General features: G+C 38.5%; 4 protein-coding genes and 1 pseudogene across 6 annotated transcripts; 1 reads left to right on the plus strand and 4 right to left on the minus strand.

The window, feature by feature from the left end:
- Positions 1-718: 718 nt before the first annotated feature.
- Positions 719-68,133, minus strand: LOC121951095 (rho GTPase-activating protein 12-like). 3 transcript variants are annotated; one of them, XM_042497315.1, is made up of 18 exons: positions 67,927-68,133; positions 58,657-59,428; positions 16,098-16,367; positions 14,636-14,842; positions 13,553-13,633; positions 12,430-12,558; positions 11,229-11,303; positions 9,807-9,868; positions 8,785-8,866; positions 7,263-7,364; positions 6,335-6,433; positions 5,381-5,480; positions 4,924-5,043; positions 4,094-4,192; positions 3,800-3,877; positions 3,525-3,659; positions 2,915-3,020; positions 719-2,143 (listed from the first exon to the last, which is right to left on the minus strand). In XM_042497315.1, the coding sequence occupies exons 2-18, from the start codon at positions 59,353-59,355 to the stop codon at positions 1,969-1,971; spliced, it is 2,619 nt and encodes an 872-aa protein (XP_042353249.1). In that variant the 5' UTR covers positions 59,356-59,428; positions 67,927-68,133; the 3' UTR covers positions 719-1,968. The 3 variants fall into 3 exon arrangements, with proteins under 3 accessions (XP_042353249.1, XP_042353250.1, XP_042353251.1); XM_042497316.1 differs by lacking the exon at positions 14,636-14,842 and having other exon boundaries at positions 67,927-68,131; XM_042497317.1 differs by lacking the exons at positions 13,553-13,633; positions 14,636-14,842 and having other exon boundaries at positions 67,927-68,130.
- Positions 68,134-73,691: 5,558 nt separating this feature from the next.
- LOC121951005 (kinesin-1 heavy chain) lies at positions 73,692-92,723 on the minus strand. The gene is made up of 26 exons (XM_042497165.1): positions 92,377-92,723; positions 86,739-86,826; positions 86,524-86,597; positions 86,309-86,413; positions 85,452-85,500; positions 84,495-84,550; positions 84,315-84,402; positions 84,085-84,209; positions 83,780-83,884; positions 82,415-82,560; positions 81,770-81,918; positions 81,283-81,470; positions 79,875-79,943; positions 79,115-79,321; positions 78,750-78,893; positions 77,860-78,048; positions 77,590-77,707; positions 77,072-77,127; positions 76,662-76,771; positions 76,412-76,513; positions 76,193-76,253; positions 75,738-75,809; positions 75,412-75,516; positions 74,983-75,199; positions 74,276-74,414; positions 73,692-73,752 (listed from the first exon to the last, which is right to left on the minus strand). The coding sequence occupies exons 1-26, from the start codon at positions 92,500-92,502 to the stop codon at positions 73,749-73,751; spliced, it is 2,892 nt and encodes a 963-aa protein (XP_042353099.1). The 5' UTR covers positions 92,503-92,723; the 3' UTR covers positions 73,692-73,748.
- Positions 92,724-98,566: 5,843 nt separating this feature from the next.
- LOC121951231 (sodium- and chloride-dependent GABA transporter 3-like) lies at positions 98,567-103,669 on the minus strand. The gene is made up of 14 exons (XM_042497485.1): positions 103,507-103,669; positions 103,285-103,419; positions 102,924-103,061; positions 102,731-102,830; positions 102,053-102,185; positions 101,556-101,690; positions 101,039-101,142; positions 100,754-100,878; positions 100,524-100,636; positions 100,306-100,443; positions 100,107-100,209; positions 99,848-99,948; positions 98,967-99,137; positions 98,567-98,674 (listed from the first exon to the last, which is right to left on the minus strand). Exons 1-14 carry the CDS (start codon positions 103,661-103,663, stop codon positions 98,567-98,569), a joined length of 1,761 nt encoding a protein of 586 aa, XP_042353419.1. The 5' UTR covers positions 103,664-103,669.
- Positions 103,670-105,710: 2,041 nt separating this feature from the next.
- Positions 105,711-113,548, plus strand: LOC121951290 (annotated as a pseudogene).
- Positions 113,549-114,580: 1,032 nt separating this feature from the next.
- pold3 (polymerase (DNA-directed), delta 3, accessory subunit) lies at positions 114,581-120,927 on the minus strand. The gene is made up of 12 exons (XM_042498002.1): positions 120,817-120,927; positions 120,133-120,188; positions 119,333-119,432; positions 119,211-119,250; positions 118,854-118,986; positions 118,257-118,512; positions 118,098-118,170; positions 116,768-116,912; positions 116,400-116,503; positions 116,043-116,128; positions 115,801-115,882; positions 114,581-115,147 (listed from the first exon to the last, which is right to left on the minus strand). Exons 1-12 carry the CDS (start codon positions 120,871-120,873, stop codon positions 114,939-114,941), a joined length of 1,341 nt encoding a protein of 446 aa, XP_042353936.1. The 5' UTR covers positions 120,874-120,927; the 3' UTR covers positions 114,581-114,938.
- Between the last annotated feature and the right edge of the window lie 23,252 nt (positions 120,928-144,179).

The raw sequence follows: 144,179 nt of genomic DNA on the forward strand, positions 1-144,179 counted from the left end.
GCCATATAACATCAAGAATAACCCACTGACTCACTCCACCCCGCTCAGAGGTGTCCTCCTGCTAAACTTATTATGTACATTTGTAGCCATAACACACACACACGCACACACATACGTGTGTGTGTGTGTGTGCGTGTTATAAAGTGTTAAAATATTATTATATTTGAAAATAAAACTAAATTATCAAGGGCCATCACAACTATGAGTTGAAATTATGATAAACAATAGAAATTTAGACTGTCTAAATTAGGCATTACATTTCAAATATGAGACATGAAGTCTAATTTATCAAATATTATAAGTCAGAATGATAATGAGACTTTTGACTTAAAAGTAAAAATTAAAATGTATGTTAACTGAGGATTAAAAAAAAAAAACAACTAATGTATGGACTTTGGACTTTCTGAATCAATGGCAACCTAAATCAAAGAATTTTATATTAGAAAATTAAAGCTCTGTCTAATATTTACTTTAAATTTTGGCTTTGTGTCTCAAAAGCTCAACTTATATTGAATTTTATTTCATATCATTTATTTTAAAGTTGGCTTAAATGGGTTTAATACTGGAAAAAGATGTAGAATCTGTGTGATCAAACCTCTGTTTCTGGCAGTGTCACCTATATGGTCTGCAAACTGAACTATATGAAACTACAGTAGTGTAAGTATAAATTCGTACACAAAAGTATAAAAACAACATAAAGAAGATTTCTGGAAATATCTCTTATTAGAGGTCTTTATTCCGGTTCGATAAAGCCAACAGTTTCTCTCCAAAGTTACATTCAACAATCTTCCATTTACCAGACACACAAGTAAACCTCCACATCCCCTGCTCATCACTTTATTCCTCACATCTGTTGGTTACACACTGATCACAAAATCGTGATTTCGCCCTCATTTCATATTTTTAACATTCCAGGTATTTATATTTACTATTTGTACAATATATTGCCATTAAATCCATTCATCCATCCACCTCACCCTCATTCACATGCACACACATAAACACTGTACAGATTTATCAGTGGAGACATGTTCAAAGGCCGTTTGCCTTAATAACCATGAGTTGAGGAAAGACACAGCTGAGTACCATTTGTTTGCTTTTTTTCAAGTTCTGACCGCTGCAAGACGATTTGTTCTTAAAGCCAAAATGAGAAGGTGTCGTGCAGATATATTACAGAGTGATAACCTCTCATGTGTTCAGAGGACCCCGCTCCAGTATTTCAGGAAAAGGAAGATTCAGAGAGAGGTAGAAGGGGAACAAAATATGTAAAATAAAAGGAAAAAGAAAGGGAGATAATGCTCAAACAACATTTAGTTCCTAAATAAAAGACCTCCATATCATCCCTTCTTCTCCTTGTTTCTTCTCTAAGTGTCTAAAGCCAAGCACAGCAGTTTGATTTCTTCCGTTAGTTACCCAGTGTGGTTCATACAGGAGTGATGAGTCTTTACAGATCATAGGATATACAGTACAGTACATTCTCCAACCTCCAATACTGACGTCTCCTCTGTGATTAGAGGCTACTGAGGCCCATTCCTCTGCTTTGGTCTCAGTCAGTCTGTGCAGTAGTAAGAGGCTTGTTTGGCCCATGAATTCGTTTTAGGATTCCAGTGTCGGGACAAGAGGACGTCACCTTTGCAGTAAAGTGGCACAAATGCAGCTGCAGGAGAAAACGAGACACTGAAAGTGCAAAGAGTCTAAACTTTTTTTTTTGGTCACTACTTAGTTACATCTACGTTTTTGTTCATGACATTTTCGGCTTTGGTCCGGAAGTTGTACGAATGGAGAAGCCAGTGACCGCAGGTTGGTTTGAGATGAAGAGAAGCTGCCCCAGGTCCGGGCTGGACCAAGCAAAGCCAAGCCAGGACGGGCCAAGCCGGGCTGTTTTTGGCAGGGCCACGCTGGGTTAGGAAGAGCTCTGAGTTGGGAGAAAAAGAGACAAAAAAGAGGCTCATCCTCCAGCGTCTCTTTCTACCTGCCAAAAATGTTCTCGTACTCCAGCAGTATTAGCTCCACTATCTGGTTCTGGTAGACCATGTGGACTGCAATGTTCCAGGTCTCTGTTTCAGGCCGCAGCAGTGTAGGGCCGAACACGATGGCCACGCTCTGAGTGGTCATACGGTTTTCCTCGCCATAGTCGATCACCCTGGAGGGACAAGTAGGACACAGGGTCAAATATTAATATTTTAAAAAAAGTTGAAATAAAACCTGATAACAGAAATACTCTATTCTCTACTCTATGTCAGTCTGCTCCATAATGCTTCAATTTGTATAATCAGGTCTATAATTTATTATAATGCGCTGCAGAATCTTAATTAAGACACACGCACACATGCACTTCATTATCTGTAATATCATCTAAACAGATAACTGGCTGGTACTGTATGGTGGGAAAAAGTACTCAGCACTTTCGGTAAAGCAAAAAAATCAATACCACAGAGTAAAAATACTCTGTGTCAATTAAAAGTCCTTCATTTAAAATTCTACATGAGTAAAAACATAAAAGTATTTCCATCAACTGCAAGTACCAAAAGTAAAAGCACTCATTATGCTGAATGGCTCATTTCAGAGTAATGTTTATCATATTATTGGATCAGAATTATTGATGCATTAAAGTGTGCATCACTTTAATGTTGCAGCTGGTGAAGGTGGAGCTTATTTGAATTTTGTTATGTAATTCTGTATAATTTGTGAAATTGAAAATTAAATATTTTGAGTAAATCTACATGTGTAAGTCATCTTGGACTCTGGTAAATAAAATCGACATTTTTTTTAGTTTCCTGACATATTGTTGACAAAAAAGACAGATTGATAAACAAAAAAATACATTGTTGTACATCTCTTAAGAATGGTACCTATTTATTGTTATTTTTGTATTAAATTGGAGAAAAGAAATCAATTAATCTCTTTGTCTTACTTCCTGAGGTGTTTGAAGAGAGCCTGCATGGTGTCGTGGTTAGGTTTGGGCAGCTGTCTGACCAGATCTTTGATGGACTGAACTTTCTGCTTGTAGTCTGCAATCTCTGCAAAAGAAAAAAAATGCAAATTTTATGAAAGTTCTAATTGAACAATCTGGATTCATGACAGAGTTACACGCATTTTCCTGTTGCTTCACTGATGCAAAGTTGCGAAGAGTGTACCTTATTGATAGTGGGTTATGGCTAAGTTACAGATACCTAATCACTACATAAGTGGGTTGACTTTTAAGTGGGGTTTGGGGTCATAAGTGGTCCATGTACGTTTCAATGAGGTTTCCAAACAAAGTAATACAATTCTAATTGCAAACTGGACCATCAAAAACAATAAAAGCTCAAAACAAATATTTCACTGTTGAACATATCACTGTATTCAATTTAACTTCTTCATGTAAGCCAAAAATGCTTAAGAAGCTGAGATTCATGAGGCCATTCCTGAAGTAAACAGTGTGACAGCCTGCTTAATAATACAGACAATTATTTCCCTTCAGAGTGTGAGTTACTGCATGACTAAACAGGGATGTGTGTGGTACAGCTGTATGGAGCACGTACTGATGGCGCTGACAAAGTCATGGAAGAGAGCGTAGGTGAAGAGAGGCTCCGGCAGCTCTCTGAAGTACATCTTTAAAGCTCCAGCTGTCACATGGATGTCCTCCCACTTTGCATCTGCCAGGTTCACCCTCTCATCTGGACACACACAAACACTTCAGTCAAAGTGCTGTCCACAGACACTTATAAAAAGTTATGTGACCAACACAATAAAAAAAAAAAAAAAAGAAAAATGTTTTTTGTCTATGTCTATGTTGTTCCAGACAGTGGTAACTTACCGTGATTGACAGCAAAGCGTAATTTTTGTATGATAGCCAGGTTCCCACTAACTCTGTACAGCCCGTCTACACACAGACCTGCAGAGGATCATGGGAGGAAAACAATCAGTTATGTATATTGTTTCTTTTATTTGTTTTGTGGTCCAGAAGAAAAATTGACTGCTCACACCTGTCCTAAGTAACTCTACCTGTGTTTTTACAAGGCAGTAAACTCCACCCTCCTTTTACTGCAGGTACATTAATTATCATTTCCTGCTAACTCAGGTCTCAAAAGTGACATCTATCTGAACCCACCATTGTTCTCCACGTGGTCGATGCACATCTTGACAAAGATCGGCACCGTGCTGTTCTCCCTGTGACACAAACTGGACAAGCTACAGCCGAACACCTGATCTGAAGACACGGAAAGACAAAAACCACAGTCATAACACAGTCCAAAGTCCTTGATTTGTATCAGCATGTGTTTTATTGACATCTCCTTATGTCTTATTGCTCTCTATTGCAGAGAAACGAAAGGAGAGTTTATTTCTGTGGGCTCTGTAATGTCGTGTAAGCTGAGAACATCATGGGACAAATATATAAAATGATCGTCATTATAAAACTCTTTGGGGTTAATTATTATAGAACTATATAACATGATTTTTTGGTGATTCTGTCAGCAAACTGACTTGTTAGATGACATTAAATACAAAAATAGGGTATAATTAAGGTGAGAGTAAATTGATCTATGTTAAGAAGCGCTTAATCTGATTTATTTATACAGATTTGATATAGTTTGTAATTAAAGTTAAAAAAAACAAACATGTAAAACATAAGCAGATAGAATATGTGCAGTTCTAAATTAGAATATGAAAAGAAATAAAATCACATTAAGTAGTCTTTTTTTATCTTCAGTTGAGCTTTCTGTGATTACAAAAACAGCAGCTAATGCCACAAATCTACAGTGTCAACCTCAAATACTTTTTTATATATTCCATTAACGTAATCTATTAGTAAAATCAACTTGACATTTATTGTTTACCCCCAAAGAATGAGTCTGACTCTTTCTGTGCTGCAGGTAATACCTATTTAAATTCTACACTATTTCAGGAAGAGAAGCGGGAGAAAATGTTACTCTCTGGTACCTTTAATGTATCCCTTGTCTCTGACGGCCTGCAGGGTGGGACGGCGTGTCAGAAACTTCTTCAGCTTGTGTCTGGTCTTCTTGTTGTCAGAATGGTCCATGCTGGTGGAGGTCTTCATGGCTGCAAAGGAGAAATGGGACATGACAGTATTGTCCACTGCTCGTCTCAACACACTGATTGCCATGACAGCCACAGGATTGTTTGAAGGAAATGAAACTGATAAGCAGTTGTTTTATAGGGCAAGGAGGACACCTGACATATGACACTTTATAATTTCATTCTAGGTCTTGTAAAATGTGCAATATGCACCTTGTTCATTCACCCTGCTATTATATTACCCTTTTTTCCCAATTTATTATCAGTTTTACCAAAATGTTTGTCTTACCTTACTTTTAAAATACAACAACCATGGTATGTGTTCATACATCTGTTCAACACTATTAAACAGCGCACAGACCTCTGCCTTTCTTTGAGTCTCTGTGTTCTTTCTCCTTGTCGTGTTTCTCCACAGGAGACTCTGGCATGTCCTCTTCAATGGCCTCATCAGACTCCCAGGCCTAAGACACACACAGACACACACACACACACACACACACACATGAACACACTGAAATATGATACAGGTTGTAAAAACCTCTAACCTTTGGACACTCAGAGCAGCAAAACAACAAACTTGATCTGTTGATTACAAATGAGTTGACCTTAAAAAAAGGGCATCTTAACATCCAGGATTATATTACTATCCTCATAGAGTTTCAGATTGTATGTCTGTTTCAATTCAGTCTTAATTCTTAGAGTGAGTCCAGTGGTTTTCCATGAATGTTTATTTTAGCTCTTACGTGTTTTAATAGTTTTTTTAGCATGTAGGAAAAACAAACAAACATAACCATTGAGTCATTACCCTGCAAACACCAAATATTTGTCCTATATTTCTCACACTCCTGTTTATTTTCTCAGTTTGGCCCCAGAGGTTAAAATGAGCAGTTGGTGTTTAGTTGCAGATACGGCAGAATTAACAGACCTGAATGAAAATATGCATTATCAAAACAAGTAAAACATGTCGACAGTCTTAGGTTAACTGTGGCAAAGGCTGCTATTTTTTTGATGTGGCACAGTCTAAGATGCCCACCCTTTTCACTTATGCATTGTTTCAAGCTGCATGACAAATCCTCTCATTGTGGACATGAAAGTTCCCAAATTGATCTTTACGCTTGGTTCAAGCAGAGGCCGGTGTTTCCAGATTGGACAGTATCTCACCCAGGCAGGCTATATTTTTTTTAATTGGGCGAGTGGAAAAAACTGTCTTGTGTGGGTCGTGATAAATTGGGCTGCTTTTTGTCCAATCAGGCCACACTGGCAGAGGCAGAATGAAGGGTGACGATGAAGGTGGGTGAAAGCGTAAGGTCCTCACATGAGTGCTAATGGTGTCCTGCAGCGCTCGATACCAGTCACTGACAACACCATCGTTTTCTGACTGGATCAGTAATTCCGTTCCCTGTCGTGTCTTCACCTGCAACCAGGAGAAAAGCACAAAGTGATCAATAATCAAGCAAGGAGAAATGTTTTTGCAGAATATTATGATACTGCAGTAAGTTTGACCTTCAGTTATAAAACGCCATCACTTCATCATTATACCCCATTAGACATTTGTGAGAAATTTTGTCATAATAACATATGAATTCTTAAATTATGACCAAAAACAAGTTTTGTGAGGTTCCTTTGTCCAAGTGAACGTTTCAGCCAAATTTGAAGATATTTTCTCAAGGCCTTCTTGAGATATTGCATTCATTAGAATGAGACAGATGAGGTCCCAGTGACCTTGACCTCTGACCTTTGACAGCAAAAACTTAATCAGTTCATCGTTGAGTCCAAGTGGATGTTTGTGCCAAATTTTAAGAAAACCTCCTCAAGGTGTTCTTGAGATATCACGTTCATGAGAAGGAGACAGAGGGGATATCACTCTAACCTTTACCTCTGACTAGACTAAATTTAATTAATCAATTGTCATATCCAAGTGGATGTTTGTGCAAAATTTGAAGAGGTGTTCTTCATATCGCGTTCACAAGGATGAGATGGACAACCCATCGACAGAGCTTTTGGCCTCTGCTTTCGCCAGGGCGGAGGTTAACGCAGTTTATTAACTGGGTTAACTAGTTTAGTTTTCAGAACTAAACTGCTCTGACCTTAAAACAGAGTTCACAGGTGAACCAAAAAGGTAATATATCATAAAACTACACCTTGGATTTGTGTTTGTATTTGAGGCTTTTCAGCACTTTCTTTGACAAAAAAACATAAATACAGATTCAAAACAGGGAAGATAACAAGGAACTCTTCCTCACCTCTATAACGTGCTTTTTGCTAGACTTGTCCTTGGAAGCCCATTCCACTGAGCCGCCCCTCAGATCAACAGTGAACTCTGGTTTGGACTGACCACCTCCAAACTGGACAGAGAGAGAAAACAAATCAAAGGAGGGCATATTAACACAACAGAGCCTGTTCATGAACACTGTTCGTCTTCAGCCTGGGCCGCTCAAACATGCAAACATTTGTGTTGATGAGAACAAATGCTGCATTGATAATGGAGGGCATGTAAGTTGTAAATTCGCAATTCTGATCAACTGTTGTGCCAAATTTAAACTTCACCTTTCAGTACAACACTTTAACAGTTTAGCTGTTAAACATTCATTGTGATGTGATAGCTGTGCCACTTGCATTTAGTTATACTTGATTCTGGAGGACTATGCTGTTTGAAATCTGTCCTTAACTGTAGTGTCGTTTGCTGTCTTATTTGTCCAACAATCACCACACAAAAAGAATTTTCTAAAGGTCAATAATCACAACTAAATACAAGACATGCATGTATTTCATATGTTTTATTCTAAATCCATGTAGAGAGGAAATTCTCTGGGGTAATTTGGTGAATTTGCATGCTAGATTTAAATTCTCAACATTAAGAAAAATGACCCAATAACACAATCAAACTTCATTACCATGTTTTTTACCCTGGGAGCTTATTAACTGTGGAAAAAACTTTGCAGAAAGAAGTCATTTGCTGAAGTTTCACATCAGCAAATGACTCCTAGTTCTGCCTATCAGCTTATATATGTGCAATTAACTGAACGTAATCCAGCCTGTGTAATCGGAAAGCTATAGACCTCCATGAACTTTTCTACTTCTCCACTTCCAAGAAAACAACTCCGTGATTAAACCTCCTGAACTCCATCCTGCCCTTTGAGGCAAAAACAAACCTAACTGCCTATAATGTTAAATAAATGGGCCTATTTAAAGTCAAGTCAAGCCACAGAGAGAAACGACATAGCACATAATGACACAGTAATATTGTCCCTAATCATTGCCCCGTGCCAGTGACTACTAACACACAGAGGGGTTGGGGTCATGACAGACAGGAGGAAGGTGGCATGCAGGGGAGGAGAAGGAGAAATAAGCACACAAAAGGAAGGAGGAAGCACATACAGAGGAGGCTCTGTCGAGCCCAGAGCAGCCATAGGAGACGGCAGGACGTTTCTTAGTGGTGGGCCTCCAGTTACTCAACAGTGACAGGAGAAATTCAGGGAAGGAGTCACTGTGGTAGTATGGCTGCATGGTAGGGATGGAGGGGGGTGAAAACAAGAAAGACAGATCCACTCCCATCCAGTGACCTGACAAACCACTAAAGACAATACACTTTTAGGCCCTGTATTTTTAAAGAAAAGTGGGCGTAAAAACAAAACTGTGCAGCATTAAAAAGGCACAGCTTTACTTCTCATCGTGTGAATATACAGTGACTATTTCTGTGTTCTTTTGTTTACTCTGGATCTTGCTGTGTTTATGCGGAAGAGATAAAAAGTTTCTGTCACTGACCCAGCTTGTCCCGCCTCCTTGGCCTTTGGCAAATAGCAACGTGGATCCTTGGAGCACAGTCCAGGAAGAGGTCCAGTTCTTCCTGCAACACAGTTCATACACACTGTTACAGTACTGAAAGTGAAACTCAGTAGTGTAATATAACAAAGTAATAATATTTAGTTACAGTACTTAAGTTTTTTTTTGAGTATCTTTAGATAACTTGAGGTTTTAGATTTCTGTCAACTTTTACCTTTACTTAAGGACTTTTTCACAATAAAATTTATACTTTTATTCCACTGCATTTCACCATAGCATTTTAGTTACTTACAACAAAAAAGGGAAGGCACTGACGCGGGATGAGAGGATGGACAAATGAAGGAATGGGAGGGAAGGAAAACTGTTTTTTGTTCTTTAAATCCTTTAAGTTGCAAAAAAGACCTTTATTCCTAAAGTGTAAGTTAGGCTCCATTTTTTAAGTGGTCTATATTAAAAAGAAATAAATGTAATAAATAAAATGTAATAAATAAATCAAACTCCTAATTTTAAATTCTAATTCTATTGTTTATTACCAGCATTTATTTGTACTTTTACTTTAATAGTTAAGTACATTTTATAACATAAAATTATTTTTTAACTTATGTACAGTAAATATCAGATACTTTAAGACTTTTACTCAAGTTATATTCTAATAGGGGATTTTTTTCTATTAGTTATCTGTGCTTTAAATAGTATAGTAGTAGTAGTATAGTAGAGTCTTTTGGACAGACCTTATTTAAGGCTTTTAACTTAAAAAGCCATTAATGTCATGACGAGGGTGCAAAAATGCTAACTCATTTTCGTGTTTTAGGATTCATTCCTGCACCACTCTGTTGGAATGAATGGAGACAGACAAACTGAACTATTCAAAGAAAATGAGCATTAAGTTGCCCTATGGAGAAGCAATACTTGAGGTCAAAATCTCCATAGCTTACCTTTAAAACTAACTCCACATAATACAGTATAATGTTAACAATTGTTTAGGTTTGGTCCGCACCACTCACCGTACTTTCTTGCCATGCTCGGTGATCTTTGTCACATTCAGAATGCCGCACTTTTCAGATGGCTGGAGAGAAAAAAACATTAAAAAAGCGGGGTTACACGCACATCAATCACTATGATTACGAACCACAGATGGATGACAAGAGAGAAAGCTGCTGTCAAGACTGAATACTGGTGAACAATAAGACTGTGTCACTCTATTGTAAAACACCACCAGCACCACAAAGTACCCCGCCACCAGAACAATCACCACCTTCAGCTTGAAGGAAAAACATTATTCCCACTCAAAAAAAAAAGTAACAAAACTCCAGAAAGTGACATCAGATTGAAATAAATTAGAAAATAAGTAAAAAGTAAACATGGATTCTTAGCAAAACTACTTGTCCAGCATTTAGCCGGGGATCTTTTGATTCATATTTTGACACAAAGGACAATAGAGAACCCCAGTGATGAGTCCTAAAATCCAGAAATAAATGAGCATTTCTGCACCTCCGGTTCCCTCGTCTCAAAGACCATGGGTTTTTTGAATGTTTTTTTTTTTTTTGAAGCCTGAAATAAGGTCTGTGGTTAACACATGCTAAAGAGACTTCCATGTTTTTGTCTACGATATAAAATCGATCAGTAAATACCACACTGTGATATTTGAAGCTTTTATGTGTCTTAAAAAATACAGTTGCTAACAAGCTGCTAAATGAGACTCAAGAATGTCATTGCATCAAACTGCGCTGAACAGCTTTACGGCCTTGCAGCTGTAGCGACGCAACCGTAGTGTAGTTTGTTATAGCCTAGCATTAGTTTTTTACATCAGGCAATTATATTTAGACTTCAAAAATCCTGAGAGTGGTGTTCATTTGTGGAGATTATCTTGCTGAACAAAATGTGCAAGTATCATTAATTTTTATTTACCACAGAGCTTATTTTTTGCCCTGATCACAAATCCAATGGAAAAATCCCAAATGCTTTTCGACGAAGGAACCAGGGCAACATTAGTTTCCCAGTTGGCCTACAGAAAAATGTCATCCCTGGGGCACTCTATTTTTGGAGCAATAAGCACACCTAGGAACAAACAACAACATCTTAACCAAGTCCTGACCAAGTTATTCCTCAGAAACATTACCAATCAGCACAGCTTTTTAACAGAGATTCTACACAGGCTCGAGTTCAAATTAACTATCTTACTGAAACTTTAATCCTGCTGTATGAAGATAAGAATCTTTACTGTGACAAATATAGTAATATGTGTGATCATCTAAAAGTAAATGTTCACTGTAAAAAAATATTTCTCTCAATTAACTTCTACACCTGTGTAGAAACTCTGCATAAGCTACAACACTGTGTCACTGCCTACAACAGAAACATATTCAAACCCCGCAGGACAGAGCCTAGTGGGTGGTGAAGAGACGAGGTGAGGGGTGAGTACTAACAGAGGTAGGGGGCTTGGGAGACGAAGGGCAGGAGTCAGAGTCAGGAGAGGGGGGCTTGGGGCCCTGAGGAGCATCCTAGTGAGGAGACAGGGATGAAAAAACACACTGTCACATAAGCTAACAACAGAAGGTTAATGAGAAGATGATGAGAGGTTAAGAGGACATAGACAGCTGAAGGAGTGTGATGGCAATTAGCAGCAAGATTATGATTCTGCAAATTGTGTTGAGTACCTGTGTGATGTCCAGGAGGCAAGAGGGGATTATTAATTAGATGTGGAGGCAGGTATTTATCACAGTGCCCGTGTTGCTACTACAAACTACTTTATCTTTCAGCATTTTTTGAAACAAATCATTTCTGTATCATTGTGGCCAAATGCTCAAATAGTTCATGATTGTATGTTTATTGTCTTGGTGGAATGATTCAAATGAACTCAATCAACTCAGGGAATCAGGCGAAAACAATTTGACGTGAAGATGGGGATGCAGTTGTTACTCCTGTTGTGTGATTATTGTCATGCACCATGATTGTCTGCTTGGATTTAAGGGACAAGCCACCGATGGTCGGTCCGACGGGCTACTGACTTGATGTTTGTATGGGTGAAGGCGGGCAGAGCCTGCACGGAAACGTCTGGTTTTTAACAGCCGCTGCAAAGCAATCAGTCTACTACTGAGATTCTGGATTCATGATGTTATATTTTATAAGTGGTCACATGTGATACCAGCTCCATCTAGGACTGAGTGGGATGGAGAAAATCAAATATCACAATATTTTTGACCAAATACCTTAATACCGATATTGCAACAATATTGTGATTATTGGTTCTTTCAGAAAATATTTACACAATGAGATGTTTTAAAAGTAGTCATCAGAAATGTGGATTTAAAGACTTTGTGGATAAAGGGAAACAGTAGAACAGTTAGTACTTTTGTAAATTCAATAATCACATCACTTTCCTATGATGCAGCCTTTACAACCAGGACAAGACAACACTTATGACATTACTATATTCACGACAGTATCTAGTCCTGTTCACAATATTGATATAATATTGATGCATTGTCCAGCATTCGGTCTATTTGGAACAAACAAAATTTACTTTTCTATAAAAACTTTCACTGGAGACTTTTTTTAGCTGTTAAATTGAGTATTTAAAAGAAAGTTTGTCTTAAGTGTGTGGTTTGCAGATTTGGTGTATCAAACCTTGTCATTGGGATCTGGGACGTAAGCGCTGTGTCTCCATTTGGTGAGGACGATGGGCTCCACATGTTTCCTGTCCAGACTGCGACTCTTTGGAGCGTCTCCAGATGGCTGAGGAGGGGAGTGATTGTACTGGAGGGGAACAAGGATGCGTACTACGTCAGTGTATTTTTAATTTGATCTTATGCAAACTTCAAACAAATTCACCTGAATTTAACAAATGTTAATCATTGGTTACAACTGAATATTCATTTTAATCAACAATTTTGGGGCAGCGACAAAGATATAAGCATCCCCATAAACAGAAAACTGTAGATTGAACCAACCTACTGAAAAAAGTGCCAAATATTATGAAGTGACAGATCAGTTTACTAGCGCTGCAGCTGTACACCTTGGCATGAAAAGAGGAAGGAGAACCTCACCTGTGCATCTCCTTTCCTTCTTGACTCCTTGTCAGACTTTTTACACATATGATACTTCCACTTTAAAAAAACTTATTTTAGAGTTCTATTAAAATAAATTGTTGCACTAAAAAACCCTCTGCATAAAAATACTAACAATTGTGTGCTACCGTATAACCTGATATTTTCTGAGACAGTTATCAGACCATGAACATCTCACACTACAGAATCTCCTACAGTGCAGTGACTGAGCTCTTAATCTTCAAAATGTTTCTTAAATTCTTGATTGTATTAAAAAAATAAACTGTGAACAACTTTAATGCGCAAATAATTATTTTAGTAATTTATAAAGCTTCTACAATGTGTTAGTTTTTTCTTACTTTTATATGATATTCAATTATCTCTTCGTGATTGAGGGCTGATTTTCAGACAAAAAAAACAGCTAAAAGAATGGTTGAAATGTGCTGGCTCTATTTAGATTTATTTATTATGAAAACAATCACTAGTTGCATCGCCCCTCTGCACTCACTAGAGTTACCTTCTCATCCCTTTGTAGGACAGCCAGGTTGATAATTGAGCGGGAGTTTGTTTGTCAGTTTTGCTGTTTTTTACTGTTTCATCACATTATCTTTATAATCAGAAGTTCAGCATTTAATGTTACTTATACTGGCCATTTTGAACTTTTAATCAATTGATGAACTGAAAGGATTGCCAATGAGTCTTACCTTGGGTAGCTCCCATTCTGACCTTGAACCATCTGCACTATAGTAATACGGTCTGCCCTGCTCATCAACGTGCTTTAACCACTGCAGGTAACGGACAGGAGAATCACAAGACTTATTAGTGTAAGTCCTGACATCATTATTACACAGTATTTGTGCAAGGACGACAATGATGACTGACCAACGACACAAGCAAGGGGAAAGTTCACTTCACAATCAAAAATACATATTTTTCCTCGTACCTGTGGTGTTTTTTATCAATCTAGGTTGTTTTGGTGTGAGATGCCAAATGTTGGGGATATGGTAAATGGTAAATGGCACCCAGCTTGTGGTGCTCAAAGCGGCAAATAAATACACTTGAAAAACTCAACAGCAAAACGGCGTCCTTCTCGACTGAGCTGTAACATTGGTTTGCTCAGTGGTGCTAGGCAGGCTAGCAGTATTTGCATGCTGTCTTCTGTGCTGTGATACAGTTGGTGTGTGTAGTTTGGTATAAAGCAATAAGTTCCTACATGAAACTGCTCACAACTAGATCTTTGGATTATAGTGAGTAACTGGGTCGTGATTTCTGGACAGAGACATTGCTGTTGACTTTTTCAAATGAATATTTGGCTCTTTGAGCACGACAAGCTGAGTGCCATCTAGTTCCATTATATTTAAGAGAAAGTAGATATTTCTATGGCATATATCCCCAACACTCAGCAGCTCACACCAAAACAATTTAGATTGATACAGAGCACTACTGGTAAGAGAAAAAATATGCATTTTTGATTTTGGCATGAACTGTCCCTTTAAATCTTAATGTACTTCTTGATATTAAATGTGGCTAATACATCATTATACTGTGCTCCTGTATTCACTTTTCTCATAATACATCTATTTTTTTGGATATGCACGTGTGATCACAGGTATTTTAATTCTGTCTCTAGCAGTGATAATCATTCTCATACTGCATCAGTGTGGAGAAAGCATTTGAGTCGTGCACTATAGGAGGAAATAAACCATAAATCAACCCCAAATATGCTCCCACATGCATTCCCAGAAATCAGTAAAGAGACAGAAAATTAGCCCTTGTGCAGTTGGTACCTTCTCATTAGTATAGTCGCTGACGTACAGCGTGTGGCCATGCTCGTCCATCTCTTCCGACCAACCACGTGGCGGCGAGCCATACTGACTGTCAGACTGGCTAGAGTAGGTACTGAAGCAGGTGTCCTCCGACGACAGAGGCTGCAGTCGACCAATGGAGAGCGAGAGGAAGGGGAGGAAAGACGGCGAGAGCGAGAGAGGAGTGGTCTACCATCAGTGCAATGTAAGAGGAGAGAAGAGAGGGCATCTTTCACCAGAGAGTTACAGAGGAGAAAAGACAGTCATGCATCCAGAACCAGTAACTCATTAGAAACTACCCAACACCAATTTAAAGAGTACAGAGAATCAGGAGACCCACCGGAGAGCTAAATATCACTTATGTTCATGTTTAATTTTGGACAGTGTGGATCTGACAGTAGCTGCTGCAGTGTGACACAGACTAATTAAAGTGACAATAACTGTTTTGTGCCTGTAGGTGGCAGTGTGGTACAGACATTTAATGAAACAGACGCTGACTCAGAATCAGAGGTGACTCCCAAATGATTCAGGCTAATCTGCTATGACACAGAGCGCATGTGATTGTGTGAGCGTTGATAATAACAAACATGTAATCATTCACTGTTCATCAAATAAATCAAAACGTAAATCATTTTTCACAGAGCAAAAAGGCTGCATGTTTTATTTGGGGTTGGTTTTATATGGGATTTTTTAAATCATAGTTTTTTTTAATGAGCTAGGGTGTTTAATCAAGCTTCGTGTCTGAAAGAAAAAAAACTTTCTGAAAACTCTCTGAGATGCTTTTTGTCCCCTTCAACAACCTGTCAGCGCTGAAAGAACAATTTGCAGACGCCCTGCTCTGTCTTTATGCACTGCATTGTTGAACACAAGCCACTCACAATATGTGATGAAGAACTGGAATGTTTCATATGTTATCTATTTGATATTTTTCTCTGACTCATGATGCTTTGACTGAGTGTACACGAGCAAGTGTGTGAGCTTTTGTATTTATATACTTGTGAGAACCTGTTGGAGTTTAGAGTCTTTGCAAATTTTCAATTAGTTGTAATACTTTCAGTTCATTTGGATAAAATTAGGATTCTGAATGAATTAAAGCGAAGACTTGAGTTTAGAGTAGAGGGTAAAAGCCAATTTATACTCTGTCAAAACACCTGTTCAGAAAGCAATGTTTGTTTAAAACCACGTCTCAGTCACACCTGCTTTCTGTAGTGACTCACCAGGTGTTCACATGTGTGAAATGACAAGGTTCCCAGCGTTTTGCGAACTCCTATTGCCATATCTCTCAAATTCTTGCATCTTTATATCTTAGCTGCACTGACTGCAACAGTCTTGGAGAGGAGGTGTGAAATGTGGCTGCTTACGTGTTTGTTAATTTAGGACTCTTATTCATGTCACTGAAAGATGTGTCTGTGTATGTTTTTGTCCTTCTGTAAATGATCCATACCTCGGAGCTCTCCCCTGTGCTGTGGCTGTCTCCCCTGGAGCTCCCAGTGCTGGTGTCTCTGGCTCGTGGCGGCTTCCAGGTCCTCTCCTGGGTGGAGCGGTTGTAGTAGAAGTGCCTGCCGTTCTGGTCCTTGTAGGTCTCCCAGTCGCCCAGCACATGGAGTGGGGAGCCGGAGGGATAAGGGGGCAAGTTGGTCTGTGTGATCTTCAGTTCCTGGAGGTTGGTGTAGACAGGTGACTCGGAGCGGCCGTGGCCTGACGAAGATACTGTCTGATGGGGATCAAAGGGACAGAGAGAGGTGAAACTGTGAGTCATCTGTGAGTGCATTTAAGTCTGTTATATAATCAGGAAAGTGTTTCTTGACAGAGAGTGATGTCACAAATTTGCAGCTTTCAGAGTGTAAATCAAAAGCTGCACATGCAAGCTGGCGGACAATTAAATCTTAAAAACACCCCCTGAGCACACATCAAATACCTCACACCCGCACTGTTAATGTCAGGTTCCTGTTGAGCTCCACGTGGAGTCAGTCACTTAAATTTTGCAGCGTTGGTGCTGGACATTGAGTGGCATTGGAGAATAAAGGAAATGTGAAATAACTGAGGTTGAATCTGACGTCGCCATTGTTGACCACAGAAGAGCACAGCATTGAATGAAGGGGAAAAGGAGGAGAGGGGAAGGAAGTGCTGTTGTTATATAACAGAGTGGCATGCAATGACAAATGTCAGGTAGAAATAAGGAAGTAAAACTGATGGTCATGATACATTGGTAGGACTGTTTGTGCAGGCTCATCCTTACAGCTGGATACAAAGAGAACTGTGGAAATCTTAAAACCAAACAATTTAACAAGTATTCCCTTAAATATAGGTTCACTAAATTGTACATAAAAATTGCCCAGTAATATTTATTCTATTTCTTTTGGGTGCTAAAATAGCAGCAATGTAGACACCTCATAAATCTGCTGGTCATTAATGTTGAACATTAACTTTGAAAATGGGATTCAAACAAAAACAGAATTCATACATGAAGAGCAAGAGTTCAGATACAAAACTTGACACTAACAATAAGCACTGACATCTGCAAGAACTTTTCATTGACAATTTATTTGACAAATAATTTCATATATTAATAATTAATTGTTTATCAAGAGCCAATCACAATTTTCTGAAGCCTGAGGTTACATCCTCAAATGACTTTGTATGACTAACAGTCCAAAACTAAGACTTAGTTTATTATAAGATAAGCAAAGAAAAAGCAATATATCATATTTGAGAAGCTTGAGAAGCATCAAGTGCGCTAGCAATTTTGCTTAAATAAGAGATAAAGTTGCCAGTTTACTTTCTGTCAATTGACTGCTCAGTTAAATAAAGAATAACATCATCTTTAATAATTAAGATAACCATTTTGATTTTTAAAAAATGCCTTGAGTTTGGACAGCAAAAATTAAAAGTACTTTTTCTGCATTACTCTAAAAATTTAATTACTTTTTAATTTGGAGCAAAAATCTTAGGGTGCTCTTTCAATCCTGGACTGTTTCCATTTGATTTTAAATCAGAAGAAGTCTGTAAATTGATTTGCTGCAAACATTTTCTCATTAAACAGAATAGGAAGGCAGTCCAACACCAAACCAAAACTAGTAAGTCAGGAGAGTATACTGAAATTAACTTTGTCAGGTGACCACATAATTGAGTGAATTAAGATGATGATTATTTGTATGAATTACAGCATACTGATTTAAAAGTTAGCTCTCGCATCAAGTTGGACTACAACATTTTTCCCCGCTGTGGTGCGACCAGCGTGCTGCCTCTAATGACAGAGTATCCTTCTTCAAAAACCCTGACGCGTGACTGATCCAGTCAATGGGCTGCTTGTCATGATTATTTCATGCTGGCATTACAAAGACGCTGCCTGGCTGCAGTGCAACAGGGCACAGAGAGAGCCATAAATAATGCCAGTGCCCCGAGGCCTCCTAACACCGGCTCTGTGATGTTTTTATTGCACGGAGATCAATAGGGATGAAATATGCAGGAGCTGAGCAAACAGCTGGAGGTACCCAGAAGAATCGAATATTCACTAGACTAGATGAAGACTGAGAGGTGGACAGCTCAGTACAGTATCACAGCACAGCAAAATAAAAGTGAAGAGTGCATGTATTATATGTAATATATGTATTACAGAATTTACCAGTTTCTTCAATCTGAAAAGACTTGAGAAGAAAGCATTTGCCAGAAAGTCAGGCACAAAAAAGGGAACTTTCTTTGCAAGTTCTTCCATTGGGGCATTAAGCAAAGCACTCGACTTCCTAAGCAAAAGCCTTCTTTTACCTGAAAAAATATTGTGTAAAAACTGTAGACTGTGAAGCAAGGTGCAGCTTAAAAGTTAAGTTCTGCTTTAATGAAAATATATAAAATATTACCTCTGGCGGTGAGCAACTCATAAACACATCATCCTCTTCATGCAGTGAGATTGCCCTAAAAAAGCTTCTCCTCAAACGGATCATTGCCATCGTACCTGACCTTAATATTTGCCTTGTATGCAGCGTTCTCTGGTGACTCTGCTCTGTGGTCTTCCTGTATGAAGTGGAGTGAACATGTGATGTAGTGCATGGATCCGTCAAAGGGGAAGTCCTTGTAGTCAATCGACCGTTATAAAAAGCCAGTTAGGTAGTATACCTCTTCAGTGGGGGCCATTTAACCACTTTTTCCTCCAAAGGTTGTTCTGACATTAAAGTTCACGCTTATACCAATTTCCCTGTCATGGCACTATGTGGAGTTGTTTTTAAGCACCTGAGGACTCAAAAAGATCAGTCATCAATATTTTGTTTTGGCTGCTCAGATCACAGTAATGTTAACTTTCTGCTCCCTTTCACACTTCCAATCAATAGAGAAAAAGTTGACACATGATTTAAGAAGGGTCTAATGTATAGATAAAGCTGGGTGCAACTCAACTCAAGGATAATACTGAGCTTTTGCGGTAGAATAAATGTCTCATATCCTCAAATGGCAACTTAAAGGGAATTTGTAAGTAATCTTCATGCCAGACTGAGGAAATGCTTATATAATTGGTTTAAAAATGGTTTTACAGGCCACAAGGTTGTGAAACCATCTCCGTTCATGTAAAGCCAGAGCACAGTAACCACTAAAACTGCACTTATGTCCTCCAATGACAGCAGCAATGAGGGCTATGTCAAATAACAGCACTCATTATGTAACTAAAGGCTGCACCGCCAGGTTGGCTCATTAAAAATGCACAGGGTGTCTTCTTGACTTCATTATAGCGGCAGTATATTCCGGAGCAGCTGGTGCTGGACATCTGGCGTGAACAGACTGACCACCTAATCAATACTGAGCTCTAAACCCACCAAACCACAGCGGGACATTAAGAGGTTGACCTCTAACATTGAGGGAGCTGCTTTCTTTGAAAGTACACTGCGCTTTAGTCGAGGTTGCCCGACGTACAAGTGTTATCATGTACTTCAGAGTTGAGAAGTGGCAGGAGTTACCTTGGGCATCCAGCAGGGATACCAAATTAAAACCTTTGATGTTTTTCTGTGAAGGTTATGTCAGGTGGCAGGCCAGTTGGATAGACATAAAACTCCTGATTTGATCTTGAATTGGAAAATATGGGGTAACCCTGTCTATGAATGTAAAAATGTACAGAGAGAAACCAAATACAACTTTCAAGGAGTATCAAAGCAAAAAAACAAAACAAAAAACTATCCAATTATTGATCTTTAATTATTGAATTGTGTAGGGTGGACTGTTAATGTTGAGTGAAAACAAAAAATGATGCCGTGAAAACACCTGGAACATTTGGTACCTTAAAACAGCTCACTGTTTAATGTTTAATTCAGTAAACACAGAGTGCTATTTGGGTCCCACTTGCAATTACAAAGCATTTTAAATTTGCTCTGATTATTCTTCATACTAATGTTTGCTGAAGCTCATGGCTCTTGATATCCATCTGCATTATTAAACTGACCGAAAGAAGACAGAACTTCTCAGCAACAATGTTGTAATAATTAAAACTGATGGTTATCTCATAAACGCAGAGGAGGGAGTGAGTAACTGTTTTGATAGTCACAAGTAAGTCTCAACTCTTTGCACTTAAGTCCCAAATAAAAAAAAATAACAATGCCCAAATCCTAAATTTTGAGTTTTGAGTCCTGAACAAGTTATAATGCATTCCCCACCAAATGTACTCCCATTAATAATTTATGTAAAATAAATTTATAAAAATCACAAATGCTTTTCAAATTTTGGATTTATTTGTTAAAACAAGTAAATTGGAAGATTTCCTGTCTCAGTCTGTAATTTTAGACCACCATGTTTTGTATATCCGCAGTATCCACAGTTTGTTTTTTGTCGACCACTGCATAGTTTCTGTTTTACGCAAATTAAATGATCTTCCTATCATTTTTTCCTACCGAAGCTCAGTAACGTAACGTTAATTCTTTGTGTCAGATTGGATAAAACTAAGTTGATCTGGAGATTTAAGTGTCAACTTGCTGGGAATGAAAAATGTTAATGTTGATTGTTTGAGGAAATGAAGGGAAATGGAATGATTCATGGCACACTTTAAAAAAACAACAAAAAAACACTTTTCAATCCTTGGGATTGAGGGGAAGGTATCAAGTGATGTCACCAGTCAATAGTTTTTAAGTCTAAGTCATAGTCGAGTCTCAAGTCTTCTAATTTGTGACTCAAGTCCAAATCATGTGACTTGAGTTCACACCTTTGCTAAAACTGATAGTAAAGTACATAGTGTTTCTGGGTTGACAAACTGACAGAAATTTAAGCAGCAATGTTTTTAAAAAGAAACAAATAAATATCAAAGTCTTTTTTTAGGCAAAGAGGTTAAACTTTTTTTTTCTATCTTCTCAAATTCTAGTATTTGCTTTTTTTCTTTTTGTTATATCTCTATAGGTTAAGTGTCTTTGGGTTTTGGATTACGGTCCAAGAAATCAGGCTACTTAAAGACATCCCTTTGGGCTCTGGGGAACTTATTTCATTTGATGGAGTTTCAAAAAGTTACAAAACCTGGCTGTGGGGAGAAAAATGATTATTAGTTGAAGACCTTAAACTAAATTAACTTATATTAACCAGTGAGCATCAATCCCACCAGAATTCAGCTCCTGTGCAGTCTGCAGTGAGAAGCACAGAGTCTGAGTGCACGCTACATTACAGCAGCCAAACAAGAGTTCTGATTGCAACTCAGCACACACTCGTAATTTCCTATTTCAGGCCAGAGCCGGAGTTAATGGGTAGAGAATAGGAGGGAGCAGAGAGTGACGCTACCAGTTCCAGATAGGCGACCTGCATAGTCTTATCTGAGCCGCCTGCAGCTCTGCAGTGGAATAATAATCACTGGTCTAGTGTTCTCCGGCCGGAGATAAACCACATCAGAGCCAGAAAGAAGAAGGAAAGATGGAGAGAGAAATGGGAGAAAACTGAGGCTTCAGGCACTGAATGCATCACGGCTAATATTAGACGGAAATGGCTGCAGATGCTTTGGCATCACAGAGTTTATATTTGGACAAGCCTGGTGTGAGATTCAGAACGCGGTGCTCATTTTATGCAAAGTTGTTGTCCTGATTCACCTGAAGTTTGAGTGAAACTGCTGGCTTGTTCCTTTTATAGCAAAGCTGGGTCTTTTCACTGTTTGTTTCAGTTGTGGTTTCAACTTCTGGTCTTAAAATCACTTATTTTGTCTGACCAGCAGTTAGAGTATCAAAAAGATATCCAAAGTGATCTGAGACAGAGCAAAGCAGTAAATATCTTTACTTTGAAGCTGCAAATGCTTTGTAGTGTTACCATGAAAAAATAACAAACAGATCGGCCAATAAACTAATTGATTTATCAGCTAATTATTCAAGCACCAACCTGGAAAGAATTTATAATCATATATTAACATCATATCAGTATTATGTATTATCATGTTACACTGGGTTTCCCACGTGATTAAAACATCTGCCGCCATATAGTGATTATATATTTAATTGGTGCTAAATAATTCATTAGTGGTTCTATTGGAATGTTCTGTTGGTTTGGTTATTTATTGCACCACACCATGGCACAATCAGTTTTATGAAGACCAGCTCACAAACACACACAGGAGCACCAGAACTTTAAAAACACTATATAACAACATGCATTCTAAAAAAACTCAAGTTGTTTTTATTCCCCTGACAATCTGTTAAAATTGTCTAGTCTTTTTCAGCTGATAGCAATCTACTGAAATCACTCTAAATGCAAACAGACTGTACGACTTCAGCTTATTAAAAAAAGCCTTTCTGTTTTCCGAGCACGTGAAACCCCAGAGAGACGGTCACAGCTGACCAGACGTGTGCTTAAATGTCCTTTAGATGGCAGCCTGACAGCAAAGTTTGTGAAGTTTTAACAGGGATTGGCCAGCGATGGAGGAGGAGGTGGGGTTCCACATGTTCACCTCCTCTCTCCTCCCCTTTTTCTGTTTGACACAGATGAACCTGCTCTGCTGCATACCAGCAGGAAGCAGGAACACAAAACATACACACTTGTAAACATACACACACTTTGATGCCAGCATAGAAGTGTGCGGGTTTGACAATAACATACGCAGATATGTACCACAACAAAAAGCCAAATTACTAAATTCATTCATATTTGGACAAAAGGTTTAATATAGTCAAACCTCTGAGACCCATACTGCATGCATTCAAAGTTATTTTTAATTAATTTAACTTCCTTCTGTCAGAGCTAAAATGTGTTACCAGTTCAGGATAAAAGCAGTTACTGGTATTATAGTGCTTGGGGAGCAAATGACCAGTGAAACCTGTCAGGAGAGTGTGACAGAGCCTGATCGAAACAGGAAGAAGGGAGGTTGTATCAGAGAGGAGTTGTGTACATGGAAAGTCGCCAGGTTTTCTTTCCTGGTAAGATTACAACACAGATACTATCACACATGTGAAACAGCCCCTGAGGTTTTCCAACGTATTAGCTGTAAGACTGCTCTTTTGATTTGTTAAGTTTCCAGGCATTTTTAATTTCTAACTTTTAACCATTTTTCCAATACTTATCTGTGTGGTGGCGGGGAAAGAACTGAGAACATGAGCAAGAGAGAGAAGAAGTTGTAGATGTAAATAATAAATAAGGAGCACAAGAACATCGAGTGGCTTAAGCTAAGATGATATTCTCAAGAGAACCTTAAAAACCTCAAGTTAGAAACATTAATGTCCATTTTAGGCCAGTGTCTCCTTCAGTCCGATCTGAGGTAATCTCATGAAATCGGACTGAGATGAATAATAGGGAAGAAACCGCGGACAGACTACAAGCCAACACAAAAAGGCACTGAAGCACTGGCACCACCCAAGGCAATTGCGCAACTCCAGAGCAATTACATTCAACAGGAAAAAAGAGTAGACAATGCAATGCAGGCAAAACACAGTGAATAGCCTGAGGTGAGTTTGAGCCCTGAGTGACTTCGTGATGTCAAGAGGCAACGACCACAGCATACTTCACAGGGAGTTACATCCATATTCATGTTAGGAAACTAGTTAACACAAATTACAGTTACGTGTGTTTTTGCAAACATCTGTTTGCTCACACATTCTTTCAAATGCAAAATAACAGAATGTTTTTGAATTAAACTATTTTATAAAATCTACCTGAGAAAAAAACAAAACGAGGACCAAGAAGAAAATACTTTACATCAGGTTGACACAATACATATTTACCAGGATAAGGAAATTTTAGATCAGGAAATAAAAATAATGTGACTATATTTTATGTTTATGACTATTTAGGGTGATGGCTGAATAGGCTGTATATTGACACTGATCTCCCTGATGAGACTTTGATTTAAAATAAAGTCTCAATCAGATTCATTTCAACTCAACACTGACCCACATCAGATAACTGCAATACGGAACAGATAAAAAAAAAAAGGTTTTCAGAATTGATCTCGGACACTAATTTCTTCAACAAGTGAGCAGCTATCATCAACATGACTTTTTTTTTAGTTTATAATAATAATTTTTTGCATGTTGTTCTGATTGAATTTCCACAAAATATAATAATTCCACAACATGTGGCTATAGGTGTAAAAATTAAACTACAGTTGAATAAATATTGAATCAATTAAGTAAAAATTGAATGATGATTAATTACACACAAAAAAAAATTACCCAGCCCTAGATGCAATTAATCCCCCCAAATATTCAATTTAGATTGACAATAATTCAACAAGTGCTAACATTTCAAAAGCTCTCGTTTTGCATTTTGTATATTACAAACACTAGCTATCATAATAACCCATTATCTAATCTGATCATTATCTACTGTCAGTTTATTTTCAGTCCCTCCACAGAATCATTTGATGCATTGTTTCAATATTAAGTTGATTGGTGTGTTTAAAGCTGAAATAGACCAAAGTCCATATTATAAGATCTACAGATTTACCTTTGGCTAACAACAAAGGCATGCAGTTAATTTACCCTATCAGGCCTACTGGGTGTTTTTGCTGCTTTTTGATATTTTGTGGTATGTGCAATAAGATCTGTTTGGAGAGCATTTTGTAAAAGAAAAAAAACAGTTTCTTTGTTCTTCAAGGGGCTAAACAGTTAGAGATCAGAGAGATGTGCGGTGCCCTCTTTTACATAATCCTGCAGAGTGTAGCATCACTGAAGTCTGTCAGAAAAGTCGGTCCACGGAGAAATCCTGGTTTTGTTCTGAATTTATCTCTGATCTGCTCGTGTCTCTACATGAGCTGCAAATGGGTCAAATGTAAGAAACAGCAGGAGGGTAAGAGGGCAAAGAAGAGAGTAATCCAGGAAGGAATGCAGAGAAGCTGCTCAAAGATGTTCACTCCGTTGTGTATCTTTGGGACTTCATTGCTGAACATTTATAGTACTCTGTGATACATCTTGGTCTGATTAAAATTAATATTAATGAAAAGAAAAATACATAGCCAGTCTTAACAGCTGCTGTTCCCACTGTCTCTCATTTTTAATTGTCTCTTAGCAGAAGTTCTTTAAAGATGAGCATATTAACTGACCTGTGAACATTACTTCATAAATCCACTGCTACAACAATGAAGCATGGTGGAGCTCTGTGTGTCTTAGTGGGTGTTCAGACTGAAAACAGTATTTAAAAAAAAACAGGCTGTGTGGAGGGCATGCTGGTTTAATAAACCTGTCTGAAGGTTTTTCAAATGCAAAAACACAACATTACATTGTTTTTAAATTATTATGTGGAAAGATTATCTCATCTAAATAGTTCCAACTGCAATCACTTTGTCTTTTGTTGTGACAGGGAGGTAACCAGTAGAAATGTGGCACTGATGTCACAAAATAGTATAAATCTATGGGCATTAGCCAATGCAGCCCATTGCCAGATAGTGATGCAGTATTTTGTGGCAAGAATTTAGCCTGGTTCAACAGTTTTTGCTGCAGCCCTCTGTACTGGAACTCATTCAAATGAGTGAGGGGGCTGAGTTTTTTCATGCTGGTGCAGAGCTGGTCTCATTCCGCTTAATAATGGAACGAAAAACGTGGAACAAAATGCAAATTTCTTGTCTGACCCCATGATTTCAAAGCAATATGTCAAATCTCGACAGTGTATGATTGTCTGCTGGGACTGTACACAGTAGACTGGATTGCATGACACAGAGAATGAAAAGTGATTAGTGCTGGCACTGCCCAAATGTAGGAGGAAATGAACTTTTCCAGATGTGTGCATTTCTTTCTTTTTTTTTTTTAAGTGTATGACCATATGCTTGTGTGTCTTGAAAAGCAGCTGTCTGGATGTTGCTGTGTCCTCTCCACAGAGGGGGGTGAGAGTCTGCAGGCTGGGACATGATGCCTGAACCCACCATCACCCTTTCTGAACACAGGATCTAATTCTGCAGAAAGTATCTTGGTTTTCAGACACCTAACTGACATTTTTTTAACCACAGAGATTCAAAACAAGTGAGTGGGAAGGAGTTCAGTGTTGCTCAGTGACACACTTCCCCTCTCTACCCTTTTCCTGCAGAGATACAGTGTTTTTAATAGTCTAAAAATGGCTGTGTAGTTGACTCAGCCTCCAACGTATGATCAGTGCTGTGGTGACGTTGTTTTTCAAGGCCACGAAGCAGAACCAGCTCAAGGGAACGCAGTGTCAAGGTTGCTGACGGCCTCCACCGAATGATTAATCATCTAATTCCATCTACCTAACTGGTCGCGGCTAACAACGCTAATTCTCCTAGCGTGGTGGCTGGCTGGAGTCTGAAGGGATCCACTGAGGACAGCTGGCATGTACACATATAAAAATATATATGTGTGTGTGCATGCAGGTGATTACATAAGAGAGTAGCAGTAGCAGGTGCGGTCACTGCACAGGACACATAACATGATGGGATGTGACTTATAAAGATGCACGCTGAATGTGGCTTTCTACTCCAATCTGGGATTTGTGGGGGATTTAATGTTATTATCTAACACAAAAACCCTGAGCCCTGTTGCAAGGTAGAAAATGCATCTTTGAATTATTTCCCCCCGCTAAGAAAAGATAGTTTTCAAAAGCCCACAATGGAAGAATGAAATCCTTTAGTACAAAACAACAGGATCATCCAAATTAGAGAGATAATATTTTCAGTTTCACAATAGAAAAGCCTCAGACTCAGCTGGGATTAGCCTATCTTCTGCTGTTTTGGTTGTATCTCTCAGAAATAAATGGTCGACCACATCACAACAGGCTTTCAGACAGTATCTAAATCACCACTGACAGAGGTTTACATCCCAACGCCCGTTATCTCAATCCGGCTCTGTTGAACCAACAGAGCTGAGGAGTGTGAAGATATGAACTCCTGCTGCTCAGTTCGTGTCAGGCTCAGTCTCAACATCCTCCTGGAGACCAGCTATCTGAATCTGTTTATCCTGCACCACACCACGCATATTAAATAGAGTGCTGTAGGAAAATCCTGAGCAAAAACACCCAATTAAATGTGTGTCTTCATTTACACCATCTTTGTTTATCTTGGGTTTGTGCACAAATTCTTTTCAGCTGAGCCCTGTTTTAAGTTTGTGACGTTACACACTCTCGTTTTCTACTGTTTGCTGCTGAGAAACTTTGGTAGAGCAGCTGAGAGTTCAAGGCAGTTTTCATTTACTTACTACCCAGATTTATCCCAGCTGGTCTGGGGATTTGATCCAGTGACCCTCTGGTCACAAACCCCATTAATGTACAGCTGCTCTCTACTATCTGAGTTTTAGCCAGCAAGCTGACCTAGAAACCCAAAAATTAAAAAAATAATAAATTAGTAGCTGTGTAAGCAGAGTAAAAAGAGTCTTTCTCTGACAAATGAATGATTGGTGACCCCAAAACAATCGCAAAATAAATATGAGGTTGTGAGATCCTTAACAAGATAGGAAAGAAGAAACAAACATGTGGATCTGTCTCGTGGAACAAATTTGTATCCATTTTTTCTGACTGTTCTCAAATATTTACCATTTTATACAAAATACTGCAGTTTTACTTTGTCAGACCTCTACAAATATTAATATTAAACAATTTGGCAAGGAGGAGATTTTCACAGCATTATTCCAAAAAAAATCATGGTTTTACAGGACCAGGCCTCCTGTGACCCCTGTTTCCATCCAGGGGGTCAACGTGGACACTGTGGAGGACTATAAATATCTAGGAGTCCACATAGACAATAAACTGGACTGGGCTCGGAACACCGAAGCCCTTTATAAGAAAGGACAGAGCCGCCTCTACTTCCTGAGGAGGCTCAGGTCCTTCAACATCTACAGGACGATGCTGAGGATGTTCTATGAGTCTGTGGTGTCTAGTGCGATTCTGTTTGCTGTGGTGTGCGGGGGCTGCAGACTGAGGGCTGCAGATGCAAACAGACTCAACAGACTCATCCGCAAAGCTGGTGATGTGGTGGGGGTGAAACTGGACTCCTTGGAGACAGTGATGGAGAGAAGGATGCTTCTCAAACTACGGAGCATCCTGGACAACAACACCCACCCCCTCCATCAGCTCCTGGTCCAGCACAGGAGCACACGGACTAACAGACTCAGACCACCCACCTCAAAAACTGAGCGTCACAGAAGGTCCTTTCTCCCAGTGGCAATAAAACTGTACAACTCATCTCTGTAAATTCGCTGTCATCCTTCCACACTCACTGCACAGTGTCAGGTTATTTCATAATAACCTGACACTTATTGTACAGTCTTCTTTCTTGCGCACTGCTCTTTGCACTATGTATATAGTTTATTCTGTCATTATGTGCACTATGTGCATTGTCTTGTTTTTCTTACCTGTTTGTTGTTGTTGAGCGGAGCACTGTTACGAACAGAATTTCCCTTGGGATGAATAAAGTATTCTGATTCTGATTCTGATTATATCACAGAATTAATATTATTATCAGTTATATTGACCCTTAAAGGAATGTAAACAAAGAGGGGTTTTTGTGTGGCTTAATGAACATTTATTACTTTAATTGGAACTTTAAACCATTTGTTTTAAATATAAGTATGTGTAAAAACTCTCCCTTTTGAAAATAACTAAAATAAAGGTAAGATTCTCTGTCCACCTGCGTTTTTTCAGTACCCTGGATAAGCAAACGTACATGGTATGATAACAGTCCATTTTCATACCACGATATACTTTGAAACTGTTATACCACTGCAACCCTAGTTTTGGTTAACTCTGACAGAGCTGTTTAAAGCTCATCGACATATACAACCTGCTATGAGAAGAGTTGAAAGAGTTACAAAGCATCACCGGCTGAAAACTTTGCCTATAAGCCCAGACACACCAAGCAAACAATACAGAACTAGTTGCAATGAAAGCCCCCTGCTATGTCACCTTGTCTCAGCCAATTAGTTGCACATGAACACACAAAACCAACGACCAACTAGCACATATGCGCGGCGCCTGCGTGGGATAAAATACCCTTCATACCAGCAGACGGTGGTAATCTGTAATCGTTAAACATTTCAGCTAATGAGCTCAGTGGCTGAAGGTACAGTCTTAACTCATACGACAAGTTTGTTTTGACCACACTCCCTCTTTACTTCAGCTGTTTCTTTACATTCCTCACTACACTGCCAGTCAGAGTGATTTCATTTGCCAGTAGACTCCAACATTGCCAATTCAACATGCTGAATTGGTGGCAAAAAAACTTATGGCAACGAGGGCCAGTAGTGCAGGACACCACATAGCAAATAGGTCCACGGGCACTTTTTTTGACCAATGGCCAACCATTGGCTTGGTGTGTCAGGGCCTTAAAAGGGACTGAAAGGGTGATAATGTGTGTATAATTTTTAGTAGTGGCATGCCATACCTCTAAAAATATTGGACTACTTCTGAAAACATGCATTTTTTAACTTTTAAGTGTTGAATGCATTTCTGCCTAGATGTATTTTCATACTCAAAATGACAAATAAGAAAATGTCACACACAAAGTTAGTAGAAAGGGTGAGAGAGTTTACACACACAGCAATATTTAGTCCTCATTGTCAGCTGCGGTGAGTGTCAACAGAACAGCCCACATAGCATGCCAAACATTTCCCACTGAATGTGGAATGGGAAACTGTGGGTTAGAGTGCAGAGGAGACACTGGAGGAGAGCACCTGCAGCCTGATGCACCTGCCTACTCCTTTTTCTCAGCCTTTCATTCTTTCCAAAAACTCTGCACAGCACCATACTGCACCAGTATAACCACCGTCTGACCTCTCGGGCTAAAGTCAGTCCATACTGGTAAAGTCAGACCTATCTGAGGTGAAAGACACCAGGCTTTTGAAGGCATAAATCATTTACGGTCAGTTGCTGTTTAACCTTCGTGTGCCTAATTTGACAAACCAGACTGATTTGATTTGAAAGTGGTGAGGCAGATGGCTGCTTATGTGGGTGTGTGCATGCATGCATGCGTGTGTGTGTGTGTGTGTGTGTGTGTGTGTGTATGTGTTGTAATCCCTCTGTGGCAGACAGGACACATGCAGTCCATCTCCAATTCAGCAGCACATTAGAGCACACAAGCAGGAGCACACAGCCTTAAGTCTACAAAGAGCAGTATTATTTTCCAATCAGACACTGACTTCTAAAACAAGGGACCATAACATTTCAGTTCCATTCAGCACACTGCGACAAAAGCTCAAAAGATTTTTGACCACAATGAAGTTTCAAACCTACTGTTGGCTTTAATGACACTTCAATTCATTTCTGATTCTCACACTGTTATATTATTCTTATTACTTAAGTTTAAGCCACACCAATGCCGCACCATAGAGTTATATGGAGTGGAATAGATAAGACAAAGGATTCCCAGGGACAATCTACTGCAGCGCTTTTGAAATTAGTTTTAATGTGTGTCAAGTGCAGGACAGCACTCTGTCAAAGTTTTATATAGACAGAGGGTGAGGAAGAGTTATGTTATGAGTTATAATGTCACAGTGAAGATGCCCTTTGGCGTTTTTGATATTAAATGTCATCACTTCATTATTATATCCTCTTCGACCAAATCAGTTCATCATTGAGTCCAAATGGACATTGGCTGCTAAATTTGAAAAAAATCTCTCAAGCTGGTCTTGAGATATCATGTTCACAAGAATGAGACAGAAGAGGTCACGGTGACCTTGACCTTTGAAGTACTATCACTAAAATCTAATCAGTGCCCTAGTAAATGTTTGTGCCAAATTTGAAGAAATTCCCTCAAGGGAGAAGGGGACCTTTCTCGAGAAACTGCTTTCACGACAGACAGACATAGAGACCTACAATAGTATATTAATGTAATAACAATAGTGGAATATTAGAGTTCATGAAAATGTAGCCAATGAGTATTCTAAGTATTGAAAATATTATGTGTTATTTGCCTGTTATTAGCAAACATTGATGCTTTAAAAGTCACACCATTGGATGCTAGAAATGTGAAATCCTCCAGTCGTTCACTGTTTAATAATGGTCATGGTTTCACATTATTGGTTGACAGCCTCCCCAAAAATTAAACTATTTTATGATTATAATGATGCAGTTGTTTATTAGATCTTCCACAGCTTCACAGTTCACCGTCTGTAACTCGATCCTGAAAATGGTCCATATCATCTGCATACATTCTCTGTCCATCCGCACCATCTGAGTCAGCAGACCAAGTGGAGTAAGATGTGGTGACGACTTCTTCATACAGCTGGACAAAATCCTGAATGCTGCTCAGGGCAGAATCGTAGATGTCAGAACTTGGTATGACAGAGGATGACATGGAGGAGGAAGACGTGGTGATGACAGAATCATCGGTGTCATAGCCTGGTGTGACAGAGGATGGCGTGGAGGAGGGAGATGTGGTGTCAGAAGATGACATAAGGGAGGAAGATGTGGTGAGGACAGAATCGTCGCTGTCATAGCTTGGGGTGATGGAAGATGGCGTGGAGGAGGGAGATGTGGTGAGGACAGAATCGTTGGTGTCAGAGCTCGGTCCATTCCAGTGTGGTGTGACGGAATACGTCGAAGACGGTGTTTCCAAAACACTGTCGAGGAAGTTCTGGATATGACTCAACTCTGAACCTTCGCTGTCGGAGTCAAAGCTTGGCAAAGCCTCGTTCTCCATGTACTGTTGGAAATCAATTTTTAAGACATCATGTAGCATCTGGTAACTTGCGACTAGGCATGTCAAGAGTTAACCGTTAATTGGTTAACCGTAGAGAAACTTTTCAATCGATTACACGTCAGTCAATAGGTTAATTTTGCTCCTCATCAGTTCACTGCAGTTTGCACTAGCTTGGTCTGGTAGGAGTTAGCTAGCAGGTGCCGCTGCTCATTCAGCCATTACTGCTAATAATGTTGTAATGTCCTGACCAAACAGTGCTGCTGTGGAAACGCTGTTTATGGTTTCCCCCAAGCTCACCTTGGTGAGTAAGCCATGCAAGTTTAAGCCCTTAAAACCCCTTTAGCATTGTTAACTATGTTATCACTGTTAGCAGTGCCAGCATGGCGAGTGGTGCTAACTTAATTATCAGTGCTTAAAAGGGTGGTTCAAAATAAAGCTGCGTACTCAACAGGGTCACCTGAGGGGAGAGAGGAGGATGGGAACAATGTGTCAGTAGCAACATGTTCGACCACAAGGACGGCCTAACCAGCTGTAATTGTTGAATAAGTGGTGCCACATTATCCCCCTCCTGAGTGGTGTGCAGTGCAGAGTGGCCAGGAAACCATTGGAAACTGGAGATTGAGCAGTGGAGACATTTTCAAATGTTAATGCGACTGGCCAGCATATAAAATAAAAAGTAAGACATTTACATTGGAAAACATTAAAATTTCACAACCTCTAGCTGAATCTTACTGAGGCAACGGAGCACCAGACTAAAAGGAAAGGGCTCTTGTGATTCATGTTGGGGTTTTTTTTTAAAAAATTAAACAGCTAGTTAACTGTTAATGGTTGTCTGCCTATCAAAAGCAAAATTAACCAAAACTGACATACTATACAATAACCAACAACGGATTATTTGAAAGACTACTTAAAAGATAAAGCATTAGCTGCCCTACCTGCTTGTCCATTATTGCATTGTTGTCATAGATGTGTTCAAAGCACTTTAGATTGTTGTGCAACATGACAAGCTCCAGGTAATTCGATTCATCATCGTTGAAATTTTCACTTTCACTCAAGTTCATTCCATCCTCACAGTTGCTCTCATCTGACTGGACCTCTGCCATTATATCCTCCAGAGACATTTTGATGTTTGGTTTGTGATACCACACTGCTGTATCTCTGAGGACATACGTTAATATGTAGTCTGAAACTGTGTAGATTTGATCAAAATCAGCGTTGTCACAATACATTCAGACTGTTTATTTTGCCTGACAACCATTCGGTGTTTTGATTTGAAAAAGATCTTTGAAATTTTGGACTGCTGTGTTGGACTGCATTCACATCATATACTTACACACTCTTTAGCAAGCTAAAACAGTATGTGGGATTTTTTAGGTATGTCCAAAACCTTGCTATGAAACCATTAGCATATGATAGTGGGAAACACAATATAAAGTGGTAAGGATACCATTAGATATTACATGATCATTGAGCTTTGTTTTGGATGCAATAAGGTTCAGGCTTTTTGTAAGCCATGCTAGTGCCATGACTTCAGGGATGTCGGTTGATCACTCCACCACTTTGATCCAGAGGAAAATATCCCAAAAAATATTCAGATGGCTTGTCATGAATGTGGTACAGTGCACTTGACAAGATACATACTACTATTTAAAAGTAAGTTGAGCAACAGTGTGCATATTAGGTACATGCAATTTTGGGTGCTGTATCTGCTTGTGTTATCATCTGAGCTGACACAGAGTTGGTCTTCTTTCCCTTGTCCACCTCTTGTTTTGGCCTATTCTCCTTCCTATTTGGAAAATCTATTGTCTTTATACTAATACACAAAGCACTTTGGGTTTTTCACAACATTTTCTTTTATAGCTGTAACAAAACTGCTTGAATGTGCAGAGTTGTGGAAATTTGTTTACACTGAATGAATATAACATTATTAAACATGACAATATAGTATATCCTTAAATAGATGTAGCGCACAAAAGTATTTGTTCTATATATGAGAATGGCTGATACCCTACCTTTAACTTAACTGATTTTTAGGTTTGTGCTTTGGAGTGATCAATAGATTAATAAAGTCAATTGTTCCACTTGAATATCTTGCATGAGTTAGGGCTGGGGAATATGGAGAAAATCATACATCGCAATATTAACTATATACCTTAATGTTGATAGTACAGCAATATTGTAGGGTTGACTGTGGGTGCTTTTGCAAAATATTTACAAAATGAGATCTTTGATAAATAATCATCAGTACTGTGGAGATGTTTAAGTTTAGCTCTGAGGTCCATGAACATCGCTGTCACCCTGAACATCCCATCAAACCTCGTTCAAACCCACAAATTCAATATCGACCAAAAAAAAAGGAACAAATAGTTGAATATCTGCACTCATATTAAACAGCTAAATCCAATATGACACATAATTTTGATTCAGGTACAGCCATACAACTTGGCATCTATCCCACAATCCCTCTTGGCTCTAAGCTGTCTTCATTTCTCAAATGTTGCTTACGTGTTAATTTGTTTCAAAGCTGGCAACCTGCTTTGTCAAAAATGGGCAATGGGCAGGATCACACAGGCCGAAACAAAAACAGGCATTCGGCATTGGAATGGAAATTTTAGATGAGAGAATACTGGCCGTAGCATGTTTGTCAGAGAATTTACCACATTTTAACTTAATCTCTGATGACATGTCACACTCTCTTTATTATATAACACAGTAAATATTATACATATTGTCCCTTTAAAGAAGAAAACCCTGCACTGAGTATTGAGTTAAACAAATTAGTTTCCTTCCCTGCTCACCCTGTCAGATGACATTACAACAGACACAGCTTCACTGTTGAGCAGCCTGACCCAGCTGGGCAGCACTGAATGGGTTAAGACCAAACCCAGTGGGGAGGAACAGAACTGAGTATTATTCCTTCAAACATAGACACAGGTCCTTTAAGGCCATCAGTTCAAATGTGCTGGATGTCCATTCATGGACATGAATGAGGCTAGACGCCCATTAACCCAGCAAACAGGGACACAACACAACTATGATGCACTGAGCTCTGCACAGTGAAGCTGACAAAGATAAAAGGAGGTAATTATCTAAGAAGACTTTATTCATTCAAAGCCACATGTTTGCCTAGAGTGAGACCACTGGCTGACATAAAGTCGAGACACATCTTAAAAAAATGCTTGATGTTATTTTGTTGTTTTCGGGGCCTGGCACTCCTTAAATAATAATGGCACCTCATCAATGACAACGTGTCAGAGTCACAAGCTGTTACTTACTCAAACTATGGTTTATAAAAGTTAACCAAACACAGGTTATCATGTAGTCATATATAGGAGGAGACTTGAAATTGAAACTGATCGAAACTGAGTTACTATTTATTTAGACTAGTATATACTCAGGGGCGTAGCAACCACCATTCTGGGCCCTTGCATAAGAAGTCTCTGTGGGTGCACTGCCCTTCCTCTCTTCTTACTTCACTTTTAAAAAATTAAGTAAGAAGACAACTTAAGAATAACTAATTAATCTCTGCTGTTTTTTTAATACCATTTATTTTCATGTAAAGGATACATAAGCACATAACTACATGGCATCTCATAATTTTTAAAAGGACCAGCGTAAAGCTTAAACAGCCAATTAACTGACCAACAATAAATTAATTGTGGTGAAGTCTAGCTCAAATGGGAACGTGTGTGCATGTCATTCCCCCTCTCTCTTTTGCGTTTCCTATCTAACTGAAGCTGTCCAGTCGATAAAAAAAAATCTATAAAACAATAAAAGAAAAAAATATGCAACTGTTGTGATAACTGATGGATCATTTAAATTACTTTTCAAGCAAAAGTTATAAAAGTCATCTAGTTCAAGATTTTCATTTATCATTTAGTGTTTACCTTAACTCACATTTAAATAAACTAAGGACCTTTGGGTTTGTGACCATGGTTCCCTATGATTTAACAAATTACAGACAAAACGATTGATCGATGAATGAAGACAGTAATTAGCTGAATAACTGATAAGAAAATAATGAAGCTAGAAAACAAAGGGGAAACGTAAAGCTATAAACAAGAGAGTAATCTTTGCCTATACTGAAAAAGATGAAAATCAATAAATCATCACACTACTAAAGACTATATCAAAGAACAATATCAAGGATCTCTGGAGGTCCACAGACCCTTAGTAATAATTACAAACGTCCCAGCGTCATAGCATTAGTTTAGTGCCTACAGCAGTTTCTTGCCACTTCATGAAAAGCCACATTCTTTTTCCCTGATGCAGTGCTGATTACAGAGGCAATCTGAAGGGACTGTAGGTACATCAAACAAAGACTACATATTGCATGATGACTCAATGCTGCCAATAAAGTTCCCTAATAAAGGACATGACTGCCAAATGTTTCAGTGCTGGGACAAAAGATTTGAGGACTGAAAGTTCCAGAGGGAAGTTAAAGAGATAAGATGAAAAACAAAAAAGAAAACAAGCAGAGAATATTCTTCTGTTACTAGACATGAACAAGAGTTATTTTCACGGTCCTGACGACATGAAACAGCGTCTGAACAAAAAAAAAAAAAGCTTGATATGGTTGCACAAATACTGGAAACACTAAATGTCATGTTTTCAAAGCAAAGACGCAACAGCGAACCTCTTACATGAGTGGGCACTGGAAAAGTGTGAGTCACGCCTGAGACATGACACAAGTGGCCTTTTCACTGACAGCACAGACCATGGCAGTACCCAGACATTAAGGGATTACTGTAAGTGAGATGAATATGTCACTTAAGAGGGAGAATAGTGTTACGATAGCACTAACCCTGATAGCATTCTGGTTTAAATGTTTCCTCTGTCTTCTTCACAGACTTGGTTTGAGTCAGAAATGTGAACAGATTTCCATTGAAACACAGTTAAGAACAAGTATCTGTTTACCTTCAGGCCACAGTATCTTGTAAAATTCACCACCAATCTAAACCACTTTAACAGCCATCCACTCTTTCTGGACAGAATAGCATCTGTAGCACTAGTTAAAAATAGCTACGGTATATAAAATCATCTTCGTTTGGCTGGTGTTAATTTCTCACTCTGGCAGCTAATAGCAATGACCCTGCAATTTTGTATTAACTGGGTGGAAATTGAGCTGAAACACATCAGCTAAGTGCAAACTTTGATTTCCATTTCACATGTTGCTGCATTTTAGTGGAAAAATGATAACAACCTTCCTGCCTTTAGGAGGTTAGTGCAGTGGTGGCCTGATTGGGTTAACTAGGTTACTGGCTTGACATTTTTATATATGATATATTTTTTTAATGATGGCGTATTATAAAATAACTGTGCTTTATTTAGAAAGCCAACAGATTTATACGGGACGAGATACAGCAATTTATCTCTTGTACTTCCACAGCATTTCATTAACATTTAGGAACAGTATTGTTTGTTCATATTATCTTAAAGGAAACACAAAAGGCCACACTAGTTTTACACTTTATTCAGAGTTAAGTTGTCTTCTGGAATCGCTCACATTTCCTATCTTTAAAAAAGTTATGACACCGTGACATAGGCACTTCAGCTTCCTGGAAAACTCTTGGTCATAGCCTCATGCTACATTGGTGGTTGTAACTTAAAAGTTTAAACAATGAAGTCATCAACAATGCAACATTTATATCTGTCCCAACAATTCAATCAGCTTTTTTCTCTATAACAACATTAACAATCCGATGCTTTACACTTTACACTGACCTGACAGTGATGGTGTTAGTTTTCAATGTAGAAAGTCCCAAGAACCCACAGTTGGTCATTTAAGTGGGTCCCCATTAAATCTTTTTGGGTTGTTTTTTTGTTGTTTTTTTTTTTTTTTTTTTTTATAAATTTTAGTATTTATCTCATATTCAAATGGTAAAATTATGGTTTATTCCTGTATGTTAAAACTGTATATGAACAATAAAGATAAAATCCCAAATCTGAAAACTTTATTTACGAAACTACAGACTACAGGCCTATGTGTAGGCTGTATTTCTATATACAGTCTGTGTACAGAACATAAGTACACACATATACAAATGTCACATCTTGAGTTCAGCATTAAGAGCCCAACAATCATCTAACCACTTTTAAGTAAATCAAATGTGACATATAATTATAATAATACACAGGAACTTAAACAAGCTACTGTATAGTTTAATAGTTTGACATTAGTTGATATGTGCTTATTCTCCTTCTTTCTGGGAAGATTTTTTATTGTTTTCCTTTCAATTAATAAGATTACAAGCAAAGCGGAAATTGTCTTGCCAAAGATATATTACAGAGCTGGGGAGGGGACAGGGGGGCCAGCAGGTGTCATATCCGTTTAGAGCACCAGAATAAACACACACAGTATTATAATAAAATAGTGTGATAGTTAACATCCAAAACACAAGTTTTACTCTTAGTGGTCTCTGTGACATGAGAAATGCTTTAAAATTGGTAAAGTCACATGCAGCACTGTTTCTAAGATTATTATGATACTTTTGTTCACAATGTAGCATTATTGGGTCAAATAATCAATGGTGACTTTGCTGCGTCCTTTCAGAAAACACATAACGACATTACTGAAAATATTTGGAAAGCGAATTCTGACCAAGGTGCGATAATAAAAAGTGAGTTTAGTTGATAATTAAACAGTAATTTTCACAGCAAAAATGACCAAAATCTAATTGCTTCAGATTTTGTATTTGCTGTCTCCTCTGTTTTGTATATTTGTAAACTGAATATTATGGGATTTTGGACTGTTGGTCAGGAACTCTCATTCTAAAAAAATATTCTGAGCATTTTTATTATATACCCTGAATGATTTTAAATAGTTTAACCAACAATGAAATTATGATTTGCAGCCCCGATTTAAAATACAGATCTAAAAGGGAACCCAGGATGATATTTAACAGACAAGAAAAAAAACAGGAGGACACTACATGCTTTCAGGTCCAGAACACCAGTGAAACACACTGTTATACAGCAAGTGAAGAAGCCAATAATTGCAATGCAGGGAAGCTGAGCAGCAGCATGTGACAACAAAATGACACAGCAATTAGAAAAGCTCGGAGGGTAATTACACTTGACAATGTGCCCAAATATTCCCACTAAAGTCTTTTCACAAGGTCAGCAACAGTGCAAAGTAATTGGCGGTGAGTAATGAGAAAATAATGTACAACTAGAGTCAATCGGTGCAAGGATAAATCTAAATTTCAATGCATTACCACCCTGAACCTGATTTAAGTGTTCGGACGACAACTAAATATGATGAAAATTCCTATTACAGTGCATGCTTTAGTTTCACTGTTATTTTCTGTGGACTAAATCTGCATCTGTCTTAGTCCATGTAGGTTAGCCTTCTGTGCCTCATTTATCATCATATATCCCAGTTAAACCATGGGACACTGCAGAGAGCTGCCTCTAGAAAAACAGGCCAAAACTACTTTCTCTTCAAGAGGAAATCACAATAGGCAGATCCCTTTGCAACACAAAGTGTTTATATATATATATATATATATCTGCTGTTCAGATGGCAAAATCCTAATTGTCTCTACTAAAATCTCTCCTTTCTCTCCATCAGAAACATTCTTCTTTTGTGCATCTTTTCCAAAATCTTTCCCAGCTCATCTCACGCTCTTTTTGTTCACCGGGGAATCATGTACCAGCTTGTCTCTGCACACCTTAAAGAATGCAGTGAAGAGGAAGAGAGCGAGAGAGAAAAAATAAATGTACTCAAATACTTTGCACCTCCTCCAGCTACAGAGAAGAGGACACGTGTCCCAGTTTCCTTACAGCCGCATGCCTCGACAGCGCACCTCTTTAAGGAGGAGAAGAGTAACGCGCAGGTATGAGGAAGACAGAGGCAGGAAGAGAGATCCCCCTGGCTAAGGATGATCCTTCATTCAGCCTGTAGCATGTCAAGACTGATTTTTAAATGACTTTATGGGCTCATGTTGAGAGAAAGTTGTGTGCAACACTTAGGCAGACACACAAAATACTGCTGTGTCTAAAGAATCCTTTCAATCACATTTCAGACTAGGGTTGTTTCATGGTCTACGGTGATATGAAATCTGACAGTTATCATACAGTGCACATCTGCTTATTCTGAAAAAATGCAATTGGGCCAAGAGTCTCACTTTTATTTTAGTTATTTCAAAAGGGACAGTTTTTAAACTCATTAAAAAATGGTTTCAAGTTTGAATCGTAGCAATGAAACGTTTGTTTCTCCAAAAATAGCCCTTCTGTTTTCATTCTTTTCAGGATCATTCTGGTTGATAACAACAATAATTCTGTATTACCGTGACACCATGAAACCTGAATATTTTCTGAGATGGTTGTCCTACCATGCAAATCTCATACCATTGCCACCATATTTTAGACTGTAAAATTAGGACTTAAGTAATATTAAACTCCAAGGTTTGAGTGAGATAATAAAAGGAGACATACACCCCACTACAAATACTATCACATCATATATAAGCTTCCTCATATTATAGCTGAAGAAACATTAAAAGGTACTCTATTGAGTCTCTGTAGTATGAAGGCTGATGAGGAACAGAGTCTGATAAATAATGAGCCGATAATGGGACATTTTTTTAATATTATTATTTTTATAATAGTAATTATAAGTATAATCATAATCATAATTATTATTATTTGTGTATTTTTATCATTTTTTTATGTATGAATTTTTGTTATTATATATTACTCTGATCATTATAACCGCTACATCGCGCTGATAATGCAAAGCCAGGCTACTCTCATTGACTTAACAAGGGCAGTATGTACACACCCCAGAAGAAGAAGAAGAAGAAGAAGAGAAGAAGAAGAAGAAGAAGAAGAAGAAGAAGAAGAAGAAGAAGAAGAAGAAGAAAGAAGAAGAAGAAGAAGAAGAAGAGAAGAAGAAGAAGAAGAAGAAGAAGAAGAAGAAGAAGAAGAAGAAGAACAACAACAACAACAACAACAACAACAACAACAACAACAACAAAATCCCTGCACGCTGACTAAAGAGCAAAACATCTGATCCCTGCCCACTAGACTCCCCACCAGTTCAGCAAACGTAATTATTAAGAAAATAATGTATTACAAATGAGTATGCAAAAAAATATGGAGCATGGTTATTTAAAATGGTCTCTAAACCTTTTTCTCTATGGGGTAAATATTCAAAAACTGCAGAAAGTCCATTGACTTTTCCTAATATTTAACATTGGGAGATGATAGGAAAGGGGCTTGTGCGTCAGACATTTGTAGGATAAAAATAGGTGAGTAAGTGAATAAAGAAGAAAGCATCTCATCTCATTGTAATGATAAGTTATTGTTGCTAACACTCTAAACAAAAGTGTATTTGACCAACCTAACCATGACAAATGAAAGTAAAAATGTGGGGAGCACAGGGAAAGTGGTACAAAATGAGAAAAGAGGAAAAAAAATTGCATTGCACAGACTTTGTCAGCTGCTGTAGCTTGTCTTCAAAATGACTTCTGGCAGTTTTCCATCAACTGGCATCCACTCAGCGGATGAAGCAACATGGAGAGAGGAGCCCGAGATAGAATCTGCTGGCTGTGATTCCTTCAATGACCATGCAAATCCTGCAAGGTCATTCTGATAGGCACGCAGGGAGGCAGAGAGGTAGGAGGAAAACAAAATTATGCAGTAGGGACAATATTTCAACAGGGAGCTCTGAGAAAACACAGCACTAGACAGCTATATGTTCCCCTGACATGTTTCAACCTGAACCGAAAAAGTGAGAATTTGCCCACTAAAACACTCATGAGCACTCTGGAGAAAGAAGTTCTGAGTCTGAGTCAGTGGTATAGTGACAAATATGGCATTAGTGAAGAAAACTCAAAACTACCACAGTTAATGGATCAATCCATGAGTGCTACACAGCCAGCAGAGGTTCATTTATATCTGTGACCAGAACCACAGATCTTAATATTTATTTGTTTAACTCTTATCACACTATGCAGATCGTTATGGTAAATGCTAAGATATAGTGTGCTCCACAACAAACAAATAGGTGTTGTGAGTGTTTGTAATTGTATTGATGGTGAGTCTACTTAGCTCTGTAATTACACTGCCAGACCGCTAGTTGGCAACGGGATTTTTATGCCATTGTGTTGAGCTTTTTCACATCCTTCTTCAAACAACTGGTGTTGGGGTTGGAGTATGTTGAACAACAGTTACTATTACTAAAAGTACTGCAACATAAAAAAAGACACAGGACATCTGAGTAGGTGGCGTGTGCAAACACTGAACGATGGAGGCAAAAGTGAATTTTCTGTGCTTGTCAGGCCACTGAGAAATTTTGACGAGGAAATGCTTTTAAAGTACTTTTGGATAATCACAGGTATATTTGCATTTGGGTTAGTTGTCTACAGCCATTCATCTGTTACTAGTATGTGCATAAAATACCCCAAAAACTACACCATAGGTGATGCAATGCAGAACTTTAAAATCCCACTTAACACACAAGAAGCCTGGGTCGGCGAACACTGGCCATGGTACCACTGAAGTGATGTTAAATGCTTCATTCCTGTATTGGGAATTGTTCATGTTTTGAAGAGGGACCAAGTGTGTGCATATCCAGGCACAAATGCTCCAGTGCAAAGCAAAAATACTTCACTGCGATATCTTGTAGATTGATACACTGCCTTATAAAGAGAAAAAAGAGAAATAAACTATATATGTTGAGGTACATTGTGTGCAGACCTTCTTTGCGCCCTGCATTTTTTTTTTTTTTTTTTATCATTATTTACTCTGGCCTTTAGAGGTGAAAAAAGCCAGCATGTTCTGGGTCAACATGAACCATGTTCTTTAGTTGCCTTTCTCTGCCTGAACCCATTTTTTTTATCTCCACAAAAGATGATAAGAAACAAATCCAGGAGCGCCAAAGGTTTCCATATTGGTAAGATTTAGTGGCTCAGTCTCAACACTTCACCGAGAGATTTAAACTATTACAGTGTAAAGCAGAGGAGCAAAGAAAAAGATCAGACTCAGCTTGTGCTTAAACAATTACAAATTACCAGAATAGAGTGAGTGAGCAGAAATCTCAGCACAGAGAAGGTTTTTGTGACACTGACAGATAACAACAAGCACTGTGTGATATGACTTTGTGTCTACCCAAGCGTACTAAAATCCAACTGTCCTTGGGAGAAAAAAAAAAAAACAAAAAACACTTGCTTTTCTCTATTCAGAATACCAGCCATTCACTGAGCCTGAACCTGTATTTCTGGTCTTGAATGTAAATGAACAAAAGTGTGGATCACGACTCTGGCTTCTCAGACAGCAAACCTGAACAAGGTACAAAAACCTGCTCAAATCAAACCAGTTCAACGAGACAAAGGGGGACTTGCTGGATTTTCTCTGTGGAATTTCCGTGCATTTTTTTAGATAACTACAACAACACAAAAGTACACAGATAATGTCAAATGTTATATTATCAGATATTATAAATTATCAGAGGGCAGAAGTAGGAGGAAGAGGAAAAGGAGGAGGAAGAGGAACAGGCAGGCAAGACTCCTAGAATAATCTACTAATCTAATCTGAAATGGAATTATCCCAGGGGCACAGTTCAAACAGGGAGCTAAGGAGCTTTTATCCAGCAGGAGAGGAGCTGACATTAAACCTAGTAGAGCTGACAGGGTGCAGCTAATTTCCAAGCATGACTCTGCGGGCCCGTCTTCTTGTACTGTAATCTTTGTTCTTCTTTGTTTTATCAGAACAATGCAACTGCAGTGTTTCAGACAGTGTGTTTGTGAGTTGGTTTCTTCACTTTGTGATGTGCAAGTTTTACAGACAGGCGCTTGGGGAGCGGGCGGACATCCGTGGCTGCACAGCTGCTTAATGACAGTTTGATAAATTAACACAAAAGCTGCAGAGCAAGGTTTGAACTATGCAGTTAAAGCGTCCAACTATTACGCCACACTGAAAGCTACCCATTATGCTGAGGAGTGAACATTTCAAATACCTCTAAAGCTTGCCCTAACATGTCTCAGCTCATGTGTGATTAAACTCCAAATAAGGAGGCCTTGAGCTATGAAGAAACATAGGAAAAGGCTTAAAAGAGACCAATTAGTTTGTTCAGACCCGTAAAGTGAGGTTATGATGAAGTGATTAAAAAAAACAGCTGTGTCATTTTGTTATAATTACATTATTTAGTGCAGTGACTTCAAACCACCTGGCCCCAAAGATGTTATCTGACCAGAAACAATTATCCATCGGGTATATAACACATTCATAGATTCTGGATTTCTGAATGAGGGAGAACAATGAAAAAAAAAATGCAATAGATGAACAGCCATTAGGTGAATGTTTCACTTGACCGTTGAAAAAATGTGGCTACCATTAAGAATCAAATGCACACTGATAAATTCTTTGCATGTGCTGAGTTGCATTTATGTGCACAAAAAAACAAAGAAGTTAAAGTTACAGCTGTACTTTTATTCTACATGGACATGATTAACTATGTTTCAGGCACAATTTTTTCCTCAGTCAAAGCCTGAATAGGAGCTGAGGACTGTGGTCAGAACTCTGATTGACAAATTTTGAGAGATATTGCCTTGTATTTAAAAAGAAAAAAATATAGGACACAAGATAGGCACTCCTTTGTCCTTGATTTGTGACAACAATGTCTCCAAAAACATAAATAAACACAATTTTCTTTTTCTAGTTTTACAACATATACTCAGTGTGTCAATACTTCACATCTGGAAACTTGACAGTGTTTATGCCCTGCTCTCTGGACTCATGATTTATACATAATAACATTTAGGGGAAAAAAAAAAACAGTATAGAAGTGTGCATCTTTAGTGTGTCACACACTGCTGAACAAGAACAAAGCTTAAGCTGGGATCATCCTGTCATTGATCCCCAGTTCATTTTACTACCATTTAGACACTGGTTTCTTTATCCTGTGACCTTTGCCCTGACTGTATAACACTCTAAAAAACCAGCCTGAACAATATTACTGACCTACATCTACATTGAAAGGGTTAAAAGAAAACTCATTTGCTGAAGATGAAGTGACCCACTGACATCAAACCTTGAACTTATGCCATCCAGAAGATGCCCACTGTAAGCTCTGGAGACAAAGTAGGTCTTTGTAATTTAAAGATAAACCTGCTCCACTGCCTCACATGCATACATGTCCTACAGATCTTCATCATTTGTGTTCAGAGCTTTAGCAATGAAGGTTATTGCTATCCTAATGTTTGCAAATGTATGGCAAAATGACAAACACCTTATCTATCTGGTTAGTTTATCTAAATAATCTAAATAAATAATTCTTCAGTAAAATTATGTCAACTTAAAAAAAAGCTACATTCATGAGTCAATGGTGTTGGAAATGACCACCAGCCACAAGCCTAATGCAGGAAAAATATGTAAGTGGCTACTAGATTTGCTTCACTCACCAGCCAAAAAAAAACAATGACAATCTTCTGAGTAGCGCCTAGATATTTGGATCTACCAGCCACAGTGGCAGGTGGACCAAAAAAGTCAATTTCCAACCCTCAAGTTATCTCAAAACTATTCCCCTCCGCACTTATTTTTCCAGTTATTCTGTCAATAACTTGATAATCACTAGCCTACCAAATGTCAAAAAATATGAAACTAGAATTACTGCCTCGCGACTGTACGCCTCCTCAAACCCGTCAAGTTGCACTTACAGTTAATATCTATGTCTATGAAAAAAAGTGAATGCTTCACACAAATCTTCCCACAGCAGATCTAGACAATTAGCACAGTTTCAATGTGAGCACCCAAGATTAGTGTCACCAGTTCAGACCAAATATCTCCCCTTCTGTTCCCAAGTTATGACATAATGGCCAAAAAAGTGTTTTGTAGATTATGGTGAATGTTTTTGTCCAAACAACAGTTAAAAAAAAAAAAAAAAGAATAGAAAGAAAATCAATAATATTAACTTTACACTGATATAAAACAGAAAAAAATGCAAATTCTCATATCTGATCAGCTGAAACTTATATTTTGGCATTTAAAAGGCAAATAGTTTTGCCTTTAAAATGACTGCTAGCCAATTTACAGACTAATTTTGTCAACTGTAGACTGCATATTGTCCATTGTCCATTGTCTGTAACATGAGATGTTACAGGGTACTAAAGAAAATGGAAAATAAGAAAAAGACAAAAGCAAAAAATATCAGATAATGCCAATAAAAAAAGGCATTCAAAAATGAGCAGTTACTGGCTTCAGTCAGACTTTGAGGGAATTTGCAAAATCTTGGAGCAGCAACAACAAACAAACAAAAACCTTAGTTTTCAGCTTTAATGATAAAACAGCTAAAATTCATGCTGTGAGGATTATATAAGCTATGCAGTCTGTATCAGCGATAAGCTAATTCTTCATTGTTTTGTAAACTTTACACAGTTCTTACAACTTTGATACACATTTTTGAAAGAGGGACATTAATCAAGTAAATACCGTACAGTTCAAGAAAACCATCAAACATATTTTAAAAACCTAAAAGTTGTGTGATTCTTCTCTTCTTGTGTCTTGTTTTAAAAAGCATCACATTCACATCTGAACTTATGCTAAACGTGTGAGACATACACTGTATGTGTATGTCACCATAATGCCGAGTTAATAATCTCTCACTCTGAACCTCACTGGGGACAAAGTGCACACAAAGACCGTCCTTTCTATTGGAAAGTGGGAAATTATAGCGCACGTTGTCGCCAGCCAGACAAGCATGAATACACATGGGCAGGGCCACGAGCAAACCTTTATTTATATTGGACCAGAGATTACACGGTGCAAACTGCTCTCTGTCATTTAGTGGCTGCACAAATACACATGGTGGTTTGGAGGGGACTGATAGAGTCTTGCCTCAACACAAACTTCATTTAAAAAGGAGCTTCTTTTTATGTCTGAAGAACTGGTACAGAATATATACAGAATATAACCTGTAAGAGGAAATAGGCATGTGATTTCCACATTTTGTTATACATTTTTCCTCAATGCTCGCGTGTACAATGACAATTTTTAGATTTTTTTGGTGCCACCACCAGCTCTACAGCTTACTCTGTCTGACAATAAGCCCCAAAAAAATTCCCCACCCTTTGGTGGCCAGTTTTTGCCCTCTGAGGATGAAATTTAGCATAAAGCTCGCAGCTACTGCACTTGTTTTCTGGTGTGTAACATGAAGACAATAGAGGGAATGGGATGAAGCAGGTTGCCACATGCAAGGTTCCCACACCTTTTTATTTTTCAAATTTCAAAACTTTTCCATGACTTTTCAAGGACACATAACATTTTTTTTTCATGAAGGGAGAGATGGAGTCATAAAATAAGTATAAGTATGTGATGGTTAATAAAACATCACACATCAACACATATTAGAACTACATTACGTTGACAGCTACAGAAAATAAACGATAACAACAACTCTGAGAATTTTTTTTAACATTCAACAAATTGCATGACTTTTCTGGTCCTGGAAAGTGTGACTGTGATATTCCATGACTTTTTCAGATTTTCCATTACAGTGGCAACCTTGCACATTTTGCTGTTTTTGTCAATTTTAGACAATGTGATCCAAAGCGACAAAAAAATCGAGAACAAAACAGTTTTAAAAGACTTTCATCTTCAAACTGAGCAGGTCATGTCACAATGCTGCAAGTAAACCCACATTTCAAAACACTTACTCAAGACACTCTCCTCACCAACTAAGAGAAAATTTTATGTTTATGTCATCATGATTTTGAAAAATTAAGCACTGCTCTTTAAAATATATTCTGCTGAGTGCACTCAATATACAAAATGTCAGTCTTCTAGATGTGAAAAATGAACATATCTGAAATCTAAATAAATATCACAGATAAATTGTCCTGTCTGCCACCCCGCCTCCTCCCCATCCTTTCTCCCATCATCACTGCTGCCCCGAGCTCGTCTCAACAGCCAGCTGTCCAAACAAATGTTACGTAGCCGGCGCTTATGTAATGAGCATGGCAAGTGCTTAGCGCATCCTCTAAGCTTTCCTGTTGCATGCCATCATCAGTTCAAGCATCTCAAAGAGTACAGCTGAACATCCTCATCTGTCCCTTCTGCTAGAGAGTAGCCATGGCTCAAATAATCAATGTTATTGATCCGCGGTGAACGAATGGGTAATAAAGACAAGTCATTGCCCTGCGCTTGTGAACAATCTGCAAGATCAGCTGCAGTGTGTGTGAGAGACAGAACAACAGAAATACAAAGCTTGGAAGGAACACTGACATAATCTCTGAGTGCGTGTTTATAACTTCAGGGATCAACACTCTCTGCTAGCATGACTGGGATCAAAAGTGCACCACAACAGCATTCACAGCTAAAGACAATTCTCTCAGAGTGCAACAAACACAACAAATGCAATACATGCCAGCTGCCTTGTGTGAATCTGTGTGCTTCCTACAATCCAGAAAGCTGTACTGTGCAGTACTTTAATACAATACAATATGTAGAGGGATATGCTGACTTGGCAAAAAAATGTGCACGTAGCTTTAAGAACACATCGAGTTGTAAGCATTTGACCGTTTCTGTATTTTTGAGTGTCCCTGCTGCCAGCACACACACGCACAGTTAAAGAAGCTGTCTTACCGTCTCATTCTCATCTGGGTACATACTGTCCTGTGGCTGAGTTGCCGCTGCAGAGGAACAAGTCTCGTAGCCGGCGGTGCTGACGAGGACACTGATGATGCAGAGAAACACAGCAGCCTCTGCCTATTCACAAAATCTCTCCCGGACTGACATGTCACTGTGGCACACCAGATAATGTCACTCTGAGGCCCGGTGCACGAACACACTCACACACACACTCACTCTTATTCACTCACACGTCCTTACATAAACACAGAGAGAGAGAGAGAGAGAGAGAGAGGGAGAGAGAGAGAGAGAGTGCGTACTAAGCTCAGTGATGCTCGCTCTCCCTGAGCTGCCACAACACACTGCTTGACCTGTCCCACCATAATGCCACAACACACAACACCCCAGCTGAAATAGCATACACACACTGACACACACTGACACACACACACACAACACAGATATCCAATTGAAGCTCCCAGAGGGATTAAGAAAAGCTCCATAAAGTGAGGAACATTGTGCCCCCCCCCACACACATCTTCTTTGTCTCTAATCAAACAAGTCATACAGGGCAGAGTTACGCTTTACACTGGATGATCCTTTATAATCACTATCAACATGTTTGTTATACTACAGGCGTTTTTTTTTTTTTTGTTTTGTTTTTTAAACCCTTTATGCTCATCACGAGTCTGAATTCATTGACATTATAATGTGGCAAAAAAAACACAACTATCTATAAGTAAAGCCTTCAGTTCTGGATCTTCCTAATCTAATAAAAGTCTATTTCCGGTTTGGTGTGAATGCTGAAAATCTTCACATCTTTCTTTCTTCAATTCTCTCACAGTCTGGCTCATATGTAAATCAGTTTAGATGGTGTCACACGACTGGAAAACAACACCTCTGGGTTCTCCAGGTATTACACAGCTATGCTTCAGTGACAATCTGATAAACTGGACTGACATCAGAACACTGGACACTGGACTTATTAAGTGGATTGGATACCAGTCATAATATGCACAGTTAATCTGTCATTATTAGGGCTGCTTTTTGTGTAAAACATTACAATTCCAGTGCCGATACAAGTTTCCTTAAAGTGATACCAATACCAAAAGATACTTCATTCGATACCTATTACGTGAATAGAGTAGCATGTTGTGCAGCGAATCCACATACTGAACTGACAACTGCATTAAATACACCTTGCTCGACTTTACCCCACCATGGACTGTATGGGTTGCAGTGCTGCTGCAGGAGTGTGAGCTCAGGGCCAGGGACAGTTGTGAGAGTTTGTCTGGCCACACACACAGTAAAGGGCTAACTGTTAGCATCACACATCTAACATTATCTCATGTATTAACGACTGACTAGAGCAATTCAATGTTAGTTTGAGCTTTTGGTGTTGGATGTAAGCCACTGCTGCTGTGTTAGCTCATGCTAACTGGGCAGATGTTAAACTGACTGACAAAAAGGATCAAATGCAAGTATCATTTGACTGGAAATGTTTCGATATTACTGTACTGGGTCATTTCGATTAATACCTTTAAGGTATCAAGTGCTGATACCCAGGCTTAATCAATATGAAAGTCTGTGTTTCTGCTATGACTTACATTTATTCAGACACAGTGGACCACAGAGATTTATGCCCTGTTTCTTTACATGAAAATTACTGAACTGTTGAGTTGCTCAAACAGGGAGCAAGACTTGAGTTTTAAATCTTGCAAATGAATAAATAAAATAGTGATTATAACAACAAAGCACACTGACAACCACTTCTGGAAACATTCCACAGAGTATAGTATTGGGCACTATGACACATGCTGTAGGACCACAGAAATGTATCCACTGTACCTCTTCCTTTAATTTTAGCATTGTAGGCAGTGATGTGAATCAATGAGCATGAAGATACTAAGCCTACTAAATATGATGAAGGAAGCACCATGATTATACAGGTACTTAATTTCGATGGATTAGCTCAAAACAGACATTCAAATTTGAACCATTTAATTGTATCTATAGAGGGTTTCTCAAAAGAATATCAAGAAATATTTTATCAGTCTGCCCAAGCTTAGCTCAAAATGTGTATCATTTCGCAGTATTGTCCTTCATGGACCAACTCTTTCTTTAAAATCACAGTGCATGAATCGCAGACCAGGGCTGGAAGAGAAGCAGGTGAATTTTAAACAAAGGCAGATGAAAAAAAGAAAGGAGTGAGTGAGAAAGAAAGAGTTGAAAAGTGAGGGTGTCAAACCTGGCCTTTCCCCCTGCTCTGTTACACAACAGCCAAACACACTGCAAAGCAGAGGGTCAGCTGCCAGACCGCCTGAAGCTCTGTGTGCATGTGTGTGCGTGACCCAGGTTGAGAACAGTACAGAGCAGTACTAAAAAACCCCTATGGGCTGCTTCATAACACTGGCAATGAACACACAGAAATGACACTAACACAGTCTGCAGTATTCCGCTGAGCCTTTCCATCTTATTCCCAAATGAACGGCTGTTTGCTGATGGTGATTTTCCTGAAAGGAGACATCTGTGATGTAATTTTCAGGCTCATATTCCCAAAAAACAACAGAACCCACAAGAGAAACGGTGCAATAACTGCATATTTTGTCTTCATTAATCATTACTGATGCATTTCACAACAGGACTAAAGCACAATTTATTATTTGGAAATGATACCCCCATGTCTGTGTTTTGTCAGGTGCATTTACACGGGACAAGTAAATTCTGTATTTTAATCAAATTCACTGACATTAATCGCCTGTATGATGTCAACACTCTGCGAGTAAAAGTAAATGCATGGGAAAAGCATCATAGGTGTAACTTGGTCCACTTTAATGACCACCATAAAGGTCAGACAACATAACTCTGACAGCACTGCTTCTCTCTCTTTTGATGGGATTTAGTTTCCTCTTTCTGCAATGAGTCCTCCTGCTGTGCAGCAAGATGATAATGAGCCTCCTAAAATTGGCACCCAAAATGCTGTCAAAACTTTCATTCATAATTACCAACAAAGCCTCCATAACTCTAGACCGGGCAAGATGTAGAAAAGAAGGAAGGAAAGAGAACTAAAAAACCTTGCAAAATAAATAAAATATCTGACCCCAAATCACGAGATGCCGATTCTCACAGGACCAGTATTATTAAATGACGTGTGTTTGGCAAAATATGGTAGATCATTTCAGGGTTTCCACACATTTTTATGGACAAAATCTTAAAACCTTTCCATGATTTTTCTTTTTTGTCTTCTTGTCCTACTTGCCTGGTGTTTTTCAAACATATCAGATTCAAACTCTATTTCGACAAAATTTCAGATGGCTGGCATTCATAAAGAGAGAGAAGGAACAGAAAAATGGAGAAATGGGACATCTAGAGATCTCAAAGTATTACTGGTCCCTTGCAAATAAGGTTTATGGCAACAAACATTAGAGCTGAGCTGATTAATTGAGCAGAAAAACAATTGAAAACAATTCTGATAATCAGCCACAATTTATATGTTTCAGCTTCTGTTTTTCTTTGTTATATAGGACACTAAATTTACATTTTCTGGACTGTTTTTCACTAAAAATAGGATGATTGACGATGCCATTGTGATGGGAAATCATAATTGGCATTTTCATGAATCAAACACAATTTTTTTTATGAAATGTTCTCCAAAGATTAATAATAAGAGACAATAACCAGAAGCTTCAGCCACTTCTAAACAGCATATCATTGTGCTCTCAGTAAAAGTCATCTGGTTATCTCAACAACAGTGACCCAGATGTGAGAGCAGTGGCTTTGTGACAGAAGGTCACTAGTTGTAATCCACAAACAATCTGGCAGGAAACATGGTGTAGTAAGATAAGATGCAAAAGAAAGACTATAAACGTACGGTTGAGGTTATCAAAAACACAATATAACCTCAATGGGATATATGTCGGGGCGAGAGCTAAAGTAAGAAAAGTTTGCAGAAAAGTGTATACTTGTTTAAAATTTCAATGTTACTCTCCTGTCAACACTCGGCGTCAGGGTGCCCCTGAGTAAGGTATTTCATTGTGTTTTTGTTAAGTAGTCGACAAGGAAGGAAAAAGAAGAGGTGAACGTAAAAGCTGTATCAATGGAAAACTAGGGTACAGCTTAAGAAAAAAAAACCCCTGTAAATAAATTAATGCTCTATTCAAATTCTTTCCAAATCGGAGCCAATTGTTTATTGTGTTTCCATTTGGGGGTCCTCAGCATGAAAACATTTGGGACCCCCCGAAAGAGAGGACGATTTAGCAACTAAATAACCCTGCAGTGAGTTCAGTTCATGCCAGCATGTGATATAATAAGCCTTTTTTAATAAGGCACAGAAAGAGAATTAACAGTAGTGCAGATGGTCTGGCTCCCATTAACAGATCCCTCAGACTGTGTGTGTGAGTCTGTGAAAGCTCATGTGTGTGTGTCTTGCATAACTGAACCAAAATGCATGTGCATGTATGCGTGTGTGTGTGTGTGTGTGTGTGTGTGGAGAATGAATGAATGACTGATTTAATAGATTACTTATTTCATGTGCTACAGATGTACATCAACGTGCATGGATGGGTGTGTTCAATGGCCTGATAAGCAAAAAAGGCGTGACGGTGTGAAGACATCCACTTGCCAACTTCCTGCCAAACACTAAGTAATCAAAGAAATGAGGAAGTGCTTCCTCCAATCGACCATCCTGCGGAGAGTGATTAGAGGATTTTAGTTGATTACAGTTGTCATAAGGAATGATGGGAGTCTGCAGGGTGTAGTGGGTGTTATTGACTGCAACAATCAAAGGTGTGTGTGTGTGTGTGGGGGGGGGGGGGGGGGGGGTTAACTTGTAGTGCTTGCAGCATAACAGTCCCATGTTAATAACGAGAGGAATGGGGATAATCTATAACAGTAATATGGACAGTGAAGGGACCAAAACATACTAAATATCAAATTCAGTCAAAAAAGTGTTGCATTGTTGTGAATTTATATAATAAGTCTGTATATGAGGTAAATGAGGTAAATGAGCTATGAGCTAAAATATAAAACAATTACTGAAAGGATACTGAAAAGAAAAATGTTTTACATTTATCTGAGCTCAACTTTCTGTTGTCAATGCCTTTTTGGATAGACCACTAAAGCACCATTTGATCCTTGTTGAACAATAATTAATTTTGCAGATGTAGTGCATTTTCCTTTTTGTTTTTTTCACACACATGTAACACTAGTGTTCTAGTTTTCTGTATAACCATAACATGCCACATACCTTAAATCAACCAAACAAGTGGAGTTACTTACCAAAACAGCAAGTTTTCTGTATGATCTATGCACCTGCATCAATGAATGATTTAAATTCCTGTCCATTTATTGTCCTGAAAAGTTAAATTCACTCTGCTTTATCACCTAGGGAGCAAATGTTTTGTCATCTTATAAAACCCAAATTATATTGCCAAGTTTTGTTCAATGCATGAACATTAAACAATAACTGACTGCTGTAAAAGTCTGTCGGTATGACAAATCAGAAATGATGAAAGATTTCATTCTGTAACACACCACACTATTCCCCACCTGGAGAGCAAATTTCTCCAGCTGTCATTTTTTAATATTATCTTTCTAAACCTGGGACTGCATTGTAGAGGTTTGGATATTTTCAAATTAAGCAAGTAAAAAAAGATCCTTTTTTGAGTAATAGTTTCCAAAACTAATTATCTGAGGTTCTTCTATACAGAGCTTTCAGCACATAGCATGCTCAGTGTCTCTCACAAGTGCTGTTGTATTATTGCGATCCTGGAGGAAGAGGAGTGAGGAAAAGCAGGATGGATGAGGTGGAGCAGTGAAGCAGCAAATTAAAACACACTGAGACCTTGACAGCTATTATATTCAGTGGCTAGAGGGAAACATCTGCTTCGGTGGATACAATGTCCAGTCCACCGCTGCCAGGGGCTTTAAGACGCACCGCATGCAGGAACGTATCAAGTGATATCTTAGTTGGTAGCTTCAACATTTCCCAACTAAGGATCAATGGCTGTTGGGCTTACAAGAAACTCAGTACTAATGTTGTCACAGCGTTGTGCTGGGTTTTTTTTTTTTCAAACATGCCTGCGCCATTTGTTTTATTACTTTATTGTTGCACTGCAGCACGTCTTCTCTAAAATATATGCCCTGCTTTGGATGCAGTGGTTTGTACCAAACTGAGGTAGGTGGTTGGGATAACAGTATGGGAAAATATTATTATTGTGTTGAGGTTAACTGTAAAAAAACCCTATCCTGAAATTATTGCAAATGCAAGTTTAGACCAACTTCTAAGCTCTACTAAAACCTAACATAAGCTGAACTACCAGCAGAGACTACAACTCAGCACTTCCTGTAGCTACTTTGCAATAAATGCTAATATTGATTCTGTTTATTGGAAGGGTTTCTCTGTGAAGAAGCAACACAAAGTGTTGCGCTTGCATTAACAGCAGTACTCTGTGATCCCTGTAATGCTTAAAGAGACCTAACTTTGATTTAAAGAAGTTGTTTTCTGCTGGAAAGATGGCCTTTTCATAAAACAGGGCCCTCTATGCAATAAGGACGCAAACACAATATGATACAAAACGATACGATACGATACGATACGATACACTTTATTGTCCCCACAGGAGAAATTTGTCTTGGACTCAGTGCTGCACAGATAGCCTCCACACTCACCACAAGAACAATTTTTACACCATGACATTAAAAACACAACAGCCTGGACAAAAACAACACCAGATATGCAACTGCACATAGTCACTGTTCCAATACAAATTGTGCACACATTGCACACAACACCTATTGCACTCACCCAGTAAAATACTTCTGAAACTGGTGCTACATGACCAAAAACACAGAAAAATGACTGTGACATTCGCTTTTGAGCAAAGGTAGAAAACCTACAACTACCAGTATGCACTGCTCCACACTGGAACCAATGAACACTACTAGTGGGTGACGTAATGCAAGCCAGGAATTTACTTTGCCTCCATGAACAAATCCAATGAAGATGCCAGTTCCTCTAAAATTCACTGATTTTTCTTTCTTGAAATTTTAGGGTTTTAAATTCTGATGTGACCAGGCTTTTTGATGGAGTGAAAATAGAATAACTCAATACAAGCCAATTTTCTTAATAAGTCCCTCAGATATCATCAAAATTCAGTCAGCCATGTCTGAGATTATGAATAATTCCCATTTTGGGACAATGATAATATTTTGGCCACTAAAAAAAGAGATGCACAACATCCCCAAACCTAATTAAATGGCAAGTTAGCGATCTGAGATAATGACAAATGGATGATTTGATCACCCCCCCACAGAAAAAGTGCCAAGGAATGACACCTAGAGGACGTTAGAGCAGTGGCTGTTGAAAGATGACTAGCTACAAAAGAGGGGACTGAGTGGGGCCCGGTGTCAGGTCCAGTGTAGCTGATAAGCGCCGCAAAGAGCTGGCTCTCCAGACACACTCATTACTGCCTATAAGTAAGGAGCTTATCAGAAGGAGCTGGACAAGCTGTCAATATGGAAAAAAGGCCAGGCAGCTACAAAACTTACAGCTCTACTTTCTGCATTTACACTGCTGCTTTGGTTTTATGTCAAGTCATCCTTCTTAAGAAGTCCTGACTCCCAGCTGAGCTGTTACCAGCAGCATGCTGCCAAGACAGAGAAAAGACAAACAAGCAACTCACTGAAACCAGGACAGATTCATTTTGCCACTTCTGACTTACATGAGCTTTCTATGACCATATATCCACCTGATCATACATAAATCAATCATTTGAGGAATAAGATGGCGTTAACAATTCAGAAATTAACATGTGCTGTTAGGAAAATACTGGACAAGGAGGAGTTAAAGAAAACCACATCATATAATTTCTTCCTATAGACACCTCAAACTGCATCATAACAGTTACAAGAGGCCCACTTAAATATCAAAACCATAATTTGACTTTGAAAAATAACTATTTTACTCCTGTGTCAGCAGAAAATATATAAACAAAACTTTTACAACATCAAGAAATATTATAATTATAATAAGCTATAAATTAAATCAACATAGCATTCGGCATACAGCACGAATGCTACGATTCTTACTACAGATAACACTGTCATGACTGATATAGAGCAGTGCACTTTTTTAACAAGAAAATTAAAATAAATACTTTCTGTTTCTATGGTATAAAGGTGCTTCGCTCATCAACTTGGAAAGTATTTGTCGGAAAAAGATACAAAAAAATATTTACACTTGCAGATCAAATTACTCACAGAGTGAGAAAATCACATTGTTTACTTTCAGACAAAGCTGGACTGGTTGTCTCGATTACCCAAACATGCTGGACTACTTTGACCTTTTCTCCTGCCATTTAAATGGCACACATAGAGGTTAAGGAAGGAAGTCCATTGTGGAGCAGAGAATATGGACTTTCAAACTGTATATGCTCACTTTTTGATAACCTTTAACAACACATCATACGGAGTCAGTGGTTACATCATTATGTGAGACATGGCTGTGAAATCAGTACTTCTGAAAGTTGACAGAGTGTTGGTGCCACAAAAACTTGCTGAAATTCATTAACAAATTCATTAACAACTTACAGGCATGTGTCAAGAGTCATTCACTGGATCTGAGGCTACATCCTGCACTCACATTCTGGGAGACGTTTGACGGAATGTAGTATTTCTCATTATTGAATACTCTGACCAAAAGTTCTTGGGTCACCCCAGACTATGTGAATTTCTTAAAAAAGTGTATTAGTTTGTATAATTATTGCTAAAACTGCATAAGAATGTGCATTCTGCGCCGTTTGAAATTGAAAGGATGGTGCTACAGAAAAGTGTGATGTTCCATTTTTAAGGAAGGCTCTGGGTTTTAATGTAATTTCTTATATTATGTCAATATTGCAGTTATAAACCTTAAACAACAACTACCTTATCTCATATGTATGCCTCTGCCAACCAGTAAAGTTGCAGTCTACATCCATGTCTGTCCATACTTGCATGTAGCCACGACAAAAGACAATGCTTTAAATATGGATGTTGCTGCAAAGAAGCTATAAATACTAAAACATGGATTCTTGAAATCCATGTTTTAGTATATGACAAAATTTCGTGAAATTTTGTCATATTAGTGTGTGAATTCTTGAGTTTTGGCCAAAAACATGTATGTGAGGTCACAGTAACCTTTAACCACGAAATTCTAATCGGTTAATCATTGACTTCAGGTGGACATTTGCGCCAGACTTGAGGAAAATGCCCTCAAGACACTTCTGAGATACTGCGTTGATGGGAAAGGGATGGGCGGACAGATGAACAACCATAAAACATAATGTTTTTGGCCATGCCTCTTGACGGCGTGACGGCATAAAAACAAAAGGAAGGTTAAAAGTGTAAAAAGCTGCACACTGGCTCTTTGAACATGGACTACAGCCGGCAGAGTTTACTTGGCCCACGGAAATAGACTCACAAACACCTGAATGTTCTTGTTTGCCATGATACTGCAGTAACATTGATATTAACAACATTGGTATTCAGGTCAAAGTTCCACAAACTGAAAAAAAGCACTATTCTATACATGTAACTTGAACTCAATTTAATACTACAATCTCCTCCTTTCTACGGTCAAAAAAGGAGGTCTACACCCAGTGGCAGCACCACACAGACCCGGTTTCTTTTTTCTCACTGGCTTTTGTTCCGCAGTAGACTGAGCTAATGATTTCAGGAACAAACACCCCCTCTGACCAGGCTCACAAGTAATCAGCCGCCTCATCTCACTGGCGCTTTCTGACTGAAGCTGCATTTGTCTGCACCTCAGTAGCTTCAGGCCTGCAGTGACAGATTACTCCCATTTCACAAACTGTTCTGATTTAGGTCAAGAGGTTGGATCAGCTAAAAGCGAAACATGTCAAAAGAAAAACATAAGTAGAGCCAAATGCCCAAAACCGGTTGTGACATTTTCAGTGTCATATACCAACACAGAATGTTTGACTTGAATTGTCTCTTGCACTGTTGAATAAAGAAAATACACACATCTGCCATAGCTACAACAGCAACAGGCAGAAAGTAACAATCACTATCAGTTCAGGTTTTTTAACACTTTAACACAACATTTGTTAAGCTGAAAATGATCCACCTAGCATCGATGGGGATGAAGTACGGTGCAATAGTATAACAGCTAACATGTCTGAAATCAGTCAATGGATGTAGACAGCACCACTGCATGCAAGAAAACTGACTTTCATGATGCCTTTGAGGTGGTGTTTGTTGTGTTTTGTTATTTAAAAAGCCGTTGACTGTTAAATAAACTAACCTAACACCAAACCTAGATCGAGCACAGATTTTAAACTGTGACTCAGAGCGAAAAGTAATGCCATGATTCACATGTACAAAAACATTCAACAGCATGAAACAATTCTTTAAATTTGTATGACTTTACCTGAAGGTGTTCAGTGGAGCTGCTGCTCAGTTCGTCTCCTGACTCTGAGTCGTTGGTGCGTCTCTCTTCACCAGCAGAGTCACAGTGCTGAGTGCTGTCCACGTCCAGCGGGGCTCGAACCAGATCTGGAGATCGAGCTCGGGTGCGGGGTAGAGTGCTGGATCCTCCTTTTTGACCAGGATGTGGGGCTCCACCTTGGACAAGGATGTCAGCCAGAGCACGCTCGTGGTCAGTGGGAGTGCTGGGGGGGTGATAGTTGTTACTGTCCCTGCGCTGACTGGGGGGGCTGAAGTGCCCAGAGGAGGCAGTGTGTGCGGAGGGCGAACGCCGGTAGCTGGATTCGTGCCTGTGAAGGTTCTCAGAGGACCTGTCTTGGAGTCCCAGCTCTAGACTGGTTGGCTTTACCCAGATTGCACCCCCACCTTGTGGAGTCGTGTTACCAGTGGGAGCAGGAGGATGTGGGAGAGCTTTAGGAGGTGGCATGAGGGCTTTGCGGACCTCGCGGACATACTGAGCGGGTACGTAGAAAGCTTTGGTCCCTTCCTCCTTCCTCACCTGCCACCAGTCCTCGTTGGTTTTCTTGACCAGCATGTAGCATTCCCCCTGGCGGATGGTGATGAGGCGGTCCTTGGCCTTATATTCATAGTCATACTCCACCTCGATGTAGACCTCGCCGGGGGCAATAGGCAGTTCTGCCATGACGCCTGTGACTGTCCACCAGGCAGCTCACCGCAAGAAGAAGACGTTTACTAGCATGGCTTCCTGAGCAGAGCTGGAGGAAGAACAACAAGGGTATAAAGTAAGCATCCAATAAATTTCCGTGAAAATACAATTAATGTCAATATTTTATTTGTCAATATTTATTCACAGGCATGATTGGATCAATCGCTGGGCTTTATGTGTTTCTTGGGCATAACAGATATTTACCATATAACATTAAGGCTCTGAGGAGATTTGTTACATGTCATTCAGCTCCAAAATTATAATTTAAAAAATACATCTTTACTTTTCTGTTTGTTTCCTCTAAAAGTGCCCTCTCCTTGTCCGCATCTGTTTCTATATCATACAGAGAGAGAGAATCCGGTTTTAGAAACTATTTTATATTGCTGGTTTTTCAAATGGTAAATAATAAAATAAAATGGCAAACTACCAGAACAGTGAAAGTGTTTTAATGTATTTTAGTGTATTCTATCGTACAAGGATTTTGACAGGCTGAACATTATGTCTACTTTGACAATACTACTTTGTCTACTTAGGTTTGACTCTGAAATAAATTATTTAGGGAATACAAATCTTAACACTGAGAAAATCCTTCAGCAAAAAGAAAGTTGTTTGTTCTACACTTCTAGCACCAACAACAGCAGTTTGTTAAGAATAAGAAAAAAAACTGGGTAGTAAGCCTCAGCAGCAATATTTACCATCAGCTAAAAAATAATGTCCCTTTAGGACACTGAAACTTAATTAACTAAAAAATACAAGGAAAAAGGAGCAACAACAACAAAAAAAATGTTTGAGCTTAGATGACTCCTTAAAGAAGTAATTTAAGAAAGTAAAAACAATCCACAAACTAAAAATAAAAAAACTATCTGACATGCTATCACCTAAAGTCTTGTTAATGTATTCATAAATCTTCATAAGTCTTCTTACACAGCATATAGTACAACAAAGAGACAAACAACCATGACTTTTAAACTCTTTCTTACTCCACTACCCTAATCAGCACAAATGAATAAAACACAAATTGAACAGCTTTAATCCTCTTCCAAGCCTTTAGAGCAAAACGTAAGGAGAGGAGACAGTAATATGACTCACATGGTCTTCTTCCACCTCTATCTGCTTTTCTGTCTAACTCTGTCTGTGTCTCTGTTTCTGTTCCTCTGTCTGATCACAACAGCTCATCAAGAAGCAGCCGAGGCATGTTGCTGCTGAGCGGAGAGATTAGTCGAATCACACACATAGTTTCCTGCTGAAGTCACATGTGTACACACACTCACACACACACACACACACACACACACACGCGCGCGCGCGCACACGCACACGGACACGCACACACACACACACACACGCTCGCTCTCTCTCTTACAACATGAGGTGAGGCTCCAGCACACCTTGAGCAACGTGAGCTTTGAAGCTTTTAAGTTTTACAAGTTATTGAAAAAATGCTCATAACTCATCTGACAGTGACAACAAGAAGCATGAAATAGAGCCGAACCTTAGTTAAAAAATGTCTTGTCTGTGGTAAAGGGGCTAGTTCAGTTCAGGGGGCTAGTTTGCCCCCTGAATAATAGTCTGAGAAAAACAAAGACAAAATAGAGGCCAAAGCTAAGAAAATGTTTAATTGAATTATTTGTTAACTTTTCTGCCCTTGTGACATGATAAGATCTTGTACCTACTGCCCTCTGTGTGCCTCTGTGCATGGGCTATTTTGTTTGGAAGAGACTGTTCCATATTGCTACTAGTGTTGGTTGGAAAATAAATTCTTCACTGACATCTAAGGCCTTACTAGAATCTTATATTGTGTTTTAAATTTAGCGCTTCTCCTGCTGCAGTGTTTGAAGTGCATTACAACGCTGATTTCTAGACGTAATTACAACAGTTTCCTTGAATGCTAGTAATCTCTAAAATGAAATTTCCTGCGCATAATCTACAATTTTAAAATATCTTTAGGAGAGAATCTGATTCAAATGCCTTTCAGGGAAATTCTGGTACGTTTGTAGCTGGACCCTATTTTCTCATGTTTCTGAGTCTGGTGTTGACTAATACAGACAACAATTTTTGTACTTTATACGAAACAGGCTGTAATCCCTAATGTGCACTGTCAACTAACATCCACTAAAAGTGTTTGTTTTGCCACTAACAGGCTCAGATTATTATTATAAATGCTTGACAACATAATGGAAAAGACCCTTTAGAGATCTGCAGTCACTTTCTGTGTGTAATTGGGTCTTGGAGAAGTCTCTTTCAGAAATATCGTTTTTCCAAATAGTCAAAATCAGCTTAAGATTTAGCTATGACACTGAAAATATTTTACATCACAGTAAGCTACACTTTCTATTCTACAAAACAACACACTCTTCCCATCACTCCTTGCTACAACTTTCACTACATTTCTACACTACATTTACATTTCTACAATGTCTTTATCATTTTTAGATTTACTTAATGCGATCATATGAATGTAATCTGCATAATATTTCATATTTTAATAGTGATCAAGTTCACATTCAAAGGCAGGACCCAACACAGCACTCTTTGTTGTAATAAAATAAACATCCAAACATCCAAAACAAACAACAACAAAAAACATGGCTAAAATCACTTTTACCCCCAATTGAGTAAAGCCCAGACAGTGGTTTCAAAGATAGTGGATGTAATCTGATGCAGATGAAGTGGCAGGATATTACAGCGTCAGGAGCTGTTTCAACAGGATATTACAATGACAATAATTACAATCGGTCATCAGTGAATCACATCCTGGCAGAACTTTGCCTTAAAAAAAAAAAAAAAAAAAAAAGGATTTTAATGGACAATCCAGACTAGAAATCTCTCTTTTTGCTTTTATATTCATTGTGCACACAGAGACAAAGAGTCAGCAGCACTGGGCACCAAACCAACCACACAACAAATAACTTTTAACGCCAAGTGGGTGTCGCAGTTGTGGCAGCCAGACAGACACAATCCCGATGGATCTATTTGTGGAGCATATTTTTAGAGAATTATTTTTGCCATCCTATTTGTAACCACTGTTAAAGTCTAATTAATCCATATATCACTGGAAATATCCACAGTCTGGAAAGCGACACGAGCTACGCCCTTTTATAGCCACTCGATTAACAGGCATTTTAAAGCCAGTAAACGTGGGTTAGGCTCCTATTATCCAATATTACTATGTGGCATTTATCTTGACTTTTACCAGTTGCGTATAAAGATCTGTGATGGGGCCAGCAGCTGATGGATTATTCCCGATACAGTGACCACAGGGATAATATCATCATGGATTACCACGCTGGTTTAGGCTAATAGGCACTGAGGGAAATCTCGACAAATCTATGGGCTATCCAGAACGTCCATTAGCCAAATGAGACAAAACACTGGCCCTGATGCTGATTCACAGCTCACAGTAACAACACACAGAGACTGGGTTATTATGAGCATATCGTGGCAGGAGCTGGCAGCCATTTTCATTAACCTGTGATGTGCAAATTGAGCTGGCAGGAAGAAGACTGCAGTTTTTCTTTCTATATAATCATTGTGTTGAAGACTCGTGTATCAAGGCTGAGGAGCTTTGTCAGCTTTTTTCTGAAAAATAAGCCTTATTTATATATCACTTGTGAATAAGAAAAATCAGGTATCAAACAAAATGATCAGGATCAGCACAGCCGTACTTATTCATGTGGTCCATGTGACGTCACAACGCCTTAGTGCCACCACTTTTGTGACCAGTCATAACTGCACACACCACAACGACAAGTAAGAAGAAGATGGCAAAGGTACGGCAATGCGGAAATCGAAAGGAAACAAGTAAAGTTCATACAATATGAGTGGAATATGATGTGCTGTTGGCTGTTAAAAAAAAAGTTGTTCGTGAAAAGCCAGACTACAATTTTAGCAACTAGAATGCAATAACTTATTTTTAGCAAATAAATGTGGTGAACTTTTTGTCTTATCTAGATGGCTGTTTACAGTCATGACGGTCAAGGTATGTCTGCTGTCGGTCACAAATATGGCGGCGGGCAATTCAGAGGTGTCATCCTCAGTATACATGAATAAGATTTTCAATCAGCCTTCACGAACATCATCCACAGGAGCAGGTGTGAGATTTTATCTTCGCACATTGCTGCAATAAATGCGCTATTACACAATCTGTTACGGTGCTGCACTTCTTATAAGAAGTCTGTCGTTTGCCCAGTCAGTTTGATCAATCGTGCCACATCCTGGTCTTCTCCATTTCTCGGAATAATAACTTAAAGCAAACAGTAGGCTTGACTTTCTACCTGCTCAACAGTCATTATGTCATTATTTTGAGACATAGACGCATCAGCTGGCTGATACATTAAAGTGGCTGGGAAATTTTGAGACTTAAGTCACTGTGGCAGCAGACAGACAAAGTTAATTTCCTGGCTGCTTTGCACAACATTTCCCCTGGTTATTTTCTTTTCACTAGTTCACTCCTTGACAATATCCTGCCAAAGTTTAATCACAAACCAGTCTGACAGCTGTTGATTCAAATAGTCGCTCAGACTGGAAAATACACAACTCACACAAAATATTTAATCTAACAACAGAATAAGAGATTTGCAGTTCATAGTTTGAGACTTTTTTTGTATTGTCATGTCTAAATCAAATCGGACTTAAGACTGTAAAAACTTAGGAAATTAACTTTTTTCCACCTGTCACTGCGGCTGATGGACTCAAAAAATCTACCAGCCACTCAACAGCTTACTGTTGTTTTTCTTTTTTGAGGGGGTGGGGGGTTTGATGTTGTAGCATTTGACTGGTGGCTGGTGCTAGTTTCCAACCCTGGTTGTAAGCAGAATATTACTAAAGCAATATTGAAACAATTAAAACTAAATAGACAGTTTTTTGGTTTGTCAGTCTACAGAAAATTAATTAGCAGCTATGTTGATTATTGATTCATTTTTGAAGTAGTTTCTTCAAATCGTTCAGCCTCTCAAATGTGAGGACTTGGTGCTTTTTTGTTGGATGTGATTATAAGCAGAATTACTTTGGGTTTTCAACTGCTGGTCCGACAAAAAATGCCAGTTGCAGTTGGTACTGTGGCCATTAGGAAAATTGTAATGGGCATTTCTCACTATTTTCCAACCATTTTTAGACCAAATGTTTGATAGATTAAATGAGAAGATAAGCGGCAGATTAAACAATAATTAAAACAGGCATTAGTTGCAGCATTAACATTTCTAAACCAATGAAGCATCACATATTTTCACATCTTCTGTTTTTCTATCCTTCTCACAAAAAAATGTCTAAAATATCCAAGCACTAATATCAATTCAATCAAATGAATGATGCTCTGAAAATGTTACTTCACTAATGAGTTAAACCGGGCAAGCCCACAAACAACACACATCGTGAGTAAGACTTTTTGGTTAATCTTATTCTTCATATTGAAAGGTATTTAGAAGGTTAAGTCCCTGGTGGCTGTTGTCTCTTTCACTTATCCCTGTCTAGATTAGGCTCCAGCATCAGCGCTGCTGTTTAGTGGACAGCGCAAATCTTCTCAGAGTCCAATCAGCAAAATCAGGGGAAGCACCTTAATTTGATGTGATGGTAATAAGATTTACAATGTGCTGTGGGCTGGATGGGTGGGTCCGAAGAATAAGACCATCCAGAGCTACAAGACAACAATGGCAGGGCCTCGGCTTAAGAGTATAAAGTGATGGGAAGGTACAAGAAGAAATGTGTGGGACTGTTTGAACTAATATGTGGTGGAAAATGTGCCGTTGTCAGCACATGTAGGAAACACACCCTCCCATTTTCTCCCACCTCAGCAAAACAGAAAGTGATACCTTGGAGAGAGATTTTCAACATCAACGCATGAATTCCTTCCACTGAAACATGGCAGTGAGGCAGCAAAGTCACAACTCTGCATCGGCTTCCACATGACACCAGTTAGCAGGGATCAGAAAGCTTCTGTCCAGAGCCGACCAGCCAGTGATTACTCCGAGTGAGTTATTTTCATCAGAGGGAGCACATTTTTCTCCTATTGAGGAGTTATTTAAAGAGAAGGGAAATGAGGTTATCAGGCTCACTGAGCCCATTTTAAGGGTTCATATGGTGTTGTTACAGGAAAGCCAATATGTCAACTTTTCAGAAACAAAGCTTGGATTCAACTCAACATTATTCACAAACATCAACTGATTCCATTTGAACTTATTTCTACCAATGTGTCATCACTTAGAAAACTGTTGACAAGTTTCGTGCAACCATCACAAAAGAAAAAGATGAGTCGCCTTTAAGTTTTGTAGTTGTAGTAGTAGTAGTAGTAGTAGTAGTAGTAGTAGTATTTTATTCAGTCATCATACATAGTACAATAAACACAAACAGTATTGTCAGTATAAACAAAAACAACAGTCTGTGTATGATACAGATTGTATATTTATTTTTTTTAAGCAGCAGAAACACCATTCACCTCAAGTATATTAATTAAAATATACTTGAGGTGAATGGTGTTTCTGCTGCTTAAAAACCTCTGGGACATTTTAAAGATTGAGATTGGGATGTAGAGCAAAACGTATTAGCATGGCTCATACGAGACAGAATATGTTTCCTTCTGTGATTAGGGGGGAAATTGATTTTTAAAACTGGAATCTGAAATCACAGTTTGCAACATCTGGAACTAGCAGAGCCTGTCAAGTACTGCACTGTGACCTTCGCACGTAGTCACACCAAATATAGGTCCACATTCCCCTAAACAGCCTGGATTCAGCACAGGCTGTCCCAGTTAGGCACCTCTCACCGCGACTTTCCTCGAAACTCAACTCCCCTAGGTACCCTGCAACTGTCATCATAACCACAATCTGTCACACTTCAGTAAATCACATCCAGCTGCGGCTCACTAAACATGGGCATCTTGAGAGAGGACAGGCAAAAAAACCCACAAATAAAGGACGTGTTGAGAGGCAGGAAGGTCGCCCATTGTAGGAATGAGAGCAGGCTGTGGGGTTCAACAATTGGCGGAGTGACACAAATCCTATCCAAAATGACATCAGGATAAAGTAAATCATACTACTCACACTTACTGGTGAATAAACCACAAGGTTGCATTCACAACCATGTGAGAATTAACTAAGAGGGGATTTATGGTGTTCAGTCTGTTGAGAATTTATCCAGTCCAACTTTTATGATCAAATTTAGAGTCACAGAAACAGTTAGTATATTGATTTTGCTTTGGACCACTCAACTAATTTTTCCGTCTATGTCACAAAAACACAAAAAACGTTCTTCACAGTTTGCCGGAACACAAGGTGATGACTTTAAGTAGCTTAGTTTGTCCAACTAAAAGTCCAAAACTAATTTAGATTACAAGTGCAGCAAATCCTCAAATTACTAAGAAAATGTGTAATTTTTTTCTTAATAAATGACTAAAATTATAACATTTCTGTCAATTGATAAACCATTTTCATAAGAAGGCAAGTTAAAGTTTTCGTAAAAGACTGCACTTTACTTGACCGGGGTTGACTGTAGTGGGTCATCTTCTGTTTGTTTTTTGTTTATATTACACATTTTTCCCTTGAGTTTGCTGAATGAATGGGAGAAAGTGCATAACCCTTCCACCATAAATAAACCCAGTTACAGAATTTGAGGTTCTGAGGGTATTCAAAATTAATACATTTCTGACCATTTAAAGGTGAATGTCTCTTCCCTATCAAAATAAAAAAAACATAACTCTCTCCCCTGTGCTTAAAAATTATTTGGAGTGCCTCCCCCATTTGCACCATCCCTCCTCTCTCATAAATAAAGAACAGTCCCTTATCACAAAGAAATGTATTCTGTTCAATTTGGGTTTTATAACCTATACTACCTTTGTCATAGTGGTTATTATTAAAGATATTGCTCGGCTAATCGATAAATCAGCGCACACATCGATCAACACTGTACTAACCAACTCTACTGTGATTTATACTCAAATGTCAGACCACAAAGATCAGTCTTATCTTTAACTGAGAGCTTTAAACCTCTAACACTGAAGCACGTTATTTCTTGCATACATTGCCAATACACGTTTTCAAATTCAAAAGGTAAACTTACCTGTCACCTGCTTTGTGCTGCACCCTGACAGGTTGATGTTACTACTGACAGCTAATGAAGTCGACACAACCAAAAATATAACATTTCTGTCTCAATGAGCTAGCTACTTGTCAGAAAAATTCTCTCAAAACAAATTCTCCAGAGAATATCCTTGTAACACCTCTGTCAGGCGTTAACATTGATTTGCTAATGGTTTGATAATACTAATTTGGCTAGTATTCCTACAGGAGTTACAGTTCCTGCCATTTTTTTACAGCATTCCTCTCTAAACTTTACTAGCTACGTAAACACTTTTAAGCACTTTCGGTAATATTGTTTAAGTCTTACCTTTGAACCATATTCACGTTTTGAGGTCTTAACATGAATTTACAGCTCTTTTCTCTGCGTCTGTCTTGCTTTACAGGAGCTAATCTGTCGCTAACGTTAGCTAGCTAATTAGCGAAACATTCCTCGGTGTCCTAAACACTGCCGCAGTCAAACATCCGCACCTTCACCTACCTTCTCACTGCGGTGGGACACTCCGTGGGTGACTGGGAAACACAGTCCAATGTTCCCAAGCGAGGTTAAAATCCTGTAAACTTTCCTGTCGACCGACCACCGCGTCAAACAGTTTCACTAGTTGTCAGGTTTGTCAGATAGCAGCGTTCCCGTCTCTCCTGTTCTTCCCTGGCCGGTGTAATCCACAGCAGTGCTCGCTCCCGTGGACTCACGCCTGCCCTGACAACTTTGGCAACTACCTTTACGCAAAGATCGTCTAGGAAGTAAGATGTGCCTCTCTGATTTTTTTTAAACGGGACAAAATCTGACTGTTTTTCTGGTTGGCAAGTACCAAAGGTAGGCGTACACTATGTTACCATAGTGACAATTTTGGTACAGGGACATTAATCACACTCAATATTTCAAGCAACAAAAAAAAAACTGATAGAATAACCGTTAATTTATACATATACAATAACCGACATACAACGTCACTCTATTGGTTATGTTTTATTAGCATGTCGATTCACTCATTAAAAGCGTCTCCATGTTCAATGAAGAAATACATTCAGAGTGAGAGCTCCTGTCTAATTTTGTGCTTTAAGCCCTCAAGGGTTACGGGACGCAAAGGGGAAATTAGCGCCACCCCACGGTTATACACTGGAACTTCAGCTACATTGCAAGACAATTCATTTAACTATTTAAATTTTTAGTTAACTAAATAAATATGATAACTTTTCAAATGTTTGCTTTATTATTTTAACAACTGATGTGATGTACTTTGTGTTCTAAATGTAAATTCCATTACTGAAATATTGCCATGGTTGTATTTGTCACATAAACAACTCTTTCGTAATCATATCCAGCTATACAATAAATATCAAGTATTAATAAGCAGAATGAGGAGTTGAAATCATGCTTTTATTTTATGTATTTATTTATTGTATGGGAGTGTCATCCTGAGAGACCTATCCTATGTTACCTATACCTGCTATGGGTGTCAAGCAAGGATTTTGGGGGGAAAAAATCACAAAAGGATAAATCCATATTACATCGCAGCCCAAGGCTGGATTTAAGACCCAGATGCACCATATCCACTCACATACCCAGCCATTGTAAATTGTCTTGTTTTTTTAACTGAGTGCATACATTTTGGTAATGGATGGCGCCACCTTCCCTTCACCTTCACACGCACTACGCACCTTTGCCAATGGTTAACTAACTTAGCTTAGCAGAAATCCTGCATACAGCTGGCCTGTCTCTGTTCAATAACAAAATCATCCTACCAGCACATCCGAAGCTCACTAATTAACACTTTGTATTTCCTTTGTTTATCCTGTACAGAAAACTGAAATGTTAAAATGACAATTCGCAGTTTTAGGGGAGGATTACTTCTTGGCCCAGAGCAGTTGCCAGGCAGAGAGCAGAGATTCAGTCTGCTGCACAAACTGTTTTTGTTCTTTTTATTTAAATGTTGGTTTTACCTGGGGGAAAACATTTTATAATTTTGAGCAGCTAGCAGACATTTGTGGAATCTGTAAAAACCCTTGGGTATATAAACCATCTTCTGGGTAGCAGGAAAAGAACAAAAGTTCAGCGTTTTCCTCTCAGTTGTTTGTAGGGATCGCTTTGTGTGATCAAATCACTGTAAGATTTGAAGTGGTTAGGAGTGATACTGCTTAAATCAACACATTATCATCAAATGGCCATTGAATTTTAATAACATTAGAATAATAGTCTATAATAATAGTCTGTAATAATAATAATAATAATAATAATAATAATAATAATAATTTTGGTCTGTAAGCATTAAATCATGCTTGGACCTGGATGACTTGACCATTTAAACACTGTTTTATAGTTCCAGTTCTTTCCAGATGTAGATGGGGTAGAGTTTGGGGTTTCATGCAGGGCAGTTGTGCTTTTCTACACCAAGCTGGTGGGGGACACCTCTTTATGGTAGATAGCTTTCTACACAGGCAAGGCAAATTTATTTATATGGCACATACCCAAAGTGCTTAACAGATTAGCCAAGTCAAAGTTCATTGTAGCCTAATCACAAAACATGCCCCAAAAGGCTGTACAAATAGTAAATTCACTTTGATCTATACAGACTGATATCACAGTTAGCCTCAGAGGGCTTTTCAAATACAACATCCCTCTGTCCTTGGACCATTACAGTTTATAAAGAAGGGCGGGTGTTAGAAACCTCAGGAAGAGCAAGTGAGGAAGGACCCCTCTCCAAGGATGGACAGATGGGCATGTTAAAACAGACAAACTGCCCCAAAACTGTTGCCAAGTTATTAGCACATTATTGCCTAAAACATTTTCAAATTTTTGAATGGGGGCAAGATTAGATAATGTGAAGATGCTTGGAGCTGGGTTATAACACACAAATACTCTATACAAATGACACACGTTTTTACTATGGCCATGTCTGCAACTTAGCAGGAAATGTGTGCTCGATTTGTTTCCTTGTTTATCATCTGTTTATGAAAACACACTAGTTCTGTCTGCGTAGTTCCTACTTGGTGCTTGTCTATTTACTGTACTATTATTCTGCCAGCGTGAGGTGAATGGAAACAATGCAAAGTGACCTTGATGTAATAACCAATACTGCGTGTCAGGCCACAGAAAGTGTATTTCAAAAGACAAGCCACGGGCTGTTTGAAATAGGTCCGTGGGCCACGACTGGCTCCCAGGCCAGACTTTAGATATGCTTGACCTAAAATATGATTGTAAGTTGTAGCATTACAACTTCATTTAATTGGAACTATGAGGCCTCACGTTATCCACACAAAAAAGAGCATCCAGTTCCCATTCAAATGTAGACAGAAATATCGTCAGCTTTCTTTAAGATTAACAGTCGCAGATGTTAGAAAAACAATTTGTAAGCTCTAAACCACAGCATTAAATTCGCAGTTCGCAAAACAATTAGGACGTTTGAAACAAGCACAACAAAAAAGGAAAGAGCGATGCGAGTGTTTTGTCATAATTATTTAATCACACATACATTTACATCATGCAATCAATCCAAAACTGTGATCTCATGTACTTCCCATCTCCGTCCATATCAGAGCCCTGCTATTTGTGCCCCAGTTCTCCAGGAATGATCCAGTACCTTGTCCACTGATGGATCCTCAAAACTGCCCTTTAAAAATTGACCGACTATTACACAGTAATAAAAAAAAGTGGCTACACTTTTTAACTTAGAATTAATGCAAAATTTAATTTAGGTAAACACCTCAGATATTCTTTGCTGTTCTTTTTTTTAAACTATTTTCCCCATTTTATATCCAGTTTTGGTGGAAGGTCAATGGATAAACATTTTGAGGTCCATGCTGCAAAGTCTTACCTAATGTAGAAGATTACACAGAGGGAATAAACCGTCTCGATAGACACCGAACACTGTCCTGTCATAGATATGTGGGAGCTCCTCCTCCCTGCAGCTTGAAGGAAGTAATTATTACTCCTTAAATTATTTGCTGTCAACAAACATTTCCATTTACAGGGCTTTGGAAACTTTCCTCCTGTCAAAAACAGCCACATATGGAGTGTTTTTCTGAGTGCAGGTATTGTGAAGAAGTGCTATTAAACCCAACTTTACTGGTACAAGATGACAAGTTTTAGAATGACATCTTGGTGAGAAAGCAGAAATCCTACGCTGCGTCTTCAAGCTAGATTTGCTCCGTTAGTCTCAGCCAAAAATGGATGTGGCAGTACAAAGTTTCTTTTTGTTATATTCTGATTTTAATATCTACTATTGCACTGGATAGTAAAGCATCACCGTCTTATCATCAGGGAGTTTACGGTCCAGTATAGTAGTAGATACTCTTTTCTCTTAGAATATAGTGCAGAAAGGAAATTATTATTCAGCTTTTTATAAATGCCAATGAAAGAAGCCCTCATTGAGACACCGAGAAACAACGGTTAGCAGAACAGAATCTAACAAGGACAAGAGGTTAGACTTCTGACATCCACATGGCAGGATTACTGCTGCAAGCACACCCTGATCCCACCTGCCAGTCGACTGATATACAGTGTATTTTACAGTATATTGCACTTGCACAAGATGTTAGTGTTCTCACGCTGGGGGTTACAATCACAACAAGCTCTTTGCTGATGCAGTGGGGCATCATAGGGTACAAAAAAAAAGCTGTGGTGGGGATTAAAAATACAACAAAGACAATAAAACACAAAATAAATCCTACACCCCTGACTAGATTTAGTTAAATAAAGCCCTCCTACAGATGATGACAGAAGATTGTTGTGCAATTTTTAGACCCTGCTCTCCTGACTGGCTGATCAGCGGCAAAGGGTCTGACCCATCGACTGACACCCCCCCACCCACCCACCTGTCGCTCCCCTTTCAAATCTACATGATCTATGGAACAATGAAAGAGATACAGTACATAAAAACCAAGCAAAACACATTGCTTTTCTGCAAATTTACAACCAAAAGGGGGCAAATACAGACACAGGTCCTAAATCTATAAAAAATAAAACAACAAAAAACAGGTGTGGGAGGGACGACAAAAAAAAGGCGAGGCACCCTTGAAAAGAAATCATGATACGGCAGGGATCAAACAGTTACAACTAAAAAAAAACCAAAAGTTCCTGGAGATGAGTGACAGCGACCCAGCTAGGACAGGACAAGCATTGTGTGTGCTATCTCAGTCTATATGCCTGCAGACTATGTGCTCCAATGTGCAGAGAGAGATATAAATAGCGCTCATTAACACAGCATTATTAACCACTGAGAGAAGTAAAAACAGTACATTTAGCTACTTAGCATACGCTAAAAGGTGGAAGTTTGTTGTGTTAACCGGATCATTCTCTTCCTTCCTTCCTTCTACATTCTTTGCATCCTTCTCATGAAGTCACCAATAACGAGTATAGGTTTTATTTTAACTTAATGATAAAAACAATTGGCCTCCACAGGTATTTAGTTAAATACATCTACAGTACACTGTCGCACGTCGTGGCTTTTTTTGTTTTTTTGTTTTAATCCTTCTTTTAGCCGTTCCCCCTGCTGTTTCCATACAGCTCTCTCACTCTCCAGGGAAGCGTGTGCAGTAGTGCCAATTTTACATCTGTACAAGACCGGACAGAACAGTAGTGCTCGACGCCATCTAGTCAATTCAAAACCGTACAGTTTTTTTTGTAGTTTTATTTTTTTCCTTAAAGTATCATGTAAAATCTATTCAGAGAAAAGTGTGGTTAACAACCAATAATAGTAATGATGAAATGTACAGAGGTTAGCCTATAGGGTCAAGCTATTTCTCGTGGTAGGGTCTCCTTTTTTTGTCTTAGGTTGTGTTTTCATCTTTTTCAGATCTTGCTACCCTTACATTCAGCATGGCACAGTGCAGAACTACTCGCACGACGACGGATGACGACAGACTGTGCAAAACAAAAACGAAACCGAAGCTACACGTTTTGAGGTGTTCACTGGTTTCGCTCGCCGAGGCTGCGCTCAAGACTGCGTTTGGTTCGGTGGATAAGAATATTATCTTGCCTTTTGTAAATTAAATTTGTTGCCTTTTTATTTCTTTTTTTATTATTATTATTATTATATCCAGTACGAGAAAAAGAGATAAGTCATGATGAGAATTGGGGGAGGGGAGTAGGGGAGTGGGTGGAGGTGTGGGGGGTTTGGAGCTGTACAGGCCAGGAATATTTATATATATATATTTATAATCAGAAACTCCTTCGTGGCTCCAAAGCAGCGACGAGGGGCCTGTTCGCTGTAATGGAAGGCCAGGTGGGCGGGGGGTGGTTTGGTGGGGGGGGGGGGCGATATTGGCTTCTTCAGTGGTGTCGTCTTTCGATCCCGCTGCTCTTCAGCTGCAGATAAACACAAAGACAGGATGCCATCAGCGGATGTCACACACTGTGTCATTTCAGGGCCTTCAGGTTAAACAAAAAGGATCTCACTCTCTAACAATAATGAGTCTGTCAGTGGCAAATGAAGTGATCACGCTCAATACTAGACTCATTTCAAAATTGTTGTACCCTTTAGTCTCTCAGACACAAAAAATGGAAAAATGGGGTCCAAGTTGAAAAATATCAAACTTATCCTTTAACCATGCGGTTTATGGTGGAGATGCAGACAGAAACTTTTGAGAGAAATACAGCGGTGGGTGGAAGGATGTCATTTAACAAAGACCCTCATCCATTATCGAACTGGGGATATTAATGAGGAGAAGTCATCGATACTTCCATACACAAACCCAGATCATTACATTTCTAGATGCAGTATTTTGGTTCTTAACTGTCATTTTATTGTTTGTTTCTTCAGTTCCAGTATCCCATAAATGACACATCACCTCGTTAGCTCCCTAAAGAGAAAGAGTGGCGTTTCCCTTACTTCTTGTCTGGTTTGCCACCGCTGCCTCCTCCCCTGATAGACACCGTCTGGCTGTTCTGGTAGAAGCCTCCTCCACTGCGGTTGATGTTGGGGTGGGTGGGAGACGCCACCGGCTGCTGTCCGGGCCGGATAGGTTTGGCTAGGGAGGGGAGAAAGAGTAGATTGAGGATTGGCTGTTTCAGATTAAAAGACGTTTGCGATGTTAGGAAGATTTGGATTTCATTTCAGACAAAACACAAATCACATGGAAATCTATTAATTAGGGCCGGGACTCGATTAAAAAAATTAATCTAATTAATCAGAGGCTTTGTAATTAATTAATCGAAATTAATCGCATTTTAATCGCATATGTCTACGCTACCATCCGCCCGCTTTTTAAAACAAAATTTCCCATCCATGGGGCCAACCAAAGCGGTCTCATCTGCTTCTTCGTTCATTGTTGTTGTCTGTAGCATGGATGGTCTGAAGTCATGAACGGTAGATGGTGCGCTAGTATAATCGGTCCCGCGGAAACTCATCAAGTGAGAAAGGTTCCGCGGTGCAAAAATTGGTGTGATTAAAATGCGTTAATTTTTTTAACGCATTAATTTTTGTGTAATTAATTAATCGTGATTAACGCGTTAAAGTCCCGGCCCTACTATTAATGTAATGATAGATCCTGTGTTTTCTGCCGTGAACAAAAGAAGTTCTCATCCATCCCTACTTACCGATCTGGGCTGAATGTCCCCTCCTGGCCATGTTCTTGGCCCTGACGGCCTCCTTGATGCGATCCACCTCCTGCTGGTAGCGCTTGCGGTCGCGGGCGGCGTTCTCCTTGGCCTCCTTCAGAGCAGACTCAAGGGCCTTGACCCGCTCAGCTGTAGCACGAAGACGTTTTTCCAGTTTTGGAAGCTCACAGCGCAGGTCTGCATTATCGCGTACCAGCTGTGGGTCAAATTGCATCACGTTAAATCATTTCTTTCATCTAGCTTTCAAACGTGTGGGAGAGCATGACTGAGCAAAGATTATCATAACAAGGAGAAGACGATGTTTTGAAATAAAGACTGAAAAAGATGAATACAAAGCCAGAATAAAAGAAGAACAGGACAACAGCAAAGAAAGATCAGTCAGAGAGGAGTAATGTAAGAAAATCCTACCTGTTTGTGAACCTTGGTGAGCTGCTCAAGATTGTTCTCAAGAAAGGAGATTTTCTGTTTCTGTGCTGCGCTGCCCCCTGTGTCGTCCGAGTCCATCTCCGCGCTCTGCGCGAGAAATAATACACAAGCGTTAAAACTTTATGCGGGAGGATTAAGAGTCATATCATGAAATCTTTTACTCTGCGCCACTTGCATAGCTACAGTGCAAGCTGAAGTACTTTCATTTTTTTTAATCGATTATGTACTTCTTTCCTAAACAATCTTGCCTCATTGCAACTGAAGAGATTTTCATGTCTACCTAAAAATCAACAACCATAGAGGTTCACCTTTTTCACTCTGGTAGCCAAATCCTGGACAAAGAGCTTCCTCAAATTGTGCAGGGTCTGCAGCTCCTTGGCCTTGGATGAAAAAAGACAAGCAATCAATATCAAATAGGATTATTTGAAAAGACTGAATAAATTAGTGTTATATCCAAGAATCAAACACAGCAGAAACAAACAAACACAACTTTAAGAAACTGCAAGAGCAAATATGAATATACTGTATGTCCTTGCGTTTTCACAACCTCAATAACGGGTCTCGTGTTGAATTCAAAATTTGTATGATATATAATTTGTATATCTGCCTTTTGGCATTTACAACTTACAACAAAGTTTCAATACAAGAAGTCAACTTAAAGATACTATCAAGTCTACTTGTACACAGATGTAACTTCACTATCGGATGTGACAAAGACCCACAATAAGTGTTTTCTATCATCAGTTGATTTAGATGAACTCACCACTGTCTCCTCCAGACCCTTCAGGTCCTGTCTGGCCTGCTCCCTTCGGTCCTGCATCACCCTGAACAACAACAATAACAACAATAGTTGAAATTGTAAGAAATACACATTCCACAATGCTGGTGATAAATGACAGCACTATTATTGTATCTGTCCAATAAACTGAGCCATCTTAAGTCTACAGAGTGAAAACAGTGCACAGTTGTGTGTTAAACATACGTAAGCTCGTGCAGCTTGCGGCTCTTCTCCTGGTCGGTGGATTTGAGTTTCTCGTGCTCCACTCTGAGCCTCTCCTGCTCCAGCATGATCTTCTGGTTCAGACTGGGAGAAATAACATAGCACTGAATGACTGAATCTGGTGAGATTTTAAAGAGTAACAAAATGAAATAAAATACCTCTTACATGGCAACTTTTGTTCGCTACTGTAAATATCAAGACATGACTAAGACAAGATAAATTTAAGTCTTACTCCTGCAGCTCAGTGATGAGTTTCTCCTTGTTGTCAAGCTCATCTCTCAGGCTGCTGATCTGCTTCTGATGAGCTTCACGGTGGGAGTGGATCTGCTTCTCCACCGCTTCCTAAACACACAAAATCACACAAAAACTTTTGTATGTATTTGCCAGAATAATTTGTAAAAGCTCAAAATACTGGTAAGTTGATGAAAATTTTTAAAAAAAGACTGACATTTTACATGTTGGGATTCTTAAGACAATATTGTTGGTGCTTGATCGATGCTAAGATTTTACATATAGAATGCAAATACACAGTTAAAAAAAAAAAAAAAAAAAGCTGTCAAATGGCTTTTAATAAGGACACTCCCCAAAAACATTGTGTAGAGTGCTCTTGAGTCTGTTGTTAAATGGGGATGAGGAACATACCTTGACTTCATTGGCAGTCTGGATCTCATTCTCTTTCTCCATTGCATGGACTTTCTCTGTAAAACATTAACACAAGATTCACTGTCATGAGATGGCAGAAGTGATGTTAGTCTTTACTCAAACCTAATATGAATAAAATATTTTATATTTTATCTATACTTCAAACTGATTCCAATATCTCTTGTTGATTTTGGTTGTAAATAAAATCCTGGTTCTGATTCTTTTCAAATCACTAAAGCAGCTGATTTAGACATTCACAGACTCGGCCAGCCTGCTTTTGTCATGCTGCTGCAGTCTTACACACACTTTTTTAGCACTTGCTCTGATCTGCCATATTGTAAACACCATTTAATCCAGTCAGTTCATACTTCAGTATCATGAACCAACAACTAGAACTAAAAAGCATGTTTCCTAACCAATGACTAGTTAAAAAACAGACTGCTTCAAATCGTATTTAAGTGGACTTGAAGTGAGTGCTTGTGTCACATCTCTTGCTCTGTCCTTGAACAGTGCCGTACCCTGAGCGCTGAGCTTGACAAGTTCCTCATTGAGAGAGTCCACGTTCTCCTCCAGCTGCCTCTTCTTCTGCTCCACGTTTTGGAGGTACTCAGTCAGAGACTTGATTTTAGCCTCATGCTGGAGAAAGATGAAACAATACAAATTTTTTTTATAAATATGATCTTAATGAGGATTCCGAACTGAAATTATTCTTTTTTTTTTATGAACACACAAAGGGATCACATGGGTTTGTGTTTCAGGTTACAACACTGTGGTTAGTTCCTACATACCTGGGATATACGCAGCTGGCAGGCAGCCAGCTCCTTCTCGTTCTCATCCATCTTCTTGTTGCTTTCTGATTGGGTGCCCTCCAGCTGCTTGCAGCGTTTCGCCATCGTCTTCACTTCTGACTTCATCTTGCTGATGTAGAGGCGGGCCACTGTGAACTCCTCATCTATCAGGCCGCTGCCCTCATGTTGCTGAAGGGCAAGAAGAGGAAAGTTGAAGGGGCACAACTACACAGAGGAAACAATGGGATGAGGAGATAGAGGTACTAGATATGCATCATGCAGGGCTGCCCCTTGAAAGTCAGAGGTCAGAATAATTAGTCGGAGACCGCTTAGTCAACTGAGACTGCTTCATGTCAAGCAGTTATGTTTTTTTTGCAAGTCAGTGTGCTATGCATTGTATTTCTGGGGAAGTTTTGGTCTCCAGGTTTTGCGTCAGAGTGAGTGCTCTTTACTTTCATGCAACTCTTTGGTACAGGTAGCTGCAGACACACAGGCAGCGCCATGGAGGAGAAGAGAGGACCTTCTGCTAAGAGGTGGTAAAGTTACAGTTCACAGCTACTTAAAACGACTCAGTCTCTGGCCTTTGTTTGATGTAGTGTCGTCAAAAAAATGTTGCACATTTCTGATCTTGCGTCAGCGCTGTTATCTTGTTTATTATATTACGTGAATGTTGCTGTCATGCCATCCGAACATCTTCCTGAACCTGTTCAAACTTTAAAACTTGATCATCGAATATTCATATTGAACAGCCAAATCTGATTCGACAGGCACAATTCTGAGATGGGTACAGCTATAGTATCCTGGTTAGTCACTTGGCAATTCCCCCGTCTTGCTCTAGCTTCCTAGAGGTTGGTGTTGCTATAGTAACCAAACATAAGGTATCTCAGTACCTTGATGTCATTGCTTCCTACGGCAATGCCAATCTCAGCTAGGTCTTTGAGCAGTGAAGACATCATCTCGGTCACCCTCTTCTTCTGGTGGTTGGACATCTCCTTCAGCTTCTGGAGCTCAGAGTCCAGAGACGACAGGATGGACTGAAGATAGAGAGAGCTTTATTTAAGTGTGTTCTTCTAATGTTTTCAATAGAATAACAAGCAACAAAAAATAATTTCCCTAATCCTCAGTTGGCAAGATTCTCATTTTATGTCCCACTATTTTGTGATTAGTGCAAAGGATGCTCGCTCCTATGCAAATCTAAGATGTCGTACATCTTGAGACTGATAAAATATAGTCAACTACCAAGTCTCCAGCTCACCGATTTCTGGCTAAGCTCCTCACTAATGGCCTCAAACTCCTTGGTCTTATCCTCCACCTCCTGGCTCTTCTGATCGTAGTTGACGGCCAGCTCCTCCAGAGCCTGCAGCACCTCCTTCACCTCATCCTTGGAGGCCTCGTTCTCTGCCTGAAGGCGGTTCAGCTCTGCCTGGAGGTTCTCATGATCGCGGCGTGAGGAAGCTAAAAGCTGCAAGTGTGGGAGAGAGGTGTTATTATGGTAATTTTTTTTAAAATGCATTAGGGCTGCAGGAATGATTCGGTGTTTGTTACAATATGGATGAGTAGGCAACTTCAATGCTGATCCATTATAAAACACACATGCTTTCCTCCTTGCAGACTTTTTTGTATTTTAAAATTGACAGATGCATGCAGTCGCTCTGGAAATTACCTTTAGAAACATTGTGAAACAAGGACTTTAGTACAGTCTTTGTTTATAATAGTAATGTTTGACATATGAAGTGTGCAAAACTCACTTAATAGCAACACGAGTCTGCTGCTAAAAGTTCTTAAAAATAAAACTACCACATCAAGTTATTAAAGTAAATCCTATTGTCAATGAAGATAATTCCACTTGAGACAAAAGGACTGGAGTAAGAAAGATATAAATGCAACTTTACAGCTGTGATGGCTTCATGCGTTACCTTAACCTCATGCCTCTGAAACTACAAAGATCAGGGGTTTGCGCCATACCTGCGCCTTCCCTCCGCTTTCCCTCCATCTGTTGGACCTCCAGTACTCACCTCATCCTGCTCCAGCATCTGCTGCTTCAGCTTCTCAGCCAGCTGGCTCTGCTGGTTGATTTCCTCATCCTGAAAAGTGAAGAGACACAACTCAGCGTTAGCATTCACACCAGGCTCATCTGGTTTTACTGGAGACGGTAGAGAGGAATGAAAAAACCTTTGGATAAAATAAAGAACGACCATTTTTCTGTTTACTTTTCCTTGAGAGACTATCTGAATTTGACCAAAATAAATTAGCATTTTTCAGTTCAACAGACCTTTTCATTACCAGCTGCAGCATTAACAAGCACTTCAACAGGATATACAAAGCGTTTAGGGTTGTGCAGGGTTGCGTCTTACTCGTCCTACTTGCTGTGCCTTTTCTGTGCCATCTTTCAATGATGCGGAGGCAAGTTGCACCTGATGTTGCTAAGCAGCCACAACCAGCACCGCATCATATCCTTCTTACCAGAAACCTGGTGTTCGGAGCTCATATTCTTCCCAATGTTTTTTGAGGGCAAATTAGGCCTTAAATATTGTCAGTGGGACAGATGTAAAGCTCTGGGTAGCCCAACACTTACGCGATCAATTCCTCCTCAATATTTACTGAAGACTGATATTTATGCCTCAGCACCGCTATAGCTTTTATGCATGCGACCACAGTGACAGTCGATTTAAGGGCACAAAAAACGCAGCATGTTTATGGGCTCTTTCTTGTTTATACTGTCCAGGTCTAAAAGGGCTATAGCGACTGATGAACCCCTTCTACATATTATTGTACAAGTATAAATTTGGTTTGCCTTATTCAAAAAATTGATGGGACATTTAAGCAATAATTACCAGGTGTCATTTTTAGCATGCATATATCCTGCATGAAGATATTGTTTTTAACATCAAACCAAATGTGATAGTTTCTAATAGAAATCCAAAGATTTCAAAACAACATCCACCAAATAAAAAAACTGAAATTCTTAAACAGGTCTTGTTGTTCAGGCTGTAGCATCAAAGAATTATGTCTGACCAGCCAGTGGAACAACTAACATCAGGTCATGTCAATGGGTCATAATTAACATTAGAAAAAAATGTACAGAATAGTGTCCATATCTGGTAGCCTACAATCCAAAGACGTGCAAGTACACGTTAGCATCAAGCGGTTGCTTTGCTTTTCCATTAACTCATTTTAAGATAAAACTAGATGAAAACCATCAAGCTTGATGTCTCAATCTTGTTTTTAACTCTTAAGTTACCTAAGGCATGTCATTATGTCATTCTTTGATTTGATTAATTTCCCTCCAGATAACCTTTAGCTTATGATGAAATTGATTCTGACATATTCTTGCTTTAATGCGTAAACCTCTGATTATAATGTGTAAGTCTAAAAACCAACATTCTTACCCCTTTGTTACAAACATCCTATTCTGTCACTCACCTTATCATCTAGCTGTTTGTAAAGTTTGGCCAGCTCAGCCTCACACTTGTCCTTCTCCACATCGGTGAGGCGAACACCTGGCACGTTGGGCGTGGATGCCTGCTTTTCGTTAAGTATGTTGTCTAGGGCTTGCACCTCAGCGTTGGCCTTCTCCTTGTCAAACTGCTCCTCCACTGGCACACTTTCACCTGAGGTGGGACACAAACACACACACAATTTAAGTATGCATGTGTACAGAGCTGCATCTTTACAATGAAACAAATACGAGCCATTTACACTTATACAGCTGGCAGTCTGTGACAACAAAGAGAAAATGTCATCACTCTTCGTTGTTAATGCATCACACCAATACAAAAAGAGATGCTGATGTTTCCTATGGGAGGAGCGAAGAATAGTTAAAAATAGTTTCAGTGTGTTTGATTTTACTCAGGAACATGTGGACGGACTTAAACAACACAATGGAATGGGACACAGTCTACTTCCTCACCATTCCTCCAGCGGTTGAGCTCATTCTCCAACCAGGTGATGGTGTTTCTCAGGGTCTTATTCCTCTCCTTCTCCCTCTCATATTTCTGCTTCCACTGCTCTGCTGTCAGCTCAACATTCACAGTGACAGTGTTCTTGATGGTCTTTGCTCTGGATGTAAAAAAAAAACAAAGGTTATATTGTATGAAAGAACATTTTATGTACCATTATTCCTTCAGACAGGTACTTAAATGTAACAGCAACCAAGCTTGTTCAATCACTGGACCAACTCTGACAATAATTATGAGTACATGCAGAGCTTTCCAAGCTTTTCCAAACCAATACATGGACATCTTTTTTAAAATTTGTATCACTTTTTGCCTTTATTATATAGGACAGCTTAAGCATAAAAAGGGGGAGAGAGGGGGGATGACCTGCAGCAAAGGGCCGCATGTCGGAGTCAAACCCGTGGCCGCTGCAGCAAGGACACAGCCTAAGTACATGAGGTGCCCACTCTACTATGTGAGCTACCAGGTGCCCCAATATATGGACTTCTAAAACTCTATAACAAAAGTGTTTGAGAAATTTTTCATTTTTTAATGGGATATTTGTATTAAAAGCTGAAGAAATGACAGTGAGGCTTGTTTCATCCTACTGGCCTACCAACCTTTGTCCGAACATGAGGGTAGATTTGGTTTCGGCCTCGTTATAGGAGGAAGGCGAGCAGCAGATGACAATGGTGGTTCGGCAATTACCGCCCAGCGAGTCCTGCAGGATACGGGTCATCTTGCTGTCTCGGTAAGGGATGTAGGCCTGGTATACACAAAAATATATACAGGAACATCTTGTAAGCAGAAAGCAAATTACCTTCTGTGGGAAAAACAAAACTTTGGATCATTAATGCCCTTCATTCTATCATAAATAGTTCAACTAAATAACTGACAAAGTGCCTTTTAACTGAGACGTTTCATCATGATACATCTATATGTGATTGCCTGACCACCTTGATTAGGGATTATTTGACAATAATACCTTTTATAATAGATCCCAGAGTTAGACAGAGGAAGTAATATTTTATAGTATATAGTATTCTATAGTATTATTTATGTTTGGATGTTACACTTGAACATGCTGCTCCTACTGTCCTAAAAACAAAAAAAGGCTTGTGATTTCATCAGCACTGAGCCAACAGGATGTGATGTCTTCAGAAACTGTTTTCATGACTTAAGTCAAACTAGATGGCATTTAATTGCTAACTTGACATATTATCAGTACTGAAGCTGCAGCCGTCTGCTATAATTCTTTGGACACCGCGATGCTCAGTCAGGAGCGAGACGTCTCTGCACAATAGCTCATTTGTTTTAGGCCAAATGCATCAGAGGCTGTCCGCCCCAGGTTGTTTACAGAGCAAAGGGGGCCTAGAACAAACCAAATGTCGATTACAGCTAAAAGTGTGAAATCACTATGAAGCAACTGAAGCAAAACATTGCTTGGAGGAAAGTTATTATCTGCTCAAGTTATTGCTGCAGCACAAAGGACCTGTAGATGGCTGAAAAGGAACTTTCATAGTAAGATAAGGGAAATAGATGTTTGTTTTCATGATGCACACCTAGCTCTGGGCTGTGCAGCTGGTAAACAGACTTTCCAAATGTCTGCTACATTAACAATAATGTCTGTCATTTCAAAATGCTATAAAAACATTTGGGGGGGATTATCACCTGAGGTTATAACAGATCAAATACTTGTACTGAATAATAAACATAATAGACGCAAAAATTTGAGCACCATATGTTCAAAAGTAAACATTAAAGCTTAACAGAAGAGATTAACTGTGCCGGGATAAAAAATAAAAAATACATTAGTAAACACATTTATTTCAGATAATTCATTCCTACTTACAGTGCAAATTAAAAGACCAAAACCCACAGAACACCGCAACATATTCAACAAATGGATCCTGATAACTGCAGCAACATATTTAATGGCAGATTTAGGAAAACATCACCACCAGAGAGTTGAAATAGTTACTGACCGTTCCTTCAGCCAGAGCAGAGATGACGTTTCCCAAGGACGAGAGCGACTTGTTGATGTTCTTGGCTTCATCTAGCACAGCTCCTTCTGCTCCTGTTTTACTGACCTGAAAATCACACATGCAATAACCTCAACAACGGGTCGTGCAGCTCCATGTTAAATTGGATAAAGAGGAGACTTTGATCCGAACCTAACCCAAGAAGACGACAGAGTGAAATGAGTCAAACAAAAATGTTAATTACAAAATAATGAATACTCCAGAATAAAAGAAATCTACCAATATGTATAACAGACGGTTCTCATCACCTTTTCACTGCCAGCCAGATCCACCAGGTAAAGTTTGCCGCTGAGCTTCTGCTCTGTCTGAGTGTTTTCCTGTTTGACATTTATCAGGAAGATACTGTGACTCCTGGAGCTGTGCTCGTTCATGTCTGAAAGAGAAATTACAAATGTGTGGTCAAAATGTATCAGCTTCGAAAACTGCAAAAACTAGTTAATGGATTTGATGGTTGTAAAATGAGAGGGCAGGATCTTACTTGTGACTGCTACATGTCTGTTTGATTTGCCTTCATCAATTGTATCCATGACCTCCTCCGGGCTGCATACGAATCTCTCAGTGCAGCCCTTTAATGAAAAGCAGAAATATGAGGTTTGATATTTGGCCTGTAAACAAGTTTTACCAGATATTTGACATGTGACAGGATGTTAGGTCTCACCTTGACGTATGGTACTCTGTTTTTGTCTTCATGCACTGACAAATTGGTCTTCGACACTGGAGATGAGAGGAAAAAAAAGGTGTCAGTGAAAATGGCTTTGCTCTAGAAACATATGGTGTATTGTGTGTAGACTACTTTAATTTTACCACCTTAACATTTGAAAAGTTATCTGTTTCCATTTCAAATTCTGTTTATATCCTTGTGTGCCCTTAATATATTAAAAGAAGGCTTTGCTTTCAATTCCACTGCTCGTGGATTTTTTCTAATCATCACATTTTAAATTTTCTTTAATTTGAAAGGATCCTTTCTGTAAGTGACTTAAAAAAATGTTCACCCACTGGCCAATTTACAGCATACAAGCCATCAATTCCACTCAGCAGGTTTATATATCTGGAAATACATGAGCTGCAACTGTTAGCCAATAAAAACAAGTAATGCGGGGTTGGTCTTCAAATACATTTAATAAAGGTCATTTTTGTTTTACTAAGTTAAGTGCAAACAAATATAATCATCAAGTCATAGTGGTTTTGACAACATCATCACAACAATAGTGGGCAATATAAGAACTTAAAAGTATAACACAATATAATGTGATAGGAGCAACTAAAAGATATTTTCATTTTCAAGTTTCTGCAGCTGATTCTGACACTATTAATGTGATGATCGGGTCAAACACATCTCTCAGAGTGTTCCTCTTAATAGACTTAGGTGAGAATATCATGTGTTTTATGTGGTGTTGCTGTATATGTAGAATGTACACACTTACAACTGGCAATTGACAACAAACCAGTGTGTGTACAGCTAACATCCCCTTCATATTCCTAACACAGATGCTCACTTATTTTCTCGATGTTTCACAAGCTTTTAGCAGCTCCTTGTGTCACATCTGTTACCACTGTGTGGTACAACTAGAGAGACGAGAAGTACGGTTTTCACGCAAGCATCACGGCCACTTACCATCCAAAAGGTCCCGGATCTTGTCTAAGTAAATTTCAAAATATGAAACCTGTAAACAAAGAAAGGACCTCATTATTTGGCAAACTAGCTGAGAGATCAGAGCAGACAATCAAATTACACACAAGGGTCTGTCTTGTTTTCTGTAGAAGATAAAACAGCAGCACAGGTTTGAAAAAAACAAAAGACAAAGACGCCATTATTTCTGAATCCTTTCAGACAAGGGACAATCTAAGAGAAAAAAATCCATAAAGGTGTTTTGATAATGGTTTCTAGTGTTCTTATATTCTTTCCTTTAATAATTCAGTTTTTTCTCCACACATGCCTTGCAGGGACTCTTGTAGTTACACGTTGGTTATTATTCAGACAGGGAGCTTAAGTCTAATATTTTAAAGTCAACACAAGTTAGATAGTGAGGTATAATCTCAACAGCAAAAAATATTCTTAATTTAATTGAGTAAATGTCTCACTGCTTTTTAAAAAATATTTCATTATTTTTCTTATTGTCAGCGCAAACATTTACTATTTGTTGTAATGCAAACATAGAGATTGACAACTATAGTCGTGAGTCAGCCAGGTAACATGATGCAGCAGCACCAAGTGACATGTCACACATCACTTGTATTGACTCCAGCAAAAAAGCTTCATAATATCAAAGTGCAAAAGGGGAAGTATTTAGCTTGTTGCTAGCTAATAAACAATATAAAATGGTGTTAGTCAGCCATAAACATCAGATTTTAAACGCATGATCTGAAACTGGAATTTGGCGATTTTGGAGGGCAGTGTTTCTCTAACCACTGCAGCACTGTGCTCCTCAACTGGTGAGACAGCTTAACAGTTCGCCCCTTCTAACTACTTACTTTGATATGAAACTCCAGGTTTTCATCCATGGAATAGATGTAGTTGAAGATATCTTGAACTATCCTGGGGATGATGCCCATTGAATCTGTGTCATGGAGATTCCCCTGCAAATAGAGTCAATAATTCTAATGAAACAATATGGAGTAAGGATTTCTACTGAAAACAAGATGCACTTTTTTGGAAAATAGCACCAGTTTTAAGGAGTGATCATTACCTCCATGGTGTGTGTTTTGCCAGATGACGTCTGCCCATATGCAAAAATCGTTCCATTGTATCCCTCCAGAACATCTACAAGACACAACACAGAAGGATTTGGTATTTAAGTCAAGACTTTAAAGTCTCAGTTTATGTCACTTTTTTGTTTTGTTTAGTACATGCTTCTAAATAATAAACAAATTTACATGTTTAAACAACTTTAGGAAAACAAACCTTTTACAATCTTCTGGGCGCAGGCGTTGTACACTTGTTCCTGTGTTGTATTTGACTGAAACACTCTGTCGAACATGTACGGTTTACCCTGGAATGAGGAGGAGAGAAGGAATGAGTCCATCTATATCAACGCAAACCCTCAGCTTACATAACCTCGTTCCAAGTAATAATCTGAAGCTTTTGAAAACTGCAAAACTGTATTTTTACTCCTTCATGCTCATATAAATAAATAAATAAATAAAAATATTAATCCTGCACTGTTATAGAAAAAATCTGTCCAAATGAAAATGCAAAAACACTGTGTCCTTGTGCATCAGTCTGTTTCCCTTCTCTAAAGTCAGTTTGCAGGTGTGTGAATGCAGTACAACTGGAACTCGTCATAACTTTTTTACAGTAGTTTGTGGAGTTTAGAGTCACGGGGTGGTCACTTTCACTGTGCCTGGTGTTTTGCTGTTCTGTCTGTGCCCAGAGTACATTCTGCGCTGTGAGAATTCAGAGCAATGACTAACCAAACTGTATGTATATTCCAACAGCACACCTAATGAACGTGCCCACTCCACATTAATGTGTGGGAAAGCCTGTATGGACATGACCTCAGTTATTTTGCTGACCTTGATGTGGCCCATTGCATTTACATGCCTGTTTGTTTACATAAGAATGTCATCAGCATTTTAGCAACATGATGCCAAAATAGCAGGTATTTTTGGGCTACTCTTTTGAAGGTACTATAATGTTACAACTGTAAGTTACTTAAAAATAAATTATACAAAAAAAAAAACACCACACGTGTGTGTGTGTGTGAAATTTAATATGGTATATACAATTTTCCATTCCATTTTCCATTTGCAATGTCTGAATATTCTTACGAATTAAAAGTTAGTTGCTTTTTAAAAGGGCACACTTGTATCATGCTATTATACTATCTTATTTAAAAATGACAATAATATTATCATTTCTAGGACAATATAATGTCCAACAAAAGTAGGTATGGTGACCTTGGCTTGTGCACAAGATGTTACCTCATTTGTGACGCCTCAAAAAGGAGATAACAATACACACTCTAATGTCTCAAGCGTCCCGTTTTCCCTTTTTAGACTTCAACACTATTGAAGAGTTTCTAAAAATCTTCACCCTGGATGGAGTGGAACAAAAGGTCACTTTTCAGTGACCCTTAACACAGTTTGCATTGGGACGAAAGGCTAAAGCACACAAAAAAAGCTAAGTTTTCCAAATATAACTATATATATATATGTGTGCACTAGGCCTGTGACATGTTTTGAACAGACCTGTTGGTGCTACTTCCTTTCACCAACTGGCAAACACAACACACACAGTTTGACATTAGTTCTACACCAACATAGGTGTTTCCAGAGAAAAATCCTTTGGCAGAGAGGACAAAATGCATTCTAAATGGCAGTACCGCTACTTTGTTTGGAATCAAAATAGCATGATCAGTGATTGCTGTCATGGCTGAGATGGTCATTATGAAGAGATTTAGACTATAGAAACTCTTATCTTTAGAAAAAGTTATATGCATGCAGTGCTTTTCACTTCTAATTGTATTTAGACTATCAAAATCACTTAAATTTCACTGAATATCAAATATTTTTGCATACATGTTTGCCTTTATCTTATAGTGACAATGCAGGATTTTACACGAGATGAGGGTAATAGGAGGGATGCTAAAAAACAACCAAACCAAGAGTGTTACATGACATGGTCAGTCTTGCCACCAGGATGCCCCCAAGCTGTAACAAATGATGCTCTCAACCTAATTCACTCTTCGCTGACAGCATTCTAGTTAACCTCTGAAAGTTAGCTGTCCTGATGCAACTTCTCCCATCCCACTTGAAACTCCTTTCCAACAATCTCAGCTCAGCATTAATAATGAACTAAACTTGAGCTTTTACTTTTACCACTGGATGAAGAGCCAGCCGACTTCAAACAGGCACAAGTGTAGCTGATTGTGATATCCTATGGGCTGGTCAAAACTTCAAAGCACAATTCCTGTGAGATAGCAATCAATAGCTGGATTTAAGAAGGCAACCGCAGGGTAATAAAACTGATGCTACAAGCAATTCTGAGGTTCAACTAAGATGGCGCGCTGTCTTTAGGGGTTTGAAGTCCCAGTTGACTCATCTTGTGTCCAGCCTGATGGATGGGGTTCTAGCAGTGGTGTATTAAATAATTTTAGCAAAACACGACTCAACTACCATGTGATACCCCAGGTTGGTGGTGGGAAACTGGTTATTGATTCATCCGTAACACCTGTAAAAGCAGGAGAAGTAAAATGTTGACAAGCAGCTTGTGTCACCATGAGGATTGGTGACGGATTAAGGCTTCCATGCTTCTGACCTGTGGTACATGTAAACACATTCATAACTCAATGTAAAATACAAATGTGTCACCACCTGGCATTTCAAGGCACCTTTACCAGGACAAGAGCTATACAGCTGAGATGTCCTCAACTTGCACTCAGGCTCATAATCCTCCCTGACAGACGGTCACAACTAAAGCACAGCTCGGTACAACACAGAGCTGCAGCATCTTAAGATGTTGATAATTCAGTCCAGCTAGCCACATCCTGGCAATTAACCCTGTACAGAACAAGAGTGCTGAGGCACTATCAGGCCTGCCAGGCGCTGTCAGCAAACAATGGCGCAGCCTGAGTTTAAAGTCCTCATTGTTAATGCTGCTACTGGCCTCATTACCTACACTTCTGTCAAATGGTATTACTTCCTACAAATGTAATTACAGTGATATGCATTGTTAAAGTATTAATAAGTGCCCCGTCACATTCCCGCTTCCTGATGGCTTTGTTATGATACTTGCCAATGCTGAGCTATTCAGGAGTAACAGTAACATTCAGTCCAAGGTTATTCTGCAGCATCCACAATTCTTGTTGTATGACGCATGAAATCTAATTAGATTCATGCTTCTAGGTAAAATAGGTCAGTATTCCATGTTTTATCAATTTGAATTTGTTGACAACCTTGCTTCATGTATTGCCTCTGTTATTTACTTGTTTACATGTGTTGGGAGCACTTTTACTTATCTCTCTAATCCTTTTCTTTCCTGTTATCCCTCACGCAACTCCACCTATACAGTAAGTGTAGCTGAGTGGTGTTTTGCAGGGTGTCCCAGGCTACTACATGCAAATGGGAAATGTAACAGCAAAGCATGTGGGAATGGTCTGATCTTTTATGTGCAAAACTGACACGGAAGTAATGAATGCATGAATAATTCACCTGCTGCACACTCACACTACACTGGCAAAGCCAGCTAACTACGACACCCATACCACCTCATCTGGAAACTTTGTCTCTCTCCCTTTCCGGTAAAAGACTGGCAGGACTTTAAAGTGAGCCACAGCTGAGTAAGTGCATACTGCAGGAATATGCTCTAGGAGAACAAAACCTCTGGGGTGGGGAATATCTTCATATCTGCGAGCATTGAAGCAGCATCACCAAGGCTTGTTAAGGTGAAGCTTTTTGTTAGACATCTTTACAACGTGCAGTGTGGTCAGTTTCACCAGCGGCTGAGCAATGGTATCAAGGCTTCAGCCCTAAGACAGGGTCCACGCCCTAGATTGTTTCAAAACGGATACAAATATGATCTAAGTGAGTCAGTCACCCCAGATAAGAGCATCTGCAAAACAAAGTACATCACTATAATAATTACCCTCCCCACTCAGAGAGATTGCCCAGCGCCCAGCCAACTGCCTGCTCTGATTGGTCGAACAGCTGGTTACCAGGAGAGGAAAAAACAGAGGGATTACCCAGGAGGCCTGTGCTGCTGCTTACGGGTACTGTTAAGTGTTGTACTTCTCATTGCAAATACACCAGCAGAGGATACCAGGCTGTGCCGTGCAACATTTGCGTCCTTCACAATGTGCACTGGTATGTTGGCACTATGACTGGCACTCTGAACTGGGCTGGGCCACATCATGCCTCAGGGGCACAGACACTACGCTTGCTGTTAGTTAAAGGCCTGGAGTCAGTGTCTGCAAAACTATTCAAGAAGTCACCACAGCTACAAGCCTTCTCTGTTCAGCATGACAAAAAATGTTGTATTCTGAATTCACCACCTAAATTAGTAGTTTACCTCCAAAGAGGATGTGATTCATATCCACTCAGCCGAAACTTCACGAATGCAATTCAAGATCAGTTTCTACTGCCTTGTAAACTGTTTTAAAGCATAGGTTAGCAAAGACACAAAGTCCACAAAGAGAATGATAATATGGTGGCATGGAAACCTAATGTTTAACTATGACTTCTGTTCAAATGATACACCATGGGCATTTGCATGCTTAGCATGTGCAAACTTGAAATGTCAGCCTGGCTTTTATGTTGTTGTTATGCTTCCTAATTACTTTGGTTGCAAGGCATGAAAAAAGACAAACCTTTTTCCTTTTGTGCAAGATATACAGATATAGTGCAGAGACATGCAATGGCATGAGCACAGGCTGTGTAAACAGTGTGTTTTTTAGACATTCTATATATAGGCAGATGATGACAAAACATCAAGTGCACATCATTTGCAAAGTGACTATACTGAATCTTTGTTAAATCAGTAAAGCAGAGGTAACATGGCACTGCATTAGTAAAGGCATTTCCTTATTTTGTCATAGTGGAAGTTGTACCCATGTCATTGACCATATCAAGTGCTAGATCAGTATCACAAGAGAGTTACTTAAACTTAAAACAAACTTTGGTTTCACCCCGAAATGAATGTCCACATTAAAAGAAAACAGATTTCTGCTAAATGTTTTAATATGTACTTAAACCTGTTGGATTATTAACGGTAAAATGTCCAGATACTGGGGACCAACAGTCTACCATTGATTAGCCTGCATATTTGACATTTCCACTGCAGCTGCTTTAACGTTACCATTGTCCCATGCCCTAATTGAATCACATTTTAGTTCTATGCTATATTAAATTACATGTTATTGATCTACAAACAGTGTTGGTTATCTAGCCAGCTGGTCAGCTAGCTATTGTTAGCTTTAATTAAGCAACAGCATTAAAACTAGCTAGCTAGCCAAGGCCGGCTAATCTGTCAACTACCAGCTGGCCTAGCCTGCTAGCCAACAGTGTTAGCCACTACTAAATCAAAGCTGGCTTACGCTTTATGCTGACGCAAACTGTTCATAATTAATACCTTTGTCGTTACAAATGCACGGCTACTAATTAAAAATGTCACGATAACAGTGCAGTGAATAGCTTGCGGGATTTGCAGGCTGACTCTGGCGACATTTTAACCTGTGCCAGCCAGTGTGTTTGTGGCTTTGTTGAATGACAGCTCGCTAGCCATGACAGGGCAACTGCGAATAGTGACAAATAACGCCAACACACACTAGGCTGACTTTGTGAGATGGTAAATTGAGCGGCACTGATGACTGTCTACGAACCAGAGACCCAATAATTTAACTGTTTTGGTGGCGCCAGAAGTTGACTTTAGCTGAGGGCCAGCGGAACAACGCAACGGTGAACAGGTCAGCCCTTGCTAACGTTAGCTAACAAGCTAAGGTGCTAACTACCGTAGCTAAAAGACAATCAAAAATGGCGTACTGCTGACTGTGCCCGAGGGCTCTGTCAAATAAGTAGCTAAAGCCCTTGAACACGAAATAACTCACCCCGATGATAACGTTTTCTTCCCCTTGAAACTTGGGAATGTATTTGTCGCCTCTGGTCACCTCGGAGCTGTTCAGGGGCCTAAAACGGCACATCACTTTGATGGTGCACTCCGCCGGGTCGGCCATCTTCCACGGTTTACGAATGGAAATTCACCGATGAAATTAAAGTATATCCTGGATCCCTTTGGGACGGCCGCAGGGGGGCGAAAAGGGAGGCCGAGCCCCTCTGTCCCAATCTCAGGTTCTGGAACGGGCGATAGTCTGTTGGATATTTAACAAAAATCCTTGTTTTCCTCTCAATCACTTCCCCCTCCTGTTAGGAAGCCATGACACCGGTGGATCAGCGGCTGGCCGCCTCGCCCCTCCTGCTGCTGTGGATGTGGATCACAATGACGTCACCCCGGCGCTCCCCTCCACAACACAAACTGCCTCTGAATGAAAAATGTAGGATTTTTTTTAAAATCCCATTTAAGAAAAAATATTTATCTATTTATTTAATTATTCATTGATTTCATAATTATTCTATTCATTTTTACGTACTAAATACCACATCCACAAATTGAAATTCAAATTTGCAAGAGCATATTGATTTTTTTTCTTCTTTCAAATTGAAATAAACCAATCTTTCCTGTATTCAGTTTATACGGACGCTACTAAATCTCGGAAGAACTCTGAAATTATGAGGACTGCTATTATAAGAAACCTTTGTGACCTTCAAGACTAATGTTGATCACGTTTGACTGAAGTTGATGCTTGGATTTAATGTATTAAGCCTTGTTATCCTTGGTTATTTTTCCTCCTATCTATACCCCTTGGCTTGGTGTTATTGTACTGTACTGTATATGTCTTTATGTATTGTATGTGAATTGTATTTGATTCTGCCTTTGATACATTTATTTTAAAGAAAACGTCTTCTGAATCAGTATTACAGATCTCTGAATGTGAAATATCTGAAAGATTTTGGACAGACTTGGAATCTAACTTCTTTGAAACCTCCAACTCAGTCTAATTCTTTACCCTCAGGGATCTTATCTGTTATGATGATAATCCAGACAATAGAGCTCTTGAATATCTAATGAATTTTGTTATTCTAAATGCTACATTTTTTCATTCACACACAGAAATTCACCTTAGTCTTCTCCTAAGTAATTGTTCATCCTGGAACTGTAAGCTCTCCTTAAATCAATCAGTTTATTAAATAACAAAAAAGTTTCAAGCTTTTGGAAAATTATGCATCTTTATTCTCTGAATCCACTGACTGAATGTGCCTTTTATCTGTATGCTTGTACCCCTGTTCACCCTCATTTTATATGTTTTGTTTTACTCTTGTTTCTTTGTTGTCTTATTTTTCACCATCTTTTTTTAACCATTTGTATTCTGCATTTATATCTGCATCTTTCAGATATATCATTTTTTCACCTGTGCTGTGCTTTTTTACCTGACAGTTACTCTTTGCTTTGCAGATAGAGATTTTACATGCAAATGCGATCAGCTTATAAAGAAATGATTCACATCTATAAATTTGACTAACCAACAATAGCTTTAAGCAGTTAAATATTATCCATGCCAGTCGGCTACAATAAAATGCTGCTTTACACCAGAAATAATCCAATAATCCAACGTTTAAAGGCAGTGCTTTTACCTGCAATGGAGTATTTCTAAACTGTAATATTGATACCAAATGGAAATGGACACTTTTCTCACTTGTGTAGGCCTATATACTGAACTAACACTGGTGCTATTGTTATGCCCAAAAGAGGACACTGTAGCCTGTGACTCAGCTGTCTTGGAGAGACCGTGTCGCAGCTGTGAGACCTCCTCCTAAATAAAAATGCATCATGTCTGACCTCACTCAACAGATGCCATAATGGAGCAAAAAAGCCACGGCAAACCACCAGTGGCTGAACACATTTACTGGCCACTCCCTGAAACAGTGAGGGATATCCTTTTTCATGTTGGAGTGCTTAGCTAATACAAATACCAGTTTTACTGGGAGTGAAAGGGTGTGGTGCTTCTGTGTAAGCTAACAGGGTAGTCTGGTTGTCCTTGAGCAACAAGTCCCCAAAGACCACATTGTCTACTCTATCTATGGAACTGGAAGAATACATGGGAGGGTTTTTTTCAGTAATATGAGCTGTTTTGTTCCTTTCTTTGCACATTCTGATTCTTGGCTTCAGAAGAAGTAAGAAGGCTGAGGTGTTAATTTATAATACTGAGTTATATATTTATAGGAGACCCTCCACCCCACCCCGACCGTGTACCAAAGGGCTCAGCGTTCAACTAAGCCTATTAGTTGACAGCTGTGTCTTGGTTATTAAAGTCCTGTAGCGTGGAGATTTACTTTCATTGTTAATTCGTTTTGCTGCGGGCATAGATGTGTTTGGGGAATAACATTACATTAATCTAAATTGTCTGTAATGCTTCATTAGTTCTTACAAATTAGGAAATATCCATTTTATTTCCACAATGCTCTGTGCATAAAAAATAAATAAAGAAAATAAAACAGCACTCTATATGTTAAATCTATAGTCTATCAAGGTTGTTTTTTTTTATTAACAAAAGCCCTCAGAGAAGGTATGGGTGAAGTTAAAGAATAATACCGCAAAGAGGCCAAGATGTAAGACAAAAAGATTTGTCAGAACAAATCAAATAAAATCAGACAGGTAAAAAAATACTGTAAACAGAGGAAAAGAATATCGCTTTCTATGACTGTAATGCTGTTTCGGACCAGATTCATTTGAAATAGTCTGTTCTGCATTACTTCACAACAATAATGTAACATAATACTGTAAAGAATGAATGCTGTCTAATTTAATGTTTAAAGTGATGAACTACAAAACAAAGATTTCAAGAGTCTGCTAATTGGTTTTTGCACCGCATGTAAATGAGTGGATGCCTGGGACAGTATAAAAATGCATGCAAATCTCTAAAACACAGAATAGTTTGCAAAATGACTTGCGGTGATGCAAAGTGTGGCCAATATGATTTTGTATTTAAATAGGCTGAAACATAGAAAACGCAGGTATGATTCTTCACGAGTTCTGCCCTAATAATAGAAACAAAGGCAAAGGTTCTGTGGACCACAAGCTCTAGATTCATTCATTAAACTCAAATGAATTGTGTTAAATGCAACTCAAAGGAATTTGAGCTTTTAATAAATAATTACATGTTATTTGTTATCAAATGTTATTATGTTGTTAGATTATAACAAATGTGTGTATTGATATTAAACTTAGTTCTGGTTGAGTCACTAGAGAAACCTGCTGACACAGAGCAACAACTTAAAGGGAAACTATGCAGGAATGATGCAGAAAAACTATGAACCATGCAGGAAAACTGAAATAAGGTAGCAGTCGTTCAGGGCTACCTCAAAAATAATAACAGGAATTGATAAATAAAAAAAAGTTGACATAACACGTACTATAGAAGTTTTAATATTACCGTTACATGGGTGATATAGAGCCAGTGCTGCAATCCCTAAGTATTGGAGTCTGGAGTGGAAAGGGAGAAGAAATTAGCACAGATTGTTAAGTTGACCACTGATATGGCTACAAGTGTTATTTTCAATAAAAACATATTTTAAAATCTGTCAGCCATCACATCAATTTTGTCCTCGTAAGGTATATTAGCAAATTTTGACCTTTCTGGCCTCACTGACTGTCAAAGGAGCTACATGTGTCTCTGTGTTTGTTTTAAAGGATAATGTTGTGTCACACAGACACACTGAAGCAAGTTGTGGGATTCAGCCTTCGACCGCCAGCTCTCTGAAAACATAGACGGTAAACACAGCCGGCCCAGACAACCATCTGGATGCACAGACTAAATACTGTTTGTGTATGAAACGACACCTGCCCAGGGTGAGGACTAAGGATGTCTCTGATGCGTACCGCCTATACAAATACAAGTGACTGAACTTCTTTTCTTGATCTCCTGGCTGACCAGCTTGCAGGTCCATTTGCACACATTTGACTAAATGTTGCAATAAATACACCAAACTCTCAAAGACAAGCTCACTATTCTGATGTCATTGTTTAGTATATTCAATTGTGAGGAAAGTCATTAGACTAGCTGGTTAACAAAACAAAGAAATCCTGTAATATAAAGGTCAGCATCAACAATGGAGAATATGTCAAGCATGGACACGACACAGTTACTGAAGTTAAAGAAACGCAGTGATATGTGTAAAAATAGCCCAGGAGTGCCAAACCTTATGTGATGGTCATGTAAAAAGCTACCATATAAAAAATGAAGAAATGTGGCCATAACACTGATCACTTACCTGCAGAGCTTGTCTGTCTTCTTGGGACTGGCAGCAGCTGCTCCGCCTGCATCTCTGGGTGAGGCTGGTAATGCAGCGATGACAGAAAAGCAGGGCCGAGCTGGATGCTGGTGACCTCCTCAAGTCATTGAGGTGCAGTGGACGAGGAGGACATCAGGTGCTGCTCTAGCCAGACCGGTCAGAGAAAGTTCTTCACCCTGATCTGGGGCTCTGTTTTGAGCAGTTTGGAGTTCTTTTTATATCTTTCTTAGACATTGATGACAAATTAGTTGGACAGTATAAAGGTGTGACACAACTACAGCTTGAATCACTTCATTCAGGCTTTTACTGGGAACAGCAATGCTCTTATCCATATGATATTATCAGTGTGTTCAGTACATGGAAATTTAGCATTCCAACACAATGCTGAGTAAATTAGTGTGTTTTAATTGTTCAACTGGCTTCCGCCATTGTGGAATTTATTCAGTTATTTATCTATTTGCTCCAAAAGAGCAAAAATTTAAATAAAATGCTACCTGTTGCATGATCAAATCAAAACAATAAAAAGTAAACTTTAGCATATTCCCTTATCTGAAAATGTGGTAAACTCATAGAAAACATGACAGTTGTGTGCTTTACTTAGAGAATCATCATTTTTATTGTGTACAGCAGACTTGCAAGAAAATAAGATAACACAGGCAGAGCAAAAAATATACGACACACCTCACATTTTTAGTGGGTCATAAGTAATGATTAAGAGGGATTACTTTTGTAGAGTCTATACATTATGGTAGACTAAATAACTTTTTTTTTTTTTGGTGGGGCAAAAAAAAAAAAAAAAACCTAAACTATTTTAAGGCAACAGTTTGGCACTTGCAAAGTCCTCATAGGCATTTTTCTGTTTAACAAATGAAACAATTGATTAGAGAAATGAATCAGCAGATTAATTCAGTATAGTTGCACCTTAATCAACTACCAGTAAAATGATGCTGACATATTAACACATGGGTAACACATTTAAGGATATAAATATCAGCCCATTCAAACAGTTGGTTGATTATTATCTGATTTATTGTTTGGTCAAAAAAAGTAATCAAATAGATTCAATGCTAAACATCTAGAGATAACGCATTTTTGTTTGTCAACCGAAATGTTTAAAACCCTAAGATACCCTGATTACTACACATGACAAAAAAACCTGAATCAAAATATCAAACCTTCACATTAAAGAAGCAGTAATTGGGGAATTGGTTTGGCAAAAACATGCTGACTGACAGCAAACAAATACTGAAAACCCAAAACAGACAAAAAAACATAGAAACAATATCATGCCATATATTCACTAAAATGAATTTAGTTATAACACAGCAACAAATATTACACCACAAATAGATCTAACATTACTGACAGTTGCTTGAAAGATTAACTCTTAGTGCAGCAGCGCTCCCAGACTTATAATGTCGGAGCCTCTCCAGGCAAATTCGCATCTGATTGGGTCTGTCTTTGAATTCAACAGCATTCAGTCTGGAACTGCACACAGGAAACCTGGACAGTCTTTAGAGACCTGTCTTGTCTTTTTATCAAATCGATCTGCCTCTGCCGTGAAGTTGTAACATGTATGGTCCTGTACACTTTACAAAAAACACAGTGGAATCTTTACTATATATCAAACTGATGGCTTATATCTGACAACAGAACAGTGATGAGGAAAAAAACATGTTTATTTTTAAAATGCTTTAGTGTTTACGTGGTAGTCAGATGACATCTCACAAGTTCGAAATGTGTTATAACTAAAATGTCTAACTGTAATGTAAAAATGAAGTACAGGGAAAATCTAAACTTTTACCAGGCGCCGACTGCTTCTTTTAGCATAATTGAGGACATGATCAAATGCGACCAAATGTATTCATTAATCTGAATTTTCCGTTCACACTAAGTGGTCACTACAGGCGTCGCCAGCTCAACAGCGGTTCCCTCCTCTCCCATTTTTTTGCTCTGCCAGGCTGGATCTTCAGCAGGACGGCAAAGGAAAGAAAAACGCTGGAAAACAACAAGAAACAAAGTAAGTTAACACACTACTTTGACAATTATAGCCCTCACAGACTTTTTGATCCCCAGAGCTAAAAGTTTAGGACAGCCATCCCTCTTGGACCACACCAAAGGATTTGGATGAATATCATGCATAACTAAATACACCATTAAGTATGATTGCATCAGCTCCAGTCCTATCCAACACAGTGTAAATGCAATCTTCTTTTTACACAAATTGAAAAGTAAACCTGTGGTCTCTGAGACATCAAGAGATGCAGAAATGTCCTCTTTGAACACTGACCTGTCTGAAGGTCCCTGCTGTAAAACACATCTGTCTAGCTGCCCACAGTGGCACCATGAGAACAGAAGAGAGGGTCATGGTCAATCCCAGTGCGTAAGCCCAGTCAGGGTAACTGTACCAGTCGTTAAACTTGAGGTGTTTGTAATCGACCAGGTACAGGATGAAGGAAATCTGTGAAGGTTTGGAGAGTTATGTTTTCTTTTGGGTTTTTTTTAATGGGGTGTGGGAATCAGAATAAAGAGTTTATCTTAAAATGATATTAGTAAGCCTCCAGAGCCCCTTTCAAATAGCCTCAATTATTCCACACAACTATGTCATGGATTATTGCTGAACTGGAGAAAAAAAAAGAGACTACCAAATAGGATTTATTCTACAGACTGATTTGTACATCAGTGGCAGCTGTGATTTTTAGCCCTGCGAGCTGCATGAAAATGTTGGTTGGCCAGTCCATCACTTTGGTTCAGACTGAAATATCTCAACTAGTATTGGATACATTCATAGTACATTTTGAATAAGCATTCATGGTCCAGAGAAGATGAATCCCAGAAAACTTTAGCGATCCCCTGAGTTTTTGCTGACATTTTTTGGTTTCTGGTGAAATGTCTTCACAGCTATTGAATGCACCAGACACCTGCAAAACTATTGAATGCAATTGAATGCAAATTTTGTCCTCCTCAGATGACTTATAATATCTTTGGCACCATCACCATGTTATATTTTAAATCATCCAATACTTCGATTTAGGACCAGACACCTGCAAAACTGATGGCATCATTATCATTATCAGCTTTAATTCCTGTTGAGTGCTAACACCTGAAAACTACTTTGTACATTCTTGTTACTAGAGCAACTACATTTTGTTTCAGACTTTTTTGACTCACCAGTGACAGTGAAGGAATGATCCATTTCCAGCACAGTTTGAAGAAAACAGACGGTCTCTGTCCTGTCATGTCCTCAATGATGTTAAAAACACGATCAGCACCTGATCAAAATTCATAGTCTGTGATCAGGGTGGGATGTTTAAATGTAAAACATGACCTCATGACTGATTATTGAATAAAGATATCTGAGTCACAAATATATATAAATAGTTAGATCAAATACTTAAAAATAATAAGAATATAAATTATTTTTGCATACCAAAACTCCAGGCCAGAGCCAGACACTCAGATAAAGCCATGAAATAGTGACAAGCTCTGGTTGTGCCATAATAATCAATGAGCTGGAATATATAAATCCCTCCCTGCAATAGGAAGAGACGAGATTTTAATATGAGGAATATTTTAAAAAGTGTAACAGTAGATGTTTTAGCGTACATTCTGTGAAATATTTTATTTACCTCAGTGACCAACATCAGATTTACAAGGAAAAAAGATGAACAGATGAAAAGGACGAGCATCTCGTGTCTCCAAGGTTTACGAAACAGCTCCGGAAACAAGTCGCTTATTGAGGTGATAAAACACTCGACTGTCACAAACTGCGGATGAAATACAATGAGCAAAAATTTAATTCTTGTACCCTCAAGGCATTGCCAAATTTTACAAGAAAACATCTTACATGTGTGTCAACAGTCAGCATAAGAAGCATCAGGAAGAAGCAGACAGTCCAGAACTGTGGCAAAGGCATCATAGCTGTTGCCTGAGGGTAAGCAATGAAGGCCAAACCTGGACCTGCGAAGTGTATGACGAGAGACTTGATACTATTATTCTATATACCTATTTATGTTACAATAATGTCTTCAACTTTGAATGATGTACTAAAAATTGACATTTTTGAATAGACTGGACCTGATTCAACCACACTGTCGACAGAAACACCCTGTTTGTGAGCCATGAATCCAAGCACAGAGAAGACGACAAATCCAGCAACAAAACTGGTCCCACTGTTCAGCAGACAGAGCCAAAAGCAGTCCCTGCAGGTCACAGAGACAGTCTTGTCAAAAGGAGGAAACTGGCATTGCAATGTTGCAAACTGAAATGTAAATGTGAAGTTATTTACTGGACTTTTAGTACACACTACACGCTATTAAAGTATTCATTTGTAAGTGATTGTGTTTTGTAGCTGATACTTACTTATAACAGTTGTTATTGTAGCGATTGTAGCTGCCCAGAACAGTCAGAGTCCCCATAGTCAAGCTATAGGAGAAGCATATTTGAGATCCTGCCTCTATCCAGACCTGTAATGTCATAAATGTAATGGTGTAATTTGCAGCTTTTTGTAGTTTCTATATTAGAAGATTTTGTGGGGCGAAAAATGGAGCATTTTAAAAGGTGATTGCATGTGTTTCAGCACATAAATAAAGGCACAATAAAGTGTTTCTTGGACATCAAAGCATGTAAATATGTTCTAGTAAAAACACAAAATATGTAATAATAAGTAAGAATCTGAAAATGAGCAGAATAAGTCCCCTTTAAGATGATTAAATGATGGGTGAAAACTGTTCAAGAGCCAACAAATCAGCGGGAACAGCTTAAAAATATTTCCTGTCACTCCTGTTTTTATTATTTTTTTAAATTACATTTGGAGAAAGACATTCTAAAAAAGCATATGTCATGCTGTACGCTTTACATGCAAACATAAACAAAATACCTCAAGGTTTGCCAGGCGGTTTAGGTCTGGATACAGATAGTAGTAGATACCTTCCCAAGCTCCAGGCAGAGTTAAGCCCCTGATGAGCAGTATGGGGAGCATCACATAGGGGAAAGTGGCTGTGACGTATGCTACCTTTAAAAAACAAAACCTCATGAATGAATTGTAATAACCAGAAGTTGCAGTTTACTAATGAAAATAGAAAACTAGACATTAGGATACCTAAAATTGTTGTATTGACCATGTCTATGTACTATATGTTTAAAATTTTAATAAAAAAAAATTTCCTCCTCGGGGTGTCGGGTGGATCAGTGGATAAAGCAGGTGCACCATAAATGTGCGCAATGTCCTTGCTGCAGCGGCTGCGGGTTCGACTCCAGCTTGCGGCTGGCTCTCTCTCCCGCCTTCAATGCTATCAGTCTTCTGTCCTGTCTAATAAAGGCAAAAATGCCAAAAAATAATCTAAAAAAAAAAAAAATAATAATATTTACTCCAACCTTTCCAGAAGATTTGACACCTTTCCAGACACTGAAGTAGCAGAAGACCCAGGAGGTCAGAAGACACAAGGCCAGATCCCACCTCACACTGCCCAGCTCTTCAATGCCTACAGACATGCCCAGCACACGTCGTCTGAGGAGAAGGGACATTCAAGAGGTGATGATTTCTAAATATTTGGCATGATGTTACAAAGTGATGTCAAGTCATATCACTCAGTTTACTAAATGACAGTTAATCCTTGGTGAAAAATGTTAATACTGCTTCTCATGTATGTGAAGGTAGCCAGTGGGTCTACTGTAGTTCAGCAGGCTGCTAGCCTGTGAGTGAGCAAAAGGTCTTTAATGCACACATGATATCCTACTAATATGCACCCCATGAATGACATTATGTTAGGTTAAGGCAAGTGAAGTAACTGTGGTTAAGTTTCGGAAAAGAAACATAGTTATACACAAATTACTAGCTCATGACAGCATGGGTATATGTGCAGATTTTGGTGCATTACTTTTCATAGGAAAACGTGCAAACAGTACATGAGAAAAGCCTGATTAATGACGGCACGTTTCAGACATTTTACCAGGATACCATAAGGGAATTGTCCTGATTGTATGGAAAAAGTGTTGCAGGTTTACACTTGGGTGTCATTATTGGTCATTAAAAGCAAACTAATTCAAACTCACTCCCAGAACTCTGTAGCAGCAGAGGTGGTGTTCGTCAACATGGTCTGATTTGTCCAATTTTTTGAAGGAGAATCCAAAATCTGAAGATCCATGCAGTTAGCTGGTTTAGCAAACACACGAAAAATGTTTAGTGTGTATATTGTTTAATAAATATATAGGAAATTTTTTGCAAGCTTTAACCGTTTAAATGTACCTGTATTCCAGGCGTTCTCACAGCTGACCCAGGGAAGCTGGGATCTGAATGAGAACACCAGGTAGAAGAGAGCCCAGACTTGGATTATAATGTAGCTGAAGTCATAAAGTTTACTTATCAAATTTCCATATCCAATCCCTATAAAACAAATAAAAAAACAGTTTACCTTGTGCAGTTATGCATTTTTAATCTCTGGAGATGGTTTGAATATTTCTTTGAGCCACATTTTCAGAGCTGGTTGAGTTATATTTGGACAAAAAAATATTTAATTTCTCAAGTTTAGTTTCTCAAGTCTCGTGTACAAATTCAACTTTTTTTTAAATGTTAGCTTCCCCTTTTTTTCTTGCAAAAATCAACTCACCTTGTGCAAGGGGACACAGTTTCCTCCAGCAGGTGATGAATCCTTCCTGGGAGTACTGACCGACTGAGGTTTCCAATAGGAACAGAGGTATCCCACACATCACAGCTAACAGACCATACGGCACCAGAAAGGCACCTTATAGATATTACAAATGATATATTTTAATCACCAATCATCAATATGAACATTTTTAGTGCACTGTAAGTTGTTTGTAATGCTCACCTCCACCATTCTTGTAGCAGAGGTAAGGAAATCTCCACACGTTGCCCAGACCGACCACATTTCCTGCAACAACCAGGAGATATTCGGTTTTACTGGCCCACTGTCCTCTGTCTCCAGCCCTCTGCTGATTTTCTATTTTTCTTCTTTGTCTGTTCATCTCAACATCAATGTCTATGTTTGATGTGTGTTTCAAACTGATCTTTATTTCTTTTATCATATATTTTTCCTAATTTGACTATTTCCTGACATCAGCCCATGAATCATTTCTTAAAATGAAAAACAGTTCCAGTAAAAACAGGCTTACCTTGCTGTTTTGCAAGAGCCAGAGGGATCTATTCAAAGAGTCACCATATCCTACCATCTGAAAGCATTAATTGAAATATATATGCAAACCGATCTTTGATGCTTTAAATACGTTTTTTCATAATTTGATGACATATTGGTCTAAAGCCAGCAATGATTTAAACAACACAAACTTTTTAAGTAAACCGAGTCAGTTGGACCTGAATGAAGAGTTTTGTGTATTTTGTATCATGACGAAAAGGATTTAGGATATCTGTAAGTTTTGCAAGTTCTGTTTTGTTAATATGCTTAAGAATACACAAGTGTGATTAATAGCATCCAGTCAACAGAATACAGACATACAGCACAATTTAACACCTAAAGTGTTGTTTTGTTTATTAGAGGTCCAGACATGTGCATAATATACAAGTTTGATGGAATGTTTAATTTATTTTGCAAGTTTGCTGAAGCTTGATTGAGTGTTGATGTTTGTGTTAAATGGCATGACATGGAATCCTGTTGAAATCTCAAGTAAAGTCAAAGAGAAAGATTTAATCTGAATATACAATGAAAATAATCTTGCGAACAAATTATTTTTGTGCTTACTTTATCAATGAAATGCTATCAGTCCTTGAATACTACATATTAAACACAACTTTTTAATTAAGTCACACTGATGTGGTTTGCTTAAGTTGCGACAACAACCTAGCAATTTTAAGTTGACTTGACAAAATGAAGTAAAAAAACAAAATTTTAAGTAAACCTTACAAATAGATATAAAGTACAAATAACGTAAGAATAGTTCAATTTACTCAATCATTTAATAATCATTAATAATCATTTTCCTAGATCTTTTTAAGTAAGATCAACTTTTCAGATTTTACAGTGTACCTATTTACAATAACCCTGTTAAACTCAGGTTTACTCGAAACTGTTATTTCAGAATTGACAATGCATTCATAAGTGGCTAAAATTATCTATCATCAAAACTGATGTTTTGATTTAGAAAAAAACCAAAAAACTCAGCACTATTTTGAGCAGTGCCATTTAAGTGTCTCCCATAGTGTATATACTATATATACAGTGATAGCTGAAATGTAGTTAATTTGAAAGCTTAAAATCTATCTGAAACCATAAAATCTCATTACCAAATGTTTCATATAAAATTCCTAAAAAGTAAAATGAAAGTTGATCATTTAGGATTGTAGTCTTGTCTACCTCCACACTGACAAAGAAGCAGCTGGTCGCCCAATGCTCTAACATCAAGGAAGTAACTACTATCACAGCTAGAACTACAAAGACTCCAACAGAGGAGGAACACTTTTTAACACCATGGACATACTGAGTTAACCCCAGTAGTAGCAGGACTAAACAACCTGATGATATCACACCACCAGCCATTACATCTACATCCACATCATGGCGGAGCACGATTGTGGACAGACTAAATACACTCAATCCCCAGATAAGGCTACTCCGGCTCACTCACAAAGACCCATCAGAAGAGATGCTTGCATTTGTTAACACAGGTGACTCCATAACTGACACCAACATGAGGGCGCCAAATAATTTTTTGAGTCCACCTTAGCCTCTGACTGAACTCAGAACTCACCAGAAATTCAGTTTAGTTGTTATTACCCTCTAGTCTGTCTCTCTTTTAGAGAAACCTGTTCTCCGCAGGTTGCCAAGGAATGAATGGCCCTGTGACTCCTGCGTCGCCACATGCAAACTTAGACCTCAGGGGGCCTGTCTCTGAATTCTTCTGCATTCACTCTGAAATTGCTCACAGGGAACCTGGACAATCTTTAGAGACCTGATTTGTCTTCCTGTCACTTCAGTCCGCCTCTGCTGTAAAGCTATTAAATATTTGGTCCAGTACACTTAAGAACAACACGGGGGATTTTGTACTCTAAAGTCTGAAGATGAACCCAGAAAGACGGAAACCAGAAAACCAGAAGAGGACTGGAGACAGAGGACAGTGGGCCAGTAAAACTGAATATCTTTTGGTTGTTGCAGGAAATGTGGTTGGCCTGGGCAATGTATGGAGATTCCCTTACCTCTGCTACAAGAATGGTGGAGGTGAATCACACAAAAAGCCACTGGATTCATTTATTTTTCTTAATGAAAGTCAGAGCTTATGATTGAATTTGTCATTTCCATGAACAGTCTGTGTATTTACCACAGGTGCCTTTCTGGTGCCGTATGGTCTGTTAGCAGTGGTGTGTGGAATACCTCTATTCCTACTGGAGACTGCAATTGGTCAGCACACCCAGGAAGGATTCATCACCTGCTGGAGGAAACTCTGTCCGCTGGCACAAGGTGAGTTAAAGTGAAATCTAAAATTAATGCAAGAAAAAGCCTGCATCATATATTCCTGTCAAGACAATTATTCTTTTATTCCCAAAACTATTTTGGCCCCTCTGACATGCTAAATTACCTACACTGGTTTGAACATTTTACACCATGACTTTTTTTTAAATATATTTCAGGCATTGGATATGGATTTTTCATGATGAAACTTTACGACTTTTGCTACATCATAATCCAAGTCTGGGCTCTTTTTTACCTGGTGTTCTCATTCAGATCCCAGCTTCCCTGGGCTACTTGTGAGAACGCCTGGAATACAGGTAAGATAAGATGAGCATTTACTCACAATCGGTTTTGGGTTGGGACAGTGGTAAAACTATTAATCATCAATAGAGTTCTCACAACTGCATGTAAAGATTTTTGTAACGTGATTTTTGCTTGCCTGAAAACGCATCCTCTTTTAGATTAAATTTGTATTGAGTGTGTTGTAGATGGCTGCCTATCAAGCCGTTTGAACTGTTCAAACCATTGCTGTAGTAGGCAATTATTTTATATGGCAGTCATCCCTCATTCATTTACCAGTATGAAATCTCACTTTGTCCCCAAACCCAGCTAACTGCCTTGGTCTTGAGACTCGCAGTTCATCGAATGTGACTGCAAATCAGACCAACACTACCTCTGCTGCAATTGAGTTCTGGGAGTAAGTCTTTTCTTCAAAAAAGCCATTATGAAATCTAACTGTCACTAATATGCATGGATTTTGCCCTGTGTTGCATCAGTAGAAATGTTACAAAATATTTCTTGGTCAAAAATGTCATTATTATAAATGTACCCATTTGATTTGACAACATTTTGATGTGTAATGATTCTGCACTCTTACTGTTTGCAGATTATCCTGCATTTTCTATATTATAGATATTTTTTATTTTAAGCTTTAGGTCATTATTTAATATCTAGATATTATAACTACAATAAATACAGATAAGGAACATACATGCATGCTATTGCCAGCTAGCTGTTTTGCTTATATTTTGGGATTTATGCTATTTGGACAGACAGAACACAAAGAAAAAGTTCCTGTCCAGAATTGGATGCATCATATTCAGAGAATTTTGATGCAAGATTAGAAAATTGCACGCCTTCAATGATGTTTTCTCATTTTACTGACAAGTAACAAAAAAAAGTAAAAAAGTAAAAAAAAATCTGAGTTAAATGATGGAATTGCTGGTTAACATTAGCCAAATTTTCCCTCCCCTCAGACGGCGGATGCTGGGCATGTCTGGAGGTATTGAGGAGCTGGGCAGTGTGAGATGGGAGCTGGCTTTGTGTTTACTGGCCAGCTGGGTGTGCTGCTACTTTAGTATTTGGAAAAGTGTTAAATCTTCTGGAAAGGTCTGTGGACATATTTAATTTGCTTTGATTTTCACAAAAAGAACAAGGAAGTTTTCACTGAGAAATCTATGCTATATAAGTCACAAAGTATTTCAAGGTCTTCATTGATGTAAGCACTATTAAAATCATATTTAAATATATAATATTTCCTTTTTCTTTTAGGTAGCGTATTTTACAGCTACATTCCCCTATGTGATGCTCCTGGTCCTCCTCATCAGGGGCGTGACTCTACCTGGAGCTTGGGAAGGGATATACTTTTACCTGTATCCAGATTTGAAACACCTCGCAAACCTTGAGGTATTCAATATTAACTTCAGAATAAATCGGGAATCACTAGAGAGGAGCATAATTAGATGCAGTTATGTGTTCAGTTTGGACCATTAGTAAAGGTTTGGTAGAGAGGATGCACAATGGTAAGGGAAGTGTGTATGAAACAAGAATCTGCCATCATTTGAGCTAAATGCTAAAATGCTTGCAATAACAATGGTAACATGCTGATGTTAAACAGGAACGTGTACCATGTTTACATCTTAGTTTTACTAATTAGCAATGAACACAAAGTACTGTGCAGCTGAGGCTGAAGCATATGATATTAGTTTTGCAGGTATTTGCCCATAAATCAAAGTATAGGACAAATAATATTTTGACCTGCAGATGCGCTGGATGATAATTCAGGATCATCAAAGTAATTACAGTTTAACCTTAGGTGGACATGAATATGTGTATTAAATTTCATGTCAGTCCATGCAATTATTTTCACAGCATTTCAAGTAAAAACACAAATGTGAACATGATGGTAGTGCTAAAGGAAAAGTCATGGGCTCACCAGTCTTTAGGATTCATCTTCTGGGGACCACAAACATCTGTAGACACTTTCCTGGTAATTTCAGAAATATAGACTGACTGACTGACGGGCATCACCATTCTAAAACACAATTTTGAATTTCTAATTTTCTTGACATTACAGGTCTGGATAGAGGCAGGATCTCAAATATTCTTTTCCTATAGCTTGACGATAGGGTCTCTGACTGTTTTGGGCAGCTATAATCAGTACCACAACAACTGTTACAAGTAAGTTAAAGTTAGATGTCAAATAACTTTCTCCAATTTTAAGATTAGAAAATGGCTTTAGCATCATATGATAAAAGCCATGGTAAACTATTAAAATGTCAAAACGAAAATAACAAGAGCTCCTTGTCTGTCTTTCTGTGACATGCAGGGACTGCTTTTGGCTCTGTCTGCTGAACAGTGGGACCAGTTTTGTTGCTGGATTTGTCGTCTTCTCTGTACTTGGATTCATGGCTCACAAACAGGGTATTACTGTCGACACTGTAGCCGAGTCAGGTCTTTAAAAAAGTCAATCTTTGAAATCCAAATATGAAGGCAAATGTGTATATATAGCACAACAGTTTCGAATCTCTTCTTGTTTATGTCCAATTTGCAGGTCCAGGTTTGGCCTTCATTGCTTACCCTCAAGCAACAGCTATGATGCCTTTGCCATAGTTCTGGTCTGTGTGCTTTTTTCTGATGCTTATTCTGTTGAGTGTCGACACACACGTAAGATTGTTGCACTAACTATTAATTTATGGTAACTGAAGGCACACTTAAAGGTACACATGTAAATCACACGATTTGCTCCTTTCATTTAACCCCCAGTTTGTGAATGTAGAGACTTTTATTACCTCTGTGAGTGACTTGTTTCCGAAGCTGTTTCGTGCACCAGTGAAACACGAGATCTTTGTCCTCATCGTCTGTGTGTCCTTCTTCCTCATACATCTGATCCTGGTCACTGAGGTGAACAAAATGTTGACATAAAAGCACATCTATGAAGCATATTTAAACATAAAAACACACTGTTTAAAATGTGTTGTATTTAAAATGATATCCATTTTTGTCCCTTTTAGGGAGGAATTTACATTTTCCAGCTTATTGATTATTATGGCTGTACCAGGGCCTGTCAGGATTTTATGGCTGTATGTCAGTGCCTGGCTATAGGATGGATTTTTGGTAAGTAAAAATCACTTACTAAGAACATTCATTAATGATACCATTTGATTTTGTGATTTTACTATTTATGTCAAACGCTGACTGCAGCTTTTGCCTTTCTATTTTTTTTGGTCAACAAGATATTAATTTAGATTAACAAGCAATACGGGCACACAAACAACTGGAAAAGAGTACATTTTGCCCTTATTCCGAAAAAGACAGTATTCTTACTAAAATGATTTATGAAAAAGATCTACTCCAATTAACGTGCAGTAACATGCTGCTTGTCATTTTGCATCAAAATAGGGTTGTTTTTTTTCAAAGTTTCCCATTGGTCGTGGACCAGTTTGACCATATGAACGCAGCCTCACTGTCATTCCTTTAACCACCTTCTTGAAAGGTTTTGCTGCGATATTTGTGTGTACCAAAAAAGTCAAACAATAAATGTGATATTCAAGTCTTTCATGATGTTTAAAAGTAGTGTACAAATGCACTGTGTACATGCCCAAATAATAATATTAAAACCAGAATAACAAGAATAACATCTGCATACCCCGTCTTAATCGAAAAAATGCTAAATTTGGAATAAAAGCCTAATTCAGAATATCTAAATGGAACATGCTGTTTACTGACATCAGATTCAAAATATAGTCATATTCGGAGTAATAGCAGAATATGAATGTGATTTGAAACGTAGCTATTGTGATTACTAATATTGTTACCCAAAGGGAGCATGTATGAAGAAAATAGAATAGGGCCCAGAATGCTTCCTTGAGGAACCCCATAATGAGCTACAAGTGTTTAAGGTCTTTGGTAAGGTGGTTGCAAAGCTATGGGTGACCAATTTTTGTTTTAATAAAGATATTTAAATAAAAATATAGTTGGTTAAAAAAATAGATTCCAGAATTTTGCCAAGAAAGGGAAAATCAGATTGTTTTCTTGAGGCACTAAAAGCCGAATTTGAACAATGTTTTCATCAATGTCTGTCTTTTCAAGTATTTCCTACCAAACAAAACAATAGATCTGTTTACATTATCTGAATCTGAGACAATATTATAATTTGTTGAATACTTGTCCTTTGGTTTTAATTATACTCATCTTTTGCATCTTTTTGCAGTATAATTTAGATACCTTAACTTAATGTGAAATGAAGTATATTAAAAGTCTGAACTTCCATCAGGTGCTGACCGCTTTTTTAACGTCATTAAGGACATGACAGGACAGAAGCCGAATATTTTCTTTAAATTCTGCTGGAAATACATTGTTCCAGTGCTGTCATTGGTGAGTCAGAAAAGTTTTAAAACGTTATGTTTGGCCCTCCTAACTTGTTGACAATGATTTGAATTTATCTTCCACTGTCTTCACAGTACAGCTGAATTTGATTTATTTGCATGTTATGCTTACATCCATCTACTAATACCATCAGTTAAAAAACTGCATCTAATTTCCAGTGAAATCTTTTCCAATGAAAATAGCTAAGTACCAGTGCCAAAAGTAGCAAGATGACATCATACACTCAACTGCACATTGGTGGTGTGATGGTTCTTTTTGGATAATGGAAGCATTTTACAACTTCACTGTATTAGATTCAACAAAACATTCCCCAATAAAACATTTGAATGTTTTAAGAACTCTCCCGCGCCTCTAATCTAGTGAGCAAGAGTGTCAGCATTACCACAGAAACTTACTACAGCTAAACTCCAACAGTGCGGAGAGCAGCGTCTTCTCTCCTCCTGCCTGAGAAGCTGTGGACTGATTACTCTTAGCAGCACGCATGGGAATCAACTACAATAAAATGTTTTTAAACATATTAGTCATTAATCACACACTCAATTTATTTATTTAGTTAATTGTAATATGTGTATGTTTCTTCAAGTTAAGCATAAAGTTATTTTATTAAACATTCCTATCCCCATTTCCCTATTCACCTTCCTGGGTCCCTCATTGAAACTCTTATGGCTGTGGATCCTATCCAGAGATGATCCACCTCCATAATTTTCAACTCAATTAATTCCATTAACTCTAATCTGACAACCCATCTGAAGCAGATTTGAGAGCATATAAGATGCATCACTACCTGAAAACCAGTGGGACCATATTCAAGATTTAATCCACTTTTCTTGTATGTTAAGGTTTATTACAGTGTAAAGCTCTTTCCAAGGTACAATATGCCAATGTCGCATTGACCTAAAATTAACACAGGCACCAGTGATATTTGTAACAGGGGCAAACAGTCATCCACTTATCATATTCATGTTTCGGTCCTGTTGAAATTTAACGCATTTCTGGCATCAAATATTTAACCTTAACCATGATCTTCTCATGGCCCTATTTGGAGTCCCACCACCTGCAGCTGCACACTTACCATAGATAGAACGCTGTGTTCTGGCCTTTACAGCTCAGCGTGTTTAAGTGGAAGCACTCTGTTCCCTCCACATACAATGCTTGGCTTAAGAAGATGCCAAATACCAAACTTGAAAAGATTATATTCCAACTTACAGACCCAGTAAATCCTTTGACAAGATCTTGAAGCCCTTCACTGAGTATCTGAATAGGGCTACTATTTAGATGACTACTAAGTGCCATGCTGCACCTCCAGCCCCCTTCCTCACTAATCTCTCATGAATGTTACATTTTGATTTATTATTATTATTATTATTATTATTATTAATAATAATAATTAAATCATTAATTATTTTTCTTTTCAACCCTTTTCTGTAGCAGCTGGGAAGTAAGGGTGGGAGGGTTTAATAGGAATGGTTTCATTCGTGCAATTGTTAATCTTTATATTCCTTGCAGGTACAATCTGAGAACATGTCATTCTGACATTTTATAACATAAATATACTTTTGCAAAATTAATTTACAAAAACAAAAATAAAAGAACAGCATCCTATGTTGAGACCACAAAGTGTTTTAAAATTTTACTGCATTTAAAGGGGTAAACTATCTGTCTCCAATAAAGTACATTTACACAACTCCTTCACTGAATTAATTAATTAATTATGTCCTCACTTAGTTTCTCAGTGAGTGACACATTTTTGTACTCATTTATGTCGCTGAACTATGTTTTGTAATTCTCACCTTCACAGAGTTCCTTTATCCTGTACCTGGTTGATTACAAACACCTCAAGATCAATGGCTGGTACGTGTACCCTGACTGGGCGTACACACTGGGATGGACCATGACGCTCTCCTCTGTTCTCATGGTGCCGCTGTGGGCGGCTGGACAGATGTTTTTGACAGCAGGAACCTTCAGACAGGTCAGTGTTCAAAGGAGAGTTTTAGATTGAGTTAAGCAAGGACAATACACAGCAGCTTAACAAAAAATAAAACCAACATTATCATAAAAACCTCAACAAAGATCATATAACCTCTGTGTAGTGACAGTGGGAATAGGACTATAACCTCCACTTTAATCGCTATCTCCTGCCTCCAGATGTGACTGTGCTATGTGTGGTTTATCTGTATTCATCACTTAATCAATGAGTCCCCAAAACAGTTCAGCTAACGTCACTTACAATAATTACAGTTGTGTGTGAACTAAGGTTCTCCCGGCTTTGAAGAAATTGGTATTTAAGTTTTTTCAGACTTATTTTACGCCATTCAGAATTAAATCTAAGACAAATTCTACAGCAGCCACAATTAAAGGTTAAAAACAACATGAACTGAACTCATTACTTAAGATTAGGGGAATTTCACCCAAATATTTATTATAATAAAAGACGTGACTTTGTGGTGACAAGATGCAGTTAGTAAATTATTATTATTATTATTTAAGTTAATGGTTATTTTGAGCTTTTACAGTGCAACGTCATAAAAACAATTATTAAAAATTCTACTTCTAATGCAGTAGCATTTTTCAGACTTTTAAAAGACTGATTTAAGACATTTTAATACCATTTAAGGCCTTACTTATTGTGTGAACTTACACACATATCTTGGTCTTTCCTGCATTCCAGCGTTTGTCCATCCTTTGTCGTCCTGCTGAATGTGTAGTTCGGAAGATGGAGAGCGAGGAACTGCATGAGGAAAGGGCGACAGTCGAACTGAGGACGTCTACAGTGACAGCTTAATATGACCTGCAAAATCACATTAAAACTGATAAACAATTTTAAAAACCGATATTTTCAGACATTTCGTCAAGCAAAGATGCAAAACATTGAATTTCTGAATTTGAACTGTTTTATAATAATAAATTTAACACCTTGGGGTCTAGGACCAGGGGTGTACTAACAAATTTAGGGCCATCTGCATGATGGCCACTATGTGTCCCTCAGCCCATGTCTCTGTCTCTCCATGCCTTTTTATTTTTACGAATAATTGAGCCAACAACGTTGCCCATGTATGGCACAAGCCCATTAGTCTGATTTTAGCCTGAAATGCAATAAAACAGGCTATAATGCCATACAACATTGTAGCTATAATGCTAATTTATGATACTGATTATTTAATTATATAATGCAAATATGCTCCAAGCTCAATTTCTGGCTGTCCAACAAAGTTTACAAATGGCGTAGCTAATATCAGCATTTGTTAAGATGGCAGTCAGTTGTATTCACCTTTTTTTGAAAAAAGTTTGTCAAAACCTGTTTTCCCGGAGTTTGATTTTGTCCCTGATATCCCTTTTTCTGGAAAAGACATGACCGTGTATGTTGGTGCTCCAGCAGGGTAAGCAGTCACTTACTCGGCTGTAGCTGCATTTAACTAGTGGATAAAAAATAATTTGCGCCTTTGTGGCACTAAATACTTGAAAAATAAAAAAAAAAACAAACAAAACCAAACTATTCCGAGCTTGTCTAATGCCCCCCTCCCATCAGGATCCCCAGGATCTGCACTGAAGTTTGAGTATTCAAATATAGGTTGAACCTACAAAATCAATTTGTTATTAACATGGTGGGCTAATTCAAGTTTTGGATTAGATTATACAAACAGGCCCTGTTTTAATTATGCTATTTGGTAGCCCCCCGATAACATGACAAAATTAAAACAAAAAAATCGAACTTTTGTATATATTTTGCACAAAAAAAGTGTAAAGTCCACAGCAATGGCTGCAGCTTTCAGGAGCGGCGGAAAGTTGAATGCTTTGTTACTGAAAGAGGAAACTGTTGCATTTATGATTTTTATTTTAAATAACCCATGTAAAGTGAGAAGCAGGTGGCCTTTACATTATCTAAACTGGCTCCTGTTTTTAATAGTTTGGACACCACCGTCCTACACAAATCATGTTAACCACATCTTTGTGTCTATTTTAAAGTTTATTGAGTAATACATGTGTTCACAGCTGGTGATGGTGAGGTGAAAAGTGAAAAAGTTGCTATCCTGTGATCCATGTAGTTGAAGTCCTTGAGAAGTGATTTGATGTGTTTCAGCTGTCAGTTTCACCCAAACCTCGTTACAGTAAGTCTCCAGCAGTCTTCTTTGTTGTTGCTCATTGCCAATAAAGGTGTCTCACACTGTCCCCCATCATTTCTTTTGGAAAAATCCCATAATTGAAGCTTGTTTTGTTCCTTTGTTTGCATTTGCAGATGTTTTCTTCTGACTAATCTTCTTCTCGTCCTGTTTGTTACTTGCTGGTAGTTTTGCAGAGATGAGATCTTTTGGAGCTTGTTTTGTGGCCGCAACATCATCCTCTGTTTCGGAGTACGATTCGCTCTCATAGCCTTTCTCTGTCACTGTGGGGAAAAATATGTACTGCTGTAACTTTGGGCTTCACTTGAGGGTAAATGGCCATAGTATGTGGTGGTGTACTACACAGCATCATATTAAAAGTTCTTTAGAGTATTTTATCAAACAAGGGAATGGAATCAAGAGCTGAAACAAAAACACGATTGTTGTGCAATTAATCATTTTGATAAAAAAGCAATCGTTAAAAGAAAATTTAACAAAAAAAAAAAAAAAGCCCAAAATTTAACAAGATCTATTTTCTCAAAATTTTAAAATTTGTGTGTTTTTTTTTTTTAATTCTTTAAATCCTACAAAATAGTAAAGTAAATATCTATGGGTTTTGGATGAAATGTTATGTTAGCTTGGGTTTTGGTAAATTGTTCAATTAATTGTTCATTGTAAGGTTATAACTGATTGCACCCCTAAATGGACTTCATTTACATCTCTCTCTAGAAGGCTTAAAATGTAGAAATTATTCTCTAAGAATATAGCTGTCATACTACAAGTGTCACTAATCTGACACTTTGTTAAGGTGGTGTAAACTATAAAGACACAAATTCTGCATAAAGTTGTGTTTTTTTGGATAATAAATTACATGTAGAAAATATTTAACAAATGCATTCCAGTCAGAGGATGAGTTTTTAATGTCTGCCTTTCATACCGATGCATCCGTCCTCGTCTAAAAAGGTCCGAGATTTCAGGACTCGTCTCCTCTTTCTCGTCTTCATATCAGAGTTTCCTTGCTGGAGAAATAAAAACACAAAACAACGTGAAAGTTCCTTTAGCAAATCGGTGTTAAATACATAAAGAATTTTTCATCAAGGCCTTATAAACAAGTACATGGATGTTCTCGTTGACACTCAGCATTAAATTAATGTCTAATCAGCAGGTTTAACCACTTACATGTGAATGTGAAACAGACTCAACCTCCCTCTTAGGACTTGGTGAAGGTTCTTTTGTTTCCATCGGCTGTGGAGAATCTGGAATGACTGAAGACGTGAGCAAGTGTTAGTCTTCAATTATTTCTATTATAAGGACCTTAACATTTGCCTTTTTCATAACTCCTTCTTATCTTATAACATCCTGGCTTTAGAACACACATCAACTGGGACATATTTCTCTGAAATCTTCTTAAATTAGAGCATAAAAGACAGTAAGACTCCTATAAATGTGAAATTATAAAAGAAGGCAGCCTATTAATGTCAATTCCTCTTTAGTTTTCAAAAGAGAAAATTAATTTTAAAAACGTAAGCAGCTCACCATCTTCATCACTGCTGTCTGGCTCGGGCCTCTTAATCCTTCGTCTCTTTTTCTTGTCCATCTTTTCCTCCTCGCTGTCAGAATCCTCAATTCGCTTGGTTTTGCTTCACAAGAGGAATACTTTTATTTAAAATATAGTCTTATTTGATGATTTGAAGTACCAAGTACAGTACATCATCACTTAATTTCAAATGATTTTAAAACTTTTATATTTCCATTGTAAGTCATTGAATTTGAGAAGAAATACAAAATCCTGTATTTGTTTGTGTTTCTATCTTAGGTGTTGAGCACAAATGAATAATTTAGTTGGAGATAATCCATACTCCAAGCCTTTTTCCCAGAAGTGTTATACTAAAACACACACAGACCTTCTTGAGTCTTTCTTAGAGTCTTTTGGCTCCACAGCAGCAGGAGAAGCTTGTTTTCTCTCGGGCGGTGAACTCTGGCATTGGTGCTCTGCTGAGGATGATGATGGAGCTGCTTCCTCCTGCTTCACCGTTTTTTCTGGTTTCTCTGAAAAAACAAGAAGTGTTTCATTGGAGAGGTTCAGAGATTGGATAAATTCAGCACACCTGTAAGTAACTAGTACAACATGTTACTAGCCCACACTATAAAAAAAGAAAAGTTTACCATCACAGTGTAAATCATCTATTATGTTTGTCAGTCATGTTGTGTCTGTCCCAAAATTTTCTTATTTGTCTGAATGCAAAAAATATCAACAATTTCAAGCATTTGCTGTCGGGGGGTTAATCCTGGGGTTTATCGAACAGTGAAGAGGGTTCACCTGAAGCTGAGGTAGTTTACTAACAGGTTGTTACCTCAGTTTCATGCTAGAGACTGTTTATGTCTCATTCAGTGACAAGTATTGCACCCAGAAAATAGAAGTATGTCAATATTTGGGAGAGGAGAAGTACGGTGGAGGAGGATCAGAATCAGAATCAGGTTTTATTGCCAAGTACATTTACATATACAAGGAATGTGACTTGGTGTTTTGGTGCAAAACAATTAACATAAAGGAGAGAATAAAAAAAGTCAATTTAAATAGAATAGAACATAAGATAAAAAATAGAGAAGCAATTTAAATATAGAAAATTACAAAATAGAATACAAAGGAAACAAAATGTATGTACAAAAGGTGCAATGGAGGGATTGTACAGTTGTTCAGAAGTATAGTTACAGTGCAAATACCTTAAGTTAATACATGCATGTGCTGTCTCTAAATGACGCTACTGTAATAAGTCTGAAAAATATCTGCAAAAAAAATAAGGCACAAAAAAAACTGTATTGGTGTTGAGAAATAGAAAAAAAATCTAAAAGTGGTAACAAAAATATTTGTTGCAGTGAGCTTGAACACAGGATTTTATGCTTCACTGGAGATTACCTGTGTTAATGTAAGTGTTAATGACATGCGGCCAACACCACAGACGCATATCCAAAAAGTGACATATTATGTCAAAACATGTCAAAGGTGCATTGATCAGATCAGAGGACTGATGTTTCTAGCCACTGCAACTAACCCTTGTGTATTTCAAATCTTTCAAGCATCATTTATCATAATTAGATATTTTTAAATTTTTTTGTGTATGTTTTTAGATTGTCTGTGAGTACTTTTGTTTGAAATTTGCTTGCCTCAAATTGCCTTGAGGGAGCAGTAGTAGTTACCAGACATGGAACGATGGTGGCGATAATATAACTCACTTGCTGCTTGACTCCCAAAGAAGTTCATCATTGGACTGGCTTTTGTGGCTGGTTTGCTTTTAGCGGCATCAACCTAAAACACCAAACACAATAGTGAGAAACTACAGCGATCGCTCTGCTTCTGTTCTTCATTTCTTTGTTAAGACCACCAGGCCCTACCACAGGTGCATCCTCCTTCTGCTCTGACTTGACATCTTTGCCACTGTCCTGATTCTTAGGAGCGGGCTTATTTCCAAACATTCCCATGATGCCTTTCTGCGGCTTGGTGGAAGGTTTTGAAGCCAGATTAGCATCTCCATTCATGGCAGTTTTTTTGTGAACAGGCTCTGGTGCGGGAGCTCGCTGGATTTCTCTCGCCTGTTGCAGCTCCAGAGAGGACATGGGGACTGCACTGTCACAGCGGATTGCACTGTACCTGCAGACAAGTAGGAGGACCAGTTCAACACCGACAGACCTACAACTAAACTGTTATCTGTTGCTTTTCTCCTTCTTTTTTCAACCTGTAGATTGATGCTGGACTAATGTACTCACTCTCTCTCACTATCCTGACATTACAGTAGTGATATACTGTATGGAGGAGATATTGGAAGGAGGAAGCAGATTCTTCAGGTCTTATAAACATTTTGACTGGCTTCGTTTGAAAACCGTACTTAAATGAACAATCCACTTAAATCAGGTCTCTGCAGCGTACCTGTAATTTTGAATAAAAGCTTTTCCTGACCCTGATTACTATCCACCTTTAAGAACACAACATACCTGCTGCAGTTTTTCAGATTGTCTTTCACAGCATCATAGTCAACGCTGTAGAGGGGGCCGCTATCTTTCAGTAAAGCTTTCTGGACACTGTAGACGTGGACACTGACTATCAAGCTCATCTTGGATTTAAAATCTGAAGAAAAAAATACAAAAAGACACCTGAGGTTAGATGAAACTGATATCTCCCTAAATAAAAAAAAAATAGTGAAACAAATAATCAATCTTCAAAATACATGCATTTCCAAAAATAAGCATAGTTTTAGTTCATGACCTGGAGGCTAAAATCAACAGCTACAAACAGCTAACAACGCTACTGTGTAAGCACAAGGGCAACACCGGTGAAACATATTTACACACCTTCCAACTGGTCCTCTTTGACAACCGACACCTTGTGACTCTGAAAGGAAGGTCGAAAATTAGAGTATTTGCTTAAGGAAATATGCAAAAACAAGTCTTGTTAATCTTTTTTGTTTTCTCACTGTTTGGCCATTGTCCACAAACTTCCCCGACACAAGATAAGTGGCATGGAGCTGAGCTGAACTTTCCTTCCTCTTGTGATCCAAATAATGATAGAGCATTCTGAAAACAAGACACACATTTGGAGTGTTTTATTCTTTAAAAAGGTTCCCAGAGGTTGTGTGAACTATGACCTTAATTATCTTAGTAACAGTTTGACATTATACTGTCCAACAAAATAATTAATATTGAAATACTGATTGCTGTAAAGCCTTCTCTACATTTATAAGGGCTTATATTTCACTTATAACATGCCACTGCATACCATTAAACCCTATAAAAAGGTGTCAGTACACCCTGTTGGGTACTAAACCTTTATATCTTTTTAAAGTTACAGAAAGCTTAGCAGCGAATAGTGAATCAGCACTACCTTGACTTTAATTTCAATATGAATAATTTTAGATTATACTTTGCAATATATTAATATACAGAGACTTAACATTAAGACAGAACTAAACTCTGTGGTTGAACTGAAATACCCTTGGAAATGGTTACAATTTATCAAATGAGTTTTCATAGAAAGCCATATTCTCAAAATGAGGTATATATACTCAGACATCATTTTGGTAGCCGTACTCTGGACGGCACTGTCAAAAATATGAAAATACTGCCCTAAAAAGACTCATTCAATGTTATTATGGACTTATAATGATGCACTGATTGTGATTTCAATCACCTAGCATAAACAGGAAAACCTGGTGTTTATCAAGCAAAGTCTGGCTCTAATAATAAAGCTTTAGTCAAAGAGAGGAGCAACACTCACTGTTTGGCTGTGTTGACATGAACTCCCAGAGTGAGACTCAGCCATTTATATGTCACCTGTTAAACACAAAACAAGACAACATTTGTGTTTCAGTTAGATTAAAACTAGCTTTACACGCAAATAAAGCAGCTGGGAAAAAAGACGTCAGTGTTTTACCATATTCGTCACGTTAGCGTGTCTTGAACAGTTAAGCTAACGTTAGCTAAGCTACAATTCTGGGTGACGTTAGCTTTTAGCTTTCCATCATTAAACTCGACAAGGATAAATATTTATCACCACCCCGACATCATCAACAAAATGGCAAACATTGACTGTTGTTTAACTTGATATATTGAATTACTACACTACGATAAATCCTACATTTCATAAAGACACAGCAGTTGGCGGTTACAAGCAGTTAGAGCAAATCAACTGTAAAATGAAAAATTTTTGTTCAATTGAAGCAGAATTTCTAGATCATTGGTGAGCCGAATTAAACAAAAAACCCAAATGAACTTGTAGATGGTTTTAAGACACACCACAATAAATACATATATAGCTCCGACAGAGCAAACCGTAAATAGGCAGTTTAGTAAACGCAGTTCAACGGCTAATCATAAACCGGGGCTAACTCGGTTCTAACGTCTGTAAATTGGCATTATATCTTCTTGAAGAGCACAAATTATGAATAAATAGTATACTCACTATCTTATCTTGGTCGTTGACGTATTCATCAATGTTATCCAAATAAAGCTCGTCCATTTTTTCGGGGTTAACCGTGAATACGGATGTCTTGTTTAACGTATTTGACTGCGCGGGAATACAGTTTATTTACTTCCTGGGAAATATCACATGTGCCTGTCCTTCCTTCCGGCGGGATGACAAGTTGCGCCCTCTACAGGCCAACACGGGCTACACCACACTGATGACAGAGCGGCTGCAGAGATGCTCTACATTTATTTTTTATTGTCAACAAATTAAAACAAATGCTCTCCTTACGTCTGCTTGAGTAATGTTAGATTAAAAACTACATTCCCAAGATATATTAAGAAATCGCAGAGCATTTTTTTAAAGTTGAACTATGTAATTTTTGACCCATTTGTAAGCATATAAGTATGATTTGTTGACAAAAGTGGGATTAGTTGACGGTAGAAACAATTAATTTAATGTTAAAAAATATGGAATCAAGCCAGCCTTTCCCTTAATCATACATACAGTAAAAATCTTGCAAGCATATTATTGAGATACTTTGTTGACTGTGTCCATTTTGGCAGACTTTCCAAAGTACTCTCTTTTACAGCATAATAAAAAGAAATGTATGTTTTTACTCTACTAGGCCATAAGTTAAGATTGTACAGTAAAAATATAATGTTGCTGTTTTCAGGTAGAAATGTAGGCTATCGCCAAAACATCATCTTTTTACTTTAAACACATTGCATTTTATGTAAACCATTTACTCAACCCGTAGATCAATCAACTGATCTGAATAAGAAAAAGTGAAGGTAAAAGAGGTTTTTCCAGGGGAAAATGCTACCTTAATAAATGCTGTCTTTCATAAAGTGCACTTGAGTAAATGTTTCTTTATTACTTCATATCTCTGGGCACTTTGTATTACATTACCTGCATGATAAAGCATGGTCCTCTGTAGTTAATGAGCTGTACTGTATGTTGAAAAAATTGAAAATGAAAAAATTGCCATCATGGCAAAAAATTATATCTTCTGTGGATAAAAAATATGTGTTGTTTAAGTGACTGCTCATTTCTAGATTATATGGAAACACCCATAAAACACTGACAGTTTTCTCCCAAGTGCAAGCTACATTTAATCACCCTCAGGTGTGATTAAGTATGTGATGTGTTGACTGTGATATCTCAGCTTTCTTAACCCTTTATCACATACACCTTATTTTTCTCTCTGCCTGCCATGTTGTGAAGCAAACATGTCACCTTTGCCCTAAATGTTTGTCATGTGTCATTTAAAAGACGGTGGCTAAAGGTTTGGCACAGGGGAGTAAAGAAACAATGGTAAATAGGAATTGGAACTGATAAGATTTTAATGATACCACTGCCATTATTGATTCTGCTTTTTTGTCGGATTCCTTATCCATTCCCTTATAGATTCCTGATCAATTTTCGGTGTGGAAAAATGTAGGACTATAATCAATGATGCAGCATATTGCTGGTATTTTCATGCTTACTCAAAATAATTAATATATAGACACTACAAGCAGCAGTGTTGTCTTTGTGAAATGCCTTAAACCATTTTTATCTCTCCACTATCTACTTCACCTTGTTTGAAGTTTCCAGCAGTGTAGTTGCACAAGTTATGATATCATTGTTTTGCAATGTGTAACTGTCAGAAAAAAAAAAACAACAAAAAAAAACCAAAACATGCGGGTATCAGTAAGAGGAAATCATCAGCTCTAAGCCATATGATTGTGATGGATTAGAAAATTTGGAACCAGTTCTTGATGTCCATTCCTAATGGTGAAATAAAAAGATTGAACAATAAAAGACAGAAAATATGAACAAAATGACAAAATTAAGCATCAGTTTGCAGCAACCGCTGTATCATAGACTTATAGCATTTGATATTTAATGGTATATTTACATATTTGTAAATCTTTTATGTGCCTTTATGTAACACAGGAGGAAAAATATTTTTCTGCTTCCTGTAGTATTTTTTCTGTCAAACACTTTCATGTGGTTGATTTATCAAATATTTGAAGTTCAGAGTTACACTGAGACCATCGATCACAAAGTCCCAATAGTTAGAATTAGATGTGGAACCTTTGCAGTATGTCTTTCCCCATCTCTCTCTCTTTCTCTCTCTGTCTCTCATTTCCTGACATTTTGATATTGTCGGCTCTCTAATAAAGCCATTGAAATGTTGTATGGTACAACACTTGCCAATGGTTAACCACAGGTGTTATGAGAAAAAGAAACTGCCACAACAGAGTGTGTGATCCTTGAAATCCTTCTAGTAGGTTTTTGAGTTGTTGCAGTGCTTTTTAAATGCGAACAGACCCTTTCAAAGAAAAACCTGCTGACGATGCTGGATGAAAGATCATAAAATGGTTAATGAATAATAACCAGCACTTTAAATTAGATTTAAAGAGAAGAACCAACTGATTTGGAAATAGGAATAAGCATTGCCACAGTAGCAGAAGGCAATTACAAATGGAGAAAAAGAGGCTCATCTGCAGGCTGCAGGGAAGAGATCAGCAGAAGTTATTAGTGCATCACAATACAAATCAATATACATTTGGAATTTTAATGAGCTGCTGTGACAGAGATATTTAGGAAGGACAATGTTGATATATTAAACCATGGGTGACCTCATCATAAATTGTAAGTTTTCCAAACAAATCACTGGGCAGCGCCTGGTCAGCTTCCTCCCGACTCCACTGCTTGTCATCATTTGTCTGCATCAGGTAGAGCTCATTATGACTGGAAATGAGACTCATGAAACGGACCATACATCACTTGTTAGAATGAATCTTTTTCAGTTTAGAAATAGGATGATGAAATTGACGAAGCACGTGATTTCCATTCAGAGTTGATGTGCTATTGCACCAATAAAAGCAACACGAGACTGTTGGAAGCAGCATTTGTCGAAGGTCTGTCAACAAGTAAAAGACCAACAAATGATGGAGTGAAGGTCAGAGTCAGGTTCATTATTGGCATCATGATGTACCAACTCAGGTGTGGAAAATAATAATGGTGACAGGGTCTCCAGGGGCTCCCATTAATGCCACCCGTTATTGGAATAACAATACAGCAGTTGTGTTTTTGTAGAACTTTACCTTCCACGCAGGAAGCCGAGGTTTGATTCGAGGAAAATGCAATAACCTTTTCAACCTCAATCATATCAGAGAAGAATAATAACAACTGCCCTTTCAACCACAACATATCATCGATCGCTCAGTGGTGAAGTCCACACCTGCAATGTAGGGGGTCTGAATGTCATTTCTGGCCAAAGCAATAACACAACTTGTGTTAAATTAAAGCAGAATGAAAAGGTCTGTCCTTAGCATTGATAGCTCAATGGTAGATTTTCCACCAGTGCAATATTAATCTGCAAGCAAACAAAAATAAAGCACAAAAGGTTTCAAATGAAGCCTGTACACAGTTTGCTGCTGCAGACACAAGAGGTGCTGTCAATCTTGAGACACGTTTTCTTATTTGTGAGCCCATGCTTGTTAAATAAGCAACAATGTTATGCTTATTAACCCTCCAAAATCTGAAATAAAAGTAACGGTTCATTTATATTTGAGCAGGTGAGAGAGAAACTACGCTGACACTTTGGGGACAAATTCCAATGTTTTTGAATCACGTTCTGCACATATGATGATTAATTCAGGTGTCTCACTGTTTTTGCACTCAGATGATCTTGTATAATATTTAGAGAGAAGCAGCTCTGATTTTTTTGCTCACTGAAAAGCTGCTGAGAGGCTGATCAGCCTGCCAACTTCTAATAGAAATGTCAAACAGAAGGGCAGCGACGTGCAGCAGAGAAGGGAAAAATATTCCCCTTCCTTGACGAGAATCACCGTCTTGACACTAAGTGCAAAACAGAAGTCCTCAGATGGATCACAGCTGGTTAAGATGAAGAACAACACCAATGTGATCTCATTTGTATTTCTTCTCATCTTTCATCGTACAGAGTCAGATTTGTTTGTAGTATGTTGTCTGAGAGATAAAACTGCTCCTAGTATGACCAATACAGAATCACAGCAGCATGGTGCTGCTGTATTGACATGCATCATGTAACTTCCAGCTCCAGCCAAACTGCAGATTGAAAACAGCAACTACACTGAGCTGTGGAGGAGATTCCTGTGTGAAATACTCAATCATGGTGTTTTGAATTTGATATAGATCCAAAAATATCCTTTACAGCCATCAGACTGATGTGAAGTACTGTGGCCTGACCATTTATAGTTCCTCTGATGCTTTTCTGGAGAAATGAATATTGAATCAGGGCCTCTCTTAAAGGTCCAGGGTATAAGATTGAGGGGGATTTAGTAGCATTGTGAGGAATACAGATTACAATTCATCCAAATTATCTGTAGAAGTCTCTTCCTCTTCAAAACAAATGGACCCGTTGATTTAAACTGGCAAAAACACTGAATAAAGCAGTTTCATGTTAAAAATCAGTGTTTCTCAGATTCTGTTTGACATGCCGATGAGGGCCTGCTAGCCCAGCACCTGGTCGTGTGTGCTCACCTTTTTTTCCAAAAAAGTTTTTCCAATGCTGCTCATCACAGTGGCAGACAGCAAAAATGCCAAAACACAAATGGCCCTATTTAGAACCAGTGTTTGGTTTGTCTGTTCTAGGCTGCGGTAGAAACATGGCGGGACACGGAACCGCTCCCTTTGTAGATATAAATGGCTCATTCTAAGGAAGCAGAAACACAGTTCTTAATTTTCAAGTGAATCTACACCAAAGAAAATACACTCACTATATTCTTCTCCAATTCTGCCAATATATCCCCCTAAATCCTACACACTGGACCTTTAAAGTCTGTCTCACTTGGTTGGAGGAAAAAAAAAACAAGATTTGTGAAGCTGAAAAACATAATGAATATTTAATTTAAACATCTTTTATGTCTTTTATTAGAAAGATCAATGTAGAAACATTTGAAGATTAATTTAGATAAATAGCACATATAAAATATGTCTAGTGAAACTCGAGCTTTAGTAATTAAATAAGTTCAGGGTTAAACACAAGTTGAATTTTTGTTATTTTTGCAATTCAACTGATACTTTTTTTTATAGAATTTGAAAAGAATTTGGATTTGTTCATAGATATGATTTACTGTAAGCAGACTAAGTGAACTGCTGTTGAACCCCATTCTTATGTCAAACCAGAGTGTAATCAGAGCAACCCAAAGGGCCCTCTGGTCAGCTCAAGTGCCTCTCTGGTTTGACCTAATGGGGCAAAAGTAAACCTTGATTGTAACCAAGACCTTGCATGCCACTTCTCAACTTGCTCCAGAGAGACTCTGTGCTCACCACTGCTCCTGGAGAAACAGAGATACTGTATTTGGTTCCATCATTGTTCATTTTCCCTTCCTATAAAGAACTTCATATCCAACATTGTATGTTTTGCATTTCTGTTCACAGTTATGAAATCACTCTGATCGAGTGTGCGTGTTTTGGTATCACACGTTAGATATATTCAGACACTGTTGCAGTCACAGCAGGAACAGATCAAGTTTTCACACCATCGATATGAAAGTGTGACTTCCATCATCAGCACATGTAGAAACACAGGTCCTCAACAAACTGTTGATTATCTAATATCTGGACTTTAATCCTGTCAGATACTGTTTCATTGCGTTAACGATTTGCTTAATTAGTCAGAAGTCAAAAGACATATTAGGAGAAGGAAAATAAAAGAGAAAGTGTAAGTATTAACCCCTTGAAACCTGGACCGGCATCAGTTTTCTTTTGCTGTGTTAAGATGCCTTTAACAAACTATTTAACCCTTGAGACCTAAGCAAGTTGATTTGATTTCTCTAGAAAACATGAGGAAAAAGGTAAAAAGCAACTCGGCAAGAAATGTTGTCCTGCAAGTTGCAAGAAATCAGGCTCGTAAAAGGTGACAAGAAAACTACCTGAAAATTTGAAATTTTTTATAACCATATATTTAAACAGAGGGAAAAAACAATTGTTTTAGGATTTATTTTATCAATTTTACAAATTTCCTGGTAATTTTTGGGACATGTCTTGGTAAGTTGCTCATTGCTTTATATACCCATGTTTTTGAAAGAAGTCAAACCAATTTACTGAGGTTTTAAAGGGTTAAAAAGAGCAGGGAGACAAAAACATATGCAGTGAAACAACAATGGCAAGATAAATTTGAATCTAATTTATAAAAGAGTGCAAAAGTGACTAAAAATGTCTCAGTTTGAATCAATATAAACATAGCGTGTATGCAGTTCTCCAGGCAAGATCAGCATTTAGGTGACTCATGGACTTCAGATTAGCCTTTTATAGATTCAGTCATTAATAGATTAGTAAATAGTGGAAATAATCCTCGGTGACTACCTCAAATTATTGCACCACCCGAATAGCACTTAGAGATCATAGTGTTTAATTTTTGGCATGACTGTTCAGTTCTTGTATTTTTATGATTTGTATCATAAATAGCATACTACAACTTCAGATTATTTTGTCCACCCCTCTGTATGTTGTTACAGTTAACTGAAGCAATGAGAGAATGAGTCAGCATGACGGCCCTCTGATAGCAACATCTAGTAGTTATACTGACAGAAAGCTTCTCCTGTGCTCTCCAGGGCTGGCAACACAATCCATCAATCACACACACACACACACACACACACACACACACACACTGAAGCTAAGCAGGTGAAATGTTACACTTCTGTGTATGTTTGAACATGAATGTACTTTAGCGTTTACTTTAGTGTTTTAACCCGCCGTTCTAAGATTAAGAGACCTGTCAGAGATTAGATCTCTTTATCAGTGCAGCCAAATGCACAAAAATGATGCAGAAAAACATCAAACAAAAACTTCCAAAGGGTTATTAGAACCCAAATCACACTGAAGCAAAGCTCAAAATCTATTTTTCTATGTAGATGCTCAAAAAAGTAGCAACACTTTTCTTAGAAATGAATTTTATGAGATCTGTGATGTCTGGTCTGGGTTAAACTCTACAAATGGCTTCTTTTATCAGAGATATCATGGCGTAAGAAGGCAAATGCAAACGATTTGGCAGAGGAAAAAAAGTCTGATTTAAGTTCTGCTGTTGAAATGTATTTTATGTTGGAGAGACTGGCAACATTTTGACTTTTCCACCTGCTGTTCTTTGGCCTTCAGTATCAGATTTGACTGCTCTGGTGCTTTAGATCCACATGAAGGATATCTGTCCCTAGAAAAATGCATAAAAATGCATTTTGTGTTGTCTGCAAATACATTTCGAAGGTGTTTGTTCTTCAACAGGTTTTAGGATTCCCTTAACAGAAAATTCTGATTAGTTTCATGATTTAAAACTTCCAAAAGGTGATAGCTCTGCAGGGAGGTTATCTGTTATCTGTTTAAATCCATAGCTGCTGACTTCCTCAGATGTATCACAGCATACAGCTGTTACACCTCCCATCGCAGAAGTCAGGGAGGCAGACATGTGTGAAATAACGTGTAGAGATCAGACAGATCCATGCAGAAACACAGCATACAAGCAACATGCCGTGCGGTCTCCGCTTCAGAAGCTCAGATTCTTTTTCATGTCAGAAACCCTGCTTCAGACCACGGATCAACATCTGATAAGATGTTTTCCTCACAAACACCAGCTGAGACGATTGTCGTCATTTGATGTGACGTTCGATATGAATTTTAATTGTTTTCGCTGCAGGTGGAGAGGTACTGTAACAGTGGGAGCTGTGAAATTTATCATGAAAACATTATTAATACGTTCTCTCATCATGCTACTGTGGAGTGACAGGATAATGAAATGCAACTGTTAGTCATTTTTAGGAGGAGGCAGCCTTAAAGACATCAGACTTCAGAAACAAACGATCCATAAAGCAGTGATTTGCCCAAATTACAAAAAAAACCCAAAACAAAACATATTTGCTTCAAGGGGAACAAAGCAAATATTTTTAGATTTTTTATTCAGTTTTTTGAGATATTCTGTATAACACACTCAATGCACCATGAACAGTTTTTATGTAGATTATGTTTACAGTAGAAGAAAGTGTGTTTGTTAGTGTGGAGGCTGAAATTTCAGAGACAAATCAACCTCAAAATCCGGTCACATAAATCAAACTAGAAGTACCACATTTTGGTTGTATGTCTCTGCCAACAAGTTGCAGTTTACTGTCCAGATTCATAATTTATGTAGTGAAGACTTTAAAGGGAGCACACAAAATCTATACAATTAGCAGAGTTTCAAGGTGCATACCCAAGATTAGTGTCACCAATTCAGTATCTGACCAAATATGTCCCCTTTTGTTCCTGAGCTATGATGTAATAGCCAAAAAAGTGTTTTTGCATAACACTATGGTGTCACAGTGATAATGTTTTTTTTTTTTTTCCATTAGACATTTTCCCGAGTCCCATTGCATTGCCATGGGTCTCAGGCACATTACAAGCAATCACTGGCAGGAATTATTATCGCATCACCCACATGTGTGTCCTCATGCGCATGCACAAGAACAAGCAAAACAGGGACCCCGTCATAAAAACTTTGCTCCACAGCATTACTAGTGGTAAAAATTTCAACAGGGTATCCTGAAGACCTTTGTTTTTCTGATGGGTAGACCCCATCTTCCTTTAAATGTTAGCAGAAAACTCCAGAAACATGGGGGTCTACATTTTTCTATAAAACAAACACACAATGTTGTTCCCTTTAGGCGTGCAAAACCATTCACTGATTGCTTGGACAAGGATGATGGTAGTTGTGCTTCTATTGGGATCCTGCTTCACTGACCTTTTGCATCAGATGCAATCAATTAAAAAAGAAGTCTCAGTAATTTCAGTAGCAGGAGTAGAGAATTACCTAGCTGTTGTAGTCAGTAACCATTGACGTCAGCACTTTGATCTTTTTAAATCTGAGCCGGTGACCTTATAATCACCAGCCTCGTTTTCCAACCACCCAATGACTTCCACTCTGAATTTTAATCAGAGTTGGACGTCACAGATTCTGTGCACTCAGTCTTTATATGATGAGAAAATTTTTCTGGCAATATTGAAATTACACAGTCGCTTTGCTGTTGCTGTCGGTCCTCCAGAGAGAGGCTCTTGTGGTGGCGCCCCAGGCCCAGTGTCACACGCCTTCAGTGGGGAGGATCATTAGCTCCTTCCCTGAGGAGCCTTTACCCCCTCAGCATCCGCTCCACTTCACCCTCAGCCCTTTGTGGCTCCTGCTGATAAGGCCAACCTAATATCTGCTCAGTCGCTGGCTGCATGGGAAATGATAAACACAGGCAGAGCATCTGTCCACTTCGTCAGGACAATAGGAACTGGAATACAGCCCCGGGGCAATTGTTCTTCTACAATAGAGGATAGTGTATGTACAGCTGAAATCCTAGCCAGGTGCTTGAAACAATACAGAAGACGGTGAATGGGTGACAGATTGACTTAGTGGTTACAAAATGTCACAGTTTCCACCCCTGCCACAGTCTGTGTCCAGACTGTGTAAATGTCCTTGAAAAAAAACCCAAACTGATGCCATTCATTAAAAAGTCACTCTGAATGACAACAACTGAAATTCAAATACAGCCCAAATATAGCCCACACTTATTGTGCTAATTGTTGCGCTTTGCACAGTATTTTAATAGTAATATCTAATATTGTTTAATAATTGCTTGGTCCTGTACATGATTTCAGCTAATACAATTCATGAAACCTGCAATAAGAGTATGTTTTGGCCACCTGATGGCAGCAAAAACAAGCTTCAAATGCAACATTGACATATCATCACCTTTAAGATTGATATGTTGAACATGTTTGCAAACAGCCTTTTTACACATCTAGCAGACATATTCAATATTATCATTCACTTCAAGTCATGTTTCTGGCCACCTGAGGAATGGAAGTGAAATAGTTGAGTTATCAGATAAAAAGTTGAACACACATTGGCAAGAGCTGGGTTAACAGCCCCTCTGCAACAAGCTGATTAGCATTTGAGAAACACAGATTTTTAATACCAAACTGCTTTATTCAGTGTTAGTAGTAGTAGTGGTAGTAGTAGTAGTAGTAGTAGTAGTAGTAGTAGTAGTAGTAGTAATAATAATAATAATAATAAGATCACATGCCATATCCATGCTAAATTATGTTTACTTTGGAAGGGAAGAACTGCAAAAGGTTTGATAAGCAGTATTTCTTAAAAAAAACAAAATCCACATTAGTGTTGTGCAAAGAGAAATTTGATTACCTTGTCAGTTCATATTAGTGTGGACTGAATTTAAAAAAAGAGAAATAACATTTGAAAATCCCTAGACAAGCTTGATTAAATTTTTTATTTGTGGGAAAAGGCTGATTAGGACAATTATTCATTAAGCCCTAAGAGGCTCAATTCTGGCAGATTCTTGCAGATATTCTCCTCATGTTATTACTTCTCGTTCCTCCAACCATGAAGGTTCAGTTTTAAGCTCCACTGAGTCACACAAAATCATTATTAACGTCATTTTGTCAGGAATGTTAATTCTTTTGATTAAGTTGTGTGTCTGTGTGTCTGTCTGTCTCTCTGTAAATTGCCGTATTTGTGTAAAAAGCCCCCAGAGAGATGAAAATGACATTCAACAACAAATATAATCTTAATGATAATGGACAGTAAAGGCACTCATTTCCAGGCTATGTGTGTGTTCCTGTCCACACAGGACACTCCCTTACACACACATAAGCCCTCTGCTCTGCCCTTTGCCATCTGTTCTGCATGGTAATCATACTCTCCTTCATCATTAAAACACGCTCACACACACTAAACGCCGCACAGACTTTCAGGTTGACTCCCACTACCAGATCTGCATGATGATCACGCTCCCCAAACTGAGCTGCAGGTCCACATGCACCCCACTCTTCCAGAAGCCTCATCAAATGAGAGAGGGAGAATCTGAGCCTTAGATCAGTCTGCGAACTCAGCACACAGTGGCTACAACTGCTTCATACTGCTGGTACAAAGCACTGCAGGAGGCCACACACAGCATTAATCTGCCTTGTGCTCTCTGTTCTGTCTGTGTGAAGCTCTTCTATGGCATCATACGGGATGAAAGGGGAAGATTCTCGCAGTTGTGAATTCACGTGTTCATGCCTCCTGCAAACTCAAGATACTACCTGTACTTATATTATACTTACTTATGTTATATGCTCACCAAATGCCATTGTTTTTGCTAAGAATGTGCAGCTCATGCAAAAGTCATCCCCATTCTGCCCTCTGTCTGTATGTTCTTATTTAACTATGTGTGGGACATTCCTAGACACAGTGCGCAGGTGAGGTCGGGACTATATAAAAGCGACCAGGTGCCAGATTGTAAGGCAGATATTCCCCTCATATCATTACTTCTCCTTCTTTCAAAGTGGTTTCTTTGTATCTGTCTGTGGTCTTTTTGCATCAGTTTGAGCTAAGGTTTTGTTTTGGTCATTTTATGTCCTTTGTAGTTTTTCCTGTACCTTTGCAGTCCCTTAGCATGTCTTTATGGCCTTTTTGTGTCTCTTTATGCTCAATTTGAGTCTTTCTGCATTTGGTTTGTGTTAATTTGAGGGGGGCTTACATTTTTTGCCCCTGGGGCTGTGCCTGGTATAGGCCCATTGAGCCATCCTGTTGCCAGCTATGAACTGCATTGTCCCTGCCTTGAGTCCATGTGAGGACTTCTGTTGCATGTTGTTTCCAATCTAACTGGCTAAAAGTAAAAAAGAGGGTTGACATCACAGAGGTTCTCGTAGGAATGACTAGACTTCCGGTTGCATATCTACACTTTGTGGAAACAAGGCACCAAATGCATGCGTCAACAATGCAACACAATGCTATGAAATAAAACATTTTGGTGCATAATGCCTCTCAGTAAATCCAGACTGGTTTGACAGGTCTGCAGTGCTTTAGGCCACTCTCCGAAAATAATTTGATATTACAGGCATTTAACTTGAATGCAATTTTCCCATTTGAATATTCATTTTCTGAATGGATTAATAAAGACTAAATTGACCCTGACTAAATTGACCCCCAGTCTTTGAAATTCATGGTCTCAATTCACTGTTTAATAAATGGTAATTTAATGCTCAGCATAGCTCAACTCTCCCATCTTTGCTAACTGAACTTCACCGTGAAATCCGGTGACCCCTGATTCATTGGCTGAGCCTCCATTTGTGTGAATGTGTGTCACTGAGCCACACAGTTGTGAAATGTCCTTGGGAGCTTTGCTTCGAGGAAAGCAGTTCAAAGCGAGAGGAAGATTTCCACTAACATCTTAACCTTCAGTGCTCCCAGCGTTTGTCTCTAATTTTAAGTTTATTCCTCTTTATCCACTTTTCCCAGGATTTCTTGCAGATTTATCAAACCTATATATTGAGTTAAACATTTAAAGAGGCAAGACGCCAAAAAGAAAGACACAAAGATCCATTATTTGACCATGATGGTCAAATAACAATAACACTCATGCCTGAAGTAGTTTTGCTCAGTGCACTGTTGGCGACATTTGGACTGGAGCTGGCTGTGAGTCGACAATGCAAGTGAAACAACGCCTGAAAGCAAGTTGAGTTCACTGGAGTTCAGTTAAGGTCTGTGTTAGTGTATATTGTGGGCCCACGGAAGCTGATACAGCCACCAGATCCTAATAACTAATCATTGCAGTGCTTCCTGTGCTGTGACACTGTGCAAACTAAATTTTTACACAAACAGTTCTCTGATGTAGAGCTGCTCTTGGGGCTTTTTTTCTGTTCAGCAACCTAATGCTCAGAAAACAGAGAGACCATGTTAGATTAAATTCAAGCATTCCCACCTGCTGCCTAAATCCACCATCATGCCATCTGTCCTTCCGTTTTCTGACACACACACATACAGACCTACAGTAAACTGTAGCGTGCAGAGCTGCCTGTACTTACGTGTTGCCTCATTATCTCTCTTTATAAGAATATATATGAATATATAAGACATGACAGCTGAATTAATTATATAAATTAAATTTCAAGTCTATTTGTATTCTGCATGGTGTAACTAATTCATGTTTTATACTATCATAGAGAAGTGTTGTATATTTAATGGAGGATCCAGTATGTGTTCTGGACATTGCTTGTCTTTCTGAAGAGGTTTGAGGACACTGATTTCAATGAAAACAATCAATAAAGAGCTTAAAATATGTCTTCACATTGTAAGATGTACAAATCAGTCATGCATACCTTTTGATTATTGAGCATAAATAAAGTTTGTTTCTCATGCACAAAGAAAAAACAAATCTGTGCTCACTGTTGGCATTAAGAAACTTTCATAAGCTCCACTGACAATATTCTGTGTACAGTTTGTAAACATGGGCAGAGTATGAGACAATGGGCCCCTGGGCATAGACATTTAAAGGGCCCCACCTCTCCTACATAGGAGCAAGATACATAGACTTTGTGGTGGTTTTGCCATTTATTTGTCATTGTTAAGCATGTCTTTGTACTTGTTCTGTATCCTTTTGTAGTTTTGTGTCTCTTTTTAGTCATTTTGTGACATTATTGTCTTTGTGACTTGTGTCCCCTAGTAGTCATCATGTGTCTGTTTGTGGTCGTTTTGTATCTCTTTGAGGGCATTCTGCATCTTTTCCTGTCATTTTGTCTCACTTTGTAGTTGTTCTTTGTCTCTTTGTGTTTTTTTTGGGTTTTTTGCTTTGTGCCATTTGAGGTAATTTAGTGTCTGTTAGTAATATTGTCTGTTGTCTCTGTGGTTGTTTTGTAGCTCTTTGTAGTTGTTTGTGTTTTTCTGAGGTAATTCTGTGTCTATTTGTAGTCATTATCTCTTTGTTGTTCTTTTGTGTCTCTTTGTGTTCATATAGTGTTGCTCTGTAGTTGTTTAGCCTCATTTTCTAATTATTTTGTGTCTTGCTGCAGTTCCTTTGCATCTCTTTTTTTGTTTTTGTGTGTCTCTTTGTGGCTGTTTTTCATCCTTGTGGTGTTTTCATATGAGTGACATTTTGCAGGTGATGGCAAAGGAACTCCCTGATACCTTGGGCCCCTGGGCCTGACAGGCTGGTTCAGTAATCCATCCATGCATGTAAATCTGAAGTTTATATGCAACAATTTGGGAGTCACTTCTGGCAATACAAGCTTTTTCAACATTCACTCCACACCTCAGCACTCTGCAACTGTGCACATAGCCAGAGCAAATATCTTTGTGTAAAAAGGAAAAACATTTAGGGCATTTCTAGTTACATTTTGAAGTCACGGCAAATGCTCTTATCCGAAAAAATTAAAAAAATATCAAGGGGGGCATCTGTAGCCCCGTGTAATTCTGTTATTTTGGATGACAGAGCTCATAAATGTCTGCTAGCTGTAGCTGTGACACAGACCGGTGCTAGAAGGCACAATACCAGATCAATGCTAACATTTCTCCAACATGCCTGAGGCTGCAGCTGTCACTATCAAGGGCAAATAATCGAGCAGATTAGCATAAAGTGTCAAGAAACAGCTCAGGGATTTGTTGCCACACTTTTTCGGCATACTGTTTCCAGTAAATGTATTCAACAAATAAAAGAACACGAGGAAAAACACATCCTCTTAAACCTCAGTTTTCAAGGCTGAATAGTTTTTTTGCTTCTCTTTTTTTGTTTTGTTTTTTTAATGCTGAAAGCAGCAAAACCTCCATCTGAAATCATGAAATAAATCCTGCATATCGTCGCAGCATCTGCTAACACAGCATGCTTGGTTAGATCAGTGAGCTTCTTGCTCTGCGGGGAGACCGTCGAACAAAAGCAGGAGGAACGACACGTTGTGATTTCACATGCTCAGTTAAGTTTGACCACCGTGTCGGCTTCGTGCTTCGCCGTCTTGCCTGATTACTCCCAACAAGTTCCACTTCTCCAGTACATTTGCTGTCAACAAGTTCCAGTGCAAAACATCACACACTTTGATTTCTGAAGTCATTTGCATAATAGCTGCTCTCTCTGGAACTGTGAGCCCCTTGAGGGGGAAAAAATGCTTATATTTGTTTCTGTTTATCATCCATCCACGATCTCAGACCTTGTGTTGCAAGGAAGTCTTATTTGTTGCTTGCTGTGATAAATACAAAATCCAGTCTAAACCTGTTCCCTGTGAAGACGGAGGAAGCACCTTGGCAGGAAGTGGAATCGTTTGTGTTTGCTGAGCTGCTTTGGAAGGAAAAGATGATGTTTTCTCCATGTTTCCATCACTAATCACTGTTTTAACTGAAAGCTGGCAGAGCAACACAACAGTCCTGGAAGTCACAGCAGAGTGAATTAAAGTGGGGGAATCCTTCTGCTCTGTGTAATACAAGTTAACAGGTTTAACTGTGGAGCTGAGAATAATGCTGGGATGCTGCTGCATTGAAGAGAGAAAAATGAAAAGCGAATCAGAGACAGGCAGTCATTCTGAGTTATGTAAATGTTCCAGAAGCCGGTTCCAGTATTCGTTCCCATTGTAGATTGTGGTGTAATTGCGCTGCTGTTTGCTCCTGATAAACCTTTGGAAGAGTCCGGTCTCTGCTGGATTCTATCAGGAGGGCGTCAGACACAAAGTTTTGGCTCAACCAGGCAGCCAGGAGGGTTTTTCGGTAGCTGCAGTTTTTCCTCTTTGTCTCTCTGCACCAAAGAGATGACACAGCATGTGAAGAGAAGACAGAGGCAGCAGACAGAGACAGATATCAACACCTCGGTGTCATCATATGTACATGCAGCTCGCTGAACGTCTCTTATCTGCAGCAGCTCACAGTACTGAGAGTGCACGGACTCTGAGTTTAGACGGTCCCAGAGGAAGTAAAACCAGTGACTGTGGAGGAGATGCTCCACTGGTGGAGCTTCACAGAACTTCTGTGTCTGTTTCTCTGCAACCTGTGGCTCCATCAAACACTTCCCTGACAGTTTGCTCTCCAGTAACTTAAAGTTTTACGGTCTAAGCTCTCTCTTTGGTTTTACGGCCCATAACTTTACTGTTTTAGTTCACTCTTGCTTTTGTGCTGTTTCCAGTTGCAATAGGTAGCCAATTTTAGCAAAACAACAACAACAACAACAACAACAACAACAACAACAACAACAACAACAACAACAACAACAACAACAAAAAACCCTTTAATAAGCTCTAATAGACCTACTTGAAACTACCTGTCCAATATCAAATGGCAGATGGACAAAGTAAGCAAACAACTAAATAGCTAAAGAGCCAGATGTTCTGTCAGGAGTTGGTGGAGACCAAAAACAGATTAAAGGAGAGCAAATATTGTCCTCCACTGACTTTGTGGACACAGACGAATCCAGATAAATGTCCTTTGCTGGATGTTTAAACTGTTTTCTGACATGTCAAACAAGTCAAACCAACTTTATTGGTTTGATTGTCAGTTTGGTTTTTTTTTACCTTGTTATGTTGCCCCAAAAGGGCCCCCCAGAAAACCAAGCAACGCTCCCCAACAATTAATGTATGTTGAAATAAAAGTTTTCCTTCTCTTGTATGAATAATTCAGTGTCTCTCTTGGCCGATCAAAAACCAGCATGACTCCATGCCTTGACATGAACAAGTAGTGCTCCCAGTGCCACACTGTCCTTGAAAACACTTCAATCAGGTGCTAAGATGCATCATTTCATAAGTGTCATCAGACTGACTGACAGGAGAAAGAAAAAACATCCACAGTGCTGTTTCCTTCCCAGTTCTTCAGATATTTTATGTGCTTATCGACAGATGATCTTCCTCATGTGAAGGTCAGGACATGAACACACCTATATATTACCAATTTCTTGATCAAGTGTCACTCTTCAAAACACTGTATAGACAGACAATATTCACAGTCTTAATGTAAACATTAAAACATTAAGAATATAGAATGTTGTGCATGGTTTCTGTAGTGTTGATCTGGCAAAAGATTTGCATCAATCATGCAAAAATATTTTTCCAAAATGGTGAAAGAAAATAAAAAGAAAACAAGTTATTAAGCATGCTTTATGTTAAGGTACTTTTGGAAGATTTAATGACAATAAGCGTGTAAAAGTCCTCTTCATGGAAGTGTGTCTCTCTTTGAGGTTATGACTGAAATTTGCACCTGTGTAAGAACACTAAGTCCAATTTTAATGCAGAATTTCTCAAAAATCCTCAACATCCAATCAGTGCACATTTGCTTAAAGCTAAAAAAAACTTAGTGAAGCCATTGTGAAGGAATTAAAAACGTTAATAAATAAAAAGGTAATTAGCCTGCCATAATAATTCACAGCACTAAACCAAAAATATCCTCACACTCTTTTGTCAGCTCTTTATGAATTCAGTCTTTTTAAAATCCCACTTGTTTGAATCACTGTTTTTGAAGGAAAATCCTCCTCAGCAAATATGTTTGTGATCAGTTTACTCAGGCATGGTGCAGAGGAAAAAGCTGTTTGAAAAATTAGAAATACTCTTAAGGACTTTCTGCATGTCTCTCAGTGACCTGAGGTAGAGCGAGGACAAGAATTTATGGAGGAAATAGAAGAGATCTTAAAAAGTGGATAATGACCCAAAGAAAAAACATGTGAATATGATGTAAGATGATTTTCCTCACAGTGTTTAAGCATTTAGAGGCGATGCAGATTAGTGAAATATATTAAAGTAAAGTTACATAGTAGTAGTAGAGTAAGTTAAGGCTAGGAAATTATAAAGATTAGGTTTAGGAAAATTATTATTAAAAATAACACAAGTACACTCGGTTTCACATAGGACACAAACACCTCCTGCTAGGGGAAAGTCCTCTGTTTGTTTGACCAATCCACCACCCCAACCTGCCTCCTTTTGCATACTTTTGCTGTTTATACTAATCCCTGCTGTACTCACATCATGGCATTGGTCACCTCCTCAATAATGTGGGTTACACACGAATTACTGGCTCTTGATTACATAGCTGATAAATTGTAGTGCATTACTTTTTGTAGTTATGCCCACAAACAGTTCATGACAGCAGACAGTAAAATAATAATTTACACATGAGAGAAAAACAGAAGAAAACAGGAAAGATTTTTCTTTGGTCCCCAGTGAAATCACACATCTTAGGTATGAATAATTTAAAATGTTATTTCACAATTAATTGATAAACCTAAAGGAAATGATAAATGAGGCACACATTTCATATTCAAAGGAGGTTTAATGTGCTGTACATAATGTATAAAAGAATCAGATTAGAAAAAGACATTAAATACTAGTCATAAGAAAAGAAACACAATTAAAAAAAATTAAAGAATGATATGTCGACTACAAAATCGCTGCCTCAGGCAGTAAAGCAGCACATGTTCACAATGTGACATAAAGGATGTCAGACATCGCTGTTCATTTGTTTCCATCTGTGCCTTTGTCATTGTTGTTATTATTGACATAAACAAATAGGGTCATACAATATGAATTTTGTGTTTCCTCAATAACTCAAGAAACTGGCAGCCTGTTTCTTGCAGCTGTGCCTCTTTTTTTCTTTTTGCACTTGAACACTAAAGCTAAAACATATAATATGTGGGACATTTAGACTTCACATGCAGCTGCTTTGTGACTGCTCAGCCTGTAAAGTCAATTTATCATTTCAGAGGACTGACTGAAGGCTCTCTGTGACATGACACTGTGGTGACCATTAAACACCAACCCGGTCAAGGCTGAGTGAAAGCTGGATCAAAGCTGCCACTTCTGCAGAGCAGAGGCTATAATAATAAGAGCCCATTAACAGTGTAATTGGAGATAATTAATGGCAGCTCATAAATGTTCTCATCGCCTTAAGTAAATCTGTTTTACTGTCTGTATCTGTCTCTACAGCTGCAGTAACAATGTTTAACAGCAGGATTTTTTGCTTAGTTTTGTGATGAATCTTGTCTTGTTCATGTTGTGTCTCAATTACTTTATTTCATTGTATGTAAGGCCCAAATAATGCTCCCACTGACTCTTGGACATTTGTTGCACTTGATAAAAATATACATGATATGCAGATCTTTTAAAAGCTCTGCAACAAACATCTCACAGCTGTGAGTTTCACAATTTAGGAGGCAGTAAGGAATTGTGTTACAGGAGGTGATGGGTTGACAGAAACTCTAATGGGAACAACAAAGATACTGCAAAACATTCACTCACATCAAACAAGAGTCTTACAAATATTCACTCTGATTCCCAGCCATGATTAACGCATAGTGGATAAATTTGAATGTGTGTTTGTTGCTCTGAGTACAGGTCAGGGGTCAGTGTGTCTTTTTACGCTTGTTACATGCATTGTGTCTCTTTCATAATAAACTTTTCCCAGGAAATGTACAATTACAGCTTGTAAAATGCATAAAGTCTCTTTTCAAAAGAAACTTAGAGCATAAATACTTTGTTTTTAAATTTACTTTGTTAACAAAAGCTTGTGGTTATGTTTAGGAAAAAACCCATCATGGTTTGGCTTAAAATAAGCATATATGTTACAAACGCAATGTGACATATGTCACTAGCATAGTGTGCTAAACATACTAGCACTCCATGTTGTTATAAAAACAACTTTAGGTTTCATACGGGACATGAACAGAAGTCTCCCATGTCAAAGACTGGAGTTTGTTTGACCCCTTCCTGCTCACCTTATGTGGACTTTCTTGCTCTTAATACCACAGACGTTGCCTGGTGCATCTCATGCTATCACTTAAGGGTGCCTTATTTTGTCACCGAGGTCCATTGACCAGTTCATTAGTATTTGACGAGTTGGAAGTGAGACCACTTTGCTTTTCAGGGTGGGGAATTTTTATTGAACAGAAATGTGACTTTTCCGTATGTAATGTAAAGGAATAAAGGAGGGCTCTATTAAAGTCACTGCAAATTAACAGCATTTGTCAGCTAGTAAAGAGCGTGGGAAATCAGCGCTTTAATGAATCTAACAAAGCTGCAAAAAGACCACATTATCTTTACCAAAAATAAAAAAAATTGGCAAAAAGAAATCAAAGTCACAGGCTGAAATATTATAATAAATTGAATTTTTCTAATCAACACTGTTAATTAAGTGTTCATCACTTCCATTTGCTCCTGGGGTATTGTGAGTCAGAAAGGTTGAAAGCAGTAAGCTGACATTACACCACTCCATCATACATACACTTCAGCACCAAGGACAGCGACAGAGCTACTACTGTTCACTGCTGCAGACACACCTGCCTCTAATTACTCGTTAACCAGATAATGATGTCATTAGGGAAACTGATGGACAGCTAATGAAGCCACTGTGTTACTCAGATACTAAATAACAAATCTGCAGCTTTACACATCGAGAGAAAAGCTCCAAACAAATGTGTTACATGTTGATGTCTCGGTCACCGAGGACTCTATCTGCTGAAGCTGAACGCCAGTAAATACAAAAATCCTCACAAGCGTCTGCCGCCTTTGTTTCAAACTCCCAACTCAACAAGCCCGAGGTCAACTCAACACAGTAGCAAGTGGTTTCTGTCCAATGGGAATCTGACTTGCCTGGACTTGACTCCAGTCTGTTGGTGTGGATGGGCACCCTTGGCTAATTTCCAGTTTTGGTGTTTGTACACTGAGTCGTGATAAAAGAGAAGCTGTTGAAACTTGATTTAGAGTCTCCAGAGAAAGACTTAGTCATCATATAGGCTCTGCGTCACTGTACACTTTGGGTGAAAAAAAAAAGATTCTAAACAAAAACTCAGTTTAATCTATTTTGATACAACTGTGGAACTTAAGTTGTGGTCCAAAACTGTTATTTTTTTAGCTACAACACAATCAAACTGTGGAGAACAGAAGGCTGATGGAAACAGATCCCAGACCTGCTGTCTGCCTAAAGGAAGCCAGAGGCGTGTTACTGTTTACCGCAGGGCAGCCATTAACTCATAATTAGTTAATGTGTAAAACAGTGCCGACTGCTGCTGTTATCTCAAAACCACTTACCAAAAGAGCTAACCTTGGGAGATTAAAACACACAAGTGCTGCAGTTTCAAAACTGTATAAAATGGCACTTCAGAGAAACACTTTTCCTTTATTTAAGGCAAAGTTTGGTGGGAAAGGCTCCCAAAGAGTGACGTTAAGTCTGTTTGAAGACAAGGCCCCCTTTACCAAACATATTAACATCAGATGTTAAAGTCTACAAAACTAAAAGCTTCAAGATAATAGGCAGGAGACTTAAATGTTAGAGGGAGCTGCAGAGGCAGACAACTTTAGCATGACTTTGGTGTCAGGGAGTAAAAGTAAAATCATGTTATACAGGCCTTTTTGTAACCTTGTACGGACATCATTGGAGCGAATTAATGAGCCACCAATACCTGGTGCTCTGCTTGTACACAGTGTGACATATTTTGTCCCTCTTTGGTCAAAAATGCATATTTTAGGTAGAAATTACTGAAATATATCAACATCTTTTGGAAGTATACCCATGACATTTTGTGTTTCAGAGGGAATAAAGCAAAGCAAGCTTCCCATGACGTTTCCTCTAGCGCCACCATGAGGTATATGTGGTATAAATATGTGGTTTTGAGTAAAATATCTCAACAACATGGATATATTGGATTATAGGAAACATTATGTATGATCTTGTAATTCATAAATGGACAACAGAAGCTTAAACAAAATGCAAAGAGGCTACAGTAGAGGAATTACAACATATAAGCACTAGACTTATCTATGTGCCTCCTGGGGTGACACAGTTTAGTCTGTATCAGTACTGGTAAAAAGTGTTAAGACCAGTCCTAGTGGAGCCTGCATGCTGTGAGAATTCCTGGCTGGTTTTACACCTCTGTGCACAACATTTTAATGATGAGCCTTCTGCAGGTGAGGAGTTACTGTTTACTATGTGTTACAAAGAGAAGCAGAGGTCCCCCAGTGCCAGACAGAGACAGAACCGTCTGAGGGACAAGCCCAGCTCCAAACAGACATTCTCACACTCTGCCAGACAAACGGGAAGCAAACACTCAAGAGAAAGTCTCCAGCAGGAGGACAAAAATGATGGTGCAGCTGCTGATGGACAATTGAGTGTGTGAGATTTTATGTGGTGATGTGGTGATGTTTTGTTTTCCCCACAGTCTGTAATTAAAGAGGGAAAAAGTTTCTCACTCTGAGAGGATTAATTTTTGCTTGTTTTTTCTATTTTACTTCAATATTAAGTTATCAGATAAGAATTTGAGTCTGTACTTCACATAAAAAAGCATCAGTCATACATACATACATACATACATACATACATACATACATACATATATTTATATTGAAAGGGTATAAAATGATTACCTCGTTACACTGCAGATAACGACATTATGTAAGGAGTGCAAGGTTGCCTAATGGGTGGGTGGGAGGGGCAGTAACTGGGTCCAGTAAACCCCAGACTCCCATGCAGGAATCTAATGTTTGCTTCCTGTCTGAATGCGGTGTTTTTTTTTCTACACCTTACCACGTGCCTCTTTCCCATAAACCTAACCACCTGTGCCAGCATGTGCATTTGTTGACATCCCAGTGTTGGTTGCCATGTGCTTTTCTTGCCTAAACATAACAACATGCAGCATAATCCCACCATGTGCTTGTGTTGACATCAAGGTATCACACGGCATCTCAGTAAATAGCAGACGCAGAGGGATGCATGGAGTGTCAAAGCTGACAAAGCTGCAACATGAGATGAGGTGTGACATTGCAGGTTCTGACTGTGCAAAAAGGCTGATTAAAATGTGTGAGTTAACAAAACGTACAAAATTAAAAAGGGTCTGCCCAGCGTCTTAATCTTGTCTCAGTGTTCTTCTCATTGTCAGATTACAAATCTAACATTTTAAAACTGGGCCTTATATCTGTCTTAAAAACAATAACTGTATGCTGCCCGATGTGACTCTGGTCTTATATCTGGTCTTGTCTTTGACTCCCTGCTAGATGTTTAATGATACAAATGCCTAGTTAACACTACAAAATACTCATCCTGATTTTCCTCTCTCCGACAGTTTTGCAGCCCCAGATCGGAGGTAAATCATTGTTAGCTTAACGCTCGACCATTGTGAGAGGCTTGCCAATGCATCACTCTCCTGATGTCTTGCAAACTACAAATCTGGACCTGTTGAAGACTTTATCAGCGAACTACAGCAGATGAGAGCGCAAGACATGGGTTGAGGACAGAAACAAGGATGGAGGAAAGAGGAAGTAATTATCTAATAATATACTCAGACACTGCTTTATTACTTTTTGACTCTGATTTTGTCTAGTAAGCACCCCCAACCCCTGTTGTTGCACCTGTGCATCACATGACATATTCCAGGTGAAAGATCTTGTAGTGTGTGACCTTGTGTCGCTGGTCAGTCATGTGGTGTAAAAAAACACGAGTTCAAAACAGCAAGCTGTTTAGCGTGAACAGTACAACAATGTCATGACCCTGAAAAGTGTGTAGCGTAAACTTAGCTTAACATGACACCTGGCAGGGAGATACTGTCACGTTCTGAAGTGAACATTTCAGTCCTGAAATACCTTAA

Source organism: Plectropomus leopardus, chromosome 12, assembly GCF_008729295.1.
Source record: "Plectropomus leopardus isolate mb chromosome 12, YSFRI_Pleo_2.0, whole genome shotgun sequence".
In the NCBI taxonomy this organism is placed as follows: domain Eukaryota; kingdom Metazoa; phylum Chordata; class Actinopteri; order Perciformes; family Serranidae; genus Plectropomus; species Plectropomus leopardus.

Bases quoted from the DNA above. Each gene is read 5' to 3' on its own strand.
- LOC121951095 (XM_042497315.1), bottom strand. From the start codon at position 59,355: ATGGCAGAACTGCCTATTGCCCCCGGCGAGGTCTACATCGAGGTGGAG. The intron at 11,304-12,429 runs GTTTGATACACC...TCTCCTCACTAG, and splicing joins TCCCAGATCCCAATGACAAG to GATGCTCCTCAGGGCCCCAA. The intron at 3,660-3,799 runs GTAAGTTACCAC...GTGTGTGTCCAG, and splicing joins ACGCTTTGCTGTCAATCACG to ATGAGAGGGTGAACCTGGCA.
- LOC121951005 (XM_042497165.1), bottom strand. From the start codon at position 92,502: ATGGCCGACCCGGCGGAGTGCACCATCAAAGTGATGTGCCGTTTTAGG. The intron at 86,414-86,523 runs GTAATGATCACT...CTCTATTTGCAG, and splicing joins GCAAAACACACACCATGGAG to GGGAATCTCCATGACACAGA. The intron at 75,517-75,737 runs GTGAACCTCTAT...TTTCTCGCGCAG, and splicing joins TGGCTACCAGAGTGAAAAAG to AGCGCGGAGATGGACTCGGA.
- pold3 (XM_042498002.1), bottom strand. From the start codon at position 120,873: ATGGACGAGCTTTATTTGGATAACATTGATGAATACGTCAACGACCAA. The intron at 116,913-118,097 runs GTGAGTTATATT...TTGTTTTTTCAG, and splicing joins CTTTGGGAGTCAAGCAGCAA to AGAAACCAGAAAAAACGGTG. The intron at 115,148-115,800 runs GTATGAAAGGCA...TTTTCCCCACAG, and splicing joins AGACGAGGACGGATGCATCG to TGACAGAGAAAGGCTATGAG.
- LOC121951231 (XM_042497485.1), bottom strand. From the start codon at position 103,663: ATGAACAGACAAAGAAGAAAAATAGAAAATCAGCAGAGGGCTGGAGAC. The intron at 103,062-103,284 runs GTGAGTTGATTT...TTTGTTTTATAG, and splicing joins ACTGTGTCCCCTTGCACAAG to GGATTGGATATGGAAATTTG. The intron at 98,675-98,966 runs GTCAGTGTTCAA...GTTGTTTTCCAG, and splicing joins CAGCAGGGACCTTCAGACAG to CGTTTTTCTTTCCTTTGCCG.